The sequence below is a fragment of the Callospermophilus lateralis genome, chromosome 2 (genome assembly GCF_048772815.1).
Source record: "Callospermophilus lateralis isolate mCalLat2 chromosome 2, mCalLat2.hap1, whole genome shotgun sequence".
NCBI lineage: Eukaryota > Metazoa > Chordata > Mammalia > Rodentia > Sciuridae > Callospermophilus > Callospermophilus lateralis.
Window position 1 is genome coordinate 102,699,342 of NC_135306.1, and position 126,789 is coordinate 102,826,130.

General features: G+C 41.2%; 4 protein-coding genes and 1 non-coding gene across 11 annotated transcripts; 4 read left to right on the forward strand and 1 right to left on the reverse strand.

Moving 5' to 3' along the window:
• Positions 1-18,385: 18,385 nt before the first annotated feature.
• On the forward strand, positions 18,386-18,495 carry LOC143393341 (U6 spliceosomal RNA). Its single transcript, XR_013090628.1, has one exon. It is a non-coding gene; the product is annotated as a U6 spliceosomal RNA (small nuclear RNA).
• Positions 18,496-28,843: 10,348 nt separating this feature from the next.
• Msantd2 (Myb/SANT DNA binding domain containing 2) lies at positions 28,844-63,857 on the forward strand. 7 transcript variants are annotated; one of them, XM_076846221.1, is made up of 5 exons: positions 31,281-31,355; positions 51,771-51,860; positions 55,685-55,784; positions 57,917-57,977; positions 61,731-63,857. In XM_076846221.1, exons 3-5 carry the CDS (start codon positions 55,709-55,711, stop codon positions 62,581-62,583), a joined length of 990 nt encoding a protein of 329 aa, XP_076702336.1. In that variant the 5' UTR covers positions 31,281-31,355; positions 51,771-51,860; positions 55,685-55,708; the 3' UTR covers positions 62,584-63,857. The 7 variants fall into 7 exon arrangements, 6 of the variants coding, with proteins under 6 accessions (XP_076702334.1, XP_076702340.1, XP_076702338.1 ...); XM_076846220.1 differs by lacking the exon at positions 31,281-31,355 and adding an exon at positions 47,864-48,110; XM_076846219.1 differs by lacking the exons at positions 31,281-31,355; positions 51,771-51,860 and adding an exon at positions 28,844-29,618 and having other exon boundaries at positions 55,529-55,784.
• Positions 63,858-67,298: 3,441 nt separating this feature from the next.
• Esam (endothelial cell adhesion molecule) lies at positions 67,299-76,882 on the forward strand. Its single transcript, XM_076846226.1, has 7 exons — positions 67,299-67,522; positions 70,994-71,181; positions 72,391-72,592; positions 72,774-72,929; positions 75,321-75,443; positions 75,725-75,851; positions 76,088-76,882. The coding sequence occupies exons 1-7, from the start codon at positions 67,453-67,455 to the stop codon at positions 76,401-76,403; spliced, it is 1,182 nt and encodes a 393-aa protein (XP_076702341.1). The 5' UTR covers positions 67,299-67,452; the 3' UTR covers positions 76,404-76,882.
• Positions 76,883-77,964: 1,082 nt separating this feature from the next.
• Vsig2 (V-set and immunoglobulin domain containing 2) lies at positions 77,965-82,393 on the forward strand. Its single transcript, XM_076841644.2, has 7 exons — positions 77,965-78,052; positions 78,505-78,662; positions 79,065-79,272; positions 80,089-80,247; positions 81,156-81,275; positions 81,391-81,535; positions 82,261-82,393. Exons 1-7 carry the CDS (start codon positions 77,965-77,967, stop codon positions 82,391-82,393), a joined length of 1,011 nt encoding a protein of 336 aa, XP_076697759.2.
• An 828-nt stretch (positions 82,394-83,221) lies between these two features.
• Positions 83,222-89,983, reverse strand: Nrgn (neurogranin). Its single transcript, XM_076843602.1, has 4 exons — positions 89,927-89,983; positions 84,138-84,364; positions 83,878-83,895; positions 83,222-83,496 (listed from the first exon to the last, which is right to left on the reverse strand). Exons 1-2 carry the CDS (start codon positions 89,939-89,941, stop codon positions 84,143-84,145), a joined length of 237 nt encoding a protein of 78 aa, XP_076699717.1. The 5' UTR covers positions 89,942-89,983; the 3' UTR covers positions 83,222-83,496; positions 83,878-83,895; positions 84,138-84,142.
• Between the last annotated feature and the right edge of the window lie 36,806 nt (positions 89,984-126,789).

Sequence of the window (126,789 nt, forward strand, 5' to 3'; positions counted from 1 at the left end):
CTGAGGGGTTTTTTTAAAAAAGGAAATAGATCAAATGAGAAAGCAAGTGGCATTTTATTTCTTACCACCAGGTGGCAGACTTTGCCCCATTGATGAGAATTATCCCTAGACTTGAAGCCTGGCCTAAACTATACTTTTTCAAATCAGAGCCAGAGCAAAAGGGCTGATTCCCTAGTTAGCTGAATTGGGAATTGAGGCAATGAAAGCAATTGTTGAAAATATCTTTGTAACTGCTGCCAAGGTACTTACATGATCTGTTGAGTTTCCTCATCAGTGAGAAAAAAAACATGGAAACTTTCTAGTTTTTCCTTCTGAAAAGGGATATGCTCCTGTAAACTAAGAAAATGGGTTACTTAGCTAAGAAAAATGTAAGGAATTTTACTTGCAAACTAGAAATTTCTGGTGCCACATAAACACATAATAGCCCTGAAGGACATGAACAATAAGCCCCAGTGAACTTCCCTTATCTACAACTGTTCCTCTACATGCCCTAGTGCCTCGCCCCAAAGGAGCCCTCCAAAAGTAACTGACCAACTGGCCCTGCTAAAACACTGTAAAACCCAGACCCTCATTGTGGCCCACCGCCATTTTCCCCTAAAAAATGTGCCCTTCTGAAGACTACCACTAAATAGGGAAGAGAGGTGGGAGGGAACAAGAGGGAGAAGGGGAGTTGCATGGAAGATGGAAGGAGAACCTCATTGTTATACAGAATACATGTATGATGTTGTGATGAGAAAAAGAAAAAAAATAGTGTGTCACATTAGATTGGATAGAGAGAAAGGATGGGAGAGGAGGGGAGGAATGGGGGGATAGGAAGAGCAGCAGAATAGAATAGACATTATGATTGATGTATGTACATTCCATGTATGTATTATATGTCAAAATACATTCTGCTGTCATGTATGACTAATAAAAATAAATCATAGGGTAAAAAAGTAATATTCAAAAATAAATAAAAATATAGACACACACAAAAAAATGTGCCCTTCTGTTGCTTAAGAAAGCATCACTGGTCCATTGAGTTCAGCCTTCATTTTCTTTTTCTCTTAATATTCTCTTTTATATGCTTTCGAGCCCTACACAAATTTATAAGCACAGGGCTTAGGTTCCTTTGCTTCCAGCCCTTGAATGGCAGACACCCTCTTTATTTCCAATCACAAGTTCTTTGTTTTACTGCCTATATTGAAATTTCCTCAAAGAAAGCTTTATTCTAACTCTAGAATCCACTCAAGGGCTTTCTTACTAAATTCTTATTTTCTGCTTGATGAACATGTAGATGATCTCCTCTACCCCCTAAATTATCTTGAACCTCAGATGACCCTAAGTATAGAATGAACACCTAAATCATATAATAACTATAGCAAGAGCTATACATATACACAGCAAGAAAATAAATCTTTTGCAGGAGGATTCAGTGAATTTTTGGGAGAAGAACAGGTGGAGATTTCTGTTTTACACACCTTTCTCAACTCAAGTGTGTATTACAACAAATACTGGGAATACAGTAGTATCTACCACAATGACAAGGTGAGAGCAGATCTAGACATAGAAAACCAATTGTCTATTTTGACATCAGGTCCTTCAGCATAGGTGAGGCATTCCCCTTTTAACCCCGAGAAGTAATTTTTTCTCTCAACTGATCAGCTTTAGGTCTCATCCCTCATTTTCGGGTTGTCAGATCTCAGATACAGACTAAAAATCAGACCAAGTAAAACTTCCATCCCAGAGTGCTTCTCTCTTTGGGCAATTGACTTTCACTGCAGCTGCTCCCTTGAACACCTTAAATATTTATACATATGCTAACTGAGCATATGAGAAACAGTATAATAAGATTGAAATAGTACTTATTTGGATATTTTTCTATGTGAGCTGTTAACAGAGTCAGTTTAAATGTATTTATGGCATGCCTTCAGGCTACGTAGTTTGGCACTTCACCCTTCATTGAAAATCCATTAAAATAATTACCAGGTCATGCTTGGAAACTTTTTTTTGCAAAGGAATTTTCTTTAGTTGCTGGTTTGGCAGGAAATAATATGAGATGCAAAACTAAGAGTGACATTTAAACTCAGAAGCCCTTATGTAAACTACCATATACTGCAAATAATATGTGAATTTATTCGTATCTGTGTCTGACTATGTGAATTTAAAGGCTAGAGACCTAATGGTATTAATGTATAAATAAGAGAAGAAGAGTTTTAAAAGTTGGTGAATAATCTTCTACTAATGCTCCAAAGTTAAACACTTACCTAAAAGGTTGTGCCCTGGTTATAGGCCATTAATGACCATCATTAAATTAAACCATGTTCACATTTATAACAGTTATAGAATGCCATACTCTCTTGTCTGTCATACCAGGAAACTAGGCTAAAAAAAGTCCACATTTTTTGATTAATGTGAAAACAGACTCATTCAAACCAACATTTGGTCTTTGAAATTGATTTACAAACATAAGGAGATTTCATAAGTTTGTTGATTGTTTTTTCCCACTGCTAACTTTAACAACCTTTATTAGCATATGTATATAAACACAGTTGGTTGTATCTTCTTTCAAACATTTATTTACTAGGAATTTTATTACCTACTGAAGGCACAAGGATAGAAATTGTCCCCCATTTCTTGAATGCCTTGCCTGTTATGGGGTCTTCTTAAGGATTCCCAGTTGTAGTGGAATCTCCACCATTTCTATCCTTGTCCCATGCTTCTAGTCCCAAATCTTCCCTGTCCAATCCAAGCCCCTCTATTGTGTTTCCTATTTTCTTTTACTTATTTATTTATTTATCTATCTATCTTTTGTTTTGGTACTAGAGATTGAATCCAGGGGTGTTTTTCCCTCTGAGCTACAACCTTAGACCTTTTTATTTATTATTTTGGGACAGAATATCACTAAATTGCTTGAGGCTGTGGCTAAATTGTTGAGGTTGGTCTGGAACTTGCTGTCCTCCTGCCTCAGCCCCCCTAAATGTGTGTGGTGGGGTATGCCTATAATACCAGTGGCTCCGGAGGCTGAGGCAAGAGGATTGCAAATTTAAAGCCAGCCTCAGCAATTTAGCAAGTTCCTTTGTAACTTAGGAAGACCCTGTCTCTAAATAAATAAATAAATAAATAAAGATATATAAAGAGAGGTGGCACAGTGGTTAAGTGCCCTGGGTTCAATCCCTACCCCGCCCCCCCCCCCCCGAAAAAAAAGAAAAGAAAAGATATCTAGATAGATAAGATTACAGGCTTGTGCCACCACACTTGATTTGTATTCCCTATTTTCTTAGGGAAGGAGGAGAGAGAAAGAGCTGGGCAGACAGGCTTATTCTGCATTAAAAGAAGAATACAAGTCAGGTAGGTATGTTGCCTCCCTCTGATAATTCCAGCTGCTCAGGAGACTGAGGCAAAGAAAATCACAAGTTCAAAGCCAGCCTCAGCAACACTGCAAGACTATTATCTTAAAAAAATAAAATAGGTGTACATTTTCTGTCAACAACAGTACTGCAGTGACTGACCTGAGGAGAATTGAATAAGTTTGACCCCAGATAGTTGTCTGGAGTCAAAGCTGAGTTCCATCACTTACTAATGATATGATTTATGGCAACAAGTTACCCTCTCTGAGATAAGCCTAACCTCACTTGTAAAGTGAAGCTTAAGTAAAACAAGGCTTGTAAGATGCCCTGAGTCTGCCTAGCACAAAGCATCAGTAAATGGAAACTTTTAGTAGCCACTAGCTTCAAAACTCTTCTGTGAGAATAGGAGCCTACTTTATCTCTGCTACTTTCAAGTCTTTACCTGTGACCAAGAAAATATGTATGTATATCTTTAGCAAAGAAGGAAATGCAAACCAAAACTAAGTTGATTTCATCTCACTCCAGTTAGAATGGCAATCATCAAGAATGCAAATAATAATAAATGCTAGCAAGGATGCAGGGGAAAAGGAACACTTATATACTGTGGGTGGAAATTTAAATTAGTAAAACCACTATGGATATTAGTATGGAGTTTCCTCAAAAGAATAGGAATGGTGGGCTGGGGTTGTGGTTTAGCAGTAGAGCACTTGCCAGGCACGTGCAAGACCTGGGTTCGATCCTCAGCACCACATAAAAATAAATAAGTGAAATAAAGGTATTGTGTCCAACTACAAATAAATAATAAATATTTAAAAAAAAAAGAATAGGAATGGAACCACCACATGCCCCAGCTATAATACTAGTTGGTATTTATCCTAAATATTTAAAGTCAGCATAATGTAGTGATACATGCATACCTATATTTTTAACAACATAATTCATAATAGCCAAGTCATGGAATCAACTTAGGTGTCTGACATCAGATGAATGGAAAAGAAAATGTGGTATATATACACAATGGAGTTTTTCTAAACCATAAAGAAGAATGAAATTATGTCATTTTCAGTAAAGTGGATAGAACCACAGAATATCATGTTAAGTGAAATAAGCCAGACTCAGAGTGTCAAAGGTTATGTTTTTTCCCTCATATATGGAAGCTAGAAAGAAAAACAGGGAGAAAAAAAGGATCTCATAAAAATAGAAAAGAGGAGCTGGGGATGTAGCTCAGCTGGTAGAGTGCTTGCCCTGCAGGTACAAAGCCCTGGGTTCAATCCCCAGCATTGCAAAAAAAAAAAAAAAATAGGGAAGGATACTAATCAAGTAGATGAAGGGGACTAACAGGAAGGAGGAGTGGAAGAAAAGGGGAAGTACTGGGAATTAGATTGACCAAATTATGTTATATGCAGGTATGAATATATCACAATAAGTCCAACTATTATGTTAATTATAATGCATCAATGAATTTTTATTTTTTGGGGTACCAGGGATTGAATTCAGGGACACTCAACCACTGAACCGCATCCCCAGCCCTACTTTGAATTTTATTTAGAGACAGGATCTCACTGACTTGCTTAGTGCATTGCTGTTGCCAAGGCTGGCTTTGAACTCATGATCCTCCTGCCTCAGCCTCCCAAGCTGTTGGGATTACAGGTGAGCACCACTGCGCCTGGCACATCAATAAATTTTTTAAAAACAAATTATAAGATCACTTTGTGCCTGATAAGTATATACAATTACAAATTGTCAATTTCCAATAAAATTTTAAAAATAAATGTGTAATGTGAAATATGTATTTGGCCTCCCTTTTCCTGACATGAAGTTCTTAAAATCCTTGGAATTTCTGGGGGTGATCTGTGTCCTTTGGCTGTTTTTTTTTAGAGAGAGAATTTTAATATTTATTTATTTATTTTTAGTTTTCGGCGGACACAACATCTTTGTTTGTATGTGGAGCGCGCTACCGCTTGAGCCACATCCCCAGCCCCGATCAGTGTCCTTTGTATACTAATGAGATGACTGTGTCTGGAGGCCCTAGGTAGCCTGTAGATGGAGGTTGTTCACTGAAAAGATCTAAGTATGATTAGAGGATTGGGACTTTCAGTCCCACATTCTAACTTCTGGAAAAAAGAGAGGGGCTAAAGGTTCACCATTAGCCAATGATGTAATCCATCATATCTACTTAATGAAGCTTCTAGAGTTTGGGAACTCCTGGCAAACTGTACATATGAAGGCTAGGGCCCCAGAGACAGCATGCAAGCTTCATGCCCCTCCCACATGCCTTGCTCTGTGCATTTACCTGGGGAAGAGGATCACATGTAGGGAAATAAAAGTGTGAGAAAAAGGAAGACGGCCACAAAGGGTGAGCATCTGGAGTTTAATCCCATTATGGAAGTCTGAAAGTAGTATAGAGTGTATCATAGAGTTATCTCACCTGAGGGAAAAAGTTGGGATATTTATGTACTAAACTCTCCATCTGTTATGTCTTTTTTTTTTTTTTTTTTGGTATGAGAGATTGAACGGAGGGGTACTTAACCACTGAGCCACATCCCCAGCCCTGTTGTCTTTTTAAGATGTGCTTTCTAACTTAGAGCATTAACTGTTGCAACTATGGTCTTGTAACAGAGCCTAGGGGTTTATATTGCAATCTCCATAATGGAGCTTGCAAAAGACATCACAAGGTATTCATATCTACAACAAATACCTCTGGGATCATGGTATACTGTCATGTGGCTCAAGCAGCAAAGCCACTTAAACTGCAGCCAGATTCTGCTGCAGAGTCAATGTTTGTTATGGGGCTTCTTCAAACTGGCAGTCTTCTAAGTCACCCAATGCATAGACAGGAGTAGTATATCTCAGTGTAGTATAAGATGGCTCCAAAATTCAAAGAGGCCTAGCAGTATCATACCTCTGGGTGGTAGCTGGAGCAAGATACAACTTGTCCTCAAATTCAGAGTGGATTGAGGGCATAATTCAGTAGTAGAGTAAGTACTTAGTATGTACATGATTCTAAGTTTGATCTCCAACTCCAGAAAAATAACAACTCAACTGGAACTTGGTGCATGCCTAAAATCCCAGCAATTCGAGAGGCTGAGACAAGATTACAAGTCCAGGGCCAGCCTCAGCAATTTATTGAGATCCTATCTCAAAATATAAAATAAAAAGGGCTGGTGACATAGCTCAATGGTAGAGCTTAGATTCAGTCTCCAGAACATTTATATTCAGTCTCCAGTACAGAAGGAAGGAAGGAAGGAAGGAAGGAAGGGAAGCAAAAAAAAAAAAAAAAAAAAAAAGGAACTTCATGATCATGCCAATTGAGGCTGTCCTGTTTGGGAAATTTGACTGTAATCTCTCTCCTGATTTCTTGGCAAGTCAGATCATAAGAAGTTACTTTATGGGGCTGGGGATATAGCTCAATTGGTAGAGTGCCCGCCTCACTTGCATAAGTCCCTGGGTTCAATCCCCAGCACCACAAAAAAAAAAAAAAAAAAAAAAAGAAGAAGTTACTTTACCAAGACCATTTGGTTTTTAGCTTGGCCTTTACCATGAGTGATGCCATTTTGGTTTTTAGCTTGGCCTGTTGGGACTGAATGCAGAAGCTTAATCCAAAACAATGACATCCTATAATTTTATTTACCACATATCTTTTCTTTCTTTTCTTTTTCTTTTTTTGCAACAAGATCTTTTTGTCTTGCCCAGTCTGTCCTTGAACCTACAATCTTCCTGCCTCACTTAGCCTCCACCGTGCCCAGCTGGCATCACCTTAAATAATCCAGGTTTTAATGAGGGTGTTTATATCCATGAACTTGATTTGATTTTATATTTATTTTTAAAACTATATTTTCCAAACCAGAAAATCTTGGGCTTTTGTACATTCTCTAAATTCTGCTTATAAGCTGAACAGTTCTTTCTTTTGCTCATCTCTTTTCCTGTGTGTTATCCTACATACTTAACAACATTTTGCTTGGAGATCTCCTTAATCAAAATTTTAAAACTTTGTTAGGTACATTTTCTAACTTTTGAGTTTCCACAGTCAATATCTTGCTCCTCATTCGTGCCTACACAACATGAGTCATCCTTGCTCCAACCTCAAGCACTGTGTTCTCACTGCCTTCCCAGCTCCAGCAGCTGTTGGCTCACCATGCCTCCAGCCTTCACTTGCCAACTCAGTGTCTCTCCATCTCTAACTACTTACTTGTCCAAGGGCAGAATTCCAAGACAGTGAGAAAGGAAGTCACCAGCTTCTTGAGTTTAGGCTCAAGAACAACATCACTTCAGCCACATTTTAAAGGTTAAAGCAAGTCCAAGGGCCATCCCAGATTCTAGGTGTGGAGAAATTCACTTAACCCTTTGTTAGATAGAACTTGACACAGGCAATGCCATTTTGAAATATATCCTCCATCTTAGAATAAGAATCACCTCATGGTCACTCTGACTCAGCCAGATCTTAAACCCAGACAATACCCCATCATTATGCAAAGAAACCCAACAAATATGTCATCATCATACAAAGGAAATTACTATCCTGGACTGGAATCCTGAAAACATCAGGTTTGACACAGAACATTGACCACCTGGAGTAAAAGAGGTAATAACAACCTCCTTGTGATGGCCTACTCGAAAAACTCTCGCCACTCCTCATGCCCCCATATCTACCCCAGGCTGTAAGCAGAAAACAGGTCTCAGTCTCCATTGGGCTCCACTCTGTAGGTTTGTCCCCAATAAACCTATTACTGTTGAATAAACCAGTGTTACTGTTGAGCCATCTTTCCTCTCTCTTTATTATCTTCATTCACTTCTTTCCTTATACTCTTAATGGAAGGAGTTGTAATATATTGTGACAGTGCTTTTCCAATTTACACCAGACATCTCTTCACCAACATGTGGATAAATCTGTTAAATCAATTCCTAAAAGTAAACTTTCTCCAATGCAACTAAGTATTACAATTTTGTGATTTTGTGAGATACTGCCACTCACTCTTCACAGAGGTTACATTATTGCAGGGATGACCAGCACCTCGACAGGGTAGGTTCCTGCTCAGGAGGTGTGAGCTGCCTGAGAAATAAAAGTCTGGGAAATAATGGGCTGGGATTGTGGCTCAGCGGTAGAGCGCTCCCTTGGCATGGGCGGCCCCGAGTTCGCTCACTTGGCACTGGCGGGCCCCGAGTTCGATCCTCAGCACCACATAATAATAAAAGGCATTGTGTTGTGTCCATGTAAAAAATGTAAAAAAAAAAAAAAAAAAGACTGAAATAATTAGCAAGAAATAGAGACAGAGATAGAAATCACATAAAAGGGGGAGCAATTCTGATAGGAGCAGGAATTTAACAATCAAAAAATGGCACCATTTTTTATTTAAGGGGGAGTACATCAAAGGCAGGGATAAGGTTTCAGCAGGAGGAGTCTTGCTTTGGTGCTTGCTTCTTGGTGTGGCAGGGGTCTTGCAATAAACAGGATGATCAGCATTTTGGCAAGCCACACCCATCTCTGAGAGGCTGTGAGGCTCCAGCGGGTCTCCCCATCTCGGATGCTGTGCTGAACTTCTGACGGAGCTAGGTAGGAAGTCATATGAATTGGGCATTCTCAAACCAGCAGGGTTGCTGCTGGGAGTTTCCCATACCAGACTTTGTTGCCTAATGGCTTCCATGTCGTTTTAGTTCAGGCACAGTTCACAGACTGGTCACTGATGACTTTGGGAATGTATCAAATATATGAGTATGCCAGATGAAGTTTCCCTGGGTCTTCTCACAACACTGTGTTATTCAAAAAATTTTCCTCTGCCAACCTGTAGGTGGCATCTTCTTGTAGTTTTGAGTGTGTGTTTTGTTTTGCTTTTTTTTTTTTTTTTTGGTGCCAGGAATTGAACCCAGGGGCACTTAACTACTGAGATACATCTTCAACTCTTTTTATGTTTTATTTTGACACAGGGTCTCACTAAATTATCTAAGTCCTTGCTAAGTTGCTGAGGCTGGCTTTGAACTTGCCATCCTCCTTCCTCAGCCTCCTGAGCTGCTAGGATTACAGGTGTATGCCACCAGGCCTAGCCATATTTTATTTAATCATGGGCTAATTGCAGCATTTTTGTTGTTGGAGTGTCCATTTGTGGTCCAGGTCCTGGGTGTCCTGAACAAAAATTTGAGCAAGACACACAGAAGTAACAGGCAAAGTACAGATGTATTGAAGGTGCAGGGGAAAACAGCACTCCATAGGTAGAGCACAGGTGTCCAAGGGAGAGAGACAGACTCAGTGGCTGGAAATTAGTGTTCTATATGCTAAGCTCAAAGGTATTCTCTTCTCTATATGGACTGGATTGAAGACTTTACCCATTTGCTCCCATTGATTACTTTACAATACTTGGTTAGAATAGTCTCCACATGCCCCCACCCCCAGTTGGTTACTTTAGAAAACCTAATTTGAATACTGCACACTTTACCCCCATTGGTCATTTTAAAATATCAAATCTGCTGGGCGCGGTGGTGTGTGCCTATAATCCCAGGAGGCTGAGACAGGAGGATTGTAAATTCAAAGCCAGCCTTAGCAAAATTGAGGCCCTAAGCAACTCAGTGAGACTCTGTCTCTAAATAAAGTACAAAATAGGGCTGGGGATGTGGCTCAGTGATTGAGTGCCCCTGAGTTCAATCCCCAGTACACTCCACCACCACCAAATATCAAACCTGTGGCAAGAATTGTCATGAAACTAAGTCCTCAGTGGCAGGAGTTGTCATGGTAATGGGACTTTTCGTAAACAGGGACATGACTTGTGTCTTTGTCTCATCTTCCAGCAGCATCTTTCTTATACACTGTCTCTTCCATCTTAGTGTCCCTGAATTCCTACCTAAATAGGGCTGGGGATGTGGCTCAGTGGTCGAGTGACTCTGAGTTCAATCCCCGGTACCCCCTCGCCCAAATTATACTAACAGGAACTTAGGCTGCTTTTGATAAAAGCAATGACTCTTCATTCAGACCTGCAGATGCCCAAGGGATAACCAAAGCCAAGATAAAACTTGGCATCTCTGACTTCGTTTTGTATCTGTCTCTTTTGTTACCTTAAACTTTGGATCACATCCCTGCTCAACTCTGCAAGTAGGCATGTTAATCATTTAAGAATATTCATCTAAAAACTAGTTAATACAAGGTTTATTATCCCTAAATTTACCTAACCCCCCTTCAAGACTGAGATAAGATTTGCAGGGACATTTGTCTGCTTTTATAGCATCAGACCCTTAGAGTGGTGCCTGGAAATCTCCAGTAATCCACCCTTTCTAGGAGCACAGGTCTGATAGGTAAATATCCTGAGCAACAAATGAAAATTGCCCCTTCAAGCAATAAGGACTTGTCCATACCAGAACTGAGAGAATGATCAACTAAGACTACAGTTGGGTCAAGTCCACTTCACTGTGAAGAATTACAGTTCTTCCTCCATTTAATTCTAAAGCCCTGAAGACAAGGCTGAGATGCTAGATCTCACTTTTCCTTCCCAATATGACCATTTTGATTAAAGTTATTCTCCTAATTTTCATAATCATCCTTTTTGTTTGGTTTTTGGGGTAAGTGGCCAGACCTGGTTTGTGGAAACTCCCGGAGTCGGGCCTGTGGCCTAGGACTCCCATAATACATATATATATTTCAATACCATTCTCGGACAGGGTGTCTTGAGTCTCTGACTAAAAGTTTCCTTAGATAACTCAGTTTTGGTTTCACTGAGGTCAATAATTCTCTCCTCCCTTGGGAATGACTGTCAGTATGAAGAGAACATGATGATTCTTAAATGAAATAAATAAACTATATCCAATATTACTACTTCTTTTTTTAAAAAAAAAAAAACTTAGTTGTAGATGAACACAATACCTTTATTTATTTATTTTTGTATTGGTGCTGGGGATTGAACCCAGGACCTTGTGCATGCTAAGCAAGCGCTCTACCCATTGAGCGATATCCCCAGTCAATTTCATTTATCTATTTTTATATGGTGCTAAGGATCAAACTCAGTGCCTTACACATGTCAGGCGAGAACTTTACCACTGAGCCACAGCCCTGGCCCCCAATATTACTTCTTATATGCAAAGTTCACTCACTTTAGATGACCTGGCTATACATTATAGGGTTCTCATATATCATCTTCGGGCTTTTTTTTTTTTTTTTTGTGGTGCTGGGGATTGAACCCAGGGCCTTGTGCATGTGAGGGAAGCACTCTGCCAACTGAGCTATATTCCCAGCCCCAATTTCATGTACTTTCTTTGGAGGGAGGAGGATACCGGGGAATAACTCAGGGGTACTGGACCACCGAGCCATATCCCCAGTCCTATATTGTATTTTATTTAGAGACAAGGTCTCACTGAGTTGCTTAGCACCTCACAGTTGCTGAGGCTGGCTTTGAACTCGCAATTCTCCTATTTCAGCCTCAGGAGCTGCTGAGATTAGAGTCATGTGCCACCATGCCTGGGTCCACGTACTTTGATGATTTATTCTTCAATACTAAGAATAGTGAAAAACCAGCCTCCACCTCAGAGCAAAGCCTGTCCAAGGAAGGGGCGTGACCTTTGTCCTTGGAAAGACCCACAGAGCACTCCTAGGCGCATACCCACCCTGCTGAGTTGTTTATCTACAAATAACAGGAGAAATCTGCTGTACCTGGTGTCTCTGACTCAGTCAGGCTAGGTGGGAACCCATAGCAATCCCCTAGCAGCCACCAATCAGCATGAGACAGGGAAATACCTGGGATGCCAGATGACCCTCCCAGTAGTTTATGGTGGTTGATAATATGTTGGGAAACCATGTAGTTTAGCACGTACATCCCTCGTGCCTAAACCAATCAGTTCAAACAAATCCCACTCTTGTACTGACCAATCACCCCTACCCAACTTGTTCCCGCCAGTGACTGTGCTAATCATGTTTTAGAGTTGTTTTATGATTTTTCCCACAGTGTGTGATGATTTGCTAAGAGATGCTATGATGTATGTGAAATCCCTGCCTTCACCAAAGAGTGTATAAAACTGCTGCAAACCCTGGGCTCGGGGCCTCTCAGCATCACCAGTTGCTGTGTGTGCGCACGGAGGACCGAGCTAGCTCGCAATAAACACCTCTTTGCTGCTTACATTGATCTCTGGTGGTCTTTTGGGGTTCCCAAACTCATAGAACCCAGGGATGCTCTACCATAGAGCTGCATCCCTAGCTTTAAAATTTTTTTTTTATTTTGACACAGGGTTTTCCTAAATTGCTCAGGCTGGCTTTGAACATGTGGTTCTCTTGCCTTAGCCTCCTAACTAACTAAGGATTACAGGTATGTCACACTCCACTACACCCAGCACTTTTGATAAATTCTAATTAATTTCTTAGGTATATTGTTTTTCCCCCTCAAAGGACTGGAGGCATGTACCTTCTAGGTTCCTTTTGCCCATGTTAATGTGGTGGTATACAATATCTTAGAAGGGCAGACTGTAATGTTTTTGTCTTTCTTCTTCCCTTCTTACTTTTTTGAGATTTCAAATAACTCAATAACCCCTTGTGCTCCCATCCACTTTGTTCACTGACTGCCCAGAGTCTTCTACTCATTTATGAAAGCTTAAGAAACCAGGAGATGGGTGAGCAAGAAATGAAAGATGGAGACCAGGCAGAGATACACATGAGAGTCTATTTGTTGGAGCTGACAAATAAAGACCATGTCTCCATAGATGGAGAGAGGCAATACAGGCTTGGGTTCCCACATCTTTCATGGGGCAGGTTCAGGGATCAGAGCCTGCAGGTCCTGATGCCAGCAGTTAAGGGTGAGGTTGGTATGAAGGAGTGGTGATACGCCCTGGGGTAAGAAAGAATGCAGGCAGTCAAAGGTTGGTTTGGTATGAGACAGTGGTGAGCCTTTCTCAGAAAGGCCCTTGGGCAGGAAATCAAAACTTTTTCTTAAAAATGGTGGCTGTTGGGCTGGGGATGTGGCTCAAGCGGTAGTGCGCTCGCCTGGCATGTGTGCGGCCCGGGTTCAATCCTCAGTACCACATACAAACAAAGATGTTGTGTCCGCTGAAAACTAAAAAATAAATATTAAAAATTCTCTATCTCTCTCGCTCTCTCTTTAAAAAAAAAAATGGTGGCTGTCACTTAAGATGGCCATCCAGATGTTAAGCAAGGACCTTACAATGTCTTTCATTGTTAACCCTCACTGGTTAGAGCACCACTCAAAATTTACCAGATTGCTATTTGTGCTCTGCTCTCAACTAGCTATCTGCATGAAACATAATAAATAAACCCTTAATGCTAGAATATTGATGTCTCATAAAGATTGATATATTTTTATAGTGCTAGAGATTGAACCTGAGCCCTTGGGCTTGCTAAGAATGTGCTCCATCACTGAGCAATACCCCCAGACCCTTATGTCTGATGAAGTCTTAGTGTGTTATCCCTTCCAGGTATAATTGATTTTGAAAAGAAATTTCAAATCATCCATGGGGATGGTTCTCTCAATACAGAATTTCAGGCCAGAGAGGAAGATATATTTGACAGTAGTCCTCATGAGGGAGTGAGCCTTGCAGCTATTTAGGGAAAGGGTATAGGCAGAGGGTTCAGGAAGAGCAAAGGCCTGAGGCAAATGTGTGCTTTAGATATTCAAGACAGCAACCAAGGAGGTCAGAGTGGCTACAGCAAGGGAGGTAGCAATAGGAGATGAGGTCAGAGAGATAACTAGATTAGTCCGTTTTGTTGAGAGCAGACTGGGGAGGGACAGAAGCAGTATAGCTACTTAGGAGGCTCTCAAAATAACCTAGGCAAGAGATAATGGTAATGTGGAACAGCAATGAAGGCTGTGAGAAGTCAAATTTTGAAGGCAAAGCCAATGGGATTTGCTGAGTTTGGTCATAAAGTGAGGAAGAATCAATGCCAGCTCTATGGTTGTTAGCCTGAGCAGCTGGATTAAAGGAGAAGACTGAAAGGAACAGGTGTGAAACAGAGGATCTATGACTGCTTTGTGCATATAGTCCAATAGGCTTTATTGGCAACAATAAAGTATGTGGTTTGGAGGTCAGGCTTTGAAAGCCAACAGCATATGGTGGTTAGTGAACTCCATGAAACTTCACACCAAGGAAATGCTGAAAAAAAGGAGAAGAGGTGTAAGGACTGAATCTGAGACACTGTGAAAGAGGCCTAGAATGAAAAATCAAATGTATTAGTAGGAAGACTAGGAAGTGGGAGAGTGGAGTGTCCGGAAAGAATCCCAAGGAGAAAGATGAGGTCAGCTGCATCAAATACTTCTGACAGATCAAGTATAATAAAATTAGGTTTTGACTACTGAATGGAGCATTGTGGCAAGCACTTGTGACCTTGACAGAGCAGTTTCATTGGGCTCATGGAGGGCCAAACCCTGACTGGAGCTGTCCTTTCAAGAATTTGAGGGTGGAAAGGAGACAGGAATTGAGTATGAAGTATTAATAATACCTTTGAGAAGTTTGGCGTAAAAGGGAAGGAGAAAGAGGACCATTTCTAGAATGACAGTGTGAGGAGCTCTCTCATCCTCTATGCTCTGTAAAACAAGAATACCTTAGGAAAGTGATTTTTTTTAAAAGAGAGAGAGAGAGAGAGAGAGAGAGAGAGAGAATTTTTTAACATTTATTTATTTTTTTTTTTAGTTTTCGGTGGACACAACATCTTTGTTTGTATGTGGTGCTGAGAATCGAACCCCGGGCCGCACGCATGCCAGGCGAGCACGCTACTGCTTGAGCCACATCCCCAGCCCTAGGAAAGTTATTTTTAATAAATAAATATTTTAAGGTCCCTGAAAATTGTCCTAATAGCATGCAGTAAATGAAGAAACATTTCTTTAAGAAAATCTACTAAGTCTCAGTACTAACAGGGAGAATGTGTGACACTTAAACCCACAATCTGCTCCCTCTCTTGCAGAGGCAGCTTACTCCAAAACAAGTGGATCAATGTCTCTACCCCCAACTCTGAAGCACTGATACAGTGTTTACCCAGGAAAATTTTTCTGTAAGAACAGAGTGTCAAAGCTTTTTCCATGGGAACTGACTTTATTTGAAAAAGAATATGGGCAAGTTCAAGCTTAAGGGTGCTTTTGAGAACAATGGAGATGTTGATGGTAAGCAATTAAAAAGAGGTTCATAGCTCTATGATAACAATAAGCTAAATTGTAGGACTGTTAGGGAAAGTTCAGTCTTGTCCTGATGCCATCTAACAAAGACAAGGTTTTGAGAAAAAGGAAAAAGAAATTTTATTGCTTTGTTAGCAAAGAAGAAACACAGGGGACTCCTGTCCCAGTGTATATGATTCTCCCCATCAAAGGGAATAGGAATTTTTTGAAGAGGTGATTCAAAGAAATCCTCTTTACTGAGATTAGGAAGGAGATATCAGGGAGAAAAAGATCAGGGCGGAGAGGATGGGGAGGAAAGGGTTAGGGAGGAGGTCAGGGAGAGAAGGTGGTGGGGGGTCCAGGGGGGGGGCGGGGGAAGAAAAAAACCATCAGTTTCAGAGCAAGAAGGGATATAGTCCAAGCATAAAGTGAACCACTGTTACAGGCTAGATAGTTTACCAGGGAGAATCAAAGTTAAGTATCACCACGAGCAATCTTCCTAGAGTCAGAATAATTCTCAAAGACTGTTTTCAAAACTACCCCTGCAAAGGGTCCCAAAATACTAGCAAGCAGTTTTAGTTAGCTTTTTCATTGCTGTGACTAAAAGACCTGACCAGCACAATTGTAGAAGGGGAAAATTTTATTTGGGGGCTCACGGTCTCAGAGGTCTCAGAGGTCTCAATCTATAGACAGCAGACTCCATTTCTCGAGGCTTAAGGTAAGGCTAAACATCATGGCAGAAGAATGTGGCAGAGGAAAGCAGTTCACATGGAGACTCCACTCTCCAGATACAAAATATATACCCCAAAGCCATGATCCCCAATGCCCACTCCCTCTAGCCACACACTACCTGCCTTCAGTTACCATTCAATCAATCCCTATCAAGGGATTAATTCACAGATTGGGTTAAGACTTTCGCAACCCAATTATTTGTCCTCTGAACCTTCTTGTATTATCTCATATGTGAGGTTTTGAGAGACACCTCATATCCAAACCTTTGAAGTGGCATCCCCTTTCTCACAGAGAAGCCCTCTTCACCATGGCTGATTTTAGGACAGTCAGCAAAAGAGTCCATTGTAGATAAACTTCCTATTTTCATGTCACCCTGTTTACTTGGCCACTGGCCGAGAAAATACCAGCACTCCAGGTGCTGGACACCCCCTTACTAGTTTTTCACAAATGTATCCAGTATAGTACTTTGAAGAAAAGTGCAAACAAGGCCTCTGGCCTTGAGCTGGGCTTCACAGAGATGTCTACATTTTTAAGATAAGTTACAAATGGGCTCCATGGTAACAGCTGGCAGGGGGAAGATAGAAAGAAGAGAAGAAGCTCCATCCTTCTCAGGTGTTGTCCTTGAAGGGTTAACATGCCCAGAACACTGAAAGAAAAAGCTGCTTTTATGTGAACTTCTGCAGACTGTGAACTTCTAAGCCCCTCCCCTTACATGCTGGGTATAAAACTCTGAAACTCCTTGAACTCGGGGTTCAGGGGATTGATTGATTACAGCAAAGGCTGTACCCTCTGAACCTAGCTGCAGCCAAATAAAACCGTTTCCTGCTATCTTCGGTGCCTTGCCTCGTTTGTCCCTACAACACCTTAACATAAGCAAAATTCAGCAATATATAAAAGGATTATATGTTCTTGCCAAAGTGCAAGGTTGGTTTAATTTCTGAATGTTATTTTTTTAAATAAAACTCACTATGTCCATAAAGGACATAAATCACATGATCTTCTCAATGGAGGGTGATAAAGCATTGGATGAAATCCAACACTCTAATATGCCTTCAGAATAAAAAGATTCAATGAACTATGCATAATAAGGAATTTCTTCCAGGCATGATAGTTCCTGCCCAGCAACTCAAGAGGCTTTGGTAGAATTGCTGGTTTGAGCCCAGCTTCAATAATCTAGTGAGGTCCTAAGCAACTTAGTGAGACCCTGTCTCAAAAAAATAAATAAACAGCTGGGCGTGGTGGCAAGCACCTGTAATCTCAGCAATTTGGGAGGCTAAGCAGGAGGACTGAAGGTTTGAGGCCAGCCTCAGCAATTTAGCAAGGCCTTAAGCAACTTAGTGAGACTCTGCCTCAAAATAAAAAATAAAAAGGGGTAAGGATGTAGCTCAGTGGTAAAGTTTTCTTGGGGTGAATTCTCAGTGTCTCTCTCTCTCTCTCTCACACACACACAGACACACACACACACACACAGCACAACACACAGCCAAAATTTACACTGCCAATCCTTGACATTCTTTATTCTTGTGTGTGTGTGTGTGTGTGTGTGTGTGTGTGATGCTGAGGATTGAACCCAGTGCCTTGTTCATGTGAGGCAAGTACTGTCCCTATTAACCCTTGACACTCTTTTTAAATTTTATTTTATTTTTTCTTTTTGTGGTGGTGCTGGGGATTGAACCCAGGGGCCTTGTACATGGGAGGCAAGGAGTCTACCAACTGAGCTATATCCCCAGCCCATCCTTGACAATCTTAATGGCAAATTGCTGAATGCTTTCTTTCTAAGATCAGAAATAAGACAAGGATATATCCTTTTTTAAATATTTATTTAGTTAGTTAGTTTTTGGCATACACAACATCTTTATTTGTACGTGGTGCTGAGGTTTGAACCCAGGGCCACAAGAATGCCAGGTGAGCGCGCTACCGCTCTAGCCACATCCCCAGCCCCAGGATATCTCCTCTTGCCATCTCTATTCAACATAATATTGAAGGTTCTAGATAAGGCATTTAAGCAAGGAAATGAAGTAATGGGCATACAGATTGGAAAGAACAAGATCAAACTCTTTGTTTCTTAGATGAGATGTTCTTTAATATAGACAATCAAAAGGAATTCACTAAAAGGTAGAATTAATAAATGAGTTCCACAAGATTGCAGGATATAAGACCAATTATATACAATACCAATTATATATACATATATATGTAGTTCTATACACTTACTATAAACAATCTGAAAAGGAAACGAAGAAAACAAATAACATTTACAGTATCATCAAAACTAAATACACTATACTTAAATTGGAACGATACAGAGAAGATTAGCATGGCCCCTGCGCAAGGATGACACGCAAATTTGTGAAGCGTTTCATATTTTTGCTGATAGCTAAATAAAGTCATAAAATTGTTTAAAAAAAGAATAAACTAATCCTGCATTTTTGTTTGTTTGTTTGTTTAGCCCAGGAGTGCTCCTAACCCCTGAGCCACTTCCCCAGCCCTTTTGTATATTTTATTTAGATACAGGGTCTTGTTGAGTTGTTTAGGGCTTTACTAAATTTCTGAGGCTGGCTTTGAGCTTGTGATCCTCCTGCCTCAGCCTCCCAAGCCTCTGGGATTACAGGCATGCACCACCATGCCCGACTATTTAGGAATATATTTAACAAACAAAGTGCAGAACTTTACTCTAAAACCCACAAAAATTGAGGGGGGTACATTGAACTTCAGTGAGAGCTTGGCTCGCCTGCATGAGGTACTGGGTTCGATCATCAGCACCACATAGAAAAATAAATAAATAAAACAAAGATATTGTGTCCATCTACAACTAAAAACTGTTTTAAAAAAGGATGTTTTCTTGGTTCATACATGATTCTGTAACAAAATGCCACAGACTGGACAATTTAAAGAAGAGAAACATATTCTTTACAGTTTGGGAAACTGAGCAATCCAAGATCAAAGTGTCAGTAGATAAGGTGTCTGGTGAGGGCTACTCTTTGCTTTCAAGGTGTTGTCTTGCTGTTGCATTCTCACATGGAAGACAGGGAGAGCACTGAGTCTGCACTTGGAGGACACAGAAGGGAAAGGGATTTAGTTATTTTTCTCCAGCTCTTTTTTGATATCAAACTCATTCATAAGGGTGGGAGCCCTCAGGACTCAGTTCCCATTTCTTAATACTATTATGCCAGATCTTGCATTCTAACATATGAATTTTGGGGGAAACATACATTCAAACCATAGCAGATGAAAATTTGTCCCACTGACAAATTGATCTATGGATTCAATGCAATCCCTATCAAAATCTTAGCTGGCTTTCTTTTTGTACAAACTAATAAGCCAGTGCTAAAATTTATATGGAAATTTAGGAGACCCAGAATAGCCAAAACCATCATGAAAAAGAACAAAGTTGGAGGACTTTACAATTTCAAAACTTTTTACAATTTCAAAACTCTTTACAATTTCAAAACTTATCACAACACTGTGGTAACAAAGACAATGTGGTACTAGCACAGGGATAGACATGTAAATTGGGGGAATAGAATTGAGAGTTTAGAAATAAACCCTCACATTTGCAGTCAATTGATATTTGACAAGGGGACAAAGACCTTTCAATTGAGAAAGAATAATTTTTTCCATGAATCATGCTGGGTAAACAATACAGATGCAAAAGGAAGAAGAAGGAGGAGAAAAATAAATTGGATCTCATCCTTATACTGCAAACAAATATTAACTCAAAACTAATTTATAGACCCAAGTATAAGAGCTAAAAGTTCAATAGTTCAATTCCCTGTGCGGTATATAAAAAAGAAAGGAAAGCGCACAATGGGGGAGGGGTGGGGGGGTGATGGATGGGGTGGGGAGGAGAACAGAAAAGAAAAAAAAATATAGGCTTTATTTCTTAGAGAAATTTTGAATTTATGGAAAAATTGAGCAGAAAGTACAAGAGAGCTCCCTCCCGCATTTTCCCCTAATATGGTTCTTTGGTATTACTACTGATAAATCAATATTGATAAAATTAACTAAAGTCTGTGAAGGATATGGAAATGATAACCCCCAAAACAGTGGCCTGAGAAGAGGGAAGGAGGAGAAGGCGAAACTTTGATAACATTGATCCTTTATCAATACATCCTTTCCCAGTGACAAGACAATCCTTGGGAAGGAAGCAAACATCACCCCTGACAAGACAATCCCTGGGACAGTCTCTGGAAAGAAGCCCAAACATTAATCATTCCCCAAATAAGTCCTTTTCCAGGGACAGTACAATAGACCCTGGAGGGAAATAAGTGCTGAATGCTGAACTCTGAACCCTCCATCCTTGCCCAGTGCCCAGTAACAAAAAATTTCAAATTCTCACAACCTGTTTCCTGAATGCCCAAACTGATATGTTCTATAAAAGTCTTCAAGGGTTAAGTCATCTTCCAGTGTGTAACTTATATAAACCCAGACCTCTCCTGTAATCAGGGCCATTTTCTACCCAGAAAGTGAGCCCCTCCAGTGCGTGATTGAATTTGCCAATAAATAAACAGCATTGCTGAATCTGTTGAGATCTGCTTCAGTCCTGGTTGTTTGTACTTTCATTATGGTGCCAAAACCGTTTTGGTTATTTTTCCTTACAATCCGTAATTTAGGATTCACTCTTTGTGCTATGTAGTTGTATGGATTTTGACAAATGTGTAATATCATGGTATCCACCATTACAGTATCATTCAGAAGAAGTTTACACCCTAAAAATTCCCTATACTCCACCTACTCCACCTATTCATCCCTCTTTTCTCTCATGGCAACCACTGATTTTTTTTTTTTTTTACAACCTCTGTAGTTTTACCTCCTTTTCTAGAACATAATATAAAAAACGATTAGACAGAACACAGCATTTTCAGACTGCCTTCTTTCAGTCTTGTAGGATTATACAGTTCATAACTAAATGTTTGTATGTGGTTTTATTTCTTAGTATATATTTCTTAACAAGAGGTATATCTGGATCAAGGAGTTCTTATATTTTTGAAGCTTTTGAGTTTAAAATTGTTCTATAGAAAAATTCAGTTTACATTCTTATTAGCAGTGTATTACTATTTCCCCAATCTCTCATCAAATAGGTTAAACCCTCCTCCTGTAGATTGCTGTAGATGCGGTTAAGGCATGGAAGACTTTACAAGGACATGGAGGTTTACAAGGTCAATTATCTAAGGTAATACAAGGAGCTAATGAACCTTACGCTGAATTTGTAGATAGGCTTATTCAAACAGCTACCAGAGTTTTTGGGAATACAGAACAAGCAATGCCATTAATAAAACAACTGGCTTATGAGCAAGCGAATCGTTGGTGCAGAGAAGTCATTAGACCATGGAAACATGAAGATTTAAACACATATATTAAATTATGTAGAGACATTAATGAACAAGGGCAAGTCATGGCAGCTGCAGTACAACAGGTTTTAGATGCTAGGCCAAAAACATGCTACAATTGTGAACAAACAGGACATTTTAAAGGAATTGCCCCATAGGAGGAGGGTTTAACAAAACTAGGTATCAAAGGAGTAGAATACCGGATATTTGCCCACGATGCCTTAGAGGGAGACATTGGGCTAATGAATGCCGTTCTCAAACCACCATAGAGGGTACTCCATTATCAAAAAACGAACAAGGACCAGGTGTCTATCCACAATATCGTGGAGAAAGGCATCGGGCTCCATTGCCAAAAAATGGACAGGGGGGCCCAGTGCTCCGGGGCCCAAGACCACAAATATATGGGGCACTGGGACAAACCAGAGGAAGCGCAGGATTGGACATCTGCGTCTCCACCAGAACTTCTGATGGATTCCAACATAGAGCTGACAGCAAAGAATGACTTGCGCTTTATAGATACTGTATATAAGCTTCTTCGTGATCAATTTAATTATAAACCAATTTTGACAAAAAAGCAATTTATTCAATGTGGGTTAGCAGAATGGAAAATCCAAATTACTTGTGATATTTTGAATTGTGTGATGAAGAAGCACAAGGAATTAAGTAGTCTTACCAAGACTCCATCATAACAAAGAAAGAAAAGCACTGCTGGTAAGTCAGAATCTTGTTCAAGCAATGAGAAAGCATTTTTAGAACCTGTCAGCATTGATGTCACGACTGACAGGTTTCTGACCTCAGGAAAACCTTCAGAGCCCAACTGCCACCACCGCTTCCCACAAGCCTCTCAACTTCCCCCACTCCTCCTGCTCTTGAGGCCAATTGGCTGAGTCGCATGGGCGGGTTCAAAAAGTCCCCCAATGAGCAGCTCCGTGGTCTGAAAGGGCGGGGAAACAACCCAATGAGCATCACCGCAGAGGAGCCAATCAGTTGGCAGCTAGAAGTTTGCTGGGGCTGCTGTTAGCCAATCATCAGCTGGCAGCTGGAAGTTTGATGGCAACTGGAAGTTTGCTGGGGCCACTTTGGCTGTGGCTGTCAACACTCCCTACCTCCCCAACTCAAAGTTTCTTCCTTCACATGTTTCTTCCTTCACAAATTTGGAAAAGGTAGACAAGCAATTGGAAGCTGGAGCATTTCTGGCTCTTGGGTAAACTAACTTTGTCTATGTGGTCTCTCCAGGTGCACTTAGAGTAGCCCAACTTCTTACATGGTAGATGGAGGTTCTTGGTGAAAATGTCTCCAGATAAATTGGCATTTTCAATTCCAGCCTTGAATATCACTCAGCGTCTCTTCTCTGACAATTGATCCATCAAGGTAGTTAAAAGACTCATTGAGGTCAAGGGATGAGGGAACATAGACTCAACTTCTTGGAAGAATATTAAATAATATGTGGACATGTTTTAAAACTGTCCTTTTTTGGGGGCAGTGCTGGGGATTAAACCCAGGCCCTTGTACATGCATTTCAAGCACTCTACCAACTGAACTATTTCCTCAGCCCCTACATGTTTTTAAACAACCAGAATCATGGCAAAGAGTTTGGATTATATTATTCTAAAGGAAAACCATTGGTGAATTTTCAACAAGGGAATGTGCAGTGATTTACGATTTTAAAAGACCACTTAGTCAAGAGTACAAGACACACGCAGTCAACATACAAGAATCAATTGCATTTTTATATGTCAGCAAAACAATTAGAAAATGAAATATTTAAAAATGATAGAATTTACAAGAGCTTTAAAAAATACCAACTACTTAGGACTAAATCCAGCCAAAAATGTGTAAGATCTTATGTAGGAAATTATAAAACTTTATTTATTTGGTACCAGTGATTGAACCCATGGGTGCTTAACCACTCAGCCACATTCCCAGCCCTTTTTCATACTTTATTTAGAGACAGGGTCTCATTAGGGCATAGGGCCTTGCTAAGTTGCTGAGGCTGATTTTGAAGTCAGCATCCTCCTGCCTCAGCCTCCTGAGCTGCTGGGATTACAGGTGTGCACCACCACACCCAGCTATAAAACTTTTTTTTTTTGCAGTGCTGGGGATTGAACCAAGGACATTGTGCATTCGAGGAAAGCACTCTGTCGACTAAGCTACACACCCACCCCTTCTGCTATAAAAATTTGAGAGAAACTAAACACTAAATAAATGAAGCATTTTATTATTTTCAATGATTAGAAAGCTGATTATTATAGAAATATGAGTTTTCAAATAAGTACACAAGGTGCAATGCAATGTCAATCAAAATTTCTGTAGAATTTGAAAAATTAATTCTAAAATGTATATGGCAACGTAAAGGATCAATGATAGCAAGCAACTTTTGAAGGAGAAGAAAAAACAAGAGGAAAAGGTACTTGTTTTATTTGTCATAAAATTATAAAGCCACAGTGTTTTAGTCAGCTTTTTGGCTGCTGTGACCAAAAGACCTGACAAGAACAATTTTAGAGGAAGAAAAGTTTATTTGCCTCATGGTTTCAGAGGTCTCAGTCCATAGATGGCCAGATCCTTTGCTCTGGGCTCAAGGTGAGGAAGAACATCATGATGGAAGGGTGTGGAGGAGTAAAGCAGCTCGGGACCTGGCAACAAGGAAGCAGAGAGAGGTCTGATCATCAGGGACAAAATATACATCCCAAAGGCACACTCTTTGTGACCAACCAACTCTAGTCACACGATACTTGCTTGTAGTTTACTACCCAGTTAATCCATTCAAGTGGATTAATGCACTGTTTAGATTAAGGCTCTCCATTATTTCACCTCTAAACTTTCTTGCATTGTCTCACACCAGCTAAATCACACACATTATCTAAATCATAACACACAGTAATTAAGGCAGTGTGATATTTCCACAAGAAAGACAAACAGAAAAATGAATAGATAAATAGACCACTATAATAGAAGAACCCAGAAATACCCATTCATATCCAGACACATAAAAAAAGATGGACTTTTTATGTCAAAGTCCATCTTGTCCTACCCCCATTTTTTTTTTTTTTTAAGATGATTTTACAAAAGAGGGAGGCAGGGCTGGGGATATAGTTCAGTTGATAGAGTGCCTGCCTTGCATGCACAGGGCCCTAGGTTCAATCCTCAGCACCACAAAAAAACAAAATGAAACAAAAGAGATTGGCAAATGATAGTTTTTTTCAGTAAATAGAGTAGAGGTAATTGGGCATAGAACTAAGGATGGAAGGAAGGCAAGCAGGCATATACTCAATACTTGCACATATGAGCTGAAAGACATGTACAAGAGTATTCGTAGCAGCATTATTCATAATATTCCAAATTTGACACAGCTTATAATTTAACAGCAGAATAAATAAATAAAATGTGATATATTCATTAGATTAATTTACAGCAACAAAAATAAATAAACTAAAGCCTCATAAGGTATATATAGATCTGATTTAAGAACATACAATTTCCCTTATAAAAAATTCAAAACCAGGGAAAAATTGATGTATTTAGTGGTGTAAAATAAAATCCCCCCAGCCCTTCATTTTATTTTGAGACAGAGTCTAAGTTGCCCACCATGGTCTTGAACTTGCAATCTTCCTGCCTCAGCCTTCCAAATAGCTGGGATTACAGGCCTACACCACCATACCCATCATATATACATATGTTTTATATACTTTTTTAATATATGCATATTGTATTTCACAGGAAAAATGCTTCTTAAAAACTAGGTTCACGATTGATACTGTGTAGGTGGGAAAATATGGAAACAGGAAGCCTAATTGTTCAGTAGAGACATGATGGAGGCTTGGATTCAAGTTGAGATTTAGGCAATATGTTAGAAGACTTGATCTGGAATGTGAAGCGAATAAAAGACCACAAAGCAAACAACACACTAGTTCATAAAACAATAATGAAGTATGTAACAGAATTAACACTTTCATAACAAAATATTACAGATAGGGTTGGGGATATAGCTCAGTTGGTAGAGTGCTTGCCTTGCATGTACAAGGCCCTGGGTTTAATCCCCAGGACCACACACAAAAAAATAATAACAATTATTATTATTACAGATGGCTCTCCATATTGGTGGCTTTCACATCTGCAGATTTCACCAAGCTCATGTGCCAATATCAAAAATATTTTATAAAACTATTTCTTATCCCATAATGCAGTATCAAAGCTACTTATATAATTTACATTAGGTTTTAAGTAATCTAAAGACAACTTAAAATAAGTATATGGGAGGATGTTCATAGGTTATACGAAAATACAACATTTTAAATAAGGAACTTGAGTGTCCTGCAGGTGCCTAGAATCAATCCTCCCCCAACCATGAGTATCTAGGAATGACTCTAATGAGAAGTGCCAGGTTGTATGAATGGGTATTAGAAGGAAGATTTCTGTCCAAATGCTTCAGGGAAGGCTTTATTAAAAAGTCAGGAAAATGAACACTTGATGCAGATTATTGAGAAAATGAGGGGATTAAGGATGACATAATTAAGGGGAGTCGACAGTTTACAAGTAGATTAGCATGTATTGCACATTATTTTGAAATAATCATATATTACCTCTCAAATAGACTTTTATCTACTTATGACCATAATTTGGACCCAGAATTAAAGGCGTAGCACATTATATCAAACACAGTAAGCAGTTCATGAATTCTGATTAAATTGGGAAGTCTTTGGTATTTTTAGTATCCAGATTTTATTGGTAGTCCACCTCAGTGCCTAAAACTTGAATATATGTTAAAATTCAGAATTGAAACTATGAAGTCTTGAGCAATCACCTTACATATTATCTCAAAATCCAGGATCAGGAGGCTGGGGTTGTGGCTCAGTGGTAGAGCACTTTCCTAGCATGTGTGAGGCACTGGGTTCATTCCCCAGCGCCACATAAACAAACTAAATAAACAAAATAAAGGTATTGTGTCACTCTACAACTAAAAATAATAATAATAATAATCCAGGATCAGCCACGGAAAAACAGTATTACAAATAAATATGGTTTCCTAAACTGTACAGTAGTGCCTATATATTGCATAATATATAATAATGGCTTTTACATTTTTCTTTTTCTTTTTTGGTACCAGGGATTGAATTCAGGGGCACTCGACCAATGAGCCACATCCCCAGCCCTATTTTGTATTTTATTTAGAGACAGGGTCTCACTGAGTTGCTTAGCACCTTGCTGTTGTTGAGGCTGGTTTTGAACTCACAATCCTCCTGCCTTAGCCTCCCAAGCTGCTGGGATTACAGGCAAGCTCTATGGGGCCAGGAGGGAATTTTATTTTTGACACAACTTTCTTAGTAGGTAGACTGATGGGAATGGGAATGGGGAAGGAGAGAAGTAATACAGAAATAATGACTAGACATAGAAGTTTACCAAGAGAGGACTCTGCCAATCTACATTATCTAGGATGCCTTCCTGAATGAGTCAGAGGTGTTTTGAGAATCATCCACAATCAGACAGTAAAGGAGGATTTATCTTAGACTTGAGGTACAGTAAGGGGCGGGGAGAAAGAGAACACTTGAATTTAAAACTCTTTGGAGTCTGTGGTTTGGTATATCAGTTAAGCATGACTCTCCCTTTCATATGTTAAATACCTATGAAATTCAAATTTTTACTTTTGGGCCAAGTAAGAGTGAATTTTGCTTTGATAAATTATTGAGATTCTACAAGAGCCCTCATATAACATATTTGAGCACTCACTATTCTAAGAACTTTACCTGTATTATTTCTTTCAACAATGTCATGAGATTATCCTCATTTTATGGTCGAAGAAAACAAGGTATTGAGAATTTAGGAGCTTGGCTGAGGTCACAAAAATGGAATGTGAAGGCTCCCATTCTGATTCTAGAATCGTGTTCTTAACCAAGGTATTGACTAGCAACTATACCTTGCTTTTAGAAGAAAAGGAAGGGGATAGTGTTGATTTGGATAGGCATAGTCCATCAAATCTTCCGGTGTTTAATGCAGGAATACTCATAAGTGAAATGATCGAAAATGATTGGAATGTGAGGACTGTAACCTAATCAGGCCATCCAAATTTTAATGAACCAACTGGGCGGTAACTCTGGGCAGGTGGGACAGGGCTGGAGGAGATGGTCACTGGGGGCGTGCCCTGGAAGGGCTCAGCCTCCCTGGAGCCCATTCCCCTTCTTCGCTTTGCTTTCTGGTCACCTTGAGTGGAGTGGAGCCTGGGTTCCTCCACCACACCCTTCCCTATGATGTTGTCTCACCTTCTGCCTTGAGAAATGGAGTCTGCCCACCATGAACTACTGGAATGGTGAGGCAAAATAAATGTTTCTCTAAGTTGTTCTTGTGGGGTATTTTGGTCAAAGTAAGCGAACCTGATTAACACAGAATAAATTCTGGAATTTCCTTGGGCTTTCCCCTAGAATTAATTTACAAACTATGGTGGCATTTAAATATGACAAGTTATCTCCTCTTTTACTTCATTTCTATTGTCTAATCCTTTGTCTTTTCAATGACCATATTTTCTCTGGTGATTCCCAGGGTTAAAAATGTGATTGACCTCAGCTTTTTAAAAATTAAATATAATATTTGTTATTTAAAAGTACACTGATAGTTTATTGTTATTCCTTGGTCAGCCTCCTCAGTTACAAAACAAAAAATACTGAAGTTTTAAAGTTAATGATCCAAAATAATTCAGCTTTTCAGATTTGAAGACTATGGTAGTAGTTTAAAGTTATATGCACTGCTGTTCACTATGTTCCAGCACTAATTTATGAATGCAGGTCACAAGAGCGGTCATAACTGACAGTAGTCTTCTTTTTAATTTCCTTGCGCTTGACAGCATGAAAAACTGGGAAAACTTTGCAACTTCCAAATCCCGGAGAATGGAGAATGGTATTGGAAAGTAACTATACTGCTGGGATCATGAGTTCTTATATTTTCTCGTTACACACAGTGTAAAAACTCAATAATATATCGAATTATTCTGTAACCGCCACACCTACTCATATTAACTGGAGGAGATTAAAACTGGAATTAGAAAAGTTGCTGTTCTTCATATAATGGGTTTGAAAAGCTACAGTGTATAAACTCTATCCCAATCCACATTTGCTTTTCAAAGCCTCGCCCAGAACCGCTTGCTGTTCCCTCAACCTTCGAGCCTTCCCCGATTACCCCTAGTGGGGTTTCCGAGTGTGTCCACCCGGGACGTCAGACTGCACCTGGAGGCCAGTGTAGAGGGAAGAAAGGTAAAGGGGAGGGAGACAGGAGAGCGGGCGAAATGGTCAATTCCTCCTTAACTCGGGGCCCCCTCACGGGCCTCACCCCTCCTCCCGGAGGCTGAGATTGGAGAGGAAGTGGGAAGGCTCCAATCTGTTCCTCACTCCAGCGCCCTCATGCCCCCACCCTTCTCCTCAGCTCGGGGCTTCGGCGCGCCCCGTCCCCGCCCCTCACTCCGGGAGAGGAGCGGACGGCGCGGAAGGGTTCGCGGAGAAAGACCGGGGACAGGGGGCGACCTCCCCCAGGCAGCCTCATCCTTGACAGCAGAAGCCCACAGCGGCCCGCCTGCCGGGGAGCCAGGCCCCAGGGCAGCCCTGGAGACCGCGGTGGCCGGATGCGCGGGCGCGTCATTTCCGGGCGGTGCAGCGGCGGCCTCTTGGAAGATGGCTGCGCCCTGTGGCTCGGAGCTGCCCGCCAACTCGCCGCTAAAAATCCCGAAGATGGAGGTGCTGTCCCCGGCGTCTCCTGGTGGTCTGAGCGACGGAAATCCATCGTTGTCCGACCCTTCCACGCCTCGGGGTGCCTCCCCGCTTGGGCCAGGCAGTGCGGCGGGCTCGGGGGCAACGGCGTCCGGGGGTCTCGGGCTGGGGCTGGGGGGCCGCAGCGCCGCCTCGTCCTCGGTCTCCTTCTCCCCCGGTGGCGGTGGTGGTGGGGCTGCGGCAGCCGCTGCCGCCGCCTGCCGGGGCATGTCGTGGACGCCGGCCGAGACGAACGCGCTCATCGCAGTGTGGGGCAACGAGCGGCTGGTGGAGGCGCGGTACCAGCAGCTGGAGGGAGCCGGCACGGTGTTCGGCAGCAAGGCCCCCGGGCCAGCCATGTACGAGCGCGTGTCCCGGGCCCTGGCCGAGCTGGGCTACGAGCGGACCCCGTCCCAGTGCCGGGAGCGCATCAAGGTAACCGGCCGCCCAGCCTGGGGCAGCGAACCAGAGGCAGAGAGAAGGCGGGGAAGCGGGCCTCGGGGGAGGGGGCCGGTCTGAGTGCAGGGCTCCCCTCCGGGGCCCGGTGGGCGATTCGCATCTCCTCCGCCTTTTTCTTCTCTCCCTGGCAAGGGGGCTTTTTTCCAGATGGCCGCCAGCCCGTAGGTTTCCTGAGTTTGAAGTTGGGCGTGTCTGCCGCCGCCCCTTTTTCTTGCCAATTGAGGATCTTCCTGCGTTCTGAAGTTGGTAGTTTCTCATTGTGCGCGGTGCGGCAGTTCCCGTGCTTGCAGGCACTTCTCGCCCCTACCGCCGGGGCCTCTCGCTTTGTTCTGGCGGAGGGGCTCCCAGGCAGAGGCTTACCAGCTGGGGCAGCATTGAGGAAAGGCAGATGCGGGGGGCCGTTGGGTCCCCAGTTAAGGAATTTTCTGTAAGTGGCGGTGGGGAGCCATGCAAAAAGCGCCTTGAGACGACCAGTCTTTGTGTCAGTCGCTTTGCTTCTAATTTGAGGTACGAAGGAGAGTAAGCAAGAGATGCTGTGGAGAATTGGAAAGGCTTGATTATAGCCAAGTTGTGTGTTGTTATCGTGGAGGTAGTGCGCTCCTTGAAAGTTAGTGTGGCCGAGAGTTGTTCTGGAATTTGGATTGACGACGATGCCTCCTGAGGAAGGTTGGCTTGAGGTCCTGATGTTTCTGACCAAGCCCTTTCTTGAAAGTCAGTTTTCCCTGCTTTAGTCTGCCGGATGTGACAAGTAAACTCTGCAGTGTACATCTGGCAATCCTTGAATATTTAAAGCAGAGGCTTAATGTAGGCTAAAAGTTTACCACCAGCGTGCTTATCATTTTGCTGTTTCTGACTTTCATCTAGGTATTGGTATTATTGACAAATAAGGATTTGTGTTTTAGTTAAGCTCTTTCCCTTTTCGTAGAGTCTGCTAAAAGTTTTGGGTAGTATCCTCCCAGTTTTTACTGAAAATACTTTTATTACTTAGTCATAGTATCTGTGTACTTCTTTTCTGGTAGGGCTGGCACTTTTTCTGGGAACTCCTTGGGAGGAGGTTTAAAAATCACCAAGATTAACTTACTCATAACTAAGTAAGAAAAGTCACACTAAACAACAATCATAAAACTCAGTAAGAACAATCATAATTAAAGGAGGAGGATTGTGCCAAAGTTCACAAGGTGTTAGCTCTAGAAGTGTTCATTTGGGGACTGTTGCTTAGAAAATTTGGTTCAGAAGCTAAGCTTTTCAAACCTATCAGTTATTGTTTAAAGTAGTTTATTTGATAGCATTCCTTTGGGCTTCTTTTACATCCTCTTTTTGTATGCAAGTATGTTTTTAAAGTTGTAGCTAATAGTGAAATACTGTCCTATTCACGGTAATGAAGGGTAAATTTGGGGGAGAGTTTTAGCCCTGCCCTGGATAGCATCTATCCATGAAATTTTCTTTAGTTTAGAAATGTACCTTTAGGTATTTGTAACTATTTTAGTTTGATTGATTTTTGTCCCTAGAAATTTCCCAATGAAAGAGGAAAATTGTGCTCTATCAAAACCTCACTGAATATAAATCTCTCCATAAAATTGTTTCTCAAACAACCAGGGAATATCTAGTTGGATTGCTTCATTGTCCAGTTATGAGAAGGAAACCTAAAGCAAAGAAAGGAGATTGAGCCTCTGAAGAATTTTTAAGAGGATCAGTTTACCTGTCTCCAGACAGGTAAGACCAAGTTGACTTCAAACTCTTAGAATATTTTGAGACTATGCAGATGATGATGAGTTCTCTGATCCACAGTAGCTGTTAACAAGGAAAGCAGATGACTTTTGTTTTTTGAAGTGCTTTACTCTTTAAATGATTTCAATCAAGGAACCCAGAACTTCTTTGTTAATAAAAGTAAAAATTATAATTTATAAGCTCTTTTGCTGTGCAAGTATATAGTAGGCATTGAATGCTTATTAAATTCGTGAAATGAAATCTAGAAAGTGAATTTTGGATAGCTTAAAAAGTCTACAGCAGTGTTACTGAAACTTTAACTCAAAAACATAGACTTTGGAACAAAGTTTGAAAAATACTCATTAAAAACTGAGCTCTTGGGCTGGGGCTATAGCTCAGTGGTTGAGTGCTTGCCTAGGACGTGTGAGGCCCTGGTTTCTATCCTCAGCACCACATACAAATGAATAAATAGAATAAAGGTACTGTGAAAAAAAATTAAAACAAACAAACTGAACTCTTTCCCTTTAGGAGTCAGCCTAGAAGCAAATCTAGTCACTTGAAATCAGCCTTTCACAGTTATGAAGTAGATGTCCAAATAACACAGATTTTGCTTATGAAGATAAAAATAAAACCTTATATTGTAAGAGAGAAAACAAATCCTTAGATCCCTGTTTCAGAAATGCCAATTTGGAACAAATAATAAAGAAGTCTTTTTTACTCTATTATTTTGATGATAACTGCAAAAGAAATCCAGTAATACTTTTTGGTTTGGTTTTACAAAATAGAAACAAAGTAGTTAAGAAAATAGGAACTTCATGTACAGACTCATGTAGCTCATTTAAGTATGAATTCAGGGCTAGGGATGTATCTCGGAGTTGCAAGAAAATGTACTTTGCATGCACAAGGCTCTGGGTTCAGTCTTTAGCTCTGCAAAACAAATAAAACAACCCCTCAACATCAGAGGTTCACAGGGAGGAGGAGTACCATGTGTCATTTAAATTTCTGGTGTAATATATTTGAGATTCTTACTAAAAAATTCCATTATGAAAAGTCAGTAAATAATTTTTTCCAAGTTTGAAAGAAAGCAATGACTAGTACCCAGTTTTTCCATTGGAATAGTTTGAACATGTTGAAATAGCAGCCTTCATCCCCCTATGAAGGCATCAGAAAGCTTTGAGTCCTATGCCAACCCCTACCCTGACTACCTTCCTGAATAATATTAAGGCATATCACTTATTTCTCTGATCTAAATGTCTTATCTAAACAATGAAAGTATTAAAATTATAAATGTCAAAATTGAATTAATAACTTGGATTTTGAAACTAATGTTCTACTTTTTAATACTATTCAAGGGATTATTTCTAAGCATACACACTTTTTATTGAAAGTCAGATATAGGGAGACTGAGGCAAGGAGGATCCCAAGTTTGAGGCCAACCTTAGCAGTTTAGCAAGACCCTGTCTCAAAATAAAAAATAAAAAGGACTGGTAAAGCGTAGTGGGCTCAATCCCTAGTACCAAAAAAGAAAAAAAGTCGGATGTAAACATACGTTTAGTGCTATAAACAGTTTCATTTTGATGTCTTTCATGTTTATTGGTATTTGTTCTATCTTTTTTGGATAAAATGGTATGTTTAAAACTGCCTTGCTACACAGATTGTTATTTATTCTGAAGTTTTGTTCCTTTTTTTGTTTGCCAGAAAAAATTTGCTAACAATTTGAGTCAGATAAATAAATCCAGAAGTTTGTTTTTTTTTTTTTTTTTGGGTCTAGTTCTTGCATATTTTTTTTTCCCTTTTCTGTAGACCTTTTCTTTGTGTCCATTCACCAAATACTTGAGTGCTTACTATGTGCAAGACTGTCTACTAGGTGAATAAAAGAACATACAGTTCCTATAGTCAAAGAGCTTGCAGTCTAGCTGAAGCTTGTGTACACACATCAAAGAGTTAAAAAGCTAAATAAAACAATTGTGCAAGGCAATACTTGATTAATTGTCATATGACTAAAGCCAACTATAAGTGTAATGACTTTAAAGGGGGCAAAGATCTCTTCTCCATCCATACATACTCTAATAATTGTAAGTTCTTTCTGGACTTGGAATCATGAAAGCATTCACTTCTGAGCCAGATACCATATCCACACTTTAGTCAGTTAATCTGATGCTCTGCAAAACTCATTCTCAAGTCCCATGTTTTTGTGTGTTCTCCAAAAAATTGTCTCTTGAGAGTTGGCTTTATGTTTATGAAACAGATATGTACTTGTCACCTCAAGATTAAACATAAAGTGATTGTATACAACCTAAAAAACTTGCTTGCTGGATCAGTACTAGTTGCATGTGTGTGTGTGTGTGTGTGTGTGTGTGTGTGTGTTTTGCTGAGATGGAACCCAGGGCTTCATGCTTGCTAGTAAGTGTTCTACCACTGAGCCCTCTTTAAACTTAGAAGTGGTAAGGAGTTTTCTAACAAACAAAATGATTAATTTTCTAGAGGTATTGCCTAGATTTTTTTCATCAGTAATTGTCATTACCATTGGAACTAATTTTGCACTTGAGCACACAAATCACAGTATAGTGTATTTGGTCTTTCATTTTGGCTATCAGGCCTTGCTTTTATTTGAGAGAACCATTAGAGTCGAGGTACATTGGAGCCAAAAGATACCTGTATAAGTATATTAATAGATTGCCTATCTCTGAAGTCTCTCCTTTGGTGTTTCAGACAAGACTTGTGGTAAGCCACTCACATCCTTTGTAAGAAAGACTGAGATTTTTTTCTTGTCATTTTTTTACATGTTCAGCCAGCCACTTGAAAGTTTCTGCATTCAGTTTGCTTCTCTGCTTCTGAATCTGAGGCTTGATACGTATTTTAAAAGAAAAGACCATCTTTGACTGCCATCCATACACTTCTATTTAATGGCGTCCAATTTTGGAAGTAAGAGATAACAAAGCACACACTAAAACTGAATGAATAGGATTCTATTTCCTGGTATTTTTTGAAATCTAGTGAAAAATAGAGTTAGATATTCTAGATACTTGATTAAAATAGTAGTTGAAAGGAAAAAAGAATTTAGAAAGTATATAGTATAGACAGTACTGTTTAGTAAAACTTTTATTGTTTATCTTAGTTTAATGTGTTAGCCACCAGTCACATGTGGCTATTGGGGGCCTTGAGATGTGTGGTTAGTATGCCTGATGAACTGAATTTTTATTTCAATTTGATTTAAAATTTTAAATAGCCACCTATAGCTAGTGGTCACCATATTGAATTGTGCATAGTAAAAAGTCATTAAGTATTAAAGTAGTCTTTATTTTGTGAAAGGATGCCTGTCAATACATACTTAGACCAATAGGGGAAGCTCACATTTCCTTCTTGCCCTTCCTGTTACTTTACCCCTATGTAGGAGGAACCTTGATGGATGTTAAAAAAAAATGGCCCACTATTATAGGAGGTGGAGCTTTTAATTCAAGGAATATAAGTATTATAACCTCAGTTGGCTGAGGCAAGCAGTGCATGTTCCTAGTTCCCTAGGGCACTGCTATCCAGTAGAACTTGGAATGGTAAATGGAAGTGTTCTGTATCTGCATTGTCTATATTCACAGGTAACAATTGAGTACTTGAAATGTGGCCAGTGTAACTGTGAAATTGAATTTTTAATTTTATCTAATTGTAATTAATTTTAAATTAAATAGCCAAATGGGGCTGTTGTGTTGGCCAGAGCAATAAATAATGGTGTTTATACATCTCCTAAAAGTGTGAAATCCATGTACCCTCTCCAACATTTTCAGGCTAACATTCAAACTTTTTATCATGTGTTTCAAGTTTATAAGAAGTTAATAGGATATAGAAAATATTAAACCTAGTTTGAGACAAATGAGATGAAGGTGACTGTAAAATGTATGCATAATGAATTCTGATTCTGAAAAATTCACATAAATTCTTATTGGTAGGTTTTATCAAATGTATATTGAAAACATTGGTGATGTGGAAATATTCTAGTTAACATTTTAGAGAAACAATGTCAATAACTTATATTACTTTGTTCGTTCTAAATTCAGGAGCCAAGCTTTATACCTACAGTATATATGCACGTATGATAGGTTTTAAGGTACCTTGATCAGTCAGTAGAGGAGGAGGATGGCTACCCCAGTTGAAGATGACTGCTTCAGAACATCTTTTTGATATCTTTCTTGGCTGATACAATTGGACTGGGCCTTTGAATTCCTCTATCCTTAGAAAGCCCAGAGTGAAATAGGAAAGTAAAAGGGAAAGGTGTAGCATATAACTCTTGCCTAATGATTAGTCAGTGTGTCTTTTGGAAGTGAATTGGGATATCTTGCCCATTCCCTTTGATCAGACTCAACTGATAGATTCATCCCAGGGTTTTAAAAAATCATGTCTGAAATAACAGCTTGACTTTTTCATTGTGCACCTACAAATATCTCAGTGCCTCTTATGAGATTTTAGAAATACAGCAGTGAACTATTTACCTTCAAGTTATCTACCTTATTAAAGAACCATTTGCCTTATTTTGAGCAAGATCTTGTATTTTGTTGGTGTTGGTGTTAAGCTCATGTTGATGTTAAGCTGGTGGTGCTTAAGGCTGGGCAGAAGGCAGTACAATAGATTAGTAGAGCTGGTGTAGAGCTTAGAGACAACATAATCTAGAACAGTGCAAATCATGAAATTGTTCCAAAAAATTTTAAGCGATCAGCTGTTTAAAAACCATGCCTTTTAACTGATGAACAAATTGCTATAGCTCATAGCTTATGGTGAAGGTGTGGTTTACTAAGTGATGAATGATGGGTTCATAAAGAACCATGTAGAGGGCTGGGGATGTGGCTCTAGCGGTAGCGCACTGGCCTGGCATGTGTGCGGCCCGGGTTCGATCCTCAGCACCACACACAAAGATGTTGTATCCGCTGAAAACTAAAAAAATAAATTAAAAAAAAAAAAAAAAGAACCATGTAGAAGGGGGAAGCTGATAGTTCTGGAGTGACACAGTGGTCATACCTATTCTTGGTAATGTTTAGATGAGTAACACATTTTTTATAATGTTGAACTGCAATTGTGTAAATATTCATTATATATCTCATTTCTTAATTTATGTACTGCAAAGAAAAAACAAAGTGGTGCATTTTTTTTTAAAACCACAACCCATATGAAGTGGGTTTTTTTTTTTTTTTTTTTTTTTTTTTTTTTTTGGTACCAGGGGTTGAACTCCAGGGCATTTGAATACCAAGCCACATTACCAGTCCCCTCCCTCTTTTTTTTCTCCTTTTTTTTTGGGTTAGAGACAGTGTCTTGCTGAGTTGCTTATGGTCTCACTAAATTGTTGAGGCTGGCTTTGAACTTGTGATCCTCCTGCCTCAGTCTCTCAAGCTGCTGGAATTACAGGTGTGCACTGCACTCAGCCCAGTTTCTTTTTTTGTCCTGGGACCTATACTCACATAATATAACATGTGTATATAACTGAATTATATAATCATATTGAATACATATATATATTTATTTACTATGTTTATATTGATTACATATTTATTTATTTATTTCATAAAATAATGATTATAGCTGACATCAGTGTAGCATTCACTATGGGCCATGTGCTGTTCTAAGTGTTTTACAACTATTAAATTTATTTAATCCACATAATGATACTATACTTAACCTACTTGCAGTACACTCTGGTAGGTTCTATTCTGTGTGAAAGCAGGCAGTCTAGTTCCAGAACCTCTTTAGTAACAGTACACAGCACGTGAAAGCATCTGCACCTACATGAAAGCATCTGCACCTGGTAGGCCATCTTTCTTACCTCCTCTTCTTTCCCCTCCTCCTCTTCCCTTTGCCCATTCCTTTGCAGCATTGCTTCCCCTTTTTGCCCCAGTCCCCAGGGCACTTCTCATCTTTTCCCTTTCCCAGTCATAGTATAAATTTTTAAGAAATTTTCTCACCTAAAGCTGGTGCAAAGTAAATTTGGGGGGATGGGGGCAGCCGCTCCCACTGATATTCAGCTGCAGGCTTACTCCTTGGGGACTGGCAGCTCAGGGTCACGTTGTTCCCCACATGGGGCACACCCAGGAGGCGGCAGGATGGAGGAGCTGGAGGAACTGGGGAAGGAGACACAGGTTAAAGCCCACACCCAAGGGAGCCATGGATCCTCCCCACCCCCATACCCTTCTGTCACTCCATTGGCCCCACCCCCAAACCTTATACTCAGCCACTTGGGAGAAAGACCTCCTCACCTCCCTGTGGGTGGGGAGGGATCTGAAAGTGTGTGCTTCTCACTCACCTAGCACTTTGAGCTCTAAGGTTTTGCTGCTGTGGCCCCTGCTTTTGCCTTGGCTGTCTTGCACATTCACAGAACAGCGGTAGGAACCAGAGTCTTTCTCCTGGAGGCCCTCCAGCCGCAGGGACACATTCCGGGAGGGCATGGAGTAGACCAGGGATGCTCTAGGTTTGCTTGACAAGACCCCATTGATGTAGGCCAATATCTACTAGGGGCAGTTCATTTCCCGTTATTATTCCATGATGCATGTGCCCATGGGTCAGCCAGTTCCCCTCCCCCAAATTGGCCTTCTTCACATGCTGCTCCCCCACACTCATCCTTCTGACCTGTACCAGCTCCTATCCACCATCTCCCCAGCCACCCTCTCACTGCACCAGGTTCCTTCGCCAGAACAGACCTTATTCCCCCTTGCATTGTCTCTTTATCTCCCATTTGGAGTGCTTTAGAAAGGTGGTTATAATTCACTAAAATTGATTTCTCAGCCTACTGATGGACTGTAACCTGTAGTTAGATTAAATAAGACTAGAAGATACTAAAAATGTGATATCAACATTTTTTTCATTCTAGGTTTACAGTTCTCATTAGAAACACAGTGATATGGCAGCTGGTGCCCCAGATATACCTGTGATATTCTTTATGCTGTGTGATTCTAGATAGCTGGAGCTTGGGGTTTGTGGGTGAATGTTGAAGGGAAGTAATTAGGCAGTAATGAAAATAACACTAGAGAAGCAAGAGGTCAGTTTATGTGTTAAGGAGTCTGGACTTTATCCTAATTATCAAAGGATTTTTAGCCAGATAGTGTGACATGGTTAGACTTAAATTTTATAGCAGTCCCTGGCTATAATGTTGAAAACGGAAGCAGAAGACACAAAGAGGTGCTTCACAGTGAGCTAGAAGAGAGGTGAAAGCAATGGCAATGAAGCTAGAGAGGACAGATTTCATGCATGTCAAACTCAGGGGCCTATTTGGAGAATGAGGAAATTTTAATTGATAATGTTTGCTGTACCTGTGTGCAGTAAGCTGTCTATTTCTCTACTAGCTTATGCAGGGCTCCTTGTTATAGTTACCAAAGATCTATATGGTTCTTCTTAGCTCAAGTTTTTGGCTTTACTTCTCAACCCAGAGAGATACATCTAGAACACCATATTTAGACAGAAACTGTGTTTCTTCTAGGATGTGTTTTCCATAGTCTCATGGATTCTGGTCAGTTCTCCAGTCTTCTGATTATCCTAACTTCTCCCCCGACCCCCTTAACATTGCTAGGTGTCAGAACTGAAATTCATATCTAGGATTTCAAATGTTAATAATCAAACAAGCACCCTGAAGTATGTTTCTATTACTAGGTTAAGATTGAATAGCAATTTTTTTCTTATTGAAACGTTATATGTGTGTACTGTTTAAAAAAGAAAGAAAATGGGTGAAAAACTTCTGAGTTCCAGAAATATCAGACTAGTACTGTAAAGTGCTTTAGATTATTATAAACAATTGTTAGGATTGCAGTGGTAATTAGATAGTTTGATTTTGTTTCTGTTGCTCTGTGTTCTGTTCTGCCTGCTATTTACTGTTGTAGAAACTTAAGTGTTTAAAATAATGAATGCCTGAGGAAGCTGTGCCTTATATGCATGTGTTACAAATTTTCTGTAGTTCATAATCTATGCCAAGTCTTTCCCCCTATTCCTCTAAATAAATAATTCAAGAAAGTCTGTATTTGGGAAAAGGCATATATTTAATATTTGAATCTGTTAAATCTCACCTATTTGTACTCAAATCCTTGAAAACCAGTGGAAATACTTTTATTCATGGCACTGATCAAGTGAGTGTTATCTTTTCATTTAGTAAGATACATTGTTACTCCTTAGTAAAATACAAACCTGTGTTTACTCTCAGGCACTTTAGGAATAGCAGCCGTCATTTTATTTTTATATGCATGTTCTTGGTTGCACTCATTAATTATATATTTTGAGCTACCAAATATTATATCATTCAATATAAATTATAGAATAGTGGTGGGGTTTACTTAGATTGGGGTTTGTGGGTGCATGTTGAAGGGAAGTAATTGGTGGAAGTGGTTTACTTAGATTGTTTTCTAGTTGCACTTTCTCAGCCTTTGTAAGACTATTTTATTGTAACAGATTGGATTTTGAAACAAAGTTCTGTTTCTCTACTTTCTATTGATAACTTCATTTATCCAAATAAACCAATTATCTTTGTAATGGATATTAATGAAACCAGAATAAAGGCTCATATCTACCAAAAACTGCTTTTATTAATTTTTAATTTATAAACACTTCAAATGGAATCATCTGGCTTATGATTTAGAAAGAAGCATGTGATAGGTCAAAAAGAACTTTATATTTGGTATCTCAGTTGCCTAGATGCAGTCTTAATGGAATTTTTATTTATTCATTTATTCAGTCCTCAGAATTTATTGAATCCCTTCCTTCCATATGCCAGGTATTGATGTAGGTGCTGGGAAATACATCAGTGAACAAAACTGACAATCTTCTGCCTTCAAAGAACTTATATTCAGATTAAAAAAAAAATACCAACATTTACAATGTAATTCAGAGCTTAATCAAAACAAAAAACTAATCAGATAAGATATTCTTTGATAAAGCCTTAATGGCCTTAGAAAGTTTAAGCTGCCTACCTTTCATTATGTATAAGAAATAGAAATTCACTCGTTTTTTTGCTTTAAGAAAGATTTACCTAACTTTATTTAGTTTTTTCATTGTCTCTATATGCCTGTCATTGAGGTTTGAACCAGTAAAAGCAGAGGGCTAGGTTATTATTCATTCAGTGATTAACTACCCAAGCATCTCCTCTTGAACCAGGCATTATTATGAAGGGTCCAGAAGGTATAGTCTTGTGCCAAACCAGATAACCCCTTCTCTTATACAAATTAAGAAACATGGTAAATAGTTGGGAATTAAGAGATCAAGTTTATGCCAATTTAAAAAAAAAATACTTTTATTTGTAGTTGAACACAATATCTTTATTTTTTAAATTTATTTTTATGTGGTGCTGAGGATTGAACCCAGAGCCTTGCATGTGCTAGATGAGTGCTCTACTGCTGAGCCACAATCCCAGCCCAGGTTATGCCAATTTTAGAACAATATATAATAATTATTTTTTTCTTACTTTCTTTTTTTGTGTGTGTGTGTGTGTGTGGTACTGAGGGATTGAACTTAGGGCCTTATGCATGTGAGGCAAGCACTCTATCAACTGAGCTATATTTCTAGCCCCAATGATTATGTTTTTATATAACTAATGTAGCCACACTACTAAATTAAGAGGAAAAAAATCAAGGGAATTTTTTTTTTTATTTCTTCACTATAGCATAATCATGTTCATAAATGTTTTGTTATTTTTGAAGAAGTGGTAGTAGTACCAGGTATGGTAATGCATGTATTTAATTCCAGCTACTGGGAATGCTGAGGCAGGAGGACAAGTTCCAGGCTAGCTGGGGCAACTTAGGAAGACCCTGTCCCCAAATTTTAAAATAAATAAATATTATTATAAAGAATTTAACATACACACACACACACACACACATACACACACACATATAGTTGTTTTTTTTTTTTTTAACATGATGCTGGGGACCAAACCCAGTGTCTCACCCCTTACTAGGCAAGCACTCTACCACTGAGCTACAACCCCACCTCTTCCTCCTACTACTGTGGACTAGTTGGTCAGTAAGTGAGCCTTCATTCCCTGGATGGGTAGTTAAGGTTTTTTTCTTCCCTTGGTTTATATGTCAGTGTATTAGTTGCCTCATTCATGCCAAGACTAATAACTGTTGAAAGCAATTAGTTGATTGGCTTTACTCCATAAAAAAGCAAAAAGTAAGAGAAGTGATCATATAGCCAGATGTTTCTGAAACTTGAATAAAATGTGGGCAATAACATGTTTATATAACCATGTTACTTAGTATTTACAAACCTACACCTAGGTATAAAATCCTTTAACTATAGAACTCAAATGTTATCAAAAACAATTTTTTAAAACTTAAGCACTAATCAAAGGACAAATGAAAAAATTAACTTAGCATTCCTGATGTTGTGGGTTAGCTGAAATTTACCTTCTTTTTCCTCACAAGACTCTGATACTGATTGCTACATAAAGTTCTTTAAAGTATGTGATTCCTCCATGCTATTTCCCCCATGTGCCTTGTGGTACAAACTTTGGTGCTACTACTTTTCCATACTTGAACTAACATTATTCATAAGGCTTCCTTGGTCTCCATACAATGTGACTATCATTTTTATAATACTTCCGATGATTGCTAACATTCAGTGAGCACAAGCATTTAGCAAACTTCATTTTATTTTATTTATTTCATTTATAGTCTTTTTTATTTGTTAATTTTAGGTATATGTAGAGTATATGTTGACATTTGTACAAATATAGTATATTTTATTCTAATTAGGATCCCAGTTTTGTGGATATACATGATGTGGAGATTCATTGTGGTATACTTATGTATGTAAATATTCCTATTCTCCCTTCCCTTCATTTCCCTCTGTCTAATCCACTGACGCAAGCATCATATTTCCCCATTTGAGGGCCTAAAGATGGCAGCCATTCACTCTAACCCATTGTGACAAGATTTGGAACAGGATCTATAATCTCCATATCCACTCTAGAGAGGTCTGTCCTAGCATTGGAGAGTTATCCAAGTCAATGTGGAAAATGGCGGCTGACACAGAAAACTAGAATCATCAGACCAGCTGAGCAAATGGGCCTCTCAAGTAGCACAATCCACCCAGCTGGCCTCCATTTCAATGATCTAAAGCAGTCCCCTTGGAATTAGAATAACCATTCTTTCTTAAGAATTTTTTTTTAAAGATTTTTTTATTCTACTTAGTTGTATATGACAGCAGAATGCATTTCAATTCATTGTACATTGTACACTAAAGATGTTGAATATTTTTTTTTTCATATATTTGCAAACTTCACAACATTTCAATTCTCTGGTTGTACATGATGTAGAGATGGACCTTTCGTGCAGTTAAATGTGTACCTAGGGTAATGTTGTCCCTTGCATTTCACCATCTTTCCTACCCCCATGATCCCTCCCCTCCCTCCCCTTTGTCCAATCCAAAGTCCCTTCATTCTTCCCATGTCCCTCCTGGCCCCATCATGGGTCAGCATCCACTAATCAGAGAAAACATTCAGCCTTTAGTTTTTTGGGATTGGTTTACTTTGCTTAGCATGATATTCTCCAACTCCATCCATTCACTTGCAAATGCCATAATTTTATTCTCTTTTAATGCAAGTAGTATTTAATTGTGTATATATACCACAGTGTCTTTATCCATTCATTTACTCATGGGCATCTAGGTTGGTTCCACAGTTTAGCTATTGTGAATTCAGCTGCTATAAACATTGATGTGGCTGTGTTACTATAGTATGCTGATTTTTAGTCCTTTGGGTATAGACAAAGGAATGGGATATCTGGGTCAAATGGTGGTTCCTTTTCAAGTTTTCTGAGGAATCTCCACACTGCTTTCTAAAGTGGTTGCATATAACAAACAATTTGCAATTCCACCAGCAATATATGATTGTTCCTTTTTTCCCCACATCCTTGTCAACACTTATTGCTTGTATTTTTGATAACTGCCATTCTGACTAGGGTGAGATGAAATCTTAGAATAGTTTTGATTTGCAGTTCTCTAATTACTAAAGATGTTGAATATTTTTTTTCATATATTTGCAAACTTCATTTTAAAAACTCTATTTTATCATTTAGTACTCACAACAAATCTATGATGAAGTATTGATATATACGTACCATCTTGTGGGTAGAGAAATTAAGGCTTAGAGATGGTAATTTGTCTGATGTCACAAAGCTAGCAGGTGGTTACACTAGACTAAGCAGTTTTACTCCAGAACCCATACTTGTAACCAGTTGATATTATTGCCTCCTTGTAAGCCATTAGCCCACTTTTATTAAATTTTGACAATCGAAGTAATGTTTTTGCTAACCGTGTTATCATAAATGTAATACCAAATAGTGACCCAAATGGACACCATCATGCTTATAAATATTTCTCATCATTGAAATGATAAGAAATGAAAATGCAAATTAAAATAATTGTATAGAATTTATGGTTTCCTAAGACTATAGAAGAAACATTGATTTGGAAGTCTTTTAAGAACTTAAAACATAGCCAGGCGTGGTGGCACACACCTGTAATCCCAGTGGCTCAGGAGGCTGAGACAGGAGGATCTCGAGTTCAAAACCAGCCTCAGCAAAAGTGAGGAACTAAGGAACTCAGGAGACCCTGTCTCTAAATAAAATACAAAAATCAGGTTGGGGATGTGGCTCAGTGGTCGAGTGTCCCGAGTTTAATCCCCAGTACAAAAAAAAAAAAAAAAAAGAACCTAAAGTGTGTGGAAATATAAGTAAAGCCATTATTGAAGGCAATTCATTCAGTCATTACTCGAAGTATATAAATTATATTATCCATTGGGCTACCAACTCCCCTTAAAGGGAACAAATCTGAATTAGAACAGGAGAAACATTCACAAAGTAAACTTCCATTTTTAAAAGATATTTATTTTTTAGTTGTAGTTGGACACAATATCTTTATTTTGTTTATTTTTATGTGGTGCAAAGGATCGAACCCAGGGCCTTGCACATGCTAGGCGAGTGCTCTACCACTGAGCCACAACCCCAGCCCGTAGACTTACATTTTTGACTGTAAAAGCAGGTAGATATGAGGCTTATTGCCAAAGGAGGCTATAAAATTTGACCATTACCTTGTGTTGTATTGTTGTTTGCCCAATGTTTAAATGGTGTGGTAACTTATCTTCTTAGAGATAGATGATGGAGATGAGATAGGTTGTTTTGTTACGTATACAAGTCATGCTCTGCATAAGGACATGTTGGTCAAAAGATGGACTGTAAATACAAGGTAGTCCCAAAAGAGTATAATGAAGCTGAAAATTTTCTATCGCTTAGTCATAGCATTGTAGCTGTCCTGATATCTATCCTAGGACAAAGCATTACTCAATGTTTATGGCAGTGCTGGTGTAAACACACCCACTGTGTGGCTAGTTGTATAAAATATAACACATGCTATCATGACAATATGTGATACTTGGTAATAAACAACTGTGTTACTAATTTGTGTATTTACTATACTATCTATCATTTTAGACTATATTCCTAATACTTTAAAAGTTATCAGCATATTACAGTGGTGTAGCCACATCAAAGTTTATAGCAGCTCACTTCACAATAGCTAAACTATGGAACCAACCTAGGTGCCCTTAACATACGAATGAATTAAAAAAAAAATGGTGTGTGTGTGTGTGTGTGTGTGTGTGAGAGAGAGAGAGAGAGAGAGAGAGAATATATTACTCAGCCTTAAAGAAGAATGAAATTATGATTTGACGGTGAATAGGTGGAGTTGGAAAAATACCATGCTAAGTGAAATAAGCCAATCCCCAAAAATCAAAAGCCGAATGTTTTCTTCCCTGATATGGGGAAGCTAATTCACAATATGGGGGGAGGGACTAGGGAAAAATAGAGTTACTTTAGGTAGAAGGAGGGGAAGGGATATGGGGGTAGGAAGGATAGTAGAATGAATTAGACTTTATTACCCTATATACATATATAACTATGTGACCGGTGTGATTCTGTATCATATACAACCAGAAGAATGAGAAATTATACTTCATTATGTATAATGAAGTGCATTCTACTATCATGTATAAATAATTAAAAATTTAAAAAAGTTAACTATAGCTGGGCAGCTAATTTTTACTTTCATGTAGAGGAGGTTTTTAAAAATAGAAATAATGTACTAAGTGTAAAAATAAATATTAATAAATTCTCTGGGCATGGTGATGCATGCCTGTAGTCCCAGGATCAAAGCCAGCCTCAGCAATGGCCAGGGACTAAGCAATTCAGTGAGAACCTGTCTCTAAATAAAATGTAAAATAGGGCTGGGGATGTGGCTCAGTGGTTGAGTGTCCCTGGGTTCAATCCCTAGTACCAAAAAAAAAGTGACCTTGGGTAAGCTCTTACCTTTCTCTGTCTTAGATTTCTAGACTTTAAAGCAGGGATATACCATATGTCTCTCCATATATGTGATGTGCTGCCCAGATCCTTCCTCCAGGGATGAAATACTAGTCCCCTGCAGCTGTTTGGGTCCCTAATGGCTGGTGGCTTCTGGTTGAATTTCTCCAAGGAATTTCCCTTTGCCCAGGGAGCTGTCTGGTTCAAGGTGAGGCCCCCTCTCTGGTGGCAGCCTAGATCCAGTTACTGGTCAGCACTGAAATACAAAGGTCCAGGCTTCTTGGCTCAATTTAGGACGGCTCTGAAGGGGCACCTGAGTTCCATGCCTAAATTTGAGGTTAGGCCTCTGTTGCGTCTGTGTCACACTTCAGTTTCTTTTTCTGCTCAGCTCTGCTTCTCTATCTCAAGTGTGGTTCCCTAGAGCACCACCCAGTAAACCTCCTGTGCACAGTTTCTTGAGTCTGTTTCCTGGGATATTTTTACATTATTTTAAGGAGGAATGATAAGTTTAAAGTGTTTAGCTTAAATCTCTGCACACAGTAGGCACTCAGGAAATGGTACTAATGGTTTACATTTGTTACGTGGCACATTGAGCCACATAAGGAAAATGTTTGATTATTTTTTAAATTAAATTTTATTCTAATTAGGAAAATGTTTGATTTTGCAGAAAACATAGTTGTTCCCCCCCCCCCCCATGGCCATTTCTCTTACCAGTCCTCATGAAGCTAAGAATAAAATATAAAAATTTTACCAAAGATGCTATAAAAAGTGTTATGATTGCCTAAATTTCTTTCAACCAATTCTAAAAAGTTCAGGTTGCTCAAGGATAGATGTTTACAGTAAACTTAAAAAAACTTGCTTATTTCCAAAATTTTCATTAAAGAGGATATGTTCTTTTCAGGCATCCATGGGATGTAGTTAATACTGTGAAAATGAAAAAAAGATTGTTTTTACATCTTTAACCAATTGACTGAATCTTGATTTAATGTTTGTACTCCCATGTCTGATGGAGGAGTTCTAATAACATTAGTTTTTACATGAGTTTATCTGGACTCTTTTTTCATAAATGTATAAAATTTGCTAATGGAAAATTTTATGTTATAGATTGTCTTTGCCTTAAATGTGGCAGTTTTTAGTAAGAAAACAACTACAAATTGAGATCACAGAGATCACATGGTCAACCGATGAAACAAAGTAGCCTACAGGGGAAAAAACCGCTTTTACCTTCTAAACACTGGTCTAATGATTAGAAGGCCAATTTTGTAATTAGGAAGCAATACAATATTCAAACGGTAAAAATAAAACTGAGATTTCTGTTTTATTTTTGTCTTATTTGTGTTGTGGGTAGTTCTTAATTTTAGACATATTTGTCGAACAATTATTTAAAGGGATTATGTGGGAGACCTTTAAAGAGAAATGGTTTGCCCCTGTTCTGCCAGAAATAGTTGAGAGAATTCTCTTGAATGTGTTTTTTAGCTATCACATTCTTAATAGGATAATAATATTGTTTTAATATTGTCTGAATAACATGTGGAGTTGGTGCCCAAGGTCTGAAGCAAGGAGAAAGATTGAAAAAAGATACGGACACAGCAACTTTTGTAGGTGATATAATAAAAATAATCTTTAATCCAAGTCAATTCTTTACCAAACTGACCTTTTTTCCCCTTTCAGATGAGGAGGAAATTCTAGACAAATAGTGCTATTTTTCCACCCTTGGTGACTCTATCTACCTATTGCTGCTTATATGTAGAATAAGTGTTTATACCTTAATTTTTTGACCTGTTTTATTCTAAATGGAGAAACACGTGGGATTCTATGTCTAGAAGGATTCTTGTATTCCAGAGAATTCTGTGCATATAAGCATGTGTAGTAGAGGTGTGGATTTTATAGTGTTGCCATTAATCTGAGATACTTGTAAATTATGTCAAGTGTAGGTTAAAAGCTTTATAATCACATGAATTTATTTCCATGAACACTGGATGTTTGTTTTTGACAATTAGTATTGTCCTCCTCTAAGGTTTTTTCTCTTAATAATCTGAGTGGGCAAGAGACTCTCAGCTGCTAGCATGAAGAAACATAGAGAATTTAGGACTTGATATTCACTGAGAATCAAAATTTCCTGAATTATGCATTCTCTGCAAGAATCTCTTCTTATGAAGACAGCCCTGGCCAATTATAAACACAGAGTGAGTGAGTCTTTCATAGCCAGATTCAGAATGAAGTACAAGCTGATAGGATTCAATCCTGGACAGTTCCTAACCTACAAAGATTGAGGCTCCAGAGAGGTAAGATCTCTTTTTGGTGGTCATTCTTCTGTTTGACCCTATTAAAAGCCATGAAACAACTGAGTCTTTTTTTTCTATCTTTGATAGAACCACTTTATAGTCTTAAATATTTGTAAGGTGTAAGAAGTAACAAAATTTGGACCGGACTGCAGAGCTTCCTTTGGCAGGTAACTGGCCTCTCTCCCCAAAGAAAACTTTAACAAGAAGAAGAGATATTTTTAAAATAGCCTATTGCAGTTAGTCCTTCATTGTTACAAAAAAATTGATTTGCTAATTATAGTTGTGTTTATGTTTATACCTTGTTTTGCTTTTGCTTTTTTGAAAAGTTTTCAGGAGCCCTGTCTAACTTTGGATTTATTGATTTTATAATCTATTGTGGTTAAACAATGAATTTCCTGATATTCTTTGCTAAGAAAATTTGATCTAACTAGTGATTTACTTTAAAAATTAATTTATTTAATAAATATATTAATCTTACATGATAGGCATTTTTCTAGACCCAAGGAAAACAGAGACAAGCAAGGTGGACAAAATTCCTATTCTCATGCAGTTTACAATTCTGTAGCTTGCTTTCTTTAGCAACATCAAAATTTTGTGAGTGGCATTTGTTAATTTTTGTATGCTAAATCCTCTTTGAAGGAATATTTGCCTTGGTTCCTCATTTGCTGAATGAGGAGGAATTTGGACTAGATTTATTTTTAAGGTTCTTTTCTGTTTAAAACTTCATTGGTCTGGGCGTGGTGGCACATGCCTGTAATCCCAGTTGACTGGGAAGGCTGAGGCAGGAGGATCTCAAGTTCAAAGCCAGCCTCAGCAACTTAGTGAGGCCCTAAGTAACTCAGTGAGACCCTGTCTCTAAATGAAATACAGAAAAGGGCTGGGGATATGGCCCAGTATGGCTCAGTGGTTAAGCACCCCTAGATTCACTCCCCAGTACCAGAAGGAAGGAAAAAAAACAAAAAAACTTCATTGAAGCCTAGTTTGCAAGTAAGCCTTTTGAAGCTCCACTCATCCTCTGTAGATGAATGTATTACAGGAAGTTTTATAAAATAAAAGTAAATTGTAGGGGAAGAGGTAGGGATAAGGGGATAAAGGATGTCAGGAGCTACAGAGAGAGCAAATGAGTTAAAGACAAAATATGAAACCCATTCTTCTTAGTAATTAAGAAGACATTAATGATCATGATAGGAACAATTTTAGTGGAGTAATAGATGAAACTGTGATCCCATAGGACAGAAGGACAGAATTAGTGTAGACATTGCCTATTCAGACTCTTCAGTCTTCAGGTGGTGTTGAAATTGAAATATGTGAGAGCTTAGTGCAGTGACTGCTAAGGAAGGTAGTTAAGACTTTCCTATGCTTGTTTCTGGATGGATGAATTTCCCTGTTTTAAGTTGTTACCTTAACTAGTTTATCTAGCATCTATATTGAAAAGTCAGATAATGAATGATCAGGTACTGTGTTAACATAATTGGAACAGATAATCAGCATAATGAATGGATTTTCAAAATATTGTTTAAGGACCACTTCAGAAAAAAGTTTTTTGCCCAGTAGGTAGGGGAAAAGTGGTATATTTTGTGACGTGTAAAGAAATTTCTGTATGCTTTTTACTGGTAGAAATTATTTCCTTCAAGAAACGGAGAGGTCAGTGTGGTATACATACTTGTTATCCCAGCAACCCTATAATAAGGCAGGAGAAACTCAAGCTTGAGGCCAGCTTCTGCAAATTATTGAGACCCTAAGCAGTTTAACAAGATGCTATCTCAGAATAAGAATGAATAAATAAAAAAGGGTTGGGGATGTAGCTCAGTGGAAAAGTTCTCCTGGGTTCAATCCCCAGAAGAGAGGGGTGGGTAGGGGTTGTGCTGATTTATACCTATATCTCTAGTTTACTTTAGAGTTTGAGGCAGGAGGATCTCTTGAGCCTTGGAGGTTGGGCCAGGTTGGCCAATGAAGCAAGACCTTGTTGTTTTAAAAAAGAATGAGAGGCTGGGGATGTATCTCAGTGGTAGAGTACTTGCCTAATTTGTTTAAAGCCATGGGTTTGATCTCCAGCACCACAAAACAAAATGAAAAAAACAGAGACAGAGAAATGGCAATTTGGCTAATTTACCTCTTAAGGGAAATAAATATCAATGTACTTTATCTAAATGAGTAGGAAATTGAGCAAACTGGTTGATTACTTAAACTAGTTGTGCTGATCTTTAGAATCTTTGTAATGCCTATGATACAGATTAAGTCTACCTTATTTTAGGGTTTCTGACTAATATATGCTATATTCTTCTATGGAAGCAAAACCAACATAGTGTAGAACATAGATTTTTTAAGCTGAGGTTCTTGTCTGGGCTCTTCACTGAGCCCATGTTCCCTTTGAAATTGTATGGAGTGGTTTGTGTGTGTATGCATTTTTCTGGGAAGGCAATCCATGACCTGAAAAAGTTAAGTACCTCCATACTGGAGAGGAAAAGCAAACGATCGAAGAATGAAAAGGATTTTTTACTTGCCAAAACTTGCTGTGTAGTACTAAGAACTGGGGGAATGTAAAACAGGTATGCTGTTATTTTTCTTCTTGGTTTTGTTGAGTTTTTTTTCTTTTGGTTGGTTTTAAAAGATTTATTAGACAATTGGCAAGTCAGTTACGTATTAATGTACAGAAAATGTAATAAAATAGGTAGTAAAAAGTTCTGTAGGCCTCACAGGTTTTGCCTTAGGTAACTTTATAATCATTAGTTACAACTCACTGTCAAAAGATATGTGTAGGAATTTATACTATATCCTTAACATCCTTCTTACTGTGTGCAGGAACATGTTTACTGACTTATGTCTGCTATTTAAGGTTTTTTTCTTGCCTACTTTTATGCTCACAGTAACAAAGTATAGTTAAAGAAATTTTAGTCTTTCTTTAAAATATTAAAGTGTTGTTTTGTTGCCTCATAAGAGCAATACATAATCTTTGCTATAACAATAATCTCAATTTAAAGGAAGTAAAAAGATGTTTCATGAGCACTTTGTTGCTTCAAAATACCCATTTGCCTCAGTTTGAACTATTGTTATTGACACTTTTATTAGAAAACCAATCACTGAAGTTTTACCCACCCCAGTGTAATTTCTCCATCTCTTGTGGAGAATAATGTGTGATTTTTTTTAAAAGTCCATGCTTGTGAATAAGTATAGTCTTTATTTAATCATGTGGATGACACAATTACAAATTTATCATGTTTAGGTGGCAGACGGTTAAAATGACAATACATGCATTTCTAGTATGGCCAGTTTGACAACTACATTTGAAAATTTGTTTCACTGCTTATTTTTTCCTTATACCATGGTTTCCTGCTGTTATAACTGAGCTGTCCTCCCTTCATATTGACTTTATTTTTCATCTGAAATCTTAGACTGATCAAGCCAATGTTTTCTAAACAACATACAATATGTTTATATGTATAGTTTTTATGCCTTATTTCTATTCCTCCTCATTATATGCTCTGTTCCATTTACAGTCAGTTCAGTTTGAACAGTGATTTTGTGGGGGCAAATTTTGAGAAAATCATTGAGCCTGTGGTGGAATTGCTTGGCCTATGCCTTCATGATTTATTTTGTTTGCTTCCTACTTTGCCATACCAGGGAAGAACTTACTTCTTCCTATTTTCTGAAAGTTGGAGGAGGAACTGGAGGACATTGAAGCAAAAGAAACTTTAATCTCATTCCCAAAGTAGCTTAATAATGATGGGCTTTGATGAAACCACTGGCCCTTATATAGATCTTATTTTCCAAGCCTTTCATTATTTTATTTGCCCTTTTCTGAACTCTACAATTTCCCTCTCTTGTAGCTGGTTCGATGCCCAGAACTGAATGCTGTGCTCCAGCTGTGGCCTCACCGGTGCTGAATAGAGAGGAAGAGCCACCTTCATAGCTTACATGTGATTCCTCTGCTTATACAACCCAATACTGGATTTACTTACTTTGGCAAGATAGCTGCATTGTGCACTGTATTTAATGTTACGTGTACTGTAACCCTGGGTCTTTCTCTGCATTGCTGCCGTTAAACCCCGAATCCTGCCAATCTAAAACTCCTGCCTTTGTTTACTACCCCTCCCCCATAGACTCCTCATACATTCATCTACAATGAATGTCATCTTTTTTATTCTCTCTTTTCCTTTGACTCTAATCTTAAACTTTGGCAAACTTTCACTCTATCCTTTAAATGGTCAATTGTCAGCCATCTTATATTTCTCCCTGCTTTGGTAATGGGACATCTTCCAAGTCTTTCTGTGGTTCTTTTCCTTTTGTAGTGCTAAGGACTTGGCACTTGGTAGTGGACTTAGTAAACATCCACCTGGCATTTCTTCCCAAGCCAATACCCATGAACTCCTTTGGTTTGACCACTTAATGAGTTCTTCTATTCAGACTTTCTTGACTCCTCCTGACCTCTATCCCTATGATTTTATTCAAGATGGATAGTATTATCTTATAGTTCTTCCTCCAGGAAGGAAATAAAACATAATATCAATATACTGGGGAGATTCTGACATTAAGAAAAGTTATTATTTTAGTTTGAGGATAGTATAGCCTTAAGTATGTCTAAGCAAATTCTTTGCCCCAAGATTTTAATTTTGAAACAGCAATAGAGCTTTAGTTACTATAAATGTCTAAGATGGGTAAGGTAAAGGAAGAAGAAAGGGAAGCAGGTTTTTTGTGTTGAATAGGTTGTGATTTTCCAAGAAAGCCAAATTGAGGTTTTTGTTGAATTTGGTAGCTGTCTGGAATGGGAGGTATGAGACTTCACTTTTTTCTAGATTCTGAAGTATTATTTTAATCTCAGGTTTAGAGTAGGTTTTGAAGTTAGTTTATTTAGGAATATTGATACAGGCATCCAATCTTTTAATAATGTGCTTTGGTTAATGATTTAGAGTATGGAATATGTAACCTTTTCTGATTTACTATGGGTAATAAGAATTGGAAGGTCTCTCTATATGTCCTTTTTATTGACTTCTAAGCTCTTAAAGTTTAGCTAAATTCCAATGTTTGTTTCTGGTAGCAGCAAGCCTATATTTGAGTTTTTCCTTTTTTTTTTTTAAACCCTACTTTAGTCAATGTGTCCTGTTTAAACAGCCTCTCTTGGATTTGTGGTCTTTTTTGAACTCAGAAGTTATTGCTTATGTTTATTTGTATCTTGAGAGAGTTAAAATCAATTTGGAAATCTTTTGAATATACTATCACATGGATTTAGAAGTTACCAAACATCTTACCTGCAGGCACCTGATAGATATTTTACATATCGCATATTGCCTTATTATAAAAGTGTATTCCAGATGTACACTACAAGTAAGAGATGGCAAGATCTGTTAGTCTTTTTTGGTGAACTATAAAATATATCCCCTGACTCTTCTTCCATATCTATAATGATTAGATATTGTTGGTTTCATTATTCATAGTTACATATGAAGCTAGGCAAAATTTTAAGCTAAGCTTGGTGGTTCCAAAGATTGAGAGTCTTTTCTGTGGTTTCCCACCATGTATATTATCAAACATTGGTGGCTTTGTTTATGCCTGTGTCACTTCCTATAAAGTGTGGGACCTTTCTTCAAAAGAACCTTAGTTTTACTTCTTGACTTCTAGACCAGCTCTTACTGACAGAGCTAACTGGGCTTTTTTGTGTCCTGAATGCTTTTTCCAGGCAGCCAATAAGTAGTGAGCAGTGGCATGGTTTCCATCTCCATTTATGGCCTTGAAAGGGTGAAGGGACAATGTTGGGACTCTCCATTTACGGTCCTTGGAAGAGTTGAAAAGAGTGGTTGGGGTGTTCTTGGAGGCAGAAACTAGACATTGTGAGATAAAAATAATTTGGCAGGGGATGTTTGCAATTCAAATTCCAATCCCTGCAAGGAGGGCAGAGAGTGCTGGGAAAGGGGAGCATGTAGAAAGTCAAAAGAAATCTGTTGCAGCATTTGTATTGTAAGGTTTGCCCGTGACATACATTTCCCAAACTCATGTTTCTGATATGTTTCTCTAAGTTTTCTCTTATGTGGTTGTGACTATCCTTTATGAAAAGAAAGAAGAAATGCTTTTAAAAAGAGTATATTATTGGAAACCTCACTTCTCTAAGGCATCATTTGAGACACCAGAAGAGAGCTGAAGAAAGAGAATGGGACAGGCGTTTGTGCAGGGGGTAGACTGGCTGGCTTTAATGTGGGTGACTAATTATTGTTCTGTTAATGTCTGGGAAGACCATCATATGTGTCATGTTTTTATTATACCTTTTGCCTATCTGGATTTCTGACTCCAAGTGACAGAGCATTTGTAGATTGTCAACTGTGATTTAAAGATAATAAACTTTCACGGCGGCTCTATAAAGATTATCAGGAGTTGTTTTAGTTTGGTGAGGATAGGTGATACACATTGGCGTGTGGAAAGTAATCTCACCCTTTGGAATAAATTTATAATCTTGCTAATGCATACAAATTAAGTCAGAGGTGAACTGGTTCTGTTCAGTTGAATGAAACCCAGTATAGTATAAGGGAGATTAGAAGGAACAAAAGAAAAGCAAAGATGGAATAGAGCCTGAATGTGAGTAAATTTGGAAGATGGGACTAAGTCCATGATTTATCTTTTGAAATATCATATAAGATAGCATAAGATGTACCATTAAACTCAGGAAACTGGGCTAATCATCAGAAATATACATTAACAATAAAGACCATGAAAAAAATTGAAGGATTGTACAAGATAATGAAGTTATCCAGGTTTTATCTGTGGACTTGCATAATGATATTTATTTGCTCTGTGGCATGTAGCAGAAAAAGAAATGAAGTAAACCTCCTACTTTGCCCTCCACCCAGAAGGAAAAAAAAAAAAAAAAACTATTGGTTTTGTTGGTTGGTTTGTTTAGCTAGCAGTTTGAGTTGGTAGATTAGTAAGTTGTCTAGTTCTAGCTACAGGTATTAGTGTTCTTGATCATTGATGTCTGAGACTGCAAACTTGTGGCACTATTGATTTGACTTCTGTTTGAACTTTTAGCAGCTACCACAAAGACACAGTGAGTTAGTAAGGAATATAGATTATGTAAATAATATGTTTTGTTAGTTAATTTATTTAGGCAATTGTTTTTACCCTGTCTTCCTTCTTAAGAGTAAGGAAGGTATTCTTTGCTTTGGGAAATTCTTCTTTCTGTCCTCCTTTCCTCACACTTTCCAAATTCTGGGCACCATAGCAGCTCTCTCTCTCTTCTGTGGCAGGTGTGCATCCTATTGGCTGGCTGGTATTTCTTGTTTTTTTCCCCCCTTATTCTTTTTAAATGGGGGAGGGGGTATAAAAATATGTGTATGGGGTACATGCAATAATGTTGTAATGTTTCTTGTTGTTAATGGATAATTAATTGCAAAATAATTTGTTTGAATTATAACATGTTTGAGTAAATGCTAAATTAGTATTTTTTCTAATATAATAATGAATTTGAAATCTAGCATTCCTGTAACAATGTGTCTCTGTTTGTCTGTCTGTGTCTGTCTAATAGTAATTAATATCTGTGGTCCGTACCTGGAAGAGGAAGTACAGCTTTAAAGGAATAACAAAAGACTTTGTGTCTTAGACCCTTCGCAGGTGTTACAGTCGGGTGAAAGAACATGGTGTTGGGAAAAGAAAGAGCAGTTACACATTTGAACAGTTGGAACAGGTGTTTGGTCAGGGAGGATGGGATGCTCAGCCCTGCCAGCCTGTACTTATTAACAGTAGTGGCTTGTACCAGGAGCTGGAGTCAGATGGCAGCACAATGGAGGACTATTCACAGGAGGACTGGGGAAATCACAGTCAGGATCTCCATGGCTATCCAACAGATCAGGAATTGGGTAAGAAAGCTAAAATATATGATATCCTTATGTGTATTTATCTACCTGGTATGTGTACTGGTACTTATTGTCATCTGTGATGTCTTCTGCTGTTTCTAGGGTAAGCACAAAGCACGTGTCACCAGTTTATTTGGGTCAATATGGGCATCTTTGGTGTAGGTTTCAACTGCCAACAAGTGCTTTCATGATTTGAGTACCACCCTGATTCCTAAAGATAGAAGAATTCCTAATTCTGAGCCACACAAGGAGGCTCAGTGACAGAATCCTATGAAATTTAATACTCTGAACCTTCTAATTCTAAGATTGTAGTTCTAAGATGCTAAGAGTATTGGCTCTTAGAACTAGAATCTTAGAATTTAAGTGAATCTATCTTTTCCTTCCTTCATTCCAAATACTTTTTCTTTTCTATATCTGATATGGGAAAGACTCTTCCCAGACTTTATAGACTGAACAAAAAATGAGTGAAAGCCTTGACTTTTACTAAAAAGACTGATATCTGAGCCATGTCAGTGATCATTCTCCTTCAGACCTCTTGAGATATCCTGTACCAACAATAGCTGAAATGTTTTATATACAGTAAAAGCATTTAAAATGAAAGATGCATTTCCTGGCCATCAAATCTAAATTTGTGTGACCTAATTAAGAGTATATGTGTCAGCCAGGTGTGAAGGTGTATGCCTGTAATCCCAGTGGCTTGGGAGGCTAAGGCAGGAGGATCCCGAGTTCAAAGCCAGCCTCAGCAATAGCAAGGCTCTAAGCAACACAGTGAGACCCTGTCTCTAAATGAAATACAGAAAAGGGGCTGGGGATGTGGCTCAGTCGTTGAGTGACCCTGAGTTTAATCCCCAGTACCAAAAAAATATACATACACACACACACACACACACATACCTATGTCATTTTTTTTTTTTTTTTTTGCATTCAGTGCTCCAATTTTTATTTTCATAATTTGGAAGTACTGATCAGTTTTTTGCTATAGCCATTGCACATTAAAGAACAGATTGTATAATGGACTTTCACTTTTAAGCAAATCTTCTGCATTGAGGTACTAAGGCAATCCCAAGGAAGTATATGTAGGATTGGCAGTAAAAATGTGTTTTTCTAGCTTAAGGTAAAAGTCTGTAGGTCCTGGTTTGTTTGTTTTTTACAGAATACCTGATGTCAGAGAAATGCTGATTCAAAAGAAAAAGGCTTGGGGCTGGGGATGTGGCTCAAGCGGTAGCGTGCTCGCCTGGCATGCGTGCGGCCTGGGTTCGATCCTTAGCACCACATACAAACAACGATGTTGTGTCCGCCAAAAACTGAAAAATAAATATTAAAATTAAAAAAAAAAGAAAAAGGCTTAACTTAATGTATTTCTTTTTTCTTTTTTCTTTTTTTTTTTTTTTAAGGTGAACACAATGCCTTTATTTTATTTATTTATTTTTATGTGGTACTGAGGATCAAACCCAGTGCCTCATACATGCTAGGCAAGTGCTCTACCACTGGGCTACAACCCTAGCCCCATTAATATATTTCTTACAAGTGCTGTTTTTAAACAATCTCAGATATTGGAAGAAAGAAGAAAGAAACTATGAAACTGTCAGACTAACAGTGTATAAGGGACTTAAAGATAAGAAGGACAGATGCTAAGTGATCACTGCCTCTTAATTTTACAAAAATTATAAGGTCTAAATTACTTTGGCATCTCATAACACTGGTTGTGCCACAGAGTTGAAGTCACCAAAACCTTTAGTGGCAGGGAGGATCATGCAGAATACACTGATCCTGATGTTGGGGTAATAATTGCTCTGTAAAACCCACATAGAAAATCTAAATAGAACAGAATTATTTTCATTCTTGTTCTTTTAAAATCATGTTTGCAGTGAAATTAAGCTTTAAGCTCCTAGCTAGAAATCCACTGGTGACCTTGAAGAATTTTATACTTGTAGAGCTGGTTTCTGATCTTGCATATAAATGTATGCATCTCATTAAATAACAGATATATTTATAAAGCTGGCTTTGGACAGTGTTGGATACTAGTATTAAGGCCTGGTATTGTAAAGTATGGAAATAATAGGAAATACTTAACTATATAAATGTATGTAGATAAAACTGGAAACTATAATTTGTTTTAAATCTTTACTTTTCAGATGAAATACCTGTCACAAAGAGAACATTAAAAATAAAACAAGAGTCTTCTGAAGAAGCACAGTAAGTAGCTGCTTTCCTCGTAGTGTGTCTGCCTAAGGTTAATGACCTTGGGGAGGGAGGGTCAGTTAGAAACTAGACATGCTCTGGAAGTACAGCTACACCACACTATGTTTGTCCCATCCTCTCTCAGCTTAGCTTCAGTTTTCCAGTGGTGAACTGAAATGTTGAGAATTTCATATACCACAAGAAGGAATAAATGTGTTACTTGAAAATAAATAGGTTGATGGTAGTTGCCTATGTATGGATGTGGATATCTAGATATTCAAGGACTGGAGTTTATTTGGGTTTAGGTAAAATGACAGGAGGCCAGAATTACACTTAACTTCCTTATAGTATTACAGTTTGGGGATCAAAAAGCAAATTCTTAGATTACTATACATTTGGAAAAGTAGCTACTGGAGGAAGGACTGAAAAAGTCTGAGGACAATGTCCACCACTGGTTCTAATTATTATTCTTTCTCCTGAGAGTTTAGCATCATCTGTTATGTTGTTGGTTTGGTGGTGGTGGTTGTTCTTCTTCTCCTCCTTCTCCACCTGGGTATCAAACCCAGGGCTTCACACATGCTAGGCAAGCACTGTACCACTGAGCTATGTCCCGAGCTCCTCATCTCTTATGTTCACAGTTTGATCTTTCTTTTTTGCTTGCTTTCTTGCTTTCTCCTTCCTTCCTTTCCTTCTTTCTTTCTTTTTACTGGGGATTGAATCCAGGGGCCCTTAACCTCTGAGTCACCTCCTTAGCCCTTTATATATTTTATTTTGATACAGGGTCTCACTGAGTTGCTTAGGGCCTTGCTAAGTTGCTGACACTGGCTTTGAACTTGTGATCCTCCTGCCTCAGCCTCCTGAGCTGCTCGTATTAGAGGCATATGCCACCACACCTGGCTCACAGTTCTTTCTTAATATCTTTGAGTAGGTTTCTGATTAAATCTATTGAAGAGTATAGGTTAAAAGTTAAAATTTAGGGGGCAAGTAAAAAACATCATTCATTTTTCCACCGGTAACATTGAAGCATTTATAGAACCCACTTGTTCTTCTATATTTGATTTCACACATTATGGTCTTCATGTTTAAGAATAGTGGAGAAAAGGGCAAAGAGGCAAGATAAAAGGATTGCTAGATAACAAGCATTTAACAAACCATCATCACCACCATCACCATCATCACCCCCATCACCCTTTTGCAGACACTCATTTCTTTGTAAGAGTATGTCTTTGAAATAAAAGAATTCCCAGTGTCATCTGATTTTATGTCTGGGAAGAGGATAAGCATTCAGGGATCAGAGGTGTTTCCCAAAATTGTAACCATTATTCTGGTCCTCAAAAAAGAAGAATATATGAGGCTTGGGTTGGATAGCTCAGTGATAGAGCACTTGCCTAGTACATGTGAGGCACTGGGTTCAATCTTCAGCACCAAATAAAAATAAGTTAATAAAACAAAGTTATTGTGTCCATTTGCAACTACCAAAAAAAAAAAAAAAAGAAGAAGAAGAAGAAATAGTAGTATATAATGCAAAAAGTAAGTTTAAAGACTTCTGTTGGGAGTTCATTCCTTCAAACCTGTCTTCTCCAGAAGAAGTTGATGTAACTGGCTGTGAACTCAAAACTTCACAGAATTGGTGTTACCAACCTCAAACCACTTGAACTTTTCTGGTGGTTGTAACTTCAGAAAGCAGGAAATGTAACATATTTCCCAGGAACTGTTTAAATTACAGGGTCTGATTTTCATGGTGTTCTCTCACTTTGAGACTGATATGAGCCTTGAACTCAGATCAGCTTTGGGCTCAGGGTAGCAGGACTAGAAACTGACAGGCTGTGGCTGTCTCTAGCCTGTGCTACCCTTTCTCCGGGTTCAGCTTAATGTGTGTTTGGGGGGTTCTGAAGAGCTTCCAAGTGGGCCATTATTTCCCAGCACAATAGTTTCTTCAGAACTGTTCTTTGCAGTGTGTGACTGTACCATTAATAATGTAGGGCTAAGAGAGTACTGAATAAAATAACTATAATTAGGCAGTGGAGTTTTGTTCTCTGTAGGTATATGTGGGATTAGCTGAACTAGCTGATAATACCTATAGTAAAACACATCATCCTTCATCCATGAAACATCTCCTAATGTCATTTGTTCAACACATATCTTGCCTACTGAATGTTAGGCATTGAAGTACATCTGTGAGCAAAATGTACAAAAAAATCTTGGTACCCCATCCCAACTCCTTCATGGAGTCTGCCTTGATCAATAAATCATTTCAAGAGGACAAGGAAATGTGGTAGCTATGAAAGAAAGTTTTCCTTTAAAGTGTTGACCCATGCAGAAGTATAGTCCTGTATCTTAGCCTCACAAGCACCACAGTCAAAAATATTAAAAAAGTGGTCAAGTGCCTTCATGTCCCCTGAGAAGAGGTAGATGTCCCAGGAATGCAATGATTTCATCTAGATGGCCATCCTGATGCTTGAGAAGCTTTCAAGACAATCGAAAGGGTGGAGAGTAAGTTCAGGACAGTCCTAGGCCCAAGAAGCAGCTGATAACAGAATATTAGTTCTTGTCATCTTGTGAAGAAAGTCCAGGGGAGCAAGGAGACAGGCAATGGCTATCTGAAGCTTCCCGAGAATGTTCTTGAAGCTCTTCCCCTAGAAGGCATGAAAATTTAATAGGAAAGTTTTAAGGCTTTGTCTTCTTTCATGATCTCCTTCCCAGAAGTTGATAGCAAATCCACTTTTCATGCCTTTGTTTGATTGTGAATGTGGCAGTTCAGTGTTTTTGTACGTTTAAATCTGTCAGTGATGTAGAGTATAATAGTTTGGTGCTAAGTTAATATTTACAGATCAGTCTTCCAATATCAAAGTTATTAGAAACAAACTCATAATTTATATTTATGAGTATGTGTGTGTGCGTGTGTAACTACAAGAAGTATCAGTTAACAAATTACATGATTAAGTGGTCTGTGAAACAAAAATTTACTGGCATTTTCTATCCTACTCTGTTAACTATACATGTCAAAACTGAAATACTTTCTATATTTTTGCCTCCCTTTATAAAGGGTTTTCTAGAATAGTATCAGTTCATCTTAAATCTTTCTCTTTTAAAACATAAGCCTAGTGTGAACCTTTTCCATCTGAATTCTCAGATTTTAATGTGTTAACTAGGCATTTCTTTTAATTATTACAGAAAATGTTTTGTTTTTGTATCAGGTTAGTCATAATCAATTGTATGTTTTCCTACAGTTCACATATTTGGGCCAAAATTATTGAACTTGGAGAATTTCTAAGTTAGAAATTAAATTGTTAAATATTTTGAGGGACACTGGATGCTTTTCTGGATAAAGCATCTTTTACCTTTTGGCACTTAGATCTGAAGCCCATCATAGGCATTATAACAGTCACTTAAAAAAAAAAACCATGATCCTTGGATTTATGAAATCCCAGGGTCTTTATTAATATTTAATTTTTGCTACAACAAGACTTTAGAAAGTAAATGGAAAGCATTTTACCATTAATTTCTAGAAACTTCCGATGGGTAAGTCTTTCTTACATTTCAATACTGTAGTTATCCAATGTCATAGTCACTAATCACATGTGTCTATACGAATGCGATTTTAAATTAAATATGATTTAATTAAATTTGCATTAGCCACATCTTAAAGTTCTAGCAGATACCATATTGAACAGCACAGATATAGAACACTTCTGTCATCACAGAAAGATTTATTAGGTAGTGATGTTCTGGAAACTTGAGGAATTTGACTTTTATTTCTCTTTCTAGGAAGCGAGACATCATGCAGAATATTGTACAGATTTTGGAATCAGTACAGTTGAAATGGGAACTATTTCAGAGCTGGACAGACTTTTCAAGGCTCCATCTTTCTAATAAACTGGCCATTTTTGGAATTGGTTATAATACCCGTTGGAAAGAGGATATCCGTTACCATTATGCTGAGATCAGCTCCCAGGTGCCCCTTGGCAAGCGACTTCGGGAATATTTCAACTCTGAGAAGCCTGAGGGACGAATCATTATGACCCGAGTACAAAAAATGAACTGGAAAAATGTTTACTACAAATTTTTAGAGATTACTATTAGTGAAGCTAGGTGCCTAGAGCTGCACATGGAAATTGACTGGATACCCATTGCCCACTCCAAACCAACTGGTGGGAATGTTGTTCAATATTTATTGCCAGGAGGCATTCCTAAAAGCCCAGGCCTTTATGCCATTGGCTATGAAGAATGTATTGAGAGGCCCCTTTCACCCCACATGGAACGACGCTCCCTGGACCCAGGAAAAGAGGGCCGGGTTGACCTGGAAACTCTTTCAGCACAGGCCTCATTACAGGTGGAAATAGAACCCACTCGAATTACCTATTGCTACCTCGGAATTGCTGAGGTCAGGACTCTACAGCAATGCTTATTTTTACATTTCCAAGCAAATACCAAAACCTTCAGCAAAGATTGGGTTGGTATTAATGGGTTTTTGTCTCAGAACTGTATTGTGGATCCTGGAGTTTCCCCCAAATCCATCTATATCAAATTTGTAGAAGTAGAGAGGGATTTTCTTTCCGCTGGCTCTTTAGTTGAGTGCCTGGAAAAAGCCATTGGATATCCCTTAAAATTTAACAACTGAATGTCATCCTTCATAAGGATTTGGGCTCTTACCTCCTTCTTCTCTACTCACTCCATGTTATCTAGACTGCCCTCATCCAGATGCTGCCATCAGACTCTTCATGGGAACTTTCCACGATTGGGCCAGTACAACTTCTGAGGAAACAGTAGACATTGGGCAGATAAAAACAGACCCCACCAAAAATGCTCATTTTGAGCAAGCAAGATATATAGTGAACTTGCATGGTGGGTCAGTTATTTCTTTTTTTAAAACAAAAAATTTTTAAATGGATTTTAGAGCCCTAATGTAAACAAATGTAGGTACATTCCATATTGGACAAAACTTATACTTTGAGTTTCATATGAAATTGAAAAATTGTATTTTTTTCACAATGTTTCATTTTTACACATCTCTATGTCTCTATATACGTATTATTTACAACCCTGAATAAATAAGCAATAGATAATGGCAAGTTAAATCTTGAGTCACAGTAAATAAGACTGTTTTGCAATATCACCTTTAGCTACTATTGTATATAATTTAGAATTTCATTTTTTTCACCAGCCAAGTGTTTTGCTATTTCCAATCAGTGTTGCCTGCAAAGATCTTTGTTTCTGTGATGTACCAACTTTATGGTTGTGTTGCCATTTAAACTTTTTTTATAAAAAAAAAAAAATTAAAGTAATACCTGGCCTCTTGGCGTGCTAGTTGCACTTTTTGTAGCAGATTGTGGCCCAACTGGCGGTGGGGACTATGCTCTGGCTTAACTGCTAATAATGAACAGAACAAACAGAGCAGGATCCACTGGCAGTGTTCATTCAGTGTCCACCCATTGACCAACTGTCATTGTTTCTTGTCAGTACCAAAGGTCATTGGACATCGAATTTTGTATTTCTTTAAAAATGACTAGGATATTCTGTCTGACCTGAGGAACATAAATTTATAATCAGGAGAAAGCTTCCCAAGGGGTGCAAATGATAAATTGATGTCTCTTGCTGGGTCTACAAGAGGGGGGAATTGAGGGCCCAGTAGAAATATCGAAAACAAAACAAAACCCCAGAAACCTTAAAAAGTGATCCATAGGAGAAGAAATTGTAAGGTATCAGTTTATTATGAAGGTGACTGCCATTTTTTCAAGATTTCCAGTATTAACCACTCCACTTAGAGATTAGTACTCTTAGCTAAGAGGAGTTTACTAGTAGAGTAGTCAAGAATCACTTTGGTGTCATGATAGGAACTCATTGGATTGGTTATTCATTTTTGATTCCTCAACATCTCTCAGATGCTTTGCTTTAATGGGCTGCAGCTCCAGGTAAGAAATGTAATTCTTCGTGTTTTTCTATACCAGTGAGGATAAAATTGCATTTTGTTAAAAATGTTCTTTTCCCATAATCTGAATAGTGATTTTCTCATTGTGATTCTGATTTCTTTGTGCTTATTTATTTTCCTAATGACTAGTGAGCTTATAATCAATGGGATGGCTTTGCTTTATGTTATTTGCATCTGGGCTTATGGAGTTGGCTGTTTTCTGATGCAAGCTGCTAAAAATAGGTGTAAATTCAGGGAGAGTATAAATATCCTGAGAATGTGTGAGTGTAGCACCTGTTCTCTCTGGGCAGAGTGTGTAGGCAGGAGCCTTAGGAAATTCTCATGAGTTCACTCTTTGGGACTTGGATTTATAGTCCATCTTATAGCAATAATCTCAAGTATTCAATACTAAACTCTGAAGAAAAAAGCATTAGTATCAGAACCACCACATGGCATCCCCAAAACTTTGCCCCTGACCAAATCCAAAGCTAACATTAATACTTCATGCATTTTTTTTCCTGCACCCTACTTGCCACTGCTCTGAGGTACTCAGCCGGGCAGAATATTTTAGGGACATGTAGTGAAGATGTTTTAGACCTACTTAACGTTACTGAGAACAGAGCATTGCTAGACCACTGTCTAACATGGAGAAGATGGCAAAGATCAGATCCAGTATGACTTATTACCAGTTGGCTTGAGATGGGTTAGGGTGGAGGTAGGGAGAAGAGGACAAAGCTAAACTTTGGGAAATGGAGGCTTGCCAAGAAAATAGCTTGCTAATACTGAGTATCCAGTGTCTTTGGCCAGAACAGCCTATAATAGAAGAAAGCAGGTTGTCAGATAACTGAGCATTGAAAAAAAAAAAAAGCAGGCAGTGATGGTACATGCCTGTATGATCCCAGCAACTCAGGAGACTGAGGCAAGAGTCTTCAAGGCCGTCCTGGACAATTTAGCAAGACCCTGTCTCGAAAAAATAAGCTGTGGAGGTAGCTAAGCCATATTAACAGATTCAAGGAGGGTGGAGACACTATATTCAAATAGAAGACTCAAAATTCTTTGGAGATCTGAAATAAAGTGTGTTTGGAAGGAACATACAAAGCTAGATTTAGCTTTTGCATATGTGTATGCAAGCAGCTCTCTGATCATGCTCAGATGTGTGCCAACATTCTCATTTTACACCAGGTTAGAATGCCATGTCCACCCTGAAGTACATCTTGGCAAAAACTTGAAGTAAGTAACATAATTGCTCTGCTACCTTCTACTACTTGATTCCCTCAGGGTCAGAAGAAAGAAGTGGTTGAAACAGGAAAATTCTTTGGGGTAAAAGTCCTGAAGAGACTGCTCCTGTGTCACAAGGATACATTCACTAATCCTTGGTTCCTGCTTTGCTTCCTACATAGCAAGTTATTTGAAATCTGAATTTTGAAGGAATAGCTAAGGAGTGAATATTGAGGCCATCCATACCTTAAGTAGCACTTGATAGCACCCCTGTGTGATCAGATGCTTTGTCATTTCAGGGTTACAACTAAGACTTTGTATCGTCTTTCTTGGAAGGAGTTACTTATTTGGAGTGGTGTAATCCTGGTCTGGAAACAAAGGAAGGGAGTTTACAAGAAGTGCTTTGTGGGCTGGAGTTGTGGCTCAGTGGTAAGAGTGCTTACCTCACACATGTGAGGCACTGGGTTCAATCCTCAGCACCACATAAAAATAAAAGTAAAGGTGCTGTGTCCATCAACAACTAAAAATAAATAAATAAATAAAAATTAAAAGGTGCTTTGCAATGTATATTAAAGCTGAGAAAAATCTCTCTTAAGTGTGATAGGATAGGAAAACCAAACCAAGGGCCCCTCCCCCATCTCTTTTCCTTTCCTGCGGTTTATAGGTCCCTGTGAAGCTCTCAGTTAGCTATTTCTGTTGCCTTTGCAGCCATTGAGCTGCCAACTGTTAGATTCCAGAGATGGCATGAGTAGTTTAGTGTTTGCATAGGCGTTTCTCAAAGCCACCGCACAGCAGGTATTTGAAGAGGAGCCAGGCAGGTTACACAAGGAAGAAGCCCCAGAGAGGGTCTATAGGGCATTGTATAGAAAAACACCTTGCACAGTGTGGACACCAAGACTATACTCAATGTGTGGAGTAGAGAATTCAGTAGGCCTTTTAGTCCCAGAGTTGTCTGGGAATAAAAGATAAAAGGGGGCAGTGCCAGAAATTCGTGGTTACGCTTTCTGTCCTCTGTGACCCCTTTTGCTCAATGACTGAGCTCATTTTTTTTTTTTTTTTGGCGGTTGGGCAGAGAAACAAAAACAGGTGCATACACTTATGTGAAGAAGCGGTCAGCAGAGGGCGCAGGGATGCCTTCTGGCTGAATGGTGGGGGGTAGGGTGGGGGCGGTTAAATTAAATTCACAACGAACAAGATCTAGTCCTGGGAATTAAAGGATCAAAGCAGGCCTGAGCCGTTCATTGCAGGGGTGGGAGGCAGCTAAGACAAGGGGGGATAAAGAAACGGAGAATTTTTCCTACCTTCCTGCAGCCGCCCTCTGCTCCCCCCCAGTCAGCCTAAGACCTATAAGCAGTTTATTCTAGGAGTGAAGAGCTGGGAATAACACTCATAGCTGCCTCAGTTTCCTGCCCATCTCCTAGTGATACCTTGCACCAGTCTTCTCTGCTCGGGGTGTGAGGCACAAGGCTGGAGGGTTTTAGGGGGTGTATGAGAACTCAGAGCCGCTCTCCCTGCCCACACAAAGACTGTCCTGCCTGCGTAGAGCTGCAGGTGCTGGCTTGTTGCTGTGCGGTCCAGGACCTCCACCCCGACAGCCCCAGGCTACTGGGAGTGTGCCAAGTGGGTGTGACACTGACCCTTCCTGCCTGCTGGGATGGCTGTGCCTGCCCCTGACTCCGGGAAAGCGTTTGAATCCGGCAGCAGTATGGGTTCGGAGCGCTAGCACCTTTCTGCCTCTTAAACACTAAGTCCTAGAGCTTTGGGGGAAACGCGCTTCCCCCTTCCTCCTCCAGAAGGCCCGTCCTTTATTAGATACCCCCAAGCTCAAAATGGGTTATTCGACCTGGAGCCCCAGGGTTTTTACATTGTCAGGGCATGGGTGGCGTCTGGATTTAGGAGAGTCCCCCCAAACTCCCTTTGGAGTCACCCTTCAAACCCTGCAACGGCAAAGGAGATGAGTTTGACCCAAAATAATAGTTCAGGACTCTCCTCTTTCCTTCTTGCTTCCCAGGACTGGCTGGCGGGGTACCATGGCTTAACCCTATTCCAACCTGAAGCTTGACCTGGTAGAGCCCGGGTAGAGCCCGTGATCCTGCGGTTTGAGTACTAGAAGCGCCCCCCTGCGGTGGGTTACTATTGGGCCCCGCCCGGGACCTCTCCGCCCCCTTAAATGCCCCGCCCCCTGTCGCAGTTGGTCCCCACCCCACCACCGGCTCACTAGCAGACTTGGGCTGACTGCCTTTGGTGTCAGTGGCCTATCTCCTGCGCACGCTCCGGCTTGTCGGCTTGTCGCACAGCTCGGCACCTGTCCTACGGTGTATCCTGGAACTGGCGCCCCTGACTTGGTCCAGGCCAGGGAGGGCCATGGTTTTTCTACCTGGCCCTCCTGCGACGCCCTTGCTGCGATTTTTGTTCCTAGGGCTAAGTACTCTCGGTGAGTTAAACTCGGGACCAAGAGGGGAGTTGGGATGTCAAAAAGGATGAATCTGACCCATGGGAGGACTTTGGGCACTGAGGAGGAACTGGGTTTGACAGGACTCCCAACTTCAGACTCTTGCCCTTCCATTGTCCCCCACCCCCACGCTAGAGCATCACTGGCTTGTGCTGATTTCTCCCCATAAGGCAGGGACAACTCCCAGTTTGGGGTGTGGTGTATGTGTTGGGGGGTGGAGGCAGCATCTCCAGGCATGATAAGGGCATCTCCAGATAAGGGCATCTCCAGACAAGACCAGGATATCTCTGGGATGAGTTATTGGAACCATTCCCCCTTCCACTTTCCTCTCTAACTCCAGCAGAGCTGGATGAGCTGAGGCGCTAGATGAGACACTGACTAAAGAGCTTAAGGACTTAACTCCCGTCCCCCCTCTGATCCCCACCCTCCGTGTACACCCAGCTGACTGGAAAGATCGATAGGGGAATGTCCTGGCCCCCAGGCTTGACACACGTACTTAACATCAATTCTCCAGCCCAGTTCCTCCCTCTTGTCCCCTCTGGCTTCCTGCCCTGGAAATCAAGGGAGGTGCCCCAGAGGCATGTCCATGAGGTCATTTGGACACAGGAAATGGGGAAGGGTTCAAATGCTGGGAGAATTGTGACTCTCCTCCAGGTCTACCACCCTATGTTTTCCCAGAGAGAGGAAGGTAACCTCTTAGAAAGTGCTGAGATTTAAAAGCTTCCAGCAGCAATAGCTTCAAGAGCTAAGTGGCCTCAGTGCTACACCTGGAGAAAAGGACCTAGGAGGAACTGAGCTCATCATAAGTTGTTTCACTTTATTGCTTCTCAGAATTTTTTGCTGTCCCCCTCCAAGAATCACAAGGATGTTAACATCAGCTTTAATTAATTTTAGGAGGATGCCAGGGCAAGTAAGGCCTAAAAGGATGTAGAGTGAAATTGCACCCCAATGATGGGGACCTCTTAGCTCCTTTCTGTCTCTGCTTCCCTTTTAGCCTGCTGTGTGAGCCAGTGGTATTGGGGCATAAAGTATCAGGATCCCTAGACAGATGAGTCTTAAGAGTAGCACCCTAGCCATACCAAAGCCTGGTAAGCTTTCTGCCCTCTTGATCTAGAGTGGCCAGAAACAGTTCCTGCCCTGAAACTTGTCTGGGTCCAGGAGAGGTGCGAGTTTCCTTCACCCCTGGTGCCCCAGAGACCTACTCCTGGTCCTGCATTTATAATTGCATTTTGCAAAAGGTAGAGCCGGGGTTAAAATACACAATGGACACAGCTTCTCAGCTCTGCCCTCCCAACTTCAACCTGAGTTCCTCTTTCCTTTCTGCATTCTATGTCAATTTCCCTAACCCCCTTCCTGCTGGGAAGTCTCCAAGCATGAGAGGAAAATTCATATTTACTGACTGGGCGACCACCTGCAGCTCATCTATCCTAGTTTTGATCCTCAGTTTGTGATACTGAAGGCTTTGACACTCCTACCCTTTGCCCTGCGGGTTGCCCAGCTCTTGCTGTCCTCTTGAGGGTTAAATGGGCTCTGAACCCTGGGGCATGAGGCAGGCGCTACTCTGCTCCTCTGCCCCCACTCAACTTGGTCCTCTGGCTCCACAGGCTCCTCGGCTCAGCGTTGCTGCCCTTGGGGCGTGAGAAGCCCATGGGGGGAATTTCTCAGAGAATGAAGGAGACTAAAAATAGTAGCCCTGGGGAGCCGGCCCATTTCACTCTCTATAGGCGTTTGCCTGCTTTCTCACTCTGGTCTCAGAGTGGGCCAGAGAGGTCCCTTTCTTGGGCTGTTCCAATGCCTTTCACTCGGACCCAATCACTCCCCACTTCCCCCTCAGCCGTACTCAGGACCAAAAGGGCAGCAGACACCCAGGACAGAGGACGGAGGAGAAGCCAGTGGCACTCTCCTGCTCCTGGTTTCTGACCGAGGGTGTAGGACAGGAAGCATTTGTCTTGATCCTTCTGTGTCCATTGTGTATTTTAACCACCGCTCTACCTTTTGCAAAATGCACTTATAAATGCGGACAGGGAGTAGGTCTCTGGAGCTCCTGGGGCGAAGGAACTTTGCACCCCTCCTGGACCCAGACAAGTCTCCGGGCAGGAACCATTTCTGGCCTCTCGGCGTGTGCTGCAGAAAGGCCCGGGAAGAGTGGGCACCTACGGGCCAGGTCCCCACGGGGTGTCAAGCTCCTTGAGGCCGGGGTTGTTTTCTCCTGCAAAGCCTCCGGTCCAACCCGCCCCCCTTCATTGTCTTCTGCCTTATCTCCGGGCACAAGTTTCCTGCCCAGCCTTCAGGGACCCGCCAGGAAATGGGAAGGGGGGTGCTAGGAAGGATAAGGAATTGAGAGGGGTTCTGTAAAGACGTGCAGCAGGGAAGCTGTGGGGGTGGCGCGCATCCTGCCGGGATCCGCTCTCGGGCGGTTGGAGGATTTCAGACCAGCTCTACAAGGGCGCAGAACTAGGCCTGTCTGCCGCCTCTGCCTGCGGATTGGCCGCCAGCTCACCTCGCGGAGGTGGCGTCTCCTACTCCGGTGCAGAGTGCTGTGGCTGGGAAAGAGCAGAGCCCAGGACCAGGAACCACGCGCGTCCTCAGGTTTAGCCAGGTTCTAGACCAAAATTATTTACCCCAGAAAGGACTCAGCATTCGGCTATTTCATTGCCTCTCTGAAGGACAAAAGAACAAGTGTCCCTATTACGCCATGGTGCAAGCCACATCCCTCTAAGTGAAACAGACACCCAGTCCACCCCCTGAACGCTGTGCACGTGTGGGGGAATCTCCGTGCTTGCCAGAATACTGTCCTTTCCTACCTGTAATTCCTAGAGACCTAATAGAACCTGCCCAGAGCACCCGGATCCCCAATGGGATCTTGACAGGTTTCTAAGACCCAGTTCTCTTATTTTCTTAGGGAGGATTGAGCTGGAGGCCCGGGAGCAGGGTAGTCACTGGGTCAGGCGTGGGTGCTGAACTCCTCTCGGGCCACCCAAAGTTCAGAAGGAACCGCGGCGTTAATGGTAACCCGGTGGCCTCCCAAACCCCTATGCCCATCGGGTTGAAGAGTGAGGAGACCTGGTGTTCCAGACTAGCGTAGTCACTTTTCCTATCTCTCGCCCAAGGAAATTTGGAGAGCAGCTGTTCAACGTAGGGTGTAAATCAAAAATAGACCTGCCCCAATCCTGCTATATTCTTGATCCTTCTTCTTGGTGCTCAGAATCTGTGCCTCTGGATACTAATAAATACATAGGAATATGTTCCCATCCCTACAACAAATCCATGGACTATGAGGAGACGCAGGACACTGGGTTACAGGTCCCTGAGTACTCCTCAAGGCTTCCCCTTGAGGCATAGTGAAGTCTGTTCAGATTCGCTTAGCCTCCCTACCTGCAGTGCCAGTGCCGGGTCGGGGGTCTGAGCAGGGAGCCAATCCAGAGCGCTCACTCCTCCTCATTCTGTCTCCAGTGTCCGTCTCGAGAGCCCAGCTGGAGCTACACGTGCCCACCGGCCTCTCCAAGTTGCAGGTGGCAGAGGGAACAGAAGTGGTGCTCCCAGCTTGGTACACTATACAAGGCGAGGCGTTTGCCGTCCAACCATGGGAAGTGCCAGTTGTGATGTGGTTCTTGGAACAAGACGGGAAGGATTTAAACCAGGTGAGGGGAGCAAGCTGTACCCAACTGTGGATGTAGGGAAGATCTGGGGAGGTGGAGGAGTGGCAGGGGAATGAAAGCTGAGGAAAGAGTTTTAGGGAAAAGCATGTGTGCCTTAGTTTCAGTGTTTTTTCCCCCATCTTAAAGATGTCCCCAAAGACTTCCATTTCCCTCAATTTCCCCTAGAAATCTGGTACCCGAACACTGTAATAGCAGAGACATTTTACTTTGTTACGGTAGTGGTGGCGCAGGGGAGTGGAGATTGAGAAAAGGGGAAAGCTTATGGGAAGTAGCAAACATTTAAAAGTTGACCATGTTTCTGTTTTCCCATTCTGTATATTTCGGAAACTGTCGAATACAGGCCACTTCTCTTCCCCAATAATTACCATCTATCCCACTCTCCTTTATACCTGGAGAGGCAAAAGGCAGTCTCCTCCCACATTCTCCCTTTTTTCCTCCTTCTTAATGCAAGACTTCCACTCAGAGGCAGGTTTACCCAAAAGCTAATGAAACAGTTTTCAAGGCCCCTACTTACAGGGAGAGCTTTCAAAGTCCTGGAAAAAAAATATGTTTAAAGAAATCATTTGATCTTGTTTTGTTTTGTTAAAGATAATTTTAGCCTGGGGTTTGTGGCATATGCCTGTAATCCCAGCAGCTCTGGAGGATGAGGCAGTGGGATTGCAAGTTCCAAATCAGCTTCAGCAATTTATGGAGGCCTTCATTAACTTAGTGAGATCCTGTCTGAAAATAAAAAATTAAAATGGCTAGAGATGTGGCTCAGTGGTTAAGCCCCTCTGAGTTCAATCCCTGGCACTAAAAAACAAACAAACAAACAAAATCTTTTTCTTAAAGATGCCTTCCTCCAACTGTATAAGTTTCAGGCCCTACAAAACCTGTATCTACTCTGCAGTCTAAGTTTCCTTTTACAAATTCCCCATTACATTATCCACTCCCTTCTCTCATTCAGCCACCTTTCTAAAGCACTCCAAATGGGAAATAAAGAGACAATGCAATGGGGAATAAGGTCTGTTCTGGTGAAGGAACCTGGTGCAGTGAGAGGGTGGCTGGGGAGATGGTGGATAGGAGCTGGTACAGGTCAGAAGGATGAGTGTGGGGGAGCAGCATGTGAAGAAGGCCAGTTTGGGGGGGGGGGACTGGCTGACCCATGGGCACATGCATCATGGAATAATAACGGGAAGTGAACTCCCCTAGGTATTGGCCTACATCAATGGGGTCTTGTCAAGCAAACCTAGAGCATCCCTGGTCTACTCCATGCCCTCCCGGAATGTGTCCCTGCGGCTGGAGGGCCTCCAGGAGAAAGACTCTGGTTCCTACCGCTGTTCTGTGAATGTGCAAGACAGCCAAGGCAAAAGCAGGGGCCACAGCAGCAAAACCTTAGAGCTCAAAGTGCTAGGTGAGTGAGAAGCACACACTTCCAGATCCCTCCCCACCACAGGGAGGTGAGGAGGTCTTTCTCCCAAGTGGCTGAGTATAAGGTTTGGGGGTGGGGCCAATGGAGTGACAGAAGGGTATGGGGGTGGGGAGGATCCATGGCTCCCTTGGGTGTGGGCTTTAACCTGTGTCTCCTTCCCCAGTTCCTCCAGCTCCTCCATCCTGCCGCCTCCTGGGTGTGCCCCATGTGGGGAACAACGTGACCCTGAGCTGCCAGTCCCCAAGGAGTAAGCCTGCAGCTGAATATCAGTGGGAGCGGCTGCCCCCATCTCCTCAGATTTTCTTTGCACCAGCTTTAGGTGAGGGAATTTCTTAACAACTGAGACTGTAACTCAGGAAGGGAAAAGATGAGAGGTGCCCTGGGGACTGGGGCGAAAAGAGGAGGCAATACTGCAAAGGACTGGGCAGAGGGAAGAGGAGAGGGGGAAGAAGAGAAGAGGAGGTGAGAAAGACAGCTGCAGATGGTGGGGAGTGGCTAGGTAGTGAACCATAATCCCAGTAGGAAGATCAAAATTTCAAAGGCGGCCTCAGCAATTTAGCAAAACCCTAAGCAAGTCAGGAGACCCTGTCTCTAAATAAAATACCAAAAAGGGTCAGTGGTTAAGTGCCCCTGGTTTCAATTCCCAGTACAAAAAAAAAAAAAAAAAAAAAAACCCTACCAGTTGCCAGTGCTTTCATGTGCTGTGTACTGTTACTAAGGAAGCTCTGGAGGTAGATTATCTGCCTTCAGGTTCTAGCTCTGATTTCTAACTTTGTGACTCTGTGCCTTTATTTCTTCACTTGTAAAACTGGATATTAGTAGCCCTGATTTGAACATATCAAACATTAGGCTTTTATTTGTTTATTTTTATGTGGTGCTGAGGATCAAACCCAGGGCCTCGCACATGCTAGGCAAGCACTCTACCACTGAGCCACACCCAAGCCCTGTAAAAAAATCTTTTACGGACAATTGCAACATTTTTTTATATGAAGTATTAGATGGTTTTAGAGAATTATTATTAATTGCTTAAGTTATTATTAATTGCAATAGTATTGTGATTATGTGGGACAGTGTTCTTATTTTTTTGAAGGTGCATACTTAAGTGTTTAAAATTTCTTAGAGAAAGAGAAATGAAATAAGTATGGTAAAATATTAGCAACTGTTAAATTTGGGTGGCAGATATATAGATTTTCATACCCCTCTACACACACTTTTCTTTTTGGACTAGGGATCAAACTCAAGATCATTCTACCACTAAGTTATGTCCTCAGCTCTTATTTTATTATTATTATTATTTTAGATATAGATGGACACTATTTATTTATTTACTTACTTACTTATTTACTAATTTTTATGTAGTGCTGAGGATGGAACCTAGTACCTTACAGGTGTTAAGCAAGTGCTCTTTTACTGAGCTACAACCCCAAACCAGAATCCCTTATTTTTTTATTTTCAGACAGAATCATACTTAGTGTCTAAGGCTGGCTCTTTCTACTTTTTATTTGAGCTTTTTGTTTGTGTGTGTGGTGTTTTTGGTTTTGTTTTTTATGCTGGTCATTAACCAGCATCTTACATATGCCAAGCATGCACTCTATCACAGAGTTATAGCTCCAGTCTCACTTGACTATTTTCATGCAAAAAACAGAGATTGAACCCAGAGCCACATCCCCAGCCTACCACCCCATTTTTTGAAAATATTTTTTAAGTTGTAGATAGACACATTTATTTATTTATTTATTTTTATGTAGTGCTGAGGATCAAACACGCGTGCAAGGCCAGCGCCCTACCACTAAGCCACAACCCCAGCCCTCCCCAGCCCTTTTTCAATATTTTATTTAGAGACAGGGTCTTTCTAAATTGCTGAAGGCCTCACTAAATTATTGAGGCTGGCTTTGAACTTGCAGTCCTCCTCCCTCAGCCCCTGGAGCCACTAGGATTACAGACATTTGCCACTGCACCTGGTCCTTTTCTTTTTTAAAATAATACTTACCTTGGGGCTGTGGTTGTGGCTCAGTGGTAGAGCACTTGCCTAGCTCTACCACTGTAGAGTGTGAGGCACTGGGTTCAATCCTCAGCACCGCATAAAAAGAAATAATTAAAACAAAGGTATTGTGTCCAACTACAACCAAAAAAAAATTTTTTTTAAATAGGGTTTACCTCACAAATTTGTTGTGAAATTTTGGTAAGTTAGTACATGTAAAAAACTTAGAGTGGTTTTTGGCATAGAATAAATAGTCAATAAATATTAGTTATTAAAATAATTAGCCCATTGTAATCATTTCAACATCACCAGCTAGATCATATTATCCCAATTTTACAGATGAAGAAATGGGGACATGGGGATTTAAAGTAACTTGCTTAAGGTCACATGGCCTATTCTGGATCTTGGGTATTCTAGTTCCTAGCCTTCTTTTTCTGTCATCACATTGCTTTTCAGAAATAAAAGTAAAAATGGTGTTTAGGGTTTTTCTATATATCACTTCCTTTCAGATAACAGTTGGGGGTACTGAGGAGCAGAAATGGAGAGGGATATTGAACTAGCTGGTCTGTAACTGGGAGCTGTCACACTTTTCCCTTCCATCAGGGAACAGATAAGAGTCCCAGAGAGTCAAAGAGGACATACTAGAGAAAGGGCAGGACTTTTTGTTTCTTTTTCACATGGGAAAAAAAAAAAAAAGTCACTGAACTGATGGCAAAATTGTATCTACAGATGACATCCGTGGGTCTTTAAGCCTTACCAACCTTTCCACTTCCATGTCTGGAGTCTATATCTGCAAAGCCCACAATCTTTTGGGCAGTGCCACGTGCAATGTTACTCTGGAAGTGAGCACAGGTCAGTGAGGGGTAAGTGTGGTTAAGAAGAGTGGTCAGTGGTGGGGGTGGGTTTGCAAATGGGAGAAAGCCTGTTAGCTGAGGCTTTTCATTGTAACAGGACAGGGAGCTTGCCCTGGTCAAAGTTTCCTACAAATGTTTGTGCAGTGACTGGCCATTTTCTGCTTGACAGTGCCTTCTCTTTTTAACAGGAAAAAAGAATGTATCTGGTGGCAGTGGGGTAGTAGAATTGAAGGGTAGGGGACAGATGAGTGTTCCTTTCTGACACCAAGGCTTTTCCAGGACCCAGGGCTGCTGTGGTTGCTGGAGCAGTTGTGGGCAGCCTGGTTGGACTGATGCTGCTTGCTGGGCTGGTCCTCTTGTACCAACGCAGGGGCAAGGCCCCAGAGGAGCTGGCCAATGATATCAAGTAAGTGTCCCTGATCTTTGCAGGGATGGAGGCTCTTCTAACTTCCCTCACAGAGTTTGAGTCTCATAGTATAGAAGGGTGGCAGATCATCTTTCCTAGGGGCAGATTTTATGGGAGAAGGAAAAGAGAGTTGAAGTCTGCATTTGTGGAGATAAAAAGACAAAACATATAGAAACCTTCTTTTTTTTTTTTTTTCCTTTCTGCTTCTAATGTATTTTTACTTCTTTGATGACTAGGGAGGATGCCACTGCTCCCCGGACTCTGCCCTGGCCCAAGAGCTCAGACACAATCTCTAAAAATGGGACTCTTTCGTCTGTTACCTCAGCACGAGCCCTCCGATCATCCCATGCCTCTCCCAGGCCTGGTGCAATGACCCCTACACCTAGTCTCTCCAGCCAGGCCCTATCTTCACCAAGACTACCCAGAACAAATGGGGCCCACCCTCAGCCAGTATCCATTATCCCTGGTGGGGTTTCTTCCTCTACCATGAATCACATGGGTCCTGTGCCCATAGTAGTGCCTATGCAGAATCAGGCTGGGTCTCTGGTGTGATGGCACTCAAGGGTAAACAATCTGGTGTCTCCTTTCCTATAAGAGTTACCCTTAGTACTGACAGAGGCCTGAGTCTTGGGAAGATAGCCACACTCCAGACCTCCAGTCCTCTGCTCCTACCTCTTTACTATAGCAAAACTGGGTCTCAGGAAGATCCAAATGTCCAGAAGATCAAAATAAAAAAATAAATAAATAAATAAAAGAGGAAGTGAACCTAGGATGGGATTGAGGGGAAACTTTACCCCTCCCCCACTTCTTCCTATGAAGCAAGCTGAATGCTGCTGAGATTGGCTACCCTCCAAGGGCCCTGGAGGAGGAGACTGCCAGTCAAAGAGGCTGCAGCCTGATGATTTGTAACCCACCCCTATCTAACTGCCATCCCTTGCTGCCACTCCAGCTCCCTGCATTGATACAAACTGTTGTGCTGTCTTGGTTGGATTTGTTGGGGCAGGGAATATGAAAGACATTTTAAAAACTAACTTGCAATGTGTGTTTTTGTTTTTATTTTGCAAATTTCAATAAATATACACTGTGTTTATATGAAATAAGAATCACATATCCTTTCCAATTGGGAATTCTCAGGAGTTGAGCTTCAGGAGGATGCAAAGTGGAACTTAACCAGGCTGTGGAAGCAGGAAGCTTCTCCATACAGCCTGAATTTACTGGCTTGGGATATCTCTTCTAGAGTGTTTAGAAAGGTCATTTGCTGTCATATGTAAAGAGAAAGCACCCAATTCCTTAATCCAGTCTGAGCAGTAAGAGAATGAAAAGGGTATGCTTTCTGCTGGAGTTCTGAGGGTCCTGGTTTGGGGATGCATGCATTTCCTCTCTTCTTCCTCAGTGGGGCTGGGGAGGGGGAACCTCCTTTGTGCTTCCTTCTCTCACACAATGGGATCCTTAACAAACACATCTCTTGCCTATGGTGTAGCAGTCCCTCTTGTTACTGAGGGAGAGCTGAGTGTAGAATGTGGTGCAGATACATGTCAAAATTCTGCCATGTTCTTTCCTAACAATGGTGAGAGCCTCTAGGTCTCAGTTTCTCTGTACAGTGGAGGGGCTCTGGGAATGGGGAGGTGGGTGTGACTTACGGAGACTCTTACTCAAGCAAGTGGTGAACAGAAGAATTTTTGGAGGAACAAGAATCTCTGAAGGGGTCAGAAAGGGTCTAAGCCCAGAATTACATGCTCACTGCAAAAGCCCATGTTGGTGAAGTATTTGCCAAGTCCCAGTGTTAGATTGCCTCCTCTTCCTCCAAAGACAATCTTTTCCTGCAGAGCTCCAGTTCTGAGCCCTGGCCCTCAGGATACCCACCCAAAGCCCGGTTCTTTTACCAGGGCCTGACAGCTGCAGAAACTGAGGGAAGAGGAAGGAAAAGGAAGGAGGGCTACAGTGATTTCAGAGTTGGCCTGGAGGAGGGAGGAGCATTTCTTTACCTGAAGGTGCCAGCCTCTCCCCTTGTTTGCTCTGAGATAGTCAGTTTCGCTCCTGCCAGGCACGACAAGGCTACCTGCTGGGCACTACCTTCCCTTCCTCAGACTCCGACACCAAGACAGACCAACGCATGGCAGGACAGCTGGAGGTGGCTGTGACTGGGCTCCCCGCGGGGCCTTTCCTCTGCTGGGCTCTGCTGGGCTTGGTGTGCCTGAGTGGTGAGGAGAAGCCTCAGCGAGATATGGGGGTGGGGTCCTGACTTCCCGGGCTCTTTAAGGACTGCTCAGTCCTTGCGGTGTGGGCTAGGGCTGCTTCTGGGGCTAAGGCGGAGCCTGCTGATCCAGACAGTGGTTGAGGGCCACCAGGGCAGAGGAGAGGGGCACACCGGCTGGCATTCCTTAACCACGGCAGGGCTATTGTCTTCTTTTCTCCGCCAATACATCCTCATACCTGGCCCAGTCTTGGCCCTTTTACCCACAAAAATCCGGCTGGGCTGTGGGCACCTCCCTCCCGGAAACATCAGGTTTCAAGAAGGAAGGAGGGATTGGCTTGAGAAGAGTGCACTGTGGGGAGAGAGCCCCCAGCTCTTGATGTAGACGCTGAAATATAGGCCAGACCTTCCAGATCACCAGGATTGTGGTTCTGCCTCCCTCTCCATCCTCAGCCCCAGGGATAGCTGTGGAGGTGAAAGTACCCACTGAGCCCCTGAGCGCGCCCGTGGGCAAGACTGCTGAGTTGAGCTGCAGTTACAGCACATCAGTGGGAGACAACTTCGCCCTGGAGTGGAGCTTTGTGCAGCCTGGAAAGCCCATCTCTGCATCCCATCCCGTGAGCTGACAGCCACTGTGACTCCAGTAGGGTTGACCAGGAAGAATGAGGGCTTGGGGTGGGGGTACATTTGGGGATCAGTATTGCTTGGATGAAAAGGTAAGTGGGCTCTTGCTAGATCTTCTCAGTCTGTGTGACCCTATATTATCCTTACCTCTCCCATGGCTATATTAAAGCCCCTTGTTAGTGAAGTCCCAGTTGGAATTACTGAACCCATTGAGGCTGAGGTGTTGCTGATTGATAGGATACATTGATGTTGCCCCTTAATAGTTCAGGCTACAGAGTATCAACCTCCTCCACTAGTGCAAGTGAATGGACTTATTCCCACTTCCATGTGGAAGCACTGCGGAATGGGTGCCAGAGAGAAATGGGAACATATGCATGTCTTCTGCCTCTTCTCAGATCCTGTACTTCACCAATGGCCATCTGTATCCCACTGGTTCTAAGGCTGAACGGGCCAGTCTACTTCAGAACCCCCCGACAAGAGGGGTGGCCACCCTGAGATTGACTGATGTCCGCCCCTCAGATACTGGAACCTATCTCTGTCATGTTAACAATCCACCAGATTTCTACACCAATGGGTTGGGGTTAATCAACCTTACTGTGCTAGGTAAGGCCAACTGGGGACCCACCAGTTAACCGTGTACTCTGAAAGTGTGTACAGGCCCTGTTAACTCTCCCCATATCCTGATTTCCAGCTGAAGGACACAACTGCACTGGGGACCTTAAAAAAAAATCCCTACTTCTGAAGACTTCTAATCTGTATAGTCAGTCATACTCTAATTCTGCTCTCCACAATGTCTCCTCCCTTAGGGCCCTAGTAACAAAGGGTCTGAGAGAAAAAGCCCTTCCCTTATATGGGGTCTGAGTCATACCCCTACCAGCTCCATTAGCCAGGAACCTCCCACTGATAGTTCAGATTTGGATTCTGTCCCTCCCAATAGTCAGTGGCAGAGAAGGAGGGTAGCCATGAAAGAAAGAAGTCCCCTATCACTGTGCACCACTTTGTGTTCAGAAATTCCATCTCAACCCAAATCACAGCCTGGTCAGAGATGAGCAATCAAAAGAAACTATTAGAGGCAAGAGATGTGTGTTAGATGGAAAAGATAAGACCATGGAGATGTTGTGTGACTGCTATATTCAAATATCTGAAGGACTGTCATGTGGAGGAGAGATTTTAATTTCTCACTGTGGGCCCAAAGGAACTGGAATCAAAGGGTAGATATTATTAACCTGGACTTTGGCTCAACATGAGGAAGACCTTTAAAATTCTCAAAATTTCCAATAGTAGAAATCACTTCCTGGGGATGCAGTGGTGTGTGGAGAGAAATGGACCATTATTTGGCAGGGGTATTAAATCAGGAAATGTAGCACTTAGTTGGTGTGAGATTAGAAGATTGCTGAGGTACTTCTGTGATTTTTGCAGTACCCCCCAGTAACCCCTTATGCACTCAGAATGGGCCAACCTTTGTGGGGGGCTCTACTGAACTGAGATGCTACTCTTCTGAGGGAGCTCCGAAGCCAGTGTACAACTGGATACGCCTTGGATCTTCTCCTACACCTTCTCCTGGTAGCATGGTTCAAGGTAAGGGCCCAGGGACTCAAAGAGGGAACTGCACACCTGCACAAATGTGGTCTCTAAATCCCATATACCCACATTACCAGTTCTATGACTATTGAGGATGAGACAAACCACTCTACCTTTTCCCTGTCTCTTCCCTATATTATTCCCTTTCCATCTGTCTTCTGCAGCCTATGGCTGCATTCCTGGGAGTTATTTCTCAAATTAAATATTTTCCTGATATCCTGAAAGAGAGTAGAGAGCAAGGGGCATTCTTATGATTCTTACTTGTCTACTTTTGGGAGATTTTCTAAAGGGTCATGAATCACTTCCAAACTTCCTAGAGAAGAAACTGAAGCAGAGTGAAATGGGCTGGCTTGAATCATTTTAGTTGGTATCTTTGGAAGAGCCATATAGCTAAAAGCCTTAGCTTCTCAGTTTCCTCTAGTTGCCAGATCTCTCCTAATAGCCCCAGCTCCTGCAAACACCTTTATCAATCCAGGACCCCCCTGCCCTCCCACCATCACTTCTTGATGTGTGTTCTGCCTTCTAAAGCAAGAGTTTAGAAAAACACTTGGATCAGTTTAGAGTCACTCCAGAGGATACAGTTTTTAGCAATTAATCCTTTTTACCCCCAACCAGGAACCTGACCTTAGCCAGTAAGAATCCAACTTCAATTCCATCACCTTCATGTTTGTGCAGTTTCCCTAAGCCTAAAAAGGTAATTATGTGAGGTGGAAAGAGCCCATAAGTTGAAGTGGCTTTGGAATTACTCTCTAGAGATTATTTACTTTCTGAGTCTGATTTCTCACCAATGCTATCAAGTTGTTCCTCTTTAGCAGGACTGCTGTAAGGATAAAATGAATGAGCTTTCCTCACAGTAGGTGCTCACCCAGTTGACTGAGGTGACACACTTCCTTTTTTCCCTCTAGATGAGGTATCTGGCCAGCTCATTCTCACCAATCTCTCCCTGACCTCCTCGGGCACCTACCGCTGTGTGGCCACCAACCAGATGGGCAGTTCATCCTGTGAGCTGACCCTCTCTGTGACCGGTAGGGAATGCTCAGCAAAGGCCAGACTGAAAGGCTTGGGTTGGGGAAGCTGCATGAAGTGGTCTGAGGATGAGTCAAGAAGTTCTGAAGCTCTGAGGGCCTTATGTCTTCTTAGATTCCTCCAAAGGTCGAGTGGCTGGAACTCTGATTGGGGTGCTCCTGGGTGTGTTGCTCCTGTCAGTTGCTGCATTCTGTTTAATCAGATTCCAGAAAGAGAGGAAGAAGAAGCCCAAGGAGACATATGGGGGTAGTGAACTTCGGTGAGCAGGAGGGCTAGAGGGTGGTGCAGAGAGGGAGAAAAGGGTTTGGGTTGAAAGTGGAACCTTTAGCCCTCAAACTCTGACACTGTTAGAAGTGTTAGGAAGTAGGGATTACTACTCATTCCTGGTATTTAGTGGTGGCAGATGCAATATAACCTATGCATGAGTGTGTATGTGAACAATGTGTACAGGGTGAAGGAGTTAGTTTACAAGTTGGGACATGGATGACTCAGTTTACAGGACGGCCTGAACCCTTCTCAAATTTAAAAATGTTTACTCTTCTGTTTTTAAGGCGTGTGTGTGTTTGTGTGTATGTGTGTGTGTATTTTAAATGTATTGGATTTATCCTGATCACTTAGCTGAGTTTAGTTCTGTGTGGGGCAATCGGGAAAAGAGGCCAAAGCTTCCTCTGTCCTCCACTTTAGCTGGACCAGAATAGGAATCAGAGCAAACTTTCTTCAAATGTGGTCCTCAGGTTACCTAAAAAGGTATCACCAGGAACTTATTAAACATTCAGTTTCAGGTCACTTTTACAGTAAAATTTCTGGGTGAGTGTGTGTGTATGTGTGTGTGTTGGCAGAGACAGGCCCTGGAATTTTCATTTTAACCAAAAGTTCCACAAACAATTCTCAGGCATAGTAAAATGTAAAAGTTCCTGGGTTACAGGACAGCATTTGTCTGGAGGTTGCTTCTAGCTTCAGTAAAAATTTGCTTATATCCATCAGGGAGGATGCCACGGCTCCTGGGATTTTTGAGCAATCTTCTATGAAGGTGGATTCTAGCAAAGGACTCCTTGAAAGGTCCCCATCTACCAGTACTGTGACGACCACGAAGTCCAAGCTCCCTATGGTTGTCTGACTTCTGATCCCTGAGGGCAGTGAGGGGGAAGATCAATAATTAAATCCTTTGGGTACCATATTGTCTCTTTCTGGCGAATTTCTCTAGGCGGCCCAAAGAATATTACTAGTAAGGGAAGGATTGGGCTTTAAATCTCAGAGATGATGCTATAAGCAGGAAGTTTGGTTGCGTCAAAGGGCAGATTTCAATCTAAGGGTTTCTCCATCTCACTTCCCCTCTGCTTTTTGGCTTGATCAAATGAGATTTGTTCAGGCTCCAACCGGTGGCCTTGTGCACCCAAACTCCCTCCCCTCCCGGCACCCTCTGAACACTTGGACATTCTTCTTTATTGTTCACATTCCAACCCAGAACGGTCACATGCACACACCGAGATTAAAAACCTTCCGGCCACAACCCCAGGAGCCCGGCGGGGCCGAAGCCGGAAGGGGCAGGGGCGGGGCCGCGGAAGACCCCTCCTACCGAGCCTCCAGGCGCTCGGCGTTTGCGTAAACAGGAGAGCTGGAGAGGCGGCTCTCTGGGTGCGCTGGGGAGAAGGAAGGGAACATGACAAGCAGGTGCGGGATGGGGACTTCCTTTCCGTTCAGAGCAAGGGGCATCCGAAACCGTGTAAACACTTTTCTCCCTTCCTCATGTCCCAGATTTAAAGTTCTGAGGCTAGGCTGGGGCGGGAATCGCACAGAGACGCAGGGCGCCCCCTATCGCTGCGCACAGAACCAAAGGACTGTTATTATTTTTTAAAATTGAGTGTACTTGGGCGACGCTTAGGGCGCCCTCCGCAGTGCGCGCAGGGAAGCGCACAGAGGCTGCGGAGGCAGAGCTGCATGCTGGGTGCGGGGAGAGGTGGGCGAGAAGCAAAAGGAGGAAAATTTGGGAGTGCGGGATCGGACGGGGAGGAAAGGCGAACAGGGACCACGCTAGACTGGAGGGCTAACTAAAAGGGCACGGACTTGGCGACTCCGCGAGGAAGCCTGCCTGGAAGAAAGAGTCTCTGGGACGCAGGGGGGCTCCAGAAGCTGGCAGGCTGGTGGGGAGGAGGGATCACAAACACGGTAGGAAAGTCTCGTCACTGCGAAGGGGACACGGCATCCATCTCTCCTTGGGAACTGAAGAAAGAGAAGGTCTGAGAACCTGCCCTCCCCTGGAATTTACTCTCCCCGTCCCTTCTACCTTTCTGAACAAGGATACCAGGGGTCCCTAGTCACTCAGACCCCCCCCCACCCTGAGTCAATGAGCTGAAATGAGCCCCGAGAAAGATACGTGAGTGAGACGGGGGTGTGTTTATAGCCCTCGGCCGGGCTTGTGCAGTCAAATGAGGGTGACTGCGTGTTTGCATTAATCCAGGTGTGACCCTGTCGCAGCCTCAGGCATCTCAATGTGTCGGAAAACCTGCGGGTGCAGGGTGCATGTTCCCCGGTTGGGAAATTGGTCCTCTCCTCCCACGTAGCATTCCCCCAAACCTCTCCGCTTTGGGTCGTATTCGTTACCTTCTAAAATGTTCATTTCTTCTTCAGTCCAGGGCGGGGCAGAAGGCAGGGTGGAGAGGGAGAAACAGGTGAGTTCTCGGAAATCTCAGCACCTTTAGCCTCCTCCAACCCACCTCACCTGGCGGATTTCTACTTCCCACCCCCTGCTCCTTCCACACCTTTCTCTACCTTCAGCACGCCCTTAGTCTTCCCTTGCTCCTTCCTAGGAGCGTTGGGAAAGAGGGGCCTCCAGCTCGCAGCGCCCCTCCAGCCAGCCTCACCTGGCTTAGTCTCCGCTGGGGCCGCCGCCCGCGCCTCCCCGGGCGCCCCCAGCTCCGCCCGGTCCCCCAGGACCCGGGCCCTTTCGGCCGTGCTCTCCGCTCTTTATCTTCTTCCGCGCCATATGGCCCCGGAAACTCGCCTGGATTTTGGCAGCGGCCGCATTGGCACCAGGATCGTCCAGTGGGATGTCTAGAATGTCGTCGTCCGGCTTGGAGCAGGCGCTCTCCTGGGGAGGGAAGGGGAAGAGTTTCTTACTGGCGGGTCAGGTCGGAGACCCAGAGAGGGTAGGTTAGGACCAGAGTCTCGGGGGATTGAGAGGAGGACTACTGGGGTAGCAGATGTGGAAGAGAGGAAAGCCACACTGGTGTGTTTCTCCCTGGGCAACGAAAGAGGAAGGTTCAGGGCTATGATGTGGGCACAGTTATGCACTCATCTCAAGGAAAGAAATACATGGTGGGATAGGGTACAAGAAATCCAGACAGCCCGGAGTGAGCCAAGGGCCCATTACCAGTGGCCAATTTAGGGGCGCTGCAGAATTGAATGGATCGCGGGTTTGGAGGAGCAAAGGAAACAGGCATTCCTGGATGTGGCCACCCATCCCCCTGCTTTTAACGGCTGCCTCCAGTTCAGAAGGGCCCCTTCCCAGCCTAGGATTTTCTGGGGATTGGGTACCTAAGATTCACCAGGACAGCCTTTTCCTGAGTAGAATGGTACCAGAGCTCAGCTGGAATTAGGGAGAGGATGGGGCCAAAGCTCAGTGAATCAGCCTCCCCTCTACCCCCGCAAATGGGGTTAGAGGCCAAGAGACTATTTTCCCATGGACTCTTCACTTTCCCACTGTCCCCCAGGTTGACCTCACAACCAGGAGTCTCAGAGTAAGTGACAGACAAAATCTATCACTTAACAAAACAAAACAGAACAAACAAACAAATAGAAAAAAAAAAAAAAAAACCAAGGAAAAGATCAGCAGGAGCAAGAAGCCCTTTCCTTGGTGTGCTCATTGGAAGAAAGTAATTAGGACAATAGCTACCATTTATGCACGTATGTTGTTCCAGGTGCAATAATACAGTGTTTTACAAGCATCATTTTATTTAGCTTTCAAAAATAAAGCAATGACATATCTTTTTATTATTACCCCAGTTTATTATGATAAAACTGGCGATTGGTTTAAAAACCTATCTGGTGAAACAAAAAAGCAACAAACAAAGAAAAAACCTATCTTGTGTCATACAGAAAGTTATCAATGGACCAAAAATTCGAACCTTTGTATATTAGGGTCTAGAGTGCATTTTTAACCCCCACTTAGGATAAGCAGATGCAACCCAGAAAGCAAACCAAGGCTCTACCACATGCTGTAACTGTGTTGTCTTGGGCAAGTTATCTAATCTTTTCTTAGTTCCTTCATCTGAAAAACCAGGATAATAATATCCACCTCTATGGGTTATGGGGAAGAATAAATAGCATGATATGCATAAAGTTTCTGGCACAGACTAGTTGCTCAATAAATGGTAGCTATATATTATGATTGTTTTTTATAATATTATATTGATGCAAAATAATTGCTTCTGTATGCCAAAAGTGGTCATATAATAACAATTTTACAAAGTTCACTCTAATATACAAATACAAGCCACATAATGTTTTGGTCAATGACAGATCTCATATATAATGATGATACTATAAGATTATATCATTTAATGTTGTCATAATTATCTTCATTGGGGTAATTATACTATATATTGTTTGCACAATTCCAATGACACATTTTTCAGAACATGTTACCATCATTATAGAATGTGTAACTGTAATCTGACCATCCCATACCCAAAGTAGGTTTCTGTCTCTCTCATGGCCTGCCCTAGCTGACAGTAGAAAGAATTAAGGAATTGATATAATGAATTTCAGTGGTTAGGCTGGAATAGAGAAAAAGTCTCAGCATTTGGCCCCTTTGTGGCTTAACATGATTTATGGCATCAGTGTGGACTGGGATGATGATGATTACTGGCAAGTTAGAAGACCATTTCTCCTTTGTTTTGGCCCCATGGCTTCTAGGAATGTGTCTGAGGACATGCATTGCTTTTACTCTCTTTTTCTTCTCAGACAGTAGCTGACCAAGGTCTCACATAAAAATGGTAACTCGATTGGTTCTACTCCTGCCCCCTTCTGGTCAGTTATCTAGTCTTAGAAATGAGGCTTCAATGATCACTGTCCCAGACAGGTTAACCCAGGAGTACAGGTTTAAATTCTGGATGCCCTTGCCAGGATTTCCAAGGCTGTCCTCATTTCGTGGGCTTTCATGGTTCTTCAATTTGTGCTGAGATATTCACAATCCATGGATATAAATACAATTTCAAGGAGTTACCAGGCAGCTGGTATTGTGTAGAGGGGCCCTCTTTTTGTCTTTCCTAAGTCTCAATCTCTCCCTGACCTTTTATTTTTTTATTCACATAAAATCTAAAACAACTCCTTTGGGTTCTTTGATTCTCAGAGTTCAAGTCTTTCTTGGAATATTCTCTGGGAACAGTGAGACTTCTTTTCAAAAGGGGGCAACAACTATTTAAAAAAAAAAAAATTCCAGCCCTCTAGGCTCTTGGGCCCTGGCAGTCATGAAGGCGTGGGGAAGTTGAGTGGAGCAAGGGTATCTTTCTCCAGTCTCCCAAGACCCCACCTGCTGTCACCACCCACCCCAGCTGGATCCAAAATGGAAACCTACCCCCAGAATCAGCTCCCTCTCCCTCAAGCTGAGTTCTCAGGATAGAGCTAGCTTTGAGGTGGCCTGTTCCAGATCTATTCACAGATCTACAGGGAGAGTAGTAGGAACAGGGAAAAAGGCTCATTGGTCACAGTAAGCGGGTGCCTTCCAAAGTCAAGACTGATGGTGTATCCCGGAGAACTCTGTATGAACTGGGTGACATTTAGCAGTAGATGTGAAGGTGGAGCCATGGTTTCTAGTCCCACTGGGCACATCATTTTCCTTCTAGGAACCTTATTTTATTTTCAGCCACAACTAAAACTTGGCTGAGATGAATAAAGTCTCCTTGAGCTCCCAAATCCTAATAACTATCAGAATTATTCCTTCTGGGTGCTTATTGTGTATCAGGCCCTGTGCTCAACACTGCACATTTTACATATTCAATCCCCATTTTGGAAGTCTGGGAAGAGTCTCAGAGATATTTTGTAACTTCCCTGAGGTTGCACAGTTGATAAACAATGTAATGATCTGATTCAAGGCAGGCAATCATTTTATGAATTCAGGTGGACCAGGTTGACTAGACCAAGCAAAAGAAAGGAGTAGAATCCAAAATATGTTCCTCTGCTTTTTCATAGGAAATGAATGCAGGAAAATCTCATATATATGAATGATTTAAAAAAATAAGGAGATCTGCCCTGTCCCCCCGCCCCCTGCCATTTGTGTATGAGCCTCGTGACCAAGAAGAAAAGAAGGAGGAAGGCTAGTGGTCTTCCTAAATACCAGGTGACCAGGTGAAGTGGTCATGGAGGAGTTCCAGAATGAAAAATGAAGAGGCACACTGACTGCTTTCTGTACATATCACAGCTCCCTCCTAGCATTGAGCCCAGACCTCCAAAGAATTGGATAGGAAAATGTCTGGCCCCAGCCCCATCCTTCTCTAACCCTTCACCTCAGCGTCCGTCCCCTTTCCCTCTTCCTGTTGTCCTGCACAGTCCAAGAATGGTGCCTGCTCTTGCTTGTTCCTTTGGCCCTGAAAACCTAAGACATGAAAAAGGAAAGTTCCTGTGTACAGGGTGCACTGGAAGAGGTGCCCCAGAGCCTGGGTCACTGGGATCAGTGTATCTGGCACCTTCATATTTTTTGGGTGGGTGTCCTTTCCTTTTTTTAGGAGACACTGAATGCAACCCTGTCTACTAGTCCCTTAGATGTTATCTATCAACACCTGTCATCTGTTACCTAGCTAGCTATTTGCCCTGCACAAATGGCTTCCTGGGCACTCACAAGCACCACCCAGGGCTGACCAGGGCCTTCAGGTGGACTCCACACCCCTCCCTTATTACTCCTGCAGACACAGGAGGTGACAGGCTACCTTCCTTCCCTGCCTTCTTGGATTCTTTGTTCTTTCCACTGACCATGCCTCCTGCTTTCCTTTCCCTATCATTTGGATCTTCTCATCTTATTCCTTCGTGCTCAGCAATACCCTTCCCCCACTCACTCAGATCTCTGAATCCTCGATTCATTTATTTGCTTTACTTTATAAAACATTGCGTGTTGAGAGGTTCTTCCTCAGTGGATCCCAGAAACCTCCATTTCTCCTTTCGCAACCAAAAAAAAAAAAAAATTGTTTCTTGATCTGGGGATGGAGTTCAGTGGGAAAGCCATACTTAGCATGAAGGAGGCCCTAGGTTCAAACCCCAGCACAGTAAATACAAAAATAAATAAGTCCCTGAAGAATAACAAGCAAAGGGAAAAGGATGTTATCAGTGTTCTCCAGGGGGCAGGACTGTATGTGATTGACATGTTTCTTTTTATACTTTCTCTGTTCTTTATATTTACTATTATGTGCATGTTGCTTTTATAATGAGGAAAAGACAATATAGTTGGAGGAGAGGTCAACGTATAGCTATTTGAATGAAACAAGGCTCTGCTTGAATCCTGTCTTCATATCTAGGAGCGCTGCCTCCTTGGGAAAATAATTTCTTGAAGCCTCAATATGCACATCTGTGAAATAATACCTACCTCACAGAGTTGTGATGATTAAATATAAAATGTAAGGTTATGATGAGCAATCACAAACTGGCAGTTATTATGGATACTAATAAGAGTTAAAATCACAACTATGACTTGCTTCTAAGTTCTTTCAGCCTCTTGATATCCAGACATCTCAAAGTCTCACCTCTTACAGAACTGGGGTATTCTTTAATTCCCAAGCTCATTCCCCTCACCTTTTTGTACACTATGGGGTGGGGAGAGGACAAATCAATTGATAGAATACAAGGACAAGTATTTCTCTGTATGTAGGGGATAAAATAAATTTCTATGCGCATGATCACTGTACTCCTCTAGTGACCAGGAGTCAGGTCCTGTGCCGGGTGCTTGCATACAGGGTCACCTTAACAGTAATCTACTTTTGCATTAGGCACTTGCTGCATCCTGGTCTCCGTGTGGGCGCTGACAAATTGCAGACGCTTCCTTTCCTAGCCAGCAGGGCTCTCTCGCGGTCACTTCACCCAGCCCCCTCAGAGTGAGAAGGCTTTGGGGGCCGGGCCAACTCCTCTCCAGAACCACACTGACTAGGCTTTTTGCTGCCCATCCTCACTACTAAGACCAGTATGGACCGATTACCTCCATCTACATTGTGCAGGGACTTAGGCGATCTTCCGAGGATCGGAAAGATCAGTATGTCCACCCACCGACAACAGTGCCAGTGGGCTATTATATGGTATAGGGAACAAATGCCGGAGTAGAGAATTCGCCGTAGCTTCGCTAGGCGACGATTTTCAGCGTCTCACAGGAGGAAGTTCCTCCTGTCGTCTAACCTGCAGTTTCTCTGCTGCAAAGCCCTGCCCAGCTGGAAGTCCAACCTAGACTGCTTGGCGGATGGGCACTCAGACGCCCCCGCTAGTTGGGGAGCATTTTTTCCTAGGGCTTTCGAGTGAGGCGAGCGCCTTCCATCACCCATCACCCATGTCTCAGCAGGCGTCCTCCTAGGTCTTCCGCACCCACTTCCATCCTTCACTCACCCTGCAGGTGGTTCTCGAGCTCTCCTTGCCCCAGACCAAGCTGAGTGCCAGTTCCCCAGGCCCTCTGACTTACCGTGCAGCAGTCCATGCTAGTGTTGGGGGTCCTTGGCTGGGGTGGAGCCTGGCGCAGGGCGGGGGTGGGGGGGTCTGTGTGATGTTGGGTGGCAGCTCTTGGGCTGTCCGAGGCCGGCGGACCGGCGCAGAACCAGCAGCTCTCCTCCCAGGTCCGGTCTCCCGCGCTCAGCTCCGCTCGCGAATGTAACCTGAGCCCTGCTGTCGTGAAGCCAATCAGGAGACGCCTTCAGCAGGGTGGGCGGGGAGAACTGGAAGGAGGACCACTCCCTCTCTCCGCTCTCTCGGTTTTCTCCGCCTTGCTCGGGCTCCTTCCCTTACCCCTCCGCCTACTCACTTCCATCCATTCCACCTACACACCCCACCCTCCCAAATTCAATCCCCTTGCTTGCTAAACCTTGGACTGCCAGGCAGATGTTTGCCGGAGTAGGCAGAAGGAGGCCCCCGACATTTCGAACAGACACACATCTGGGCACATCACGCCTTCCTGGCCATAGATAGAAAACCACAAACCCCCTACCCACCACCCTACACTTCCACAATATAGCTAGAGCCCCAAATATGGCTTCTTCTAACTTCCCTCCCCCTCAGTCCGCAAAGAAAAGCTCCAAAGACGTGTGGCCAAAAAAAAAAAAAAAAAAAAAAAAAAAAAAGTCCCATCATCACGCCTGCTAGTCTGCTATGCAGTGAAGAGTTGTTGGTACGCAACCTGGTGATGAGCACACAACACAAAAGTTTACAAGCCCCACCGGTACAAATATGATACTCCCCCAGGCTCACTAAGATATGCCTTTCTTCCAACAGACAGATGCTACAAAACAACCTGCAAAAACAACTACACAGACCTTGTACGCACAGCTGTGCAGATGTAAAGTATATACAGACATCCTATGTTTTGGGTGATGGCACTGTGTATACACACACATAACAATCACCCTACTCAAGATGTCTAGATTACAGTATGTATTATCTATATATCCATTCACCATCTGTTATCTATCAATTGTGCATTAAACAAAATCATCTACATACAACACCTGTTTTGTATGTATTTGTATATTGGTACAAACTTTGAAGAAACACATTTTATCCCCTTTCCACTCCTCATACCAGACTCCTCCTTTTGATCCATAGCGTCAAAAGAAGACAATATTTAACTACCCTCATCCTTGGTCCTAGGAAGAAGAAAAATACCCCAAACCCAATAGTATTGTCAAAAATTATTGGCCCTTTGGGTCCATGATGAGAAAGGCTACGGTGTTCAACAAGGCTGGGAAGGGGAGATGTGGAAGCAGCATCTCCCAGGACAGCTTGCTACTTATTCGGTAGCCCACCTTTCCGAGCTTGTCAGGGTACCAGAGCTGGCATTGTGACATGTTGTGTGGGTAGGATGGACCATCTCTGAGAAAACTAGAAAGTCTTTCTCAGCTAAGATCCCAAAGGGAGGAAGGAGAAAATGATGAACTACTGCTCAGAGTAGAGGAGGGGGAAATGCACTGTGGCTCTGTTGGGACAGGAGACCCTGGAACAGCATTCTAATAAATCTACAGTCATTGGCCACTCACAGCATGGCTGTTACATGCTTCCTTCCCACCCAAATGTTTGGGCTGGATGTTTTCTTTACCAAAGGAAAAATGAGTGGGAGGGGAAATGAGTGTCCACTCAGGATGGAGATAGGATTAACCAGCTTGGGGTTCTAAGCTGAGCTGGAGGCTGGCTGGGATTCCAGGGCTTGGGGTGTAGGGGTGTCTCTCCCAGCATGTTGGGACCCACCCACCCCTGTAACTGAAAATCTGTTCCCCAATCTGTCTCTGGCACATCCTTCATCCCCCACCTCCACCAAATGGCAGGATGTCCTGGGAACTCAGGCCTTTGCCTAAATGATAGGCACATCTGGAGCTTTAAGTTATGCCAATTCCCCTTGTACTTCAGTTCCAAAATCCAGAGAAAAGAGGGAAAGAGGAAATTGAGGAAGAGAGAGGATGTGAGGCCTGGACTCTGCTTTTCCTTCCCAAATTAGAGCCAAGGAATTCAGTATTTGGTGAGTTTGCAGTAAAGTCTCCCAAGTTGCTAGGCAACATCCCTCTGCAGGCTGTGCTGCCTCTGGGCCCTTCTTCCTGCTGGTCAGAGCTGAAAGGGGGGTATCTTTACAACACTCCCCTCCCCCTAAACTCCCACACAGGCAGCATAGTCCTTCCCTCTTTCTGAAAGACACCTTGGTGTGGGGCGAGAATGTCTAAATACTGGCGGACCCATGGGAGAACAGATACAGCAACTATCAGCTCCATCCGCAAAACAACCATTTCATCAACAGCTCACTTGAGGCGCCTACGCAGAACTGGCCACAGTGCTTGCCCTGGGGGATGGGCAGGCTTTGAGGTGAGAAGACAGAGGAAGGCAGAGACCAGAACAAGAAGACAGATACTCAAAAAATTCAAACACCTAGAGGCAAATGACAGATACTTAGAGTCAAAGGCACAGACACACACTCCGTGCAACCACAGAGACACACACCCTGAGCAGGATGTCACACAATGACATCTCAGATTGGACCACTGATGGCCTTGGAGCTAGAGTGAACACCAAACTCAGTGAGAAGTCCCTCTCTTGGACTAGGTGGCAGGACTTTGTGAGCTGGTGGGACTCAGAGGCTGTGATTCTAAATTAGATGAGCTAGGAAGAGGAACAGGTGGAGTATGGGATCCCTGAGCCTGGCTCCCCATGGTTATTGTCTTTGGCATGGTGATCCAGGTAACATTCTCTGGGGTAGCCTGCCTGGCCTGTATCCTGAGGCCAACTTTTGGAGTGGTACCTATTAGCCAGCTGGACTTGGATCCTGTAGTCCTTCTTGACACTTTCAGTTTTGAGAACTCTTCTCTATATTTGCCAGCCCCCACAACCACTGAAGAAAAAGGGATGCAGGCCTGAAAAGGAGATAAGCTCCAGAAGGGCCGGGTTAGGAAGGGAGCTGGGGCATGTAAGTGCCGTGGGCTGGAACCAGTAGGAGCGTGGAGGTAGAAGGGTAAAGAATAGAAGCCAAGGCAGGCAGAAGAGGAGATGGAGACAAAAGAAAGAATAAAATGTGGATTACTGCAAAGCTTCTGTGGTCCAATACAGATCCTTGGGACAGATGGAGGGGGATTTGGAGAGGGCTGGTCCTAGTAAGCAGACAGAAAAGCCAAGGCACGTGACAATCTATTTGCCAATACTTACTCATGGCTTCCTTTCTTTGGAGTGGGCACTTTCTGAACATAACATCCCAGCTCAAGCCCACAGAGGGACTCCATAATAAGAAGGGGGTGGGAAAGTAGGAGGCTTGTGCCTTTGGTGGAGCTGACTGGGGGCTTCTTAGGTCAGGATTTTACCCATTTAGTAGAGGGAGTGGGGGTAGCAGGAAATTCAGTTTTCTCTGCAAATATTTCAGCTTTTGCTGTAGTAGTATTTTTAGCAACCTGGTTGGCAGAGGAGGAGCCCGGGTACATTTTTAAAGGGGCCTCTGCTAGACTGGAGGGCTCTTTGCACCATCACCCCACATGTCAGAAAGAAGAGAGGGAGAAAGGACATGGTTTAAAGGGTGCATTCAAATTTAAAAATCGGGTTTGCTGGATATTAGGCGTCCATCACCTTATCTTCATCAGTAGTTGTTTTCAGTCATCATCCGCATTGCTATATTGGCAGCATTATGAAAAAAGAGTAAATATTTCTTAAACTTCTGTTGTGAGCAGAGTGCTACTAGGGGCATAATATAGAAGGCTTGCTATAATAGACAATTGGTTCTACATATTCATGGGTTTGTGTTCTGCATTTGTAGATTAAGCCAACCGCAGGTCAAAAACATTCAGAGAAAAAAATAAAATTGTACTGAACAGGTATAGACTTTGTTCTTGTCATTATTCCACAAGTTATATTATAGTATAACAGCTATTTACATGAAATTTACATTGAATTAAATATTAAAAGTAAGATAGAGAGGATTTAAAATATACAGGAGGATGTGCGTAGGTTATATGCAAATATCATGCCATTTTATATGAGGGACTTGAGCATCTGCAGATTTTATAACTGTGGAGGTCCTGGAACGAGTCCCCCAGGAATACAGAGGGATGATGGTTCTTGGTAAGACTGAGGAAAGAACCAACAGAGTTGAGTGAGTACTAATTACATTTGGGAATTTTTTTTCCCCCAGTACTGGGGATTGAACCCGGGGTATTGTGCACACTAGACAAATGTTCTACCACTAAGCTACATCCCCAGCTACTAGGTTACATTAGAATACATTACATTAGTGCTTTCCAAAGTGCTTTCACATGTGTTATTTAAGGTGGTAGTCTTAAGGACTATGTGGGGATGTAACCCTTTCTTTCTGAAGACAAAACTGAGGCTGAAAGAGGTTAAGTGACCTGTTACTTGAGTGTTGTTAGACTTCTAATGTAGTGCAGAAGGAGGACTGAAACACTGAAGTTCTAACTTAGAATTCTCTTTTCCTTCTAAAATACCTCTAATATTTGTACTCAGTGTAATGAGCCAGCCACATGGTCAACAAATCAGACAAAATCTCTACTCTCTTAGTTCTTATAGTCTGATGAAAAAAAGTACAGGTGTGTGTGTGTGTGTGTGTGTGTGTGTGTGTGTGTGTTTTCAAAGCTGGGAATGGAACCAAGAGCTTCTCACATGCTAGGAAAGTACTCTACCACTGAGCTATACTTCTCAGCTCTTTTTCCCCTATTGTTGTCTACCTCAGGGTAGAGGGGAAAAATTCTTATCCAGAAGGTGGAGACATCTTGAAATCATCCAGAATGGTCATCTCTTGGAATGTGTGTATGTGATTAGTATCCCAGCCCCATCCTTCTTTGTGCTGATACTTGAAGCTTGGAGTGATCCATGACTATACCATTCACTTGATATCTACCATTTATTGTCTTATATTAATACTTATAATTTTTTAATTTTAGAAAAATTTAAACATATGCAAAAGTAAGTAAAGAACTATATAATTAACTCCATTGTGCCCATCATTCATCAACAATTCTCAAACCATCGCTCAATGTAGTCTATATTTCTTATGATTTCCTGATTATCATTTATTATCTATCTCTGAGCTATAAGAACTGCTTAATACTTCTTTTCAAGTATATGATTATTAAACCGTAAGTTCTGTTGGTTAAGAGGAGATTCTGGTGATACAGAGTACAGCATGGTGACTTTTGCTAAGACAGTAGATCTTAAATACTCTTACTGCATAGACACCAAAAAAAGATAACTATGAGTGGTGATGAATGTGTTAATTAATTTCATTATGGTAATTATTTCATAATGTATACATTTATCAAATCACCACATTGTATACCTTGTGTATACATAATTTTTAAAAATCGTACCATAATAGTGCTAGGTAGGAAAAAATAAGGAAAGAATTGAGTTTTTTTTTTTTTAAAAGCACTATAGTTTTAGCACCCTTGGGCATAGTGGATAAATTCTGTTTGAATCATTGAAAAAACAATTTTTTTGAATTATTGAATGAGGAGGGAAAATGAATGAATATGTCATGAGGAATCAAGGAGTACCCAGCTAGGCCACTGATTTGGCCTGGTAGGCAGAAGACATTAGCATAAACCTATTCAAGTGAGGTGGCATCAACCTTGCCATGCTAGATCACCCAATGAAGAAACTCTCTTGATATCAAAATAAAGTCATCCAAAGTTAGCAATGGAAGGAGTTTGATGGATGTTCATTCAGAATCCCTTGTTTGTACAACTTGTGGAGCACCTTAGGGGATAACTCCTGTCCTCCACCAGACAGTACTTGGTCGTCCATATGCACTCATCAATCTAGCTATTCTGATATTCTGAAGAATTAAGTAGGTACCATTAGGACAAAGACTCTACCCATTCCTTGGTTATCTACTTTTAAATAGGTATTACTTTTCACTATTATATGGAATTTGCTTATACCAATAAAAAGAAATCTCTGGAGCAATGGGAGGGCACTTCTTCCTTTTATTTTTATTGTAAGTCAGTGCACACACACACTCACACACAGGCTTCTGTATTTATCTTTTTTAAAATTATTTTTTGGTTGTAATTGGACACAATACCTTTATTTTATTTATTTATTTATTTTTATGTGGTGCTGAGAATCAAACCCAGGGGCTCACACGTGAAAGACAAGTGCTCTATCAATCAGCCACAACTTCAGCCCCTGTATTTATCTTTAGTTAAAGTGAAGATTCTATAAGTCTGGAAGGTCTCAAACCATTTTCCTGGGAGTACTTCCTGTGTCAAATATTTATTATGAGCATTTATTATGTGCCATCTGTTTTATACTAAATGGATCCCATGCTGCATTCATCAAGACTCTTTTGGTTGGAAGAGATAGAAGCCCAACTCACATTAGCATAGGCTTTGATTCACTGAGAGGGCAGAGGTGGAGCTCCAGGAACAACCAGGTCCAGGAATGCAAAGTCTATAGAATCTCTTATTTTTATCCCTGCTTTGTTCTGTGCAATGCTGCCATCTCTGTAATGTTGGGACTTTGGCTACAGGAAACTCTGAATTTAAACCATTATAGTTTTTGTACCAAATAGAAAATATAATCTTCAATCCCAACTTCATTGATAATAATTTAAGCATTCCCAGGATAGTTTTCTGATAAACCTGACTTGGGCCTCTTGCCTATCCCTGTACCAATCCTTGGGGAGAGAGGGATGAAGTATTATAATTGACCCAACATGTGGCATAACCACATGGTCAATTGGATTCTATGGCTGGCAGGGGCCTCCAGAAACCATTTGGTTTGAATGGGGGAAGAACAAGTCCACAAAAGAAGGGGACATTGTGAATGGGGCTTACTAATGAATGTTATGTCCATCTTAGTATATTGCATCAAGTCATTTTCACAATAATCCAATGGAGCAAATAGATAAGGATTTATAGATAAGGATTTTGTGGGGAAACAGAAAGGTTAAGTACTTGAATGAGGGCACACAACTGGTAGGCAGCAAAACTGGGATTCCACTCAAGTGTACCTAACTCTAAAGCTGCTCCACTATACAGCTATTTCTGCCTTGATGAATTTCTTCTCAGTCTGTGTATCTTACTGTCATAAAGCCATTAAGACAGAATGTTCCAGGTTTGCACATGAGACAACACCTTCAGTCCCTCTGTCCTCTAGGAAAGATCATCTTGGCACTGAGGACTCTTTTAGGATCCTGCTTCCTTCTTGGGTAATTTGCTTAAACAAAAATGGGGATTTATTTATTTATTTATTTTTAAAATTATTGTGTTGTGGCCTATTTGACTCTTTTTTTTTTTTTTTTGAGAGAGAGAGAGAGAGAGAGAATATCTTAATATTTATTTTTTAGTTTTCGGCAGACACAACATCTTTCTTTGTATGTGGTGCTGAGGATCGAACCCGGGCCGCACGCATGCCAGGTAAGCGCGCTACCGCTTGAGCCACATCCCCAGCCCCCCAAAATGGGGATTTATTAGGCCACTTAACTGGGCCGGTGTGCCTGGACCTGGTGCTTAGAATAATGTGATTTCTTTCCTCCCCATCTTTCAGCAAGGCTCTCTGTGCTAGATATACCTTCAGATAGGTCTTCTGCACGGTATGGGAAAAAACCTATCTGACAGCCCAAACCCTCAAAAGAAAAAAAGACCATCTTCTTCTCTATGCATCCATATATAAATGTTGCAAAAGGGCTCTAAGCATTTGCCTATTGTGTTAATCAGTTTTCCATCACTATGAAAAAATACCTGAAATAATCAATTTATAAGGAGAAAAGATTCATTTTGGTTTAGTTTCAGAGGTTGCAGTTCATGCTTGCTTGACCCTGTTGCTTTGGACCTGTGGTGGCACAATACATTATGACAGGAATGTGGCAGAGCAAGCCTTTCCACCTGTGGTGACCATGTAGCAGAGAGACAGGAAGGACTCAGGGCTCTAAAATCCCCTTCAAGAACACAGCCTCAGTGACCTAACTCCCTCCCACTAGGCCTCTTCTCTTAAAGATTCCACCATTTCCCAGTAGCATCATAGGCTGTGGACCAAGCCTTTAACACTTGGGCCTTTGGAAGGCTTGCAAGATCCAAACAATAGCACTTGTATTACTGACAAACACTCCAGGACCACAGAGACTCTGGGAGGGGGTGGGCCAACCCTAGGAAGGTATGCTGGCAGTCAAAAACATTCCATGTCGCTGGGTGTGGTGGCACACGCCTGTAATCAATCCCAGCAGCTTGGGAAGTTGAGGCAGGAGGATCGCAAGTTCAAAGCCAGCCTCAACAACGGGTAAGGGATTAAGCAACTCAGTGAGACCCTGTCTCTAAATAAAAATTAAAAAACAGGGCTGGGATGTGGCTCAGTGGCTGAGTGTGCCTGAGTTCAATCCCTGGTATCCAAAAAAAAAAAAAAAAGAAAAAAAAGTTACATGTTAACTCCTAACAAGGTGGAATCATTAAAGCATAGAGCTGTGCCCTGTTCTGTCCCTTCCTGTGTCCCCTGGTATCTGGTGTGGACATTATTAGCAGTTATTACATTGCCTAGTCATTGTTATATCTTATTTTCCTCAGCAGGCTGTTAATGTTGCAGAACCAGGATTTTGCCTTTCATTTTGACATCCCAGCATCTAGCATAGTGCCTAACATATGGTAGCAGCTTGATAAATATTTATTGAAGGAATGAATGTAATATATTGCTATATTTTATATGGTTTACAAAGCATTCTCCAAAGGTCTGGTATGTACTGCAATAATAAGGAATTCTAATTTGAATGCCATTGCATAATTTAGAAGGTACATTGTAAGTACTTTGCCAAAAAATTTTTCTGTATGCACCTCACTTTGACCATGAAAAGTTATGTGCCACATCTTACAAACCTCATACTTTGATGGGTACACAGGAGGATGAGGAAGGTCATCACAGGGGTGGGGGACAGAATGCAGCCAGTAAGGAGCTACTTCTTGTGGAGAGGTGAGTTAACCAAGAAAATTGGCAAACCTTTCCAAGATGATGGTGGGTAATAAGTTCCTTCCTTCAAACTGATGCTCAGGTGCTCCCTGGGGAAGAATCTGGCGTCCTTTCAGGGTTCCCTGGAGGAACTTGGGGGATATATTCAGAGCAGGGTTAGGAAAGTGACAAGGAGAGGAGCTAAAAAAACACGATGTGTGTGGAAAGGTTAAAGGCACTGGGATGACTCAGGAGGGAGAGGAGAGGGCTGAGAGGAAACTGAATCATTTTCTTCAAGACAAAGAAGGGCCGTCGCCCAGGGATGATGGCCAGCTGTCCTTCTTTGCCTCTGCAAGCAGAGCAAGGGGAAACGGGCTTAGACCGGAGGCAGGGCTAAGATTAGAGAGCAGGAAGAACTTGGCAGTGAAGGATGTTGTATAACCTACTTTTCGAGACAACTTGGGGACTGAGGAGACTCCCACACTCCTGGTCTGGGCCCAGTGGACACGAACGTGGGGTTGATCTGGCTGGCTGGCTGCGAACGGAGGAGGAGGTCCTGCGGCTGCATCTCTCTCCGTGTCCTCGATTTCCCGTTGGAAGTTAAGTTCCCAAATTTTGGAGCTGGCAAGGCAGCACCTCCCCCACCCACCACGCACTGCACCAGTGTTCCTGGGCTGGGTAATAATGCCTGTCATTTCCTTTCCCGGGGGAGTGGGGCTGCAACCGCCCTGACAGCCCCGAGGGATTGAAGGCAACTAAAAATAGTGCATTAAATATAATCTGTTGAGGGGCACATTTGCATTGCTTGTCTTCCCCCCTTGCCTGTCTCTTCATCCTTCCTGGCACACCAGGCCTGGGTCTAGCTCTGGGCACTCAGAATCAGGTTCCAGGCCTCAGCTGGTCTCTTTTTGTGGCAGAAGGGTTCTTTTGACAAGAGGTTGAAGGGCGCAAATCCATAAAGTACAGTCGAGGGTCGTCAGGAGCACCCCCTGCCTCTCCTCCCCATTCCCCTCTCACCCCCAGGGCCTTTGGGTCCTTCGGGGCCCTGGTGTGCAGGGAAAAGATCTGGAAGTGGGGGAGGCAGTGTTGAAAAGGAGAGCCAGCCAGGCTTTGTTCTCCCATCAGCCACTTCCGTCTGCTACACAATCTCTCTGAGGTTAAATATTAATTAAGAGCAGAATGACAGTGAGAACTGAGCAGTGTCACTTTCTGTCCCAACATAAATGCTAATTTCCTTGCAGGTATAAAGTGACTTTGGAGTGGGATTGGCAGCCCAGGGAGAATACCTGGGGAGGGGGAAGAAAGCGAGGAGAGATGGGTGGTGGTGGCAGCCCCGCATCAGAACAATTAGGAGGAACCAGACATGGGGGGTAGGGGTGCTGGCAAAAGGGAAGCAGGGCTTGTCAGGTCACAGAGGACAAAGTCACAGCACAATACTGGGTTCTCCCCCACTTTAATAATAGTAATCTAAGAAATTGGGGTGGTGCTGGCTCCCCACCTTCCCTAAGGGGAGGTTTTTTAGTTTTATTTTGATGAAAAGCTCTTTTGATTTAAACACAACATACAAAGCAACAGGAATTAAATAAATAATATAGATGGCCAATACTTGAAAACATGTCTCCTCCCACTGTGTACCAGAGCTCCAGAACAGTTGATGAGGTCCTTTTGCATCTCAGAGACTGTCTTGACAAAGTCGAGGACTTACCAGGTTACTTGTGTATTCCATTGTAAGGCAGGTATTTTTTTAATTAAAAAAATATTTTGTTATTTTTATTTTTTGGTACCAGGAATTGAACCCAGGGGCATTTAACCACTGAGCCACATCCCTAGCCCTTTTTAATTTTTAAAAAATTTTTTAAAGCGTATATTTTTTTAGGGGCTGGTGTTGTGGCTCAGTGGTAGAGAGTGCTTGCCTCACATGTGTGAGGCCCTGGGTTCAATTCTCAGCACCGCATATAAATAAATGAATAAAATAATGGTCTGTGAACACTAAAAAAATATTTTAAAAAACATATTTTTTAGTTGTAAGTAGACAAAATACCTTTATTTTATTTTTATATGGTGCTGAGGATTGAACCTAGTGCCTCATGCATGCTAGACAGGCACTCTACCTCTGAGCCACAACCTCAGCTCCCCCCCCCACCTTTTTTTTTTTTTTTTTTTTTGAGACAGGGTTTTGCTAAGTTACTTAGGGCCTCACTAAATTACTGAGGCTGGCTTTGAACTTGCAATCCTCCTGCCTCAGCTTCCTGAGCTCTGGAATTATAGGCTCGCTCTACTGTGCCTGGCATTAAGCAGGATTTTAAAAATGCAGTCTGAAGGCTAGTTTCAGGACTCATAAAACCTGGAAATTTGGGGCTGGGGTTGTGGCTCAGTGGTAGAGTGTTCACCTAGCACATGTGAGGCCCTGGGTTCAATCCTCAGCACCACATAAAAATAAAATAAAGGAATTGTATCCATCTACAACTAAAAAATGTATTTAAAAAAACCTGGAATTTTTTTTTGAAAAACTGTGTATACATAAATAGTTTTGGTGGGGGAGAGTTGGGGATTTCTAGCAAGGCTGGTATGACCCACAGTATCATGCTCAGTACATGGTACCCATTATTGAAGTTATCTTATGATTCCAGGTGACTGCTAGAGTCTTAGCTGAGATACATTTTGGGTAAGAAGCAGGAAAAATATGGGGAATGGAAGCAGGGAAATAAGTCTCCCTATAATGAGTTTCCCCAGAAACTCATTTCCTTCTTTTTGTCCATAACTACCTGCAAGAGAGACTGGGAAATATGATATTTTAGCTGACTATGTTGTAGCTCCATATAAAAACCATTGTTTTTGTCAATTAGAAAAATGAGAAAAGAATGGTAGAGACTAGGAACTTCTGTTGTAATCTTTTTCTCAAGACAAAGAATCTCTGATATGAGGGAGGGAGATCTTGGGAGGGTTCCTAGCCCACCTCCCAGAAAAAGGTAACAGCAGGAAGAAGGCTAGCATTGGAATGCCTGCTTTGGGTTTGGGTTGCATCAGTCACTCCTAAGCTGATAGTTGATCTTCAGAAGTTGGTCATCCTAAGTGAGGCTGGGAGGGTTAGCCTCACGCTAAGGACTGGCTGTTTGAAAGGAGGCTAAAAAGAGGTGACAGTTGTATTGAGGAATGAGGCCCTGTAGGGGGCTTTGCAGTATGTGTCTAGGAACAGCTTTGGTCTCTGATCTTCTTCCTAGAAGCACTTTACTTCCTATAGCCTCCTAGAAGAAGTGGCCGAGGAGAGAGCAGACATTTTTTTTTTTTCCTTTTTCAGGAACAATGCAAATGGGGAAGGGCATGGGTGTAGGCATGGAGGGGTGAACTAGCCAGTTTTCCTGGTTAGGGCTCCAGGTGTGTATGTTGAAGGATGTATTCAATTCAGTCCGTTTTTCTTAGGTCTTTGTGCTTGAGACAAACTGTTATATCTGGTTGGAATGAACATCTCATGGTAGACTCTCAGTTCTTCTTCAAGAGTCCATTCCATGAAACTATTCCTGATTTCTCTTGTACATCCTCTCTATTCCTCGACACTACCCCAGGAACCTTTTTGTGATTCTGTGATCCTTTGTATCTTCATTGCAACACTTACCACATGGTTTAAAACTATCTGTGTCTTCTTCCACAGGGCTGAGAGCTCTCTAGTGATAGAGTAGGTTTTATGACCACCTATGGCCTAAACTCTTAGTTGGGCTTAATATGTGTTTGATGGAAATGTACAAATTTTAAAGTGGTAATGAGCATCTATGTTGAGAAAGAGTAGATAAATAGGGAGTTAACACTAGAAGTGACCTAGACACTGGCTTCTAGGAGTTCACTGTCTAGTGGAGGAGAAAGAAGATTAGATTACTGATTTGACAAAAAGGTAAATGTGAGAAGGTTGAGGGATTGTTAGAGCAGGGGAGGGATAGATTAATATAACATAGAAGGGAATCTAGGAAGGCAACACCGATTGTACGAGGCCTTTATAGAAAAGTTACCCATTCGTTTTTAGGGAAGTGCCTGGAGAGAAGAAAAAGGAAAAATAAGAAAGTAGGAATCATCTTTGGACATCAGGTGTTTTGGGGTTGGACCATCCACATGGGATCTGAAGTATTTTTTTTTTTAAACAGGAAAACCTGTGCCGTGTATGCATTAGATTGATTTTAAGCATGATCTTTGCTTTTCCTGGAAGAAGACTGCTGTTGTGCTCCTGTGTGGCTTGGGAGTGACTGTGAATGTGCCAGGAGTGTCAGTACCAGGAGATGGTGCTGCTCATGGAAGCAGAGGTGAGAGGCCTGGGTGGGGATAGGGTCTGGGATGATTGTCACTTCAGCCTGAGTGTTAAGGATGCCCACAGGGAAGGAGGACCCATGTTAAGTTCTTCCCTCACCCTTTCCCTTTCTGTCTCTCTTAAAATACCCTGTGTTCCTGCAGCAGTGCGGCTGCTAATCTAAAATAAAAACAGCAGGAAATGCAAATGGTCAGGTTCTCCTAGCAACAGGAGCCAACCCACGCAGGGCGTGTGGAGCAGAGCAGAACTGTCCGGAGGCTGAACATGGGTGGCTAGGGTGAGCTACCAGTCTCCTCTTCCAGCTGGGCCTCTACAGCTTCTGAGAAGGACTGGCTGGTGAGCAGCCTCTTGCTGTGCAGAAGAAACCCTCTGTGAGCTGGACTGGGCTGAGGACCCCATGCCAGGAAAAGGTGTAGCAGTGAGAGGGAGAGGAGAGAGCAGTTTGAGATAACCTGATGCAGAAACTGGGTTGTACCTTGCAGAGAACCAATAAGGGTGTCTTGCATGACTTGGTGCCAGGCTGGAAAGGGCTTGCATCTGTATGAATGTTTCTGTGAGTCCACTTCAGTAATAAAGCTTTGTCATCCTAAGGTTATGAAATGAAAGGAGGTAGAAGATGGCTCAGATTCCTAGGTGAGGGAGACCAAATCCAGAGACTACAAAGACTCTCCGAGACTTCTGGTTCAATTCCCTTGTTACAAATGAAGAAACTGAGGTCAAGAGAGGTAAGTGAATTTCCAAGGACACAAACCTAATTAGTGGTGGAGGTGGAATTGGAAAACAGGTATCCAGGCAGAGACACTTCATTTTAAGTAGAAGCTGCTGACATTCCTCCTCTGCTCACAGCTAGATAATTAGAAGCCATGATAACCTTGCTGGGCCTGGGCAGGGAGGCGGGGGAACAGTCATCTTAGGCACTTCCAGTAAAACTGAAGACATTTGAGAGACAAATGGGAACCACAGCCCGCATAGAGTGCGATGCAAAATTAAGCACCTAAAAGTGATAGAAGAATTGGCTATGGGTAGAAAGAATTGCCGTGTGGCCCCTGCCTGTTACTATGCACAGGCACTCCTTGGGGGTCTTTTCATGGGAAAGGGGAAGAATATCACAGTATCAAGGTTATGTAGCAGGGAACTGGAGAAGGTGGCAGGACTTGCTCAAGATGACAGACCTAAGTGTGGTTGAACTTGGAAGAGTATCTGGAAAAGATCCAATTCCTTGGATCCCAGTGAAGTCCCTGCACCCTCGATGGTGTGGATCCCTATTACATAAGCAACTCTTTCATTACTCACACTCTGGCTTCCTCCTGCAAGACTCCTACATCTCCCTAGAAAACACAGTGAAGTAAAGGGTTCTTAGTTCCAGCTGAGTACTGGGGACTTGAGTACATGGCTGCTCCTAAGGATTCCAGGGTAGTAAGGAGGGTGGATGATAGCAATGGATCATGTCAGGAAAACTGATGGACTGATGAGTTTGATTTCAGAATGATTGACCTGTGTGTAATCTATATACATATTTCTGCATACTTCACTTCCCCATGACCACGTGATTCCCCAGAGCACTTAAGAATGTCCTAACTCTCAGTCTTTCCATGCTGTCCCACCCTTCCTGGACAAAGTCCCAACAGAGGCAGTCAGTTGATGAATAGCCAGAAGGAATATGGGCTTTGGTATTTGCTGCCTGGGTTCAGTTTCTAGCTTAGGAACTTCACGACCTTAGAAAACTTTGCTGCTGAGTACTGGATCCTTTATCTGTAAAATGAGAGCAATTATGTCTGTTGCCTAGATGTATGTGAATTGCTAACACAGCCAGACATACAGTAGGCACTAAACAAATATTGGTTTCTACACTTTTTACTTGTGGTTGCAGTTGCTCAAGGACCAGGTGGGAATTTTCACTATTCTTGCCAAGTTAGGGAATGCTATTTTCCAGGTAGCCCAAGATGGAGTGCAGAATGCAATTCTCCCACACTCAAAAATTGCTTTACCTTTATTATTGATTAAATACTTTTCATGGGTTGATCTGGGAATGTCACCTCCGTGTCTGTTTTTTTACTGTCACCTCCCTAGCACATGGTATGGTTAGAACTCAATAGACAATTGTTTATATGAGAAAAGGCATTTTAAATTATAAATAACCAGTGGAAAAAAGAGTATCTGAAATATATAATGAGTTCCTAAGTCCAGTTCACTTATAAGATCTTTTTGATCAGGAGGCCCAGGGTGGGTTCCTGATGTGCTAGTGAGTCTACCAACCCATGACGTGTAGCTCAGACCCTGGACAGCTCCTTGGATCAGTCAATACAATAAGGCTGCAGGAATTTCTGTGAATGGATTGTGTGTGTGTGTGTGTGTGTGTGTGTGTGTGTGTGTGTGTTATTTCCAAAAGATCTCTGAGGGGCTGTTGGGGCCAGTAAAGTGGGTAATCAGTCTTGGCCTTCGCAACTCTACTCTCTATCCCAATCTTCCAGCAGCACAGATAAAGGGCGTGTTCAATTCAAGTCTCTTCCAAGGCATTTGTTTTTTCCTCTTAGTTGTGAACATCCACCCACATCTCTGTTTGTCTCTCTTGAACATGTGCGCACACACATGAGTTTGGGAATTGATTCTGCCGTTTTAACTTCAAATTCTGTTTCTCAAATGTGGATAGTGCCAGTTCATTTTTTTTGTTGTAAATATCAATGTTACACTGCTGAAATAGTAGCTCCTTGTGTGTTTAGGGGCTCAGCAGGAGTGATGGCCTCCACATTGGACTGCTGGGAAATCCCAGAGGCATCATAGCTGTGCGCTCAGCAGGTGAGATCCCAAGGAGATCATAGCTCACTCTTCAGAAGAGTGCACCGGCAGAACTCATTTGCCATCTCCTGGAGCCCCAGACTCTCCAGTGTTTAGATCGTTTTCTTTTTTTTCTCACCTTGAACACATTATAAACTCGCAAAAGGGATCAAAATTTTTGACTTCTTAATGAGAAATGGAGTGTTTGACTTTACCATTTTCCTTTCTAAAATAAGGGTCTTTTGCTCCCTGGAATCAGGCTACCTGGTATCATTCTCTGTAAAATTGGTGGAGAGTAAGAAAATTGTATTTCTCTTCATGGGTGGGAAATCAGGTCAAGCTCTGCAAAGGTATAGAAAACTCCCCTGGGATGTGGGGAGTGTATGTTCTGGTTTCTACCCAGAAAAACTATAGAGGAAAACTGTGGCTGCCTACTACTGAGTATCAGGGGGGAAAGCAGAGATATTTTTAACATACGGAATATCAGTGAACAGAATGCTAAGGAACTAGAAAACTTATTCCAATAAATATGAAGCATATGCTGTGCCCAAAGCAAACCCAGCTTTTGCTATATACAAATTTCACAAAGGAAAAAAGAATGTCGGAAATTGCAAAAATATCTGACCGTAAATGGGCTACTACCGCCGGCTGTAGGACACCTGGAAGGCTGCACAGATGGACTGGGAAGAGTGACTGGTGGCCCAGAGTGTGTGGGATCCTTGGCCATCTTATGTGGCATGTCCAGGGCTCCCTAGCATCTTAGGGGCCACAGGTTCCAGATCAATGTACCCCCACACCCCCAATTTGTTATGTTGGGGTGTGTGTCACTGACGATCAGAACATCATCTCTAGTTTCACTACCCTGAATTCCCAAACACATGAAATGCCTGTTTCAGTGGCACAGATTCCTGGGCTTAGCGAAAAATGGCACTTTAGGGTTTATGCGACAGGTTCTTCCTCTTCCAACTAGGAAAGGCAATTTGTATTCATCTCATTAGCAAGACTCTAGTAATTGGGAATATTAATTTTATTGCTAAACCTGACAAATATTTGACTCTCTCCTGTAGTGGGTAATTGCATCCCCAACAGCCTCTGCTTTTGTGCAGCCAGATGGAAAGGATGTGTGTTTGCCATTTTCATTAATACAATTAGTACCTTAGCATCTCGCCTGCCCCCTCCCTAGCTGCGCACTCCCTGGGACAGGGAGGAGGGAGAGGAGATGCATCAGGAGGCCTGCCGGGCCAGGAGCTGGGGAGGCTGTGCAGAAGGGCGGTGGGAGAGCTGCCGGGAACCTCTGCGGAGAGCCAGTGAGCACAGCGCAGGAGGCGCAGCGCTGCCAAACTCTAAGCCACAACAACAACAGCGCCGTCACTGACAACTGTGGGGTTCGTGGTTCGGGAGCAACAAATCATTATGCTGCCTAAAACTCCCCCTGCATCATCTCGGTCCCAGAACTGCTCCCCACACAAAGGGCACCACGCGCGCGTGGGCGCGACTGCCACCCTGCCTCTCCTGCAACCTGACTGCTGCCACCCTGCTGTCGCGGCCACTCCCACCCAGCTGTCCCCACCCTCTGACTCTTTTCGGCTCAGGCTCTGCGGCTCCGCTGGGAGGTGCTGGAAGCCTCCTCAGGCTTGTTCCCTTTTACTTGGGAATAGGCACAAAAATCGTGTGCTGGCTGCTCGGTCTCCATATTGCTCTGGAATCACTCCCTTCTCCATTCCCACTCTGAAGGCTGCTAACTTTGCCCAGTATTTACTATGCTCTTCACCCAGGTTCCTCAGCCATCACAGGACTCCCATGGCAGATGCTCATTTCTGATACCATTCCTCTCTTGGAGAGAGGGAGGCAATGGCAGAAGCCATGTGGTAGATGGGCTTCACTTCAACCTGTGTCTCAAGATTCCTTTCTGAAAGTCTGAGAAGGGATGTCCACCTCTCGCTGGCTGTTTGTTGAGACTTCCCTGGCTCCTATCTTACCCAGCTCTGGCTCTGGTAATAAATATACTACAGACTGGTTGCCTTAAATGATAAACATTTATTTCTTGTAGTTCTGGAGGCTGGGAGGTCCAAGAGCCAGGTGCTGGCTGATTTTGTGCCTGATTAAAGGACCCTCTTCTTGATTTGCAGACAACAATCTATTGGTTGTATCCTCCCATGGCAAGCGGTGGGGGCGGGGAGAGTGAAAGCAAGCTGTACTTCATCTTCTTAAAGGGCACCAACCTCATCATGAGGGCTTCAGCTTTATGACCTAATCATTTCCAAAGGCCTTATCTTGAAATACCATTCCACTGGGGATTAGGGGTTAATATGAAATTTTGGGGGACAAAATCATTTGGTCCATAGGAGCTCCCATCTTTTCATAGCTGTCAGGAAGAGGGGTATATGGGATCACTTATATTCAACCTTGCCAAAGCCTTAGGTAAGGCAAAACTAGACAGCCTTCCTCTGGCTCTCAGTGCTGCTTTGGGGACTGTTAGGGAGGAGTCCCAGAGACAAGCTACCTCTAGGACAGCCACAGCCTGCACCAGAGCAGGAGTTTGTGCTTCAAAGAACTGTGATTGTTTTGGAATAGAACCAGTTTTTTAAAAATCGTCCTTGGTTCTGGATGTTTTCACTATAAAGAAATGATAAATGTTTTGAGGAGATGGATATGATCACCTTGATTTAAATATTTAAAATGTTTACACATATCAAAAGAATACATGGGCTGGGAACAGTGGGGCATGCCTTTATGAAATCCCAGTGGCTCTGGAGGCTGAGGCAGGAGGATCAAAAGTTCAAAGCCAGATTCATTAACTTATCAAGGCCCTAAACAACTTTGGGAGATCCTGTCTCAAAATTAAAATAAAAATACAAAGGGGAGATGTAGCTCAGTGGTTAAGCGCCTTTGGGTTCAATCCCTGGTACCAAACCAAACAAAAAAAAACAACACAACAACAAAAAACCAACACATGGTACCCAATAAATATGTACTAGTTTATATTCCTAAGTGGAACTTAAAAAATAAAATCAAACTAAAAAATCACTCTTGGATATCCAGGGAAGAGTGGCAATATCCACTATGCTGTGTAGACATTTGACGTATGATATGTTCTTTTTCAGGGGGGTTACTTCTCAATATCATCTCAGCCACGGATGACATTGACAGTAAAGACTTACTTTAAGGCAGTTAGACTCTCTGGGCATGGTAGCACACGCCTATAATCCCAGGACTGCAAGTTCAAGACCAACCTCAGCAACTTAGTGAAGATCTAAGAACTTAGTGGAGACTTTGCCTCAAAATAGAACATTTTAAAAAAGGTCTGGGGATGTGGCTCAGTGGTTAAGCAACCTTGGGTTCTAGCCTCAGAACCAAACAAACAAACAAACAACAACAACAACAACAACAACAAAAAACATTCAGACTATTGAGTTTGGAGGGATGTTGTAGGAAAGCAAGTCTGTGTTACATTAGAAAACTCTGTCCTTTGGGTGATTTTTCTAATTTAGGAATGGTACTTCTAAGACCAGGATTTCTGAAATAAGGTTATTTGGAAATCTGTGAGCTGCTTATCTGATTTTGCTGACTGGATTCACTCACCTTTCCTTCTAGCATCCATCCTGTACCTCTTCTTTCAGCAAGATGCTTTCCTTGACCATAGCTGATCAAAATAATCCTTGTAGAGAATCTCAACTTGCCCCAGTCACTTTCTATTTAGTCAGTGCTGTCTGGTACAGTTAAAGGTGGCAGGAGAACTTGCCAGGAGCTGTGGGAAAGTCTTTTTCTGTTCTGCACACCCCTCAAAAATGACAGTGTTATTATAAGTTTCCTCATCAATGGGTAGAAGCAACACATTACCATGTGGTATGTGTTGCTTCTAAAATCCAAATAGGCTGGCCAAAAAGTGTAGCTATTTTTTTTCTTTTTGTGGGTAGATATAACTAATTGTCTTTTACTTTAAAAACATATTATGACATGAGCTAGACCTCTAGACCCTTAGGACCTTCACCGTGGTGGTAAGCCTTTGAACTTTCTATCATGTTACTGATGAATGAACTAGTGTGAAGTTCCAAAGAATAACAACAATCAAGGTCTCTCTGGACTATGTTAGGACAAAGATCAGGAACATCGAGATAGGTTGAGGTATGAGCGTGAAGATATAGTTTTGTCCCTCCCACAAGTAGTCAATTTGCTTTTGATTATCTTCAGAGATAGGAATGAGACTGGTGGGGAATTTCTTTTTTCAAATATCTATGCACCACCTTTCAAGGGCTACACTGTACATCTGGTATCAACCATGAATAGCACCCATGATTAAGTGTGTGATAATTTTCAGCTATTCTCCAAGACCATTCAGATTTTTCTGAAGTCAAGAAGGAAGCCAAATGGGGATGTGGTAGAATTATACCTCTGCCTCTATCAAGTCATTCATAGTAGCAATGAGTCTGCAGTTCCTCTGGGGCTGTGGGTTTGCTTTTGGGTTACTGGCTTGGCAAGAGAAAGTGGGTTGGAATGGGTGGTTCTAGGGGCTTCTACTTGCTACTTAGTATTCCCTTCTGGCCACAGACCTCACTGTGTAGGTCAGGGAACAAACATAAGGATTCTCCCAGTTACTAAGTGTATATATATATATATATATATATATATATATATATATATATATATATATATATATTCCAAATATACCTTCTGAAGCTGGGAATCACAAAATGGATCTATCATTCTACGGGACTCAGACCCAAACTTCATTATTTGCCTGATTTTCATATGTATACTCTAATTAGTGAACCTAAGTGGCATTTTGGGTTTTATTATTAGGGTCAGTTCAATTCATTTCTTAATGCTTGAAGAAGGGAGTATCCTCCTACCCTCCAAAAAGATATGTCTAGAGAATTCTTGTCTAAGGTGCATATTTTAGATCCATCCTTTAGCATTTAGACTTCTTTGTTTGTCATAAGCCAGGAAAGTTCTGGCATCACAACTTTACTGACTTGTAGCTTAGTGCTGAGGTTGACTGTTAATGCCAATTGTCAAGTATCCAAACCATGACAGCAAACCCTGATTCCCCATTGTGCATCCATTTCACTAAATTTAGTTTAACTAAGTCTTAAGTTATATTCTTCTTGGTCTAACAACCTTAGATACCATGTAAGTAATGCTCCCCAGATGACTGCTATAAGTTAAATGAAATTTTGCAACTCTTTTGTCATAAAGTCTATCTCTTCTATCTAGCCTAGGTCTTGTACTTTACAGTTTGGACTATGCTGACATCTAGTTCTCATGGGTCTGGAAGCAATGAGGGGTAGTGGAGGTAGTTCAGAAGAAAATCACAGCTCCTTGTAAGGCAAATTCCCAAAGTGCCATCACAAAAACTTTTTATTCAGTGGAGATGGGATTGTAGGATATATATAAACCTCTTCCTGGAGGTTTAGGAGGACTTATGCATACAAATTCTTAGTCTCATCCATGTCTGCACAATTGTCTCCACTTCATATCTCAGTGACCTGCTACTTTCCCATCAGTACCCTTAGGTTATTGTAGGAGACAGAAACTAAAAGTTTTGATTTTTTAAATTGAGTTTGCAATCCTGCAACTGTTATAAGAATTCTCTAGACTTGGTCCTCATTGATGTGAGTTCAGTGAATAAAGGAGGACTCCTTTAGAACTACCAGAGGGACTTTCTGATTTCTCATCAGATTTTGAGTTGGGTTTTAAGGCATTAAATATCTTCTTTTCCCTGTTTATTCTTTTTAGAGCCATCAAAGATAGTCAGCTGACTCTGCAATCTTTATAATCACTATTGTCACCATGGTGACTAAGTACCACCTTCACTTTATTTCTCTTGCCCTCCACCTGAATTTGTTTCTTGCTACCACCAATGATAAGTTGAGTTACTGTTATTGCCCTGAATGCCAGGAATTACCAGTATTCCATTTTGTTCTGGTAAGGAGGTTAATTGCATGATTCTTAAATATATGAGAGCAGGATATATTTTGGGGGTCTGTTTTCTTGGTTCCTCCTGGTATCTATTTTTGCATCTATCTGCAGTATGGAATGTAATCTGTGGCACACTCAAATAGGGGTAATTGGGGTGGATTTAATAAAGGAAATTTTTAAAAACAATTTCTTTTTAAAAATATTTATTTATTTTTTTTTAGTTTTAGGTGGATACAATATCTTTATTTTTATGTGGTGCTGAGGATAGAACCCAGTGCCTCACGCATGCTAGGCGAGCGCACTACCACTTGAGCCACATCCCCAGCCCCTAATAAAGGAAATTTGTATAAAAATGTAATCAGGGCAGAAGGCTGAATAATTGTCTTCAGTTCTTCATCCTTATACATATCCATCACCTTTTCATTCCCACATTATGGTGGTGTGTGCTTCCTGACTCATGTCTCTCTCTGGGCATGACTGTAGGACTTGTTTAGGCCACTGGGTTATGGAGGGAAGTGAATGCATCAGTTCCAAGCTTAGCTCTTAAGAGACATCTCATACAGATCTTGACTTATGATAGGTTGACTTAGGGTTTTTAAACTTTATGGTGGTGCATAAGTGATGCACCTTTGGTAGAAATCATACTTTCATACTTCAAAATTTGAACTTTGATCTTTTTTTCATATTTATGTTTTTGGTTCTAGACAGACTCAATAACTTTATTTTATTTGTCTTTATGTGGTGCTGAACTTTGATCTTTCCCCAGGCTAGCACAATGTGGTATAATACTGTCTTGTGATGCTAAGCAGTGGCAGTGAGCTGCAGTCCCCAGCTGGCCACATGATCATGATGATTGACAACTGATACTCTATACCAATACTGTGTTGCCAGCATTTTTAAAATACAGGTTTTCAAAAAGTTACATGAGATATTCAACACTTATTTAAAATTGGCTTTGTGTTAGATGGTTCTGCCCAACCATAGGCCACTGTATGTATTCTGTGTATATTTAAGGCAGAATACATGCAGTGTATATACAGTCTGTGTATATTTATTGGGCAGTGACATCTGCTAAGTTTATTAAATTCACTTTCAACTTATGAACATTTCAACTTATGAAGTTGGATGTATAGAGTGTAATTTCATTGCAAGATAAGGAGTGTTTTTATTTGCTCTTACAGGTTCTACCACTCCAGGACAGAACACACTTGCCAGTCTAAGGAGGTTGAGAGATAGGAAGAGAGTTGCTCCAACCACTTGGAGACTCTTCAGTGGGAAGCATAGCTGTTTGAGCTACTAAAGCATGAAGTAAAGATGTCCAACTGAGTCTAACCTAAGCCAGCCAAGCTCTAGCTGAACCACACTTCTATGAGAAAAAGATGGTTGCTCTGCAACATTGATGTTTCCATAGTTAACCAATTATGTTGGAACAGATAAAAACTCCAAGGAAGTGTTGATGAGAGGCCTAAAGGATCAAGGGGAGGAAGAAGTCAATGGAACATGAAGAGAGTAGATGAATTTAGACATTTCATATAAATGTTATCATATTATATGTGGCCTTTTATGTCTTCTTCCACTTAGCAGAATGTATTTAAGGTTTATCCATATGCTTGCAGGTAATGATACTTCATTACTTTTTATGATTGAATAATATTCCATTATATACATATTCTACATTTGTTTATTCATCAATTGATGAAAATTGGATTCCTTCCACTTCTTGGCTATTTTAAATAATGCTAGTATATTGCCCAGACTTGTCTTGAGCTCCATACTCAAGTGATCCTTCTGCCTCAGCCTCACAAGTAGCTGGGATTATAGGGGTGTATCTCCACACCCAACTTCTCCTGTTTTCTATATCATTTTACTTTTTTTTTTTTTTCTGGGGAATTTTTCAATATTTTCCTAAAATCCTTTTATTGAGTTTTATTTTAATGGCATATTTAAATTGAGACATGCTTCACATAATATAAAATTCACCAGTGGTACTCAGTATATTTATTTTCAAACTTTAACTTTTATTAATACATTATTTATCTGTTTTAAAGCACTTTTCATACTCTTTTAATAGCATATCTTTAGAAAATCATTTTCTACTATATCTAGATGAATAAGCAATTCTAGGCAAAAATTCTATCCATTGACTCTTTTTAAAAATTTGTTTTAGATATACATGACAGTAGAGTGTATTTGACATATTGCACATACATGGAGTATAACTTATTCTAATTAGGGTTTTTCAGTGTATTTATTTATTTATTTTGGAGGCCCTGCTTGGATTTCAGCATATTTATAATCAACATTCATATACAGTGTTTTTATGTCAGCATTATGTTTTCAGTTCTTTTTGGGTATACCTTGAAATGGAATTGCTGGGTCATATGGTAATTCCTTGTTTAACTGTGTGAAGACTGCCAAACTCTAGTTTTGTTTTTTATTTTTTTGTATTTAAGGTTTATTGAATTCAGGGGTGCTTTACCATTGAATATATCCCCAGCACTTTTTATTTTTAATTTTGAGTCAAGGTCTTACTAAGTTGTTTAGGGGGGACTTGAACTTATCCTCTTGAGTTGCTGGGATTACATGCATGTGTCACTGTACCTGGACAAACTCTAGTTTTAAAATTCTGTTGGCAGGTTTTTCTATTTCTGAGAACTCTTTAAAAATATTTTCTGCAGTTATATGAAAAAAACTGAATATAATATCTCTCCTCTGATGATATTAACAATACTTTTTTTTGGGTGGGGGCTACTAGGGATTGAACTCAGGAGGACTTGACCACTGAGCCACATCCCCAGCCCTAGTTTGTATTTTATTTAGAGAGAGGGTCTCACTGAGTTGATCAGTGCCTCACTTTTGCTGAGGCTGGCTTTGAACTCTTGATCCTCCTGCCTCAGCCTCCTGAGCTCCTGAGGCATGTGCCACCATGCACAGCCTAGCAATACTTTTCGTTAAAATTTTTTTCTTCTTTGTATAGTCTGTCTCACAGAGTTAACTTATCAAAACAATTCTATTGCTGTTTTTGTCAGTTTTTTCCCCCTGTGGTGACGAAAAGACCTGACAAGAACAATTTTAGAGGAGGAAAAGATTATTTGGGGGTTCACGGCCTCAGAGTTCTCAGTCCATAGATGGCTGTTTCCATTATTCTGGGCTTGAGGCAAGGCACAACATCATGGCTCCGTTAATCTCTGTCAGGGGATTAACCCAGTGATTAGGTTAAGACTCTCATAACCCAGTCATTTCATCACCAAATCTCTGGCATTGTCTCACACATGAGTTTTTTTGGGGGGACACCTAATATCTAAACCATAATACTTGCCTTTTGGCCAGAAATAGCATCTTCCATAATTTGCCAAAATATGAACATAGGGCTGAGGATATGGCTCAATGATGGAACACTTGCCTAGCATGCCCGGGGGCTCTGGGTTCAATCCCCAGTAACCCCTTATGCCCCATGCACAATGAAGAACACAAAGGGAAAGAAGAGAGACACTATGTTCTCCAGGCCTTTTAAAAAACATGGAGTTGTTCCTTTGGCCACATGCATGTGAATCTACAAGGAAAATGATATTGTAGACATCAAAAGAGTGTGTGCTGTTCAAAAAGGGATTCCCATTCTGTTCAAAAAGGGATTCCCCACGAGTGTTATTAAGGCAAAACTAGAGGAGCAAGACTGGGGTGTGGCTCAGTGGTAAAGAGCTCGCCCAGCATGCATGAGGCACTGGGTTCCATCCTCAGCACCACATAAAAATAAAGATATTATGTTCACCTAAAACTAAAAAATAAGTATTTAAGAACAACAACAACAAAATAAAACAAAACAAAAAAACCCCCAAACTGGAGACCCCTGCAATGTTACCCAACATATGTTGGCACCATTGTAACAAAGTAAGGACAAGATTCTTGTCAATATTGTGTGCATTTTGAGCATGATAAGAGCTGAGATGGCTTCCTGGAATGTGTGAAGGAAAGTGATCAGAAAAAGGAAGTGCCAGCCTGCTCGATGCCCAGAGAAGTGCACTATGTGAGCTCAGCAGCCTGAGCTGCTGGACCCTTTTCCCTGTGAATTTAGGGGATTAATAGATGCTAACAACAACAACAACATAACTCAGGGCTGTAAGAAAACAAAAACAACCAACAAAACAAACCAAGAATCAGACACCTTCCCTACCCCTGGGTTTTCTGTTGGATTAGGCTTTCTGTTGGATTAGGCTTAGAGGATTAGGCTTTCCCCTAATCCTCTCCCTATATCAAGAGTGATTTTATGCCAGGTGTGCTGGTGCACACCTGTAATCCCAACACCTCAGGAGGCTGAGACAGGAGGATCATAAGTTTAAAGCCAGCCTCAGCAACAGTGAGGCGCTAAGAAACTCAGTGAGATCCTGTCTCTAAATAAAATACAAGAAAAGGGCTGGGGATGTGGTTTAGTGGTTGAGTGCCCTGGATTTCAATCCCCGGTACCAAACAAACAAACAAAAAATAGTGAGGAACAGAAAGCCAGTCAGATCATGGTCTTGACCCTGTGAGTGGTCTCTATGGCTCTGAGTTTCAAAGTGAATTGCTGGAATATTTGTTGAGAACTCCTAATGTCAATTATTATCTTTAGAACAGAATTTCAGAGATGGACTTTCCAGTCTCTCATCTGGAAAGTGAGGATCTTTCTACCAGTGTTCTGGGCATGTCTGGGAAAGGGTTGGGAGTCTCTTATGATTCAGTATGTACTTGGGTCACTCTATCCTCTTCTTTGTGCTTGGTATTTCTGTCTCCATCAGGGCCTGATATAACCTGGTGTAGAGATTATTCTATTCCCTCTGCACTATAGCCCTCCAGATTTCTGCTAGGGTGAAAGAGTGACGTGGAGTGGGAAAAGGAATCTAGGAATCTTACTGCTTCCCAGACAGCTTTTACTGTTTTATCCCCACCCCTCTTTTATATCTAGTTCTGGTGGAACCTGGTACTTTCAAATTCTGCAAGTACCAGGTACCACCATATATTTTGTGAATTTTGTGGTGCAGTTGTGTCAATTTCCAACCTTCCCTACTGTGGTTTTGGAAACTGCTTTTCTTTGTTCTGCTAGATAAATCTGTTTTCCAGCTTCACAATGTGTTGATATTGTCTCATTTCCCGTTGCCCTAACCACATTTAGATTTTTTAAAAAAGTAAAATCATTTGCTGTTTTTTTTAATGGGGCTTAGTTTTCCATATTAATCTAGAAGTTTCTAAGTAAAAAATATAATATTTTGACTCTCATTTAAATCAATCACAGTCTAATAAGGACTCAGAAACCACCATACTTATTTTAATATAGAGAATTGTTAATCAGGTAAAAAGAATTTTTAACATAGTGACTGAAAATGCCAAGAGAGAAAACTTAGCTATTATTGACATATAAACACCGGAAGCAACAACTACTCTGAGTCTGAAGAGACAAAGGAAAGTTGGAATTACTAAAACTTGGTCTGCTGGAGCTGAAACTCAGACCTCTGAGTACAAGCACTGACGGGTCCTGTGTGGCTGCCTTGGATGGAGTCTAATGGGGCTGGCTTTGAGTGTTAGAAAACTGGAAGGACAGCAGAATAAAAAAGACATTATTATTGCTGTGGGTATATACATGACTGCACGACCAATGTAATTCTGCAACCTGTACACTCAGAAAAATGAGAAATTATATCCCATCTGATTCAAATGTATGATATGTCAAGATCATTGTACTGTCATGTGTAACTAATTAAAATAAATGAAAAAATGGAAAAAAAAACCTGGATTCAAACTTGAATGTTTGGGGCTGGATCAATCCTGTGGGGTGAGGAAAAAGCAATGTTGGGTGACACCAATAGGCATAAGGAGCTAACAGAAAGGAAACAGAAAGGAACATATGCCTCCTGCCCCCTCCTTACTCCATGAAGTCTTTTCTAAGGGGATATATTGTCAGAGCCTAGAAGGGATTCAGCTAGCAAAGGAGAGATGTGTTTTTCAGAGCCCAGCATCACAAATCTAGTCAGAAGTTGTCCTTGAAGCTGAGAGATAACAGTTTACTACCTGAAAGAGTCCACCCTTTTGGCTATTCAGGATCCATAGGCACCCTACAAATGTATTTGAATTTCCACAAAAATCACAACATTAGCTCTGATTCCATGAACAGAGTTATTCTCACTTTCTCTTCAAAATGAGAATACCCAAATTCCAAGCCCAATTGTGGGCAAGCAATGTCACTATTTCTGGGCTGCGTTAAATTCCATCATAGCCCCATTTCCATATTCTGTTTCTTAAACGTTATCTTTGGACCACTTTTTTTTCCATCTTAGTTTTCCTCATCTGGTTCAGAATTTGGGTTGGATGGAAAAGGGTGTTATATATCAACTCTCCTGTGCCCCCCAAATATGCTTATGGTTAGATTTATTAACTATTGTGCCCATTTATATTCCTAAGAGGAATATGAATAGGTTCCACTTGTTTCACATCATCTACTTTTTAATTTTGCCAGTATATGAATGAGAAATCATATCTCACTGTTGTGAATTTATCTTTTCTTTATCAATGAGACTGAACATCATTTTTCCATATGTTTATTGGACTCGGGTTTTCTCTTCTGCTCGTGTTTTTGTCCAATTTTCCGTTTTTTCTTATTGATCTTCAAGAATTCTTATTTTTTTCTGAAACATACAAATAAAAATAGAGAATAATATGAAAAATGTCATGTTCCTACCACCTGATTTCCTTAAATCCCAACATTGTTTTATTTGCCTCATTCTTTTTTCTTTTCTTTTTTTTTTTTTTTGGTAGTACTGGATATCAACCCAGGGCTGAATCATGCTAGGCAATTGACCAAAACTTAGCTACATCTTTTTTAAAGAAACAAAACATATATATATATATATTTATATTTATATATTTATATACACAACACACACATTTTTTGTCTTCCTTCCTACATTTTAGTCTTCTCTAGTGTTCCATAATAATCACTATTGTGAATTTAGTATTTACCATTCCTGTGAAAAGTTTTTATACTGAGGGGCCTGGGGTTGTGGCTCAGTGGTAGAGTGCTTGCCTAGCATGCACAAGGCACTGGGTTTGATCCTCAGCACCACATAAATGTAAAATAAAGATGTTGTATCCACCTAAAAAGAATAAATATTTTTTAAAAAGTTTTTATACTGAGTGGGAGTTTATATTCTGGATAGTAATCGTTTGTTAATTTTATGCATTTTGAATCACAATATCTCCTCTGATACTGTGCTGTGTTTTTTACTTTGCTTCTGGTGTTTTTAATATATGAAAAATTTAAATTTTAATGTAATCAGATGTTTCTTTTGTGGTTTGTATATTTCGTGGTGTATTTTAGAAACCCCTTTTCTATCTTTTCTGTGTACCTTTTTTGAACGTGTGTCTTTTCTCCTAGGGAAAGTCTGAGCTCTTCCAGCAGGCCCACATGCGGGCAGTATTTGCTGTGATTCTCTGCATATCCATTCTAGATGCTGCTCCTTCTAGCTGATGTCTTGTATCTTTTCTTCCTTTTCCTTTTTCTTCATATCTGTTTTCCCTTTTTATTCTTTTGCTCAGGATTTGCAGATTTAGAAGAAAATGAATTATCACATTTTCCTTCAGGTTAAACTATTAAAAATAAAAAGGATTAATTGGCTCATACAAGTGAAAGTCCAAGGACATCAGCTTTGATTCAGTGGATCACTAATGTAATCACTACAGAAACAGATGCGGTGTATTACTTTTTGCCCTACTTCTGGCTAAGTCAGCCCTCTCCAGAAACTTGCTGTCCCTTGGAGATACATAAAAATTTTATCGCTAATTCAGATTTTTTAATCTTGGTACTAGAGGTATTTGGGATAGGTAGTTCCTTGAGTTGGTAGTGGTATGTCCTGAGCACTGTAGGATGTTAAGTAGCATTCTGAGTCTATCCGTAGTAGATATAGAACTACCCCTTCCCACCCTGAGTGACAACCAAAAATATTCCCAGACATTGCCAAATGTCTCCTGAGGTGTGAAACTCCCCTGGTTGAGAGTTTTTATCTTAGTTCATTTTCTGTTGCTATAACGGAATACACGAGACTAGGTAATTTCAAAGAAAAGAGGTTTATTTAGTTTTGGACATCTTCTTAACTTCTAGTAAGGGCTTTCTGTCATGCATGACAGAAAAGCAGAGAAGCAAATGGGCAACATGTGTGGAAGAGACAAAATACAAGGGTAAGCTTGCTTTATAACAACCCTCTCTTGAGGTAACTATTCCAGAGCTGCAACATCAATCTGTTCATGAGGGCTCCATTCCATGACCCAAGAACCTCCTCCCACTGGGCCCCACCTCTCAATACTGCCACACTGAGGAATTAAGCTTCAACTTGAGCTTCGGTGGGGACAAATGATATTCAAACTATAGCAGTTATTATCCTAATTAGATGGACCCAAATTACACATCTAGTTCTGAAATCACGAGAGCCTGCTGCAGGATGGAAAGTGCTGATTGGCTTAAACCAATCTGGATTGATGTCCAGATTTGTCTAACTTTTGTTCTATGTCCCTGAAGGGTAAAAACCAAAGAGAAAAGCTAGGTACTGTAGAAAGGAGGATGGTGGAATTTATGCTGGATCTCTTGGTCACCCTGGAGAAGTCTAATCTGAGGCTCAAAGTGGCAGCTAATGGAACATTGTCACCCTTCTCTCATATTAATACCCAATAATCAACATAAGCCTTAACTATAAGCTCTTAACATTCTCAAGCTGGGAGCTGGGATGAGTCTGCCCAGTTGTTTCAATCTGAGGCAAATCAAGCCCTTGTAAGTAGCACTGAGTAGATGAGGCTACCCATAAGAAAGGGGCAACTTAAGGTACAGGAGCCCCTACCGTTGAGAGCAGTTTCTAGAAAGGAAGCCATCTTCAGGCTCAAAAGAGGAGAGTGACAAGGCAGATCTGGGTAGCACAACACAGCATTCTCTATACTGCACAAACAATCTGGAAGTCAGTGATTCTAAACTCATTACCTGGGAGTCACCACAGTGAGCTTGCTTTTCTACCAGTGGTTTGTTAGTCTTTAGGCAAGCATATTTTCTATTGTCTCAAATAGTTCAAAAACAAGCTTTTTGGATAGTTTCCAAAACTAGGTTTAATGTCTGATTTATCAAACAAGGCTCTATTTCTTAGTAATCTAATTTCAACATAACAAGATGCTTTAGTTCTTGGTTGGAAGGCTTCTGAGCAGGAATATATCTTTAGGGGGAGAATAATGACAGATTATCATACTTCACCATTACATCTTGACTCCCTTGGGATAGTGTATTTGTATCCTTCCTGAGGTGATGTGCTGTTCTTGGAGTATTGATAATCTTTCTTAAGGTGTATGGTAATGAGTGGTGGCTCTGGAGATTTTAGTTAGAATAACGTTATTGCCCAGCAGTCTTTAATTTTTTGGTTCCACATAACAGAGGCTGTTTGCTTCCAAGCATATTTCATTAACAAACACAATTTCACATTCTGAAATACTGTATTCTGAATGTACAGTCTTCTTCTAAAAGCCTCACAGACATCAGTAATTGCCAATCCCAGCAGCTATAGTTGTACAAAGCACTTCAGCATTTGGAAATGAATTTATCAACATCATGAAATGACACAAAATGGGTAACCATTATATGTTCATCACAAACATATAGGAGAGAAAAATTAGGAATAAAAATGAAGTGATAAAAATCAGTCTATATTTATAATTTACTCTATAGAAATAGTCTCAAGCCAAAAGAAGGGTATATAGGCAATTAGTACCTGGTTTCTATACATTCTTGTACCCACAAAACAAAAAACAAAAGACAAGAACATGGGAAAATTTCATGGGAGAAAAAACAAAATTTAAATGAAATATGGAAACTGCTAAAATGCTTCCAGATGTTAAGAAGCTCAAGTTATTTTAACATATAAAGAGAAACTGCTGGGTTAATTTTGAGACATTAGACAAATCACTGTTTAGTTTGCTTTAGAACAATAGTGCATGATATCATATGTTTAAGAGGCAGAATGACAGTGACAATTTAGGACCTTAACCTGGGTTAACTCCTGAATCACAGATACTGATTGACTGAGTTCTATATCATAGAGCAACAAAGCAGTCCTTTCAGGTTATTCTGTATTAAAATGGACTGATTATAATCATGACAGAAGACTCCATTTTTATAGGCACAGTGTTCATAATGTTTTACAAAAAAATTCATATTGACAAACTCTCACACTTAGCTTCCCACAGAACAAATTTTGCCTGTATGTCTAAAACAGTTTAAATCACATGATTTTTCATTTTCTCCTAATTGGCAAAGCTCTTCTTTTGGGATTTTCTCGTTTGTATTGCCCAACTCCAAAAAACACCCTTTAGCAATGAAATTTATGTGAAAGGCTACCCAAATTTTCATATTGCCATGGCCTGTTAACCCCTCGTATAATGTTTTACATTTTTCCTTTCATTCTTTCTTAAAAAATATTTTATAATTGTAGATGGACACAATACCTTTATGTTATTTATTTATTTATTTTTATGTGGTGCTGAGGATCAAACCCAGTGCCTCACACATGCCAGACAAGTACACTACCACTGAGCCACAATCCCAGCCCCTTTCCTTTCATTCCTGTCACCAATCTTTGGTTTCAATGACCATTTAATAAACCATGTGGTATAGCAGGAAGCCATGTGGTGGTTATTGTGGGGTGTGTTTGTTTGTTTTATGCCTGCCCAGCATCTGCTATCCCTTCTTCCTAAAAACACAACTCTATTTTCTTTAGAAGCTTTTAAACTTGCTTTTTCACTTCAGCCAGGTTTTGGGGGCAGAACTGACCTCCTATTGGCAGGGCATGTTCTGGTGGGGACAGGCATAAGACAACTTGCATATTCCTTTCTCAGAGGCTCAGCAATTGATTCAGAGATCCGTGTATAACCCAATAGAAGCCAATTAAATGAAAGAAGATACTTTGGCTCTTCCCACTTCTATAGATATGAATTCTACTAGGGGAAGTAGGCAGTAAATAAGATACATTACATGGTGTTCAGAATTAAGAAGAAAAATTAAGAAGGGAAGGGGAAAGAGGAGCGCTTTTTTTTTTTTTTTTTTGCATGGGTGCTGTTTTAGATAGGGTGTCCCAGGCAAGATCTCATTGACTTTTGTTCATTGGGTTAAGAGTAGAAGAATGAGACAATGTCTGGTAAAAACCTTCCAGGCAGGGACACAGGGAATGACACATATAGAATCTCACATGAAAGCTTGGTGGGAATGAATAAGGAAGAACTTCAAGATAAGTGTGCTTGGAGCCCTTGAACAAGCAAGATGAGGTCAGAGATAATAGGATAAAGATCTGCAGAGAGCTGTGTAGACCATTCTGAAGACTTTAGCTCTTAACTCTTAGAGAAATGAGAAGATATTGGGGGATGATAGGGATGATTATAATGGAATCCTTTGTCTGCTATATTGAAAGGGGGAAAGTGTGTGTGCTGGTTAATTTTATGTGATAATCTGACTGGGTTAAGGAATGCCCAGAGAGCCACAAAAACATATTTATGGGTATTTCTGCAAGAAATTAGCATTTGAATCAGTATGCTGAGTAAAGATCTACCTTTACCAGTGTGGGTGGGCAGAACTGAGGGTCTCAATAGAACAAAAAGGCAGAGGAAGGGTGAATTCTCTCTTTTGGAACCTGGACAAGTCATCTTCTCCTGACCTCAGACATGAGAACTTAGACTTCTGAGATGCTAGGACTTACATCAAAGAATCTCATCTAGCCTTGGCCTGAGCTATAGTTTTGGCTCTCCTCATTTCTAGACCTTCAGACTTGAATCAAATTATGCCACTAGTTCTTGGTTTTCTTACTCACTGATGACATATTGTGGACTTCTCAGTCCCTGTAATTGCATAAGCCAATTCCCTTGTTTTATATCTCTATGTAGCCCATTGGCTTTGTTCCTTTAAAGAACCCTGACTAAGACAGGGTAGAAGCAGGGATACTAGTTATGACTGTTAGTATATTGAAATAGTGATTTAAATTTTTCACTGCTATTAATTGGGGGGTGGATAGAGATCTTGAAAGAAATTGTAGGTACAGCTCCAGCTCTTGTCACATGGAGTTGACTAAAGCCAAACACAGAGAAAATCCACACAGTTTTAAAAAGAACTTTATTAGGAGAAGCACTACCATCAACCAAGAGGGACTTAGGCTGTGGAAGATATAAATAGACACTTGGATTCTCAGTTTTCCACAGATAGGAAATAGTCTGAGAAACCCATTTATCCACCAAAAAGGGCATATCTCTAATGTCCATTGCAAAGGACTAAGTAAGATGATGGAAAAATAATGACCTCCTAGAGTATAGAACCAAAAGTTTTATGGACGATAGACTCAAAACTCTTTTTTTCTCTCTCTTTTTTTTTTCAGTGCTAGAAACTGAAGGATCAAACCCAGGACTTATTATGGAACATTATTCCTCACCCCAGCATATAAAGGAACCTGACACCCTTCACTTGGTGGGATTTCATTATTATTTCAGATCAGTAACTGCTATTTGCTTCCATTATTTTTTTAATCAGATAACTTTTTAATGGTTATATTATCTGTATTCCATTATTTGTTTTATGTTGGGTATATGAGAAGAAGATATTTGTTCTTTTAATTCCTAGGTTTTATAATATAGGAGCTATATTTGGACCTGAGGTAAATCATGAGATCATATACTTCAAATATTTGATGCAACTTTTAGGGGTTTTGAGATATGAGTATATTTTACATGTGGGAAGGATATGAATAATTATAACCAGGAGAGCACAATATGATAGATTACTGGTCCCAATTCTTCACTACCCTGTAGTAGTATTATGCATACAAGAGGTCTTTCCTATGGTTGCTTGAGGAACAGTCAATTTCCTCACCTTCTAGACTTTGGGCTTAGTCAGACAACTTTCTTTGGTCAATGGGATGAAAGAGTAAGTGATAAAGAGCAACAGCTTGAAATATTCTTGCATTTTGGGTTTTCCTGTTTTTACTTCTGTGAGCACCATGAAAAAAGTTTGTCCTGGGCTTCAGCATGGGCTTTAAATAGGACGCATGAAGCACAGAGCACTATTAGTTGACTACTAGTTGACCCTTGGGCCCATAGCCTGAAGCATAACTCCCCTAGTCAACCCACCAACCCTCAGCTTAGAGGTAGATCTGAACCTAATCTTGAGTCTTGGATCCAGCTTAGCTCAGCTAAATTGTTGCTTTCACAATTATCCATGGGAAAAGACAACTTTGGGGTGGATTATGCAACAGTAATGTGACAATGATGGCCAATGTAAATGTTTATGAGGGAGATGATGGGAACTAGGACCAAGGTGGTAGCAACAGAAGTGATGAGAGGTTTTTGATTTCTGGTGTATAGGTAGACCTCATAGGCTTTGCTAACATTGTATGTTGGATGGGGAGAAACAGAGGAGTTAAGGATGAATCCAAGGTTTTTGGTTTGGACAATGGAAAAATGGAGTGGCTATTTTCTGAGATGGGAAATACTCCAGAGAATTGGGATTTGGGAGGCAATATCAGGAGGTGTTTTGGACATTTTTCTTTTGAGGGAGAATAAATATCCAAATAGGGATTTTTAAGTAGGCAGCTGAACATTCAAATTTGGAGGAGAAAGGTCTGGGAGTGATGAGTATGGAGATGGCTTATAAAGTCATGAGATTGGATGAGATCAACTGGTAAATGTAGTGGTTAGTGGATGGGGAACTGAAGAGTTATGCAAAGGATTGAGAAGGAACAGCAGTTAGATAAGTGCTAACAAAATGTTATTGATATGTGTTGTTATTAAGACTACATCCATTGCTCCCCATCTTCTTTTTCTTTTCCTCCTTCATAAATATTACTCCCGCTAAATGTGTGTCTGTGTATGTGTGTGAACTGACTAGATGGAAAACTCAGTATTAATTTTTTTCATATATAACAGAGAATTATTAAAAAACTAAATGGTATCTTTTCCTCACCTGTTATATGTTCACTAAAGAAAATCTTGTCTCTTTTGATCTCCTCTCTAGAACAGGGAAGCTAAGTCTTTGCATTAATTCTGGGTTCCCTTGATAATTCTTTGAGTAGGATGACTTTGTTCAAGAAGGAAAGGTGTTGCAGGTTGATGTTTTTGAGTGCATAGTAGAATGAATAGCTGAAACCCTGGGGAACTAATTTTTTCCCCCATCTCTAAGCCTGGAGGAGAGGAGGGTAGGAATGGGAGGAAGGGTACAGTGGATATTAGGAGGTTAGCTCGCACACAGTTCTCCAGTGGCAGAAGGGAACTGAATTCATTTCATCTCATTCATGAATCCCAAGTTTTTTGGATAATCAAGAAAAGGGAGCCCTCAAAAAGGAGAAACTGAACTTTCTAAAAATAAGGTACTTGGGACTTGAATGGTTCACTGAAAAAATAACAGATAAAAAGGCTTCTTAGACTGTGAAATAAGTATCATCATTTATACATTAAAGATACTTGGGAAGTTTTACTTGAAGAAGGGAGTATGACATAATGATAGCTTTTGTCTTTGCAAATATGATACTATTAGTCTTATTCTGTTTGGTTTTAGAGAGCAAACAATAATAAGTTGTAAGATGCATGAAGGAAAGAACATTTCACTGTGAAGTCTCAATGCATAAATAGGGCTCAATACATTTTGATAAGTGACTGAAAGCATGTATGACAAATGAAAACCAATGTAACACAAGTAGGCAGATTTTTAAACTTTTCTAAATAATTCAAGCTATTAAAAAATTAGAGGCTTGGAATGTGCCCCAATAGTAAGTAGAGCGCTTGTCTGGCAAAATCAAGGTCCTGGGTTTGATTCTCATTTGTGCTCTCTCTCTCCTGTCTCTCTCTCTCTCTCTCTCTCTCTCTCTCTCTCTCTCTCTCACACACACACACACACACACACA

Bases quoted from the DNA above. Each gene is read 5' to 3' on its own strand.
- Msantd2 (XM_076846219.1), top strand. From the start codon at position 29,109: ATGGCTGCGCCCTGTGGCTCGGAGCTGCCCGCCAACTCGCCGCTAAAA. The intron at 29,619-55,528 runs GTAACCGGCCGC...TTTGTGTCTTAG, and splicing joins AGTGCCGGGAGCGCATCAAG to ACCCTTCGCAGGTGTTACAG. The intron at 57,978-61,730 runs GTAAGTAGCTGC...TTCTCTTTCTAG, and splicing joins GAGTCTTCTGAAGAAGCACA to GAAGCGAGACATCATGCAGA.
- Esam (XM_076846226.1), top strand. From the start codon at position 67,453: ATGGTTTTTCTACCTGGCCCTCCTGCGACGCCCTTGCTGCGATTTTTG. The intron at 67,523-70,993 runs GTGAGTTAAACT...TTCTGTCTCCAG, and splicing joins CCTAGGGCTAAGTACTCTCG to TGTCCGTCTCGAGAGCCCAG. The intron at 72,593-72,773 runs GTGAGTGAGAAG...CTCCTTCCCCAG, and splicing joins CTTAGAGCTCAAAGTGCTAG to TTCCTCCAGCTCCTCCATCC.
- Vsig2 (XM_076841644.2), top strand. From the start codon at position 77,965: ATGGCAGGACAGCTGGAGGTGGCTGTGACTGGGCTCCCCGCGGGGCCT. The intron at 78,053-78,504 runs GTGAGGAGAAGC...CCTCAGCCCCAG, and splicing joins GGGCTTGGTGTGCCTGAGTG to GGATAGCTGTGGAGGTGAAA. The intron at 78,663-79,064 runs GTGAGCTGACAG...GCCTCTTCTCAG, and splicing joins CCATCTCTGCATCCCATCCC to ATCCTGTACTTCACCAATGG.